The following is a 119,345-nucleotide window of genomic DNA, read 5'->3' as shown; positions in this document are numbered from 1 at the left end:
GGAATATCTGCTCCAACTGGCTGGTCAACCCAGCTCGTCCCAGAGGTCATGCTGTAATCTCAACTTATTCCTGACACGGGTTAGAAAACAATTCTCACTGCTGACGTGTCAGCAATCGTACAGGATGTTGTTTGCATATTTAAACAATATTCAGCCTGTCTTTTTAACCTACTTACTGTATCACAATTAATCATAGGAAAATCTATTCAATGCAAACTTCTTGCAGCCTTGCTTTATCCCAGTGTGCTTTTATAGGACCTTCACTGAAACCAGCCAGCGACAGATGAAGGAGACGATTCTCCCAGCCTGCTGCGAGACGTATGCAGAGGCCGTTCTGGGGGCTTCGCACTGAGCATCACAGCCTCCGGGCCCTGAATTTCCAGTAGCGTCAGCTCCGTGCCGGAAATTTTTTGATTTGATTTATTATTGTCACATGTATTAACATACAGTTTCTTGCGCGCTATGCAGACAAAGCATACCGTTCATAGAGAAGGAAAGGAAAGAGTGCAGAATGTAGTGTTACAGTCATAACAAGGATGTAGAGAAAGATCAACTTAATGCAAGGTAAGTCCATTCAAAAGTCTGACAGCAGCAGGGAGGAAGCTGTTCTTGAGTCGGTTGGTACGTGACCTCAGACTTTTGTATCTTTTTCCGGACGGAAGAAGGTGGAAGAGAGAATGTCCGGGGTGCGTGGGGTCCTTAATTATGCTGGCTGCTTTGCCGAGGCAGCGGGAAGTGTAGACAGAGTCAATGGATGGGAGGCTGGTTTGCCTGATGGATTGGGCTACATTCACGTTCCTTGCGGTCTTGGGCAGAGCAGGAGCCATACCAAGCTGTGATACAACCAGAAAGAATGCTTTCTATGGTGCATCTGTAAAAGTTGGTGAGAGTCGTAGCTGACAGGCCAAATTTCTTTCGTCTTCTGAGAAAGTAGAGGCGTTGGTGGGCTTTCTTCACTATAGTGTCGGGATGGGGGGGGACCAGGACAGGTTGTTGGTGATCTGGACAGCTGGAAATTTGAAGCTCTTGACCATTTCCACTTCATCACCTTTGATGTAGACAGGGGTAGGCCCTCCACTACGTTTCCTGAAGCCGATGACTATCTCCTTCGTTTTGTTGACATTGAGGGAGAGATTGTCATCGCACCAGTTCACCAGATTCCCTCTCTCTTTCTCTGTCTCCTCATTGTTTGAGGTCCGACCCACTCTGGTGGTGTCACCGTAGTGGGTCTTCTATGTCAGATCTCTGGCAGCTGCAACGTTTTGCTTTTGTTTTGATATTAGTTGCTCTGGTTTCAGTTTTGTGTTCTTGAACGTGGATTGCGTGCGTGTGCTGCCTTTCCTCGTACAAGAGCGACTGTGAGATGACGTAGTCTCACAGTGGTAGGGTCTCCCACTGGCCCACCACACATCAGGACAGCACCAGGTGGGAAAGCACACTTGCTGAATCTGCAAAGTGCATTCTAAATCATTGACAGGAAATGAATGAAACATTTATATTTCGAATGCTGGAATTAAAAATTAATCACTGAAGCTGTGCTTCAGAGTCAGATAGTCTATACTGATTTGCACAGCTTTCTGATCTTTCATAGTTCCTTCTGGGCAGGCTTCATTCTGGTCTGGATTGAGGGGATTTCTTTCAAACGATAAAATTGCCCACAGCGATAATGTCAATGCTGTATTTGTGAACTTTCTCACTGTTGTCCTGATTGTACACAACATTTACCTGCATTTTGCAGGTACATTTGTCACACACACAACACAGAACTCTCCACAGTGCATTAGGAATACAGGAACAGGGGTAGGCCATTCAGCCCTTCGAGCCCGTTCTTCCATTCAGTTAGATCATGGCTGATCCGTTTCTTAACTCCATGTACCTGCCTTGGTTTTAACTAATGCCCTCATCCTAACTTAAAAAACTCCCAATCTCGATTGTGAAATTTTCAATCGACTAGTGCAGGATAGAAAGGTTTCTCATGCAGATCGTACACCCTGAGTACAGCCTTGTCGTATGAGGTACGGTTGAGGACTCTGGGTCTGTATTTGTTGGGGTTCAGAAGGATGAGGGGGGGATCTTATTGAAACTTGTAGGATACTGCGAGGCCTGGATAGAGTGGACACGGAGAGGATGTTTCCACTGGTAGGAAAAACTAGAACCAGAGGGCACAACCTCAGGATAAAGGGATGATCCTTTAAAACAGATATGAGGAGGAATTTCTTAGCCAGAGAGTGGTGAATCTGTGGAACTCTTTGCCGCAAAAGGCTGTGGAGGCTGGGTCATTGAGTGTCTTTAAGACAGAGATAGATAGGTTCTTGATTAATAAGGGGATCAGGGGTTATGGGTAAAAGGCAGGAGAATGGGGATGAGAAAAATATCATGATTGAATGGCGGAGCAGATTTGGGCCGAGTGGCCTAATTCTGCTCCCATGCCTTATGAACAGGTTTTTGTGGGAGGTCATTTGTGGGAAAAAGGCGCTTTCTAACATCACCCCTTGGTCATAGAATCCCTACAGTGCAGAAGGAGACCATGCGGCCCATTATATCGATTCCAGCTCTCTGTATCAGTAACTCGACTGCTCCCATCCCTGTGCCTTTCCCTCACAGTCCTGCAAATCCTCTCCTTGGCAACAGTCTCTCCCTATCCACTCTTTCCAGTCCACTCCTGATTTTTGAACACCTCTATCAAACCTCCTCTTGATTCTCTCTGGGGAAGGAGAACAGTCTCAGCTTCTCCAACCTACCCTCTGACTAAAAACAAAATTCAACAGACAAATCGATCATTATTACGTTGTTGCTTGTGGGATCTCACTGTGCGCGGTCTGGGCTGGGGAAGGGGCCGAGTGGCGGATTGAGGAGCTAAATCAGAATCACAGATTCTTGTGGTGCAGAAAGGAGGCCATTCAGCCCATCGTGTCTGTACTGGCTCTCCAAATGGGCATTTTGAATTAGGAGCAATTCCCCTGCCTTTTCCCCCCATACATTATCTCTATTCAATCACCTCACAAATCCCTCACCAAACACAGAACGGTTAGAACGTGGATACGTGGCCGCTCAGCCCATCGTGTCTGGGCTTGCTCCGTGAGGGAGCCATTCCCCTGGGGATGCAGGCTAACCTCCACTGCGGTCATCTCTCTGCAAACCCCCTCCACCCTTCCCGGAAAGAAAAAAAGTACATCCCAACTTGTACGAATTGGTTGTTTAAAAGGGAAGTCCAGGGTGGCTGGTATTTCTTTTCAGTGAATTCGGGTTGCACAACCGATATTCAGTCGGTGCCTTCCTCGCTTTAACTGGGTGGGGGCGGAGCCAGGGAGAGGGGGCGGGGCCGGAGAGAGGGGTGGGCGGGCTGAGGCTAGGTGGCTCCTCTGATTGGTTGGGTTTGGGAAGACCTCGCCTCCTCCTCAGGCCGAGTGGCGTTAACAAGATGGCGGGTGGCAGGAGCGGGCGGCGTTGAAGCAAGAGGATGGGCGCCCTGGGCAGCAGGCTGGCGGCGGTGGGCGGCCGGGGAGCCTCCAGCTGCCAGTGCGAGCGGCGGAAGCGCAAGCGGCCGCGCCGGGAGGACGATGGGGAGGAGGAGGAGGATCGAGCGGAGAGCGAGGCCCGGGAGGCGGGCGGGCCGCGCAGGTCAGCCAAGGGGCGGGGAGGCGGCGGCGCATGCGCGGCCAGGGCAGGTCACGTGGCTTCCAGCATGGTACACATTGAACCTAGAATCCCAGCCCCGTAAACACCCCAATACCCAGCCCCGTAAACACCCCAATACCCAGCCCCGTAAACACCCCAATACCCAGCCCCGTAAACACCCCAATACCCAGCCCCGTAAACACCCCAATACCCAGCCCCGTAAACACCCCAATACCCAGCCCCGTAAACACCCCAATACCCAGCCCCGTAAACACCCCAATACCCAGCCCCGTAAACACCCCAATACCCAGCCCCGTAAACACCCCAATACCCAGCCCCGTGAACGCCCAGCCCCGTGAACGCCCAGCCCCGTGAACGCCCAGCCCCGTGAACGCCCAGCCCCGTGAACGCCCAGCCCCGTGAACGCCCAGCCCCGTAAACGCCCAGCCCCGTGAACACCCAGCCCCGTAAATACCCCATGAATACCCAGCCCCGTAAATACCCCATGAATACTGTCGTGGTTCCCCAGGACGACAATTTATTCACATCAATTAAAACAGAGAGTCTGAGCAGCGATCTTCCAAGCAATAGACTTTATTTCTCAGCACAAGAGATAAAGTCGGGAACGTCCGGAACACTCCAAAGAGCCCTTGGGCTTACACTCTTTTATGTCCATTTCAGCCTCATATCTCAAGATCCTCCTCTCCCTTTTACAGCCTGTCCTTGGTTGTTATCTTACCCTACAGCCCGACCTTTCTTTGGCCACCATTAGTTTTAGTTGACCCTTTATCTGTTTTCTTTGCAATTGGTCGCTCCCTGTTATATCTCGTTGTCTCTTAAACCATGGTGGTTATAACTCTTGCTCTTATCTGAACTTTTCTGTTTGTACAATAATCGTGGTTTTGTAAGCTAAGGCCGAATGTGTTTAGAAGAAAAAGACATTCTCTCTGCTAATTTATGGTCCACTAATGTGTTTAGAAGAAAAGACATTCTCTCTGCTGATTTATGGTCCACTATTAAGTTGAACCACCGAGCAGTCTTCCTTGTTTTCTTAAGTGACATTTGTCTGCTTTCCTTAATTAGTGATTGCTATATTACTTCTCTAGTTTCTCCACTTTGATCATATCGACTACACTTGATTATGTTAGGTCACACGAAGTTATTTTAGGTTACATATCCATTTTCACGACTTATCTAAATCTGCTTTATTATTTCACTAAAACCTATGAATCTGAATTCCATACTAAACTCATACAATATCCAGTACAATTTCCCTTACAAGTGAATCTGAATTTCATACTAAACTCATACAATATCCAGTACAATTTCCCTTACAATACCCAGCCCCGTAAATACCCCATGAATACCCAGCCCCGTAAATACCCCATGAATACCCAGCCCCGTAAATACCCCATGAATACCCAGCCCCGTAAATACCCCATGAATACCCAGCCCCGTAAATACCCCATGAATACCCAGCCCCGTAAATACCCCATGAATACCCAGCCCCGTAAATACCCCATGAATACCCAGCCCCGTAAATACCCCATGAATACCCAGCCCCGTAAATACCCCATGAATACCCAGCCCCGTGAATACCCCATGAATACCCAGCCCCGTGAATACCCCATGAATACCCAGCCCCGTGAATACCCCATGAATACCCAGCCCCGTGAATACCCCATGAATACCCAGCCCCGTGAATACCCCAATACCCAGCCCCGTAAATACCCCAATACCCAGCCTTGTAACTACCCCATAAATATCCAGCCCCATAAATACCCCAATACCCAGACACCTGGCCCCGTAAAGACCCCGACATCCGGCCCCGTAAATACCCCAGCGCCTGGCCCCGTAAATACCCCCATAAGTACCCCGCACCCAGCCCAATACCCCAATACCCAGCCCAGTAAATACCCCATAATTACCCCAATAAATACGCAGCACCCAGCTCAGTAAATACCACAATACCCAGCCCAGTAAATACCCTGATACCCAGCACCCAGTCCAATAAATACCTCAAATGCCCCAATACCCAGCACCCAGCCCAATAAATACCCAGCACCCAGCCCCATATACACCCCAATAACTACCCCAATACCTAGCACCCAGCCCAGTAAATGCCCCAGTAAATACCCCAATACCTAGCAATCTGAAACCACCTCCACACAGTTTCAATTACCCCCCACATACCCCAATAAATATTCTGGAGCAATCAGAGCATAATGTTGCAAATCTGAAATTATTACATAAAATGCTGGGTAAAACCATAGTCGCACGGTGGCACAGTGGTTAGCGCTGCTGCCTCACAGCTCCAGGGACCTGGGTTCGATTCCCAGCTTGGGTCACTGTCTGTGTGGAGTCTGCACGTTCTCCCCCATGTCTGCGTGTGTTTCCTCCGGGTGCTCCGGTTTCCCCCCACAGTCCAAAGACGTGCGGGTTAGGTGGATTGGCCATAAAAGATGTGCTTGGTTCTTGGGATAGGGCAGAGCCTGGGCAAGATACGCTGTCAGGGGGTCAGTGCAGACTCGATGGACCGAATTGCCTCCTCTGCATTGTAGTGATTGCATGATAGCAGGCTGTGATGAGGAGATAAAAAGTTTACAAATGGATATTGACAGGCTAGGGGAATGGGCCAGAATCTGGCAGATGGAGTTGAATGTGGATAAACACGAGGTTATCCATTTTGGTTGGAAAAATAGAAGGGCAAATTATTATTTAAATTGGAAACAGATTTCAAAAGCGTCTGTGCAGAGGGATCTGGGTGTCCTTGTGCATGAGTCTCAGAAACTATAGAAACCCTTCAGCGCAGAAGGAGGCCATTCGGCCCATCAAGTCTGCACTGACAACAATCCCAGCTAGGCCTTATCCCTGTAATCCAACATATTTACCCTGCTAACCCCTCTAACCTATGCATCCTGGGACACTAAAGGCCAATTTATCATGGCCAGTGCACCTAACCCACACATCTTTGGAGTGTGGGAGGAAACCGGAGCACCCGGAGGAGACCCACGCAGACACTGGGAAAACGTGCCGACTCCGCACAGTGGGTATGCAGGTGCAGAATGTTATAAGGACGGCAAATGGAATCTTGGCATTTATTGCAGAGAGTCTGGAGTATAGAAGTAGTGAAGTGTTGTTACAATTGTATAAGGCATTGGTGAGATCACACTTGGAGTATTGTGTTCAGTTTTGGTCACCTTCTTTGAGGAAGGATGTGGTGGCACTGGAGGTGGTTCAGGAGAGGTTCACCAGATTGATTTCAGGTTTGAAGGGGCTGTCGTATCAGGAGCGGTTGAGGAGCTTGGGCTTGTACTCGCTGGAGTACAGAAGAATAAGGGGGGATTTGATTGAGGTTTATAAAATACTCAACGGGATTGTTAAAGTAAATGTTAACCAAATGTTCCCCCTTCTAGAACATTCTCGGACAAGTGGAGATAGTTGTAGGGTAAGGAGGGGAGGTTGAGACAGATAAGGAGAAGCTACTTCTCGTAGAGAATCTGTGGACCTCACTGCCCCAGAGTGCAGTGGATGCAGAATCAATCAATAGATTAAAGAAAGAGATAGATAAATATTGGATCAAAAGCAGGATAAAGGGCTATTGGGAAAAGGCAGGAAAGTGGGGTTAGGATGAGATAGAGATCAGCCATGATTGTATAGAATGGCGGAGTGGGCTCAAAGGGCTGAATTGCCTACTCTCACTCCTAATGCCTATGTTCCCCTCCATCCTGTCAATCCCCTTCAGGATCTTAGATGTTTGAATACGGTCACCCCCTCACTCTTCTAAACTCCAAGGAATACCGACCCAGACGATTGAGTCTCTCTTGATATAGCTCTTGGGGCAAAGAGGTCAAAGGATATTGGGGGAAGGTGGGAACAGGTTACTGAGTTGGATGATCAGCTCTGATCAGGTTGAATGGCGGAGCAGGCTTGAAGGGCTGAATGGCCTCCACGTGCTCCTATTTTCTATGTTTCTATATCACCGGACTCGTAACGCAGAGAGCCAAGTTAATGCTCTGTGCACGAGGGTTTAGATCCCACCACGGGGCAGCTAGGCCTTATCCCTGTAATCCAACATATTTACCCTGCTAATCCCTCTAACCTATGCATCCTGGGACACTAAAGGCCAATTTATCGTGGCCAGTGCACCTAACCCACACATCTTTGGAGTGTGGGAGGAAACCGGAGCACCCGGAGGAGACCCATGCAGACACGGGCTCCCGTGACATTATCACCATCCCCCTCAATTCACCTGACAGTCCTCACTGAGTAGATTAGGCTGGATTTGATTTCCTTGCAGAAGATGACCTGGCTGAGTAGAGACTGAGGTGTATAAACTATTGGACTGGGGTGTTAGATGGTCATTAGATACCTCCGTGGGCTGTTGTCATTGTCGCCCCATTTGTGAGTTGGCCCCAGAGTTACTGGACATGGCCAGTGGTGCTGAGCTGGCGAACTCTCAGTGCTGATGGTGAAAGGCGAAGGGACAGTAGCTACTCACAGGCAGAGCAGGACCCTTTCTGTGCCATTAACGTTCGATGGGAGCTCTTCTAAAGAGAAGGTGTGATGGGCTGAACGGCCTTCTCCTTTGCTGGAAGCAGACTTGTGCTTTCTTTAAGCACACATCGGAAAGGCAATGGGAACCGACCTGGTGTATCCTTTTCCCTCGTCAGACTGCTCCCTGAAAGCAGGAGGTTCCTCCCAGAAACAGAGAGGAAAGAGCGAGGGGTGGAGGAGTGGGTGGAGGAGATGCTCTCTGGGGTCAGTCAGCAGAGAACAGGGTTTTTAAGTCTTTGTTAAAGGGATGAGATGAGGAAACACTTTTTTTTTCCCCCAGAGGACGGGAGTGGTTTGGAATGCCACTGTCTGAAAGGATATTTGAGCCAGAGACCCTCACTGCATTTAAAACATTCCACAACCTGCAGCGTGCAGGAATGTGGGGTAACTCGACCAGTCTGAGATACAGCAGGCTGAATGGCCTCCTTCTGTGTCATTAACTTTCAATGACACCTTCTCTTTAAAAGAGCTATGATGGGCTGAATAGCCTTCTCCTTTGCTGTGGGATTCTGTTACAAGGTAAATGTGGGCAAATAGAACAAGGCAACATTGATACCTGTCACATAGACCCAACAAAGAGATCAAGTGTCAACTTTAGAGGAGTTGCTGCAAGCGTGTATCCCACTACCACGGGGATGAGTTGAAGTCGAGAGGGTTCATGCATTTATTCAAATTTACAGTAAAAGAGCAGGCCATTCGGCCCATCAGGTTTATGTCAGTATTTATTTAAGGGAATTGCATTCCAATTCTCTTCCCGCGTGTATAAGAACAAAGAAAATTACAGCACAGGAACAGGCCCTTCGGTCCTCCAAGCCTGCACCAACCATGCTGCCCAACTGAACTAAAACCCCCTACCCTTCCGGGGACCATATCCCTCTATTCCCATCCTATTCATGTATTTGTCAAGACTCACTATCGTATCCGCTTCCACTACCTCCCCCGGCAGCGAGTTCCAGGCACCCATCACCCTCTGTGTAAAAAATCTGCCTCGTACATCTCCTTTAAACCTTGTCCCTCACACCTTAAACCTGTGCCCCTAGTAATTGACTCTTCCACCCTGGCAAAAAGCTTCTGACTATCCACTCTGTCCATGCCCCTCATAATCTTGTAGAGTTGGTTATTCCCGGAGTAGGTCGCTAGTCTATCACTGGGGCTTATAGCTTAAGGGGCGTCACTCCACAACAAGTGTGGCTGACCAGGAGTCCCTCCTGCTCTTACAGGCAGCCATTGGCATGTTTGGAAGGATTTACAGATTGACAGACACAGCCTGTTTGGCCGCGTTATAAACGCACCTTGCTAAGCCATCAAGTCCTGGGGTGGGACTCGAACCCAGAGTTTCTGGCTCAGAGGCAGGGACGTTACCCACTGTACCATTAGACCTCCGAATTAAGGGGATGTGTGTGAAAAGACAAGGAAATGGGAGAGTCGTGGGGCAGTGTGCGTCGAGTGATTAGAATGTGAGATGGCTCGAGTGCTATGTTACCCGGTTGGATCAAATGGCATCTTTCTGCAATGTAGTTGGCAGGCGATATCCACAAGGAAAGGGTCAGTGAGCCATTGTGAGAGGTAGCAGCAGAATTGGAATTTGAGAGGGGTTTGCGAAGGTGGAGAGAGAGGCTGGGAGCTTGCGGAGGGAGTTACATTGGACTGGAGAGGTTCCTGAGGCTGGAGCAGGTCACACACACAGCAGTGCCACAGGGCGGGGGATTTGTGGATCAGAATGTTAAATGGAGAAATGGCAAAGTATTGATAAGGAGTAAAGAGTGCGTCTGGAATTTGACAACTGAGAGAGGGCGGCACGGTAGCACAGTGGTTAGCACTGCTGCCTCACAGCTCCAGGGACCCGGGTTCGATTCCCGGCTTGGGTCACCGTCTGTGTGGAGTCTGCACATTCTCCCCGTGTCTGTGTGGGTTTCCTCCGGGTGCTCTGGTTTCCTCCCACACTCCAAAGATGTGCTGGTTAGGGTGCATTGGTCATGCTAAATTCTCCTTCAGTGTACCCGAACTGGCGCCACTGAATGTGGCGACTGGGGGATTTTCACAAGAACTTCATTACAGTGTTAATGTAAACCTACTTGTGACTAATAAATAAACTAGATAGCAGAGGATGAGAGGCGGGTGAGGAAGGCAACCGCAGGATGAAAAAAGCAGGATTCAGTAAAACCCAAATTCCGATTCAGTCTGAAAGCACTTGCCCTGCAGGTGGAGTGAATAAAACTGTATCCATGGTCTGTAATTATAGCAGCGGGAAACATTCAGCTTCACTGTGAGACCTCAATATGAAGCAAGAGCATTCCAAGGAATTAATTCTTTACCTCGCCACAAATATTTGCAATGCAAGTTCGGTCTCTTCTCCAGTTCTCCCATTCGTTACAACTCCCCTCCACACTCTTGCCCAGTATATTGGGCCGTTCCGGATGATAAACTCTCTGTTTAGTAAGTTGCTGACATTGCTGTTGGGCCCAGAGAAAGCAGACCCTATCAGGTCTAAATAGCTTCAGGGAGGAGGAGGAGGAGGGAGTGAAGATGGAAATTGGGATACAGCAGCCTGCCACACCCTCACCAAACCGAGCATGAAGGAATGACACCAGAAATTCCTCAGCGCCTCAAGTAGCATCTGTGGAGAGAAAGACATGAATGTTTAAGGTTGGGTGGCACAGTGATTAGCACTGCTGCTTCACAGCGCCAGGGACCCAGGTTCCAATCCGGCCTCGGGTCTCTGTCTGTGTAGAGTCTGCGCGTTCTCCCCGTGTCTGCGTGGGTTTCCTCCGGGTGCTCCGGTTTCCTCCCACAGTCCGAAAGATGTGCGGGTTAGTTTGATTGGCCATGCTAAATTGACTCTAGTGTCAGGGAGACTAGCAGGGTAAATATGTGATGTTCTGGGAATAGGGGAGACTAGCAGGGTAAATATGTGATGTTCTGGGAATAGGGGAGACTAGCAGGGTAAATATGTGATGTTCTGGGAATAGGGGAGACTAGCAGGGTAAATATGTGATGTTCTGGGAATAGGGGAGACTAGCAGGGTAAATATGTGATGTTCTGGGAATAGGGCCTGGGTGGGATTGTGGTCGGTGCAGACTCATTGGGCCGAATGGCCTCCTTCTGTACTGTAGGGATTCTATGAGGTCAGCGACCTTTCAGCCATAGCTTAGAGTTCTGGAGGACTGAGCGGGTTTGGTCTCTATACTTAAGGAAGGATCTACTTGCATTGAAGGAGGTACAGCGAAGGGTCACTGCACTGGTCCCTGGGGTGAGAGAGTTGTCCTATGATGAGAGGCTGAGTAAATGGGGTCTGTACTCTCTGGAGTTTTGAAGAATGAGTGGCAATCTCATTGAAACACACAAGATTATGATGGGGGTTGATAGGGTGGATGCTGAAAGGTTTCCCCTGGTCCGGGGAAGCTCGAGCACAAGGGAGCACAGTTTGAGGATTAGGGAGCCATTCATTTCAGACTGAGATGAGGAAAGATGTCTTCGCTCAAAGGGTTGTGAATCTTGAGTACCGTGTACCCCAGAGGGTTGTGGGTGCTCATCATGGAGTAGCAGAGACAGAATTGTGGTGTGAGGGGAATTGAGGGACAGGGAGAGGTGTTGGCGATGCTATTGAATGGTGGAGCAGGCTCAAGGGACTTTACAGTCTAGCCCTGCCCCACTTTTTAAAATTCTTACGAGGTGCACCAGAATGGTTGCTTCAAATATCAACACATCCCTCGGGCTGCCTTTGAATGTAGACAGGCAGGTTCCTGAGAAATCCCATTGAAGATTCTGGCAGAAGCCTCGTCGAACACTGTCATTGAGCCAAGAACCTCGACAAAGACAAACCGCCAGAGATCCCACCTTCCAAATATGAGTGTATGGCACCCAGCCATCAGTGTGACTGCCGGGATACAACAACCAAAACTTCACACTGTGTAAACAAACAGCAAATAATCCACCGATTTCACACTCTGGAGGAAATCCCCACATTGGATACACCTACACAAAAATACTTCCCTCCTCCCTCCAACATACTCGGTCAGTTTGGAATGGACCACAGAACAAGTCCTGGCTCATTGCAAAATCATTGTCACCTTCTCAAGGGTAATAAGGGATGGGCAATAAATGCTGGCCCGGACAGCTTCGCCCACATCCCGTGAAAGAATAAACTAAAGGTGGGGGTGCATGTATCATCGAAACCCGCCAGTAACCAGCTGGATTTTATCGTCAGTTACACCGTCAGTAAATATTTTTGTCAGACCCGACGACATGGAAAATCTCAGAAAAGAACATTGAACTGTTCGTGGAACAGTTTAGTGAGCCCACTCTGTAAATAATTCACCTCCACTCTTATTCAAAACACAGGAAAGACAGATTTAACGGACGAACTCTCTCAGGAAGTGGTGGTTTGCCCATTTCCAAGCGTGCAGCCTCAGTGGAACTAAGCATTTAGCAGGAATTGTGCGATGGTGCGCCTGCAGGTGCAGGGGCCCTCACCTGGTCTACAAACGCCTGCTTGGAGCTTCCTGTTGGCAGTGGTGCTCCACGGGGTGGGGCTTGGAGAGCAGTGCAGAGGAACACTGCCTTTACAGAGACTGCAACAAGCAGAGAAGTGGCACTCGTCTGCACAGTTGTACCTACACAATTGGCTTCTCTTTTAACCTGATCTGCCACTTCAAAAGCACCATGTTCCCTTTCACAGAATCAGAGATTCCCTTCAATGCAAAAGGAGACCATTCAGCCCATCCACTCTGCACTGACTCTCTCACAGAGTATCTTTCCCAAACCCATCCCCTGCTCTATCCCCGTAACTCCACGCATTTAGCATGGCCAATCCACCTAACCTAACCACATCTTTGGATTGTGGGAGGAAACCGGAGTACCCGGAGGAAACCCACGCAGACGCAGGGAGAACGTGCAAACTCCACACAGACAGTGACCCAAGGCCGGAATTGAACCCGGGTCCCTGGCGCTGTGAGGCAGCAGTGCTAACCACTGCCGCCCCATTGGCCATTTGCTCATTGCTGATGGTGTCTTAATGCTGTCTCAGAGCTTGGGAAAGTTTTATTCCCTGTTCCATATGATAGTGATTCTGAGGAATAGTTCCCATCCCTTGAAATCTGAGCTGTATTCAATTTTCACCTGATTGTCGTGTGATTCCTAGAAGCAATGAAGTTTTGATCTGGATTTCAGAAGCAGTGTGTGATATGGATTGGACAGTTTCTGGCAGGTCCAGAAGCACTGCTGGAATCGAATGATATTACACTGCTCCTTTCCCTCGATTACTTCCCTGAAACACTGGGAACTTGGTGGACTGCTGGAAAAATCACAACAATCATATGGAAAGGGGATTTGAAAGCCCTCTCTGGTCAGTGTTGTAAGAAGTGTCTGGAGTGATAAATACTGTCTGAATTCCATAAGAAGAGATTCTGGGGGCGGGGAGGGGGGCAGGGGGTCCTCCTGAGCTTTGCTCCCCAGGAAAACAAGGACAGAAATGCTCTGACCTGTGAGGCACAACCAAGGCTGCCAGGTGAGGAATGACCACTTGTGTGCAGTCCTTCAGGGTTGCATTGGGTGTGGGGTGGTGGGTTGATGGCGTGGGAAGGGATGGGGGGAGTCGCCGGTAGGGAGGTCGGGGGAGGGGGGGGGTTGGGTTCGGAGAGAAGGGGTGTTACTGGGCTGGTAGTGTGGGGGATCACCAGTGGGTGGGGGTGACCGAGCTGACGATGTGGTGGAGGGCGGGGAGATAGGGGGGGGTGGGGTAGGAGAGGATGGGGGCTACTGGGCTGGCAGTGTGGGGGGTTTATTGGGCTGGCAGTGTGGGGGATTGCCAGCGGGGGTTAGGAGAGGAGGGGGGTTACTGGGCTGGCAGTGTGGGGGGGATTAGGAGAGGAAGGGGGTGACTGGGTTGGCATTGTGGGGTGGGATTCGCAGGCAGGGGCAGAGGGGAGTGCTGTGTAATCTGAAGCCACGCCTCACGGGTATCTAATTTGGACACACTTGTACACACAGAGAATGATAGAAGTTTGGTCCTCACTCTTGCCAATAGAAGATAGATCAGTTGGTCAGTTTTCAATCTGGAATTGATAGATTTTTTGTTAAGCCAACGTCATGAGGACTATGTGGCAAAGGTAAGTATGATGTGGAGATGCCGGCGTTGGACTGGGGTAAACACAGTAAGAATCTAACAACACCAGGTTAAAGTCCAACAGTTTTATTTGGTAGCAAAAGCCAAAAGTTTATTTGGTAGCAAAAGTGGCTTTTGCTACCAAATAAACCTGTTGGACTTTAACCTGGTTTTGTTAGACTTCTTGCAACGGTAAGTACCCGGAGTCCACTCACAGATCAGCAATGATCCTTACTGGATGGTTCAGGAGTTCACTAACCTGCTCTCTCCAAAATGGTTTCTCAGCAAGACCGAGCACCATCAGGAGACATTGGGAAAGGTGTGGCTCTGAGAGGAGTGAGTGTTCTGACTGAAGAAAGCGCAGGCGAGCCAAGAGCAAACGGTGCAGTCAGGCCAGGTACTGAAGCCCTCAGCCTTCTTCAGCCCGGTTTACATCTTCAACCGAGAGCAATAGAGGCGAATAAAGTTCCCCACTGAAAACCGAGCAAATGTCTGGCAGTGTTTGACACAGCAGCAGGTCACGTTTTGGGGGGATTCTTCTATTCATCAGCCTCCGGCTTGTGATGGTGAGCAGAACTACAAGCCAGGGTTTAGAAGAATTTGCCAAGAGCCGGGGGATTTGCTGCAGGGTTTAATGACCTCTCTGTTTGGTTTTGTTTGAGCTGTCTCTAACTTGGCAAACCCGTGCTCACCGCTGAACATCCGATGTCCTGTGACAGTGTTTTCTTTCTGTTACTGTCATTAACACCAGGCTCTGGTCTCCTCTTACTGCAGGAAAAAGCTGAAAAGCACTTCCAAGTACATTTACCAGACCCTCTTCCTCGCTGGAGAAAACAGCGATATCACAATCTGTGCCCTGGGACAGGAGTGGCACCTACATAAAATCTACCTGTGTCAGGTACGAGATTAAAGCTTCACTGTCTGTGTTGTGTGGGACTCTATTATGGGGTTATTATCATAGCATTGTCTGCACCTGTAAAGACTTGATTACCTGATAAGACTCTCATTCCAACCATTATCTTGTAATTGAGTTTGTGTCTATATATGCCCCTTTTGTTAAACCAATCTTAGACAGGTTGCAAAGTTAAGACTTAGACAGGTTGCAAAGTTGGGCCGAGAGGTGGCGGATGGAGTTTAATGCGGAGAAGTGTGAGGTAATTCACTTTGGTAGGAATAACAGATGTGTTGAGTATAGGGCTAACGGGAGGACTTTGAATAGTGTGGAGGAGCAGAGGGATCTAGGTGTATGTGTGCATAGATCCCTGAAAGTTGGGAATCAAGTAGATAAGGTTGTTAAGAAGGCATATGGTGTCTTGGCGTTTATTGGTAGGGGGATTGAATTTAGGAGTCGTAGCGTTATGTTGCAACTGTACACAACTCTGGTGCGGCCGCACTTGGAGTACTGTGTGCAGTTCTGGTCCCCACATTACAGGAAGGATGTGGAGGCTTTGGAGAGGGTGCAGAGGAGGTTTACCAGGATGTTGCCTGGTATGGAGGGGAGATCCTATGAGGAGAGGCTGAGGGATTTGGGATTGTTTTTGCTGGAAAGGCGGCGGCTAAGAGGGGATCTTATTGAAACATATAAGATGATTAGAGGTTTAGATAGGGTGGATAGTGATAGCCTTTTTCCTCTGATGGAGAAATCCAGCACGAGGGGGCATGGCTTTAAATTGAGGGGGGGTAGTTATAGAACCGATGTCAGGGGTAGGTTCTTTACCCAGAGGGTGGTGAGGGATTGGAATGCCCTGCCAGCATCAGTAGTAAATGCGCCTAGTTTGGGGGCGTTTAAGAGATCCGTAGATAGGTTCATGGACGAAAAGAAATTGGTTTAGGTTGGAGGGTCACAGTTTTTTTTTTAACTGGTCGGTGCAACATCGTGGGCCGAAGGGCCTGTTCTGCGCTGTAATGTTCTATGTTCTATGTTTAATCCTGCACTCACCTGATGAAGGGGCAGTGCTCCGAAAGCTCGTGCTACCAAATAAACCTATTGGACTTTAACCTGGTGTTGTGAGACTACTTACTGTGCCCACCCCAGTCCAACGCCAGCAACTCCACATCATCATAATATGGGTTAGAGTCGTAGAGGTTTACAGCATAGAAACAGGCCCTTCAGCCTAACTTATCCATGTCACCCTTTTTTTTAACTACTAAGCTCGTCCCAATTGCCCACGTTTGGCCCATATCCCTCTATACCCATCTTACCCATGTAACCGTCTAAATGCTTTTTAAAAGACAAAATTGTACCCGCCTTTACTACTACCTCTGGCAGCTCGTTCCAGACACTCACCACCCTCTGTGTGAAACAATTGCCCCTCTGGACCCTTTTGTATCTCTCCCCTCTCACCTTAAACCTGTGCCCTCGAGGTTTAGACTCCCCTACCTTTGGGAAAAGATATTGACTATCTAGCTGACCTATGCCCCTCATTATTTTGTCGACCTCTATAAGATCACCTCTAAAGTAAAGTTTATTTATTTGTCACAAGAAAGGCTTACATTAACACTGCAATGAAGTTACTGTGAAACTCCCCTTGTCGCCACACTCCGGCGCCTGTTCAGGTCGTTGCACCTAATCAGCATGTCTTTCAGACTCTGGGAGGAAACCGCAGCACCCGGAGGAAACCCACGCAGACACGGGGAGAACGTGCAGACTCTGCACAGACAGTGACCCAAGCCAGGAATTGAACCCGGGTCCCTGGCGCTGTGAGGCAGCAGTGCTTGCCACCATGCCGCCCTAAGTCTCTGACGCTCCAGAGAAAAAAGTCCCAGCCTATCCGGCCTCTCCTTATAACACAAACCATCAAGTCCCGGTAGCATCCTAGTAAATCTTTATGTTCGTTATGTTCTTTTATGTTCATTGGTGGTTCATTGATGAGATCTTGAGGCGCGTGTGTTTAAACATGAACACCTTGATTGGTAGCTCCAAGTATGGTCTTGCAGGAATTGAGTCGCTCCCACCATGCAGGCTAACCGCTTATAGTGTTCTCTGACCATGTGGCTGCACACATTACACTGTGGGTGGAACCCCATTCCAGTCCCACGTTAACCCCTGCTCTGCTGAGCACCTTCACATTGAATGACACGCAGACACTTGCCATCACCATCCCCATTTGCTTTTCAAAAACTTCCCTCCATTCTAACAGAGCATGCAACACAATTACTTCCCATCATAGTACAACACGGTCTTATGTCTTGACAGTTCTTGCACATCTTGGCCTGTCACTTGTGAAGGAATGGTGGGGAGTACTTTATGTTTGTGGCAGTTAGTGACCAAGTTTCTTCTCTGCTAACAGGATATTGTAATCTGAAGATTGCTTTTCATGCCTTTTCTCTTCATCTGTCAACGGTTTGACCAAATCCTTCATTGCTTTAGTTTGCCCAACAAAACTTCCTTTTCGCCAGTTACTTCCTTAAGTTCTTGTCTTCTAACTGAGAGCTCATCCTTGACAGACAATAACTCTGTCTCCAAAGGCTTTTTTTCAGATCTGTTTGATATTTGAATCTTTTTTTTTCCAACGTTCCAATTCAGCATCTTTTCTCCTACTTTCTGAGAAGATGACACTTTAGGAACATTTAAGCGGTTATTGGATAGGCACATGGAGCACACCAGGATGATAGGGAGTGGGATAGCTTGATCTTGGTTTCAGATAAAGCTCGGCACAACATCGTGGGCCGAAGGGCCTGTCCTGTGCTGTACTGTTCTATGTTCTATGAAGGAAATTTGGAATGTTCATCACCAACTTTTACAGATGCACCATAGAAAGCTTTCTTTCTGGTTGTACCACAGCTTGGTATGGGCTTCTGCTTTGCCCAAGACCGCAAGGAACTACAAAAGGTCGTGAATGAAGCCCAGTCCATCACGCAAACCAGCCTCCCATCCATTGACTCTGTCTACACTTCCCGCTGCCTCGGCAAAGCATCCAGCACAATCAAGGACCCCACGCACCCCGGACATTCTCTCTTCCACCTTCTTCCGTTTCGAAAAAGATACAAAAGTCTGAGGTCACGTACCAACCGACTCAAGAACAACTTCTTCCCTGCTGCCGTCAGACTTTTGAATGGACCTACCTCGCGCTAAGTTGATCTTTCTCTACACCCTAGCTATGACTGTAACACTACATTCTCCTTTCCTTTTCCCCATATGTACTCTATGAACGGTATGCTTTGTATAGTGTGTAAGAAACAATACTTTTCACCGTATACCAATACATGTGACAATAAATCAAATCAACTTGTGCTTTTCTGAGTGTGACCATTCCAGCAATCTTGTTTTGGTACGTAATCTCAGTTTCTTTCTGTGTCTGGATTGCTGAATCTTGCCAATTTCGGTATTTTTACCTCTCCGTTTCTCATTGTCAAGCTTCCTTCTGAAGGCTCTGAACAGTTTCTTCAGATTGCTTGCAGAGTCTTGACCGTTCCAAACTCAACTGTTGCATCTCAGTTTTATAAACACTGCTTCGTTTCTTCTGGAAACTTCTTCTTAAAGCTCTTAATTCTCCTGATTCAATTCTTCACTGGACTTATTATTCTTTTCCAGTTGCTTTCTCCTCCATCGTCTTCATTAATTTCTCCTTCTTCCTCACTTCATTTGGTAATCTTTTGTAAGTTTCTTCTTTTTTCCTCCAAGCTTTCTGTCAGCTAATTCACCTTGTTGTTTTCATGTCTTCTCAAGAGCTTTAATTCTTTTTGTTGATTCCTCTTTATAGAAAGATAGGGGCAGGAGGAGGCCATTCGGCCCTTCGATCCTGCCCCGCCATTCATCACCATCATGGCTGATCGTCCAACTCAATAGCCTAATCCTGCTTTCTCCCCAGAATCTTTGACCCCATTCGCCCCAAGTGCTGTATCCAGCCACCTCTTGAATACATTCAATGTTTTGACATCAACTACTTCCTGTGTTAATGAATTCCACAGGCTCACCACTCTTTGTGTGAAGAAATGTCTCCTTATCTCTGTCCTAAATGGTCTACCCTGAATCCTCAGACTGTGACCTCTGGATTCCCCCACCATCGGGAACATCCTCCTGTATCTACCCTGTCTAGTCCTGTTAGAATTTTATAAGTCTCTGTGAGATCCCCCCCTCATTCATCTGAACTCCAGCGAAAACGATCCCAACCTAGTCAATCTCTCCTCATCTGTTCAATAATTTCTTGTTTCTTTTGAGGTCTTTAATTTCTGCATTTCCTCCGAGGGTAATCTATCATGTCCTTGCTGACCATACACGTTTCACAAACTCAACCTTCATTTCTCCTTCTCTTCACTTCAGCCAAACCCTTTTGTCTTGGCTGTTGGGCAGCTCTGTCTGATCAAGTGTTGACTTGTTTCCATTCTGCATTCCTCTTGTTCTTCTCTTTTTGTTGTCTTTTGGTGCCCCCTCTCTGAGGTGTTTCATTGCCCCCCACTGTGGGGTATTTTGTGGCCCTCTCTCTGGGATCTTCTGTTGTCTCCTTTATGAAGTCCTTGTTGCCTCCTATTTGGTGTCTCCCTTTTGAGGTTCTCATTGCTTCATGTTTGAGGTTTTATCAGGGCCTTTTTTGCGAGTTGCCCTCTCTGAGATCTTCTCTCATTTTCCTGTCCATTGCCATTTATTTATTCTTGTGGTTGCCACTTTAAGCGTGTAATCCCTTCAGGGTATTGTCGCTTTAAGCACGTATCATCACAGTCATTCCCAGGGAAAGATCTAACACTGACATGCACATGTCGAGTTGAACAGAAAGACAGGAGCTGGACAAGAGTGATGATAGCCTGTTTCCCCTGGCTAAAACGTTTACAGATAAACATCCAAACTCCAGGATCAATGCTCAACTATCCTCTTTCGTCTCAAGGCAGCATGCTAGATTATTCGAGGGTCACCAAACTGTGGCTTTCCCCGGGGCAAAGCTCCGGGGAGGGGGCTCGAGGGCAGGGGGAGGAGGCTCTGGGGCAGGGCGAGGAGCAGGAGGCTTGGAGGCAGAGCGAGAGGGTAGGGCAAGGAGGGGGCTCCGGGCAGGGCTCGGGGGGCAGGGCTCGGAGCAGGAGGCTCAGAGGCAGGGCGAGGGGACAGGCCGAGAGGAGGCTCGGAGGCAGCGTGAGGAGGAGGCTTGAGGGTAGGGTGGAGGGGGCAGGGTGAAGAGGAGGCTCCGGGCAGGGTGAGGGGGCAGGGCAAGGAGGGGGCTCGGGGGGGGGGGCAGGGCGAGGAGAGGGCTCGGGGGGTGGGGGGGCAGGGCGAGGAGAGGGCTCGGGGGGCAGGGCGAGGAGGAGGGGGAGGCACCGGGGCAGGACGAGGGGGCTCAGGGGAGCAGGGCCAGGGGGCTCGGGAGGCAGGGTGAGGGGGAGGTCCCAAACCTACCTCAAGAGGAATGGAATCCTGTGCTGTTATTCTGGGTCTCACACACTGAGCTTCCTTCCACCTCCCCAGTATATTAGTAAAGAATGAGATGAGGCAAAGTATCTTCAATTCTTTGGAATTCTCTACAGCAGAGAGGCCTGGCTGCTGAATCCATGAGTATAATAAGACAGAGATCCAGAGGTTCTTGAGCACAGAGAAAGAGTGGGAAGTTGGGGTTGAGATGGAAGATCAGTTCTGATCTAGTTGAATACCGGAACAAGCTTGAGGGGCTGAATGGCCTCCTGTTCCTCGTTCTGGAGTAAGTTGAAGTGTATAAGGTATTGAGCTGGAGTCGGTGCAATGACAAAGCCGCCTGTTTGAGCTGAATAAGAGCTGTTAAGGTGAAAGAGCTGGAAATGTGTCTGAAGCTGTGTGCCACTTTCTGCTCATGTATATTATCTATAATTGAGTGAGCGTCGGTTTGGAGCGAGCTGATGACTATCACTCTTAGCAAATTCATCCCTGGGTGATAGTAAGTGCTCTTTCAATCTCGGGTCCATTTCTCAAACATAAATGAGAAATGTGGCACTTAGCTCTGTCATTGCTAATAGCACCAACTGGCGTGAGGGAACAGCAACAGGAGGGCAGTTAGAGAGAGAGAGAGCAAGAAGAGGAAGAACAGAACAGGCAAGAGGGACAGCAGCGACAGAGAGAGGAGGAGGGAGACAGTACGAAGAAGAAAACAGAGGAGGGAGAGAGTGTCCAGATCACCAACAACCTGTCCTGGTCCCCCCCATGCCAACACTATAGTTAAGAAAGCCCACCAATGCCTCTACTTTCCCAGAAGACTAAGGAAATTTGGCATGTCAGCTACGACTCTCACCAACTTTTACAGATGCACCATAGAAAGCATTCTTTCTGGTTGTATCACAGCTTGGTATGGGCTCCTGCTCTGCCCAAGACTGCAAGGAGCTACAAAAGGTCATGAATGTAGCCCAATCCATCACGCAAACCAGCCTCCCATCCACTGACTCTGTCTACACTTCCAACTGCCTCGGAAAAGCAGCCAGCATAATTAAGGACCCCACGCACATTCTCTTCCACCTTCTTCTGTCGGGAAAAAGATACAAAAGTCTGAGGTCACGTACCAACCGACTCAAAAACAGCTTCTTCCCTGCTGCTGTCAGACTTTTGAATGGACCTACCTCACATTAAGTTGATCTTTCTCTACACCCAAGCTATGACTGTAACATGACATTCTGCACTCCTTTCCTTCTCTATGAGCGGTATGCTTTGTCTGTACAACACGCAAGAAACAATACTTTTCACTGTATACTAATACATGTGACAATAAATCAAAAATAAAAAAGAGAAAGGGAACAGCAGTGAGAGAGAGGGGAGAGGCAGCAATCGACAGAACATTGAAGGACATCACCAACGTTTAAACAGAGAGCGTGGTGAGAAAGACAGAGTGACAGAGAGGCACTAATGAGAGAAGTAAGAGAACACAGCGAAATAATAAAGCAGCACCAACTTGCACAGACACAGAAAATGCTGGAACTGAAGGGTAATCTAGACTCGCAACGTTGGCTCTATTCTCTCTCCACAGATGCTGCCAGACCTGCTGAGATTTTCCAGCATTTTCTGTTTTTGTTTCTGATTCCAGAATCCGCAGTAGTTTGCTTTTATTATAATGACTGTCACAGTATTGATGTAAGAGTCTCACAGAAGTAACTAAAAACGACAGGACCTGCCAGAGCACTTCTCATCCAGGCATGTGCAAGAGGGCCTGGGTGCTGGCCATTTATTCTTGGTTCACCTGATTAAAGTCGATAAAGTGATGAGAGGCAGAGATAGGGTTGAATCTTTTTCCCCAGAGTTGGAATGCCTAACACTAAGGGGCACGCACTGAAGGTGAGAGGCGGAAAGTTCAAAGTGGCACATTGGTTAGCACTGCTGCCTCACAGCGCCAGGGACCCGGGTTCGATTCGGCCTTGGGTCACTGCCTCTGTGGAGTCTGCACGTTCTTCCTGTGTCTGTGTGGGTTTCCTCCGGGTGCTCCAGTTTCCCCCCACACTCCAAAGATGTGTGGGTTAGGTGCATTGGCCATGATAAATTGCCCCTTAGTCTCAGGGGGATTAGCAGGTCAAATATGAGGTTACGTGGGTAGGGCCTGGATGGGATTGTGGTCGGTGCAGGCTTGATGGGCTGAATGGCCTCTTTCTGCACTGTAGAGATTCTATGATTCATTCCATGAGATGTGAGGGGCATGTTTTTTACACAGAGTGGTAGGTGGCTGGAACGCGCTGCCAGGGGTGGTGGTGCAGGCAGATACAATAGGGGCATTTAAGGGGCATCTTGATAAGCATACGAATATGCAAGCAATAGAGGAATATGGACTCTGGGCAGGCAGAAAGGATTAGTTTAATTTGGTGTCCTGTTCGGTATAACATCGTGGGGCTGAAGAGCCTGTTCCTCATAGAATCCCGACAGTGCAGAAGGAGGCCATTCGGCCCATCGAGCCTGCACCAACAACAACCCCACCCAGGCCCCATCCCCGTAACCTTGTGTGTTTATCCTGCACGTCCCCCTACACTAAGGGGCAATTTATCATAGCCAATCCACCTACCATGGCCAATCCACCTACCATGGCCAATCCACAGCATGCTTGCCTTCATCAGCCGGGACATTGAGTTTAAAAATTGGCAGCTCATGTTGCAGCTTTACAGAACCTTAGTTAGGTCGTACTTGGAATATTGTGTTCAATTATAGTGGTCGCCACACTACCAGAAGGATGTGGAGGCTTTGGAGAGGGTACAGAAAAGATTTACCAGGATGTTGCCTGGTATGGAGGGCATGAGCTATGAGGAGAGGTTGGAGAAACTTGATTTATTCTGACTAGAACGACGGAGATTGAGGGGTGATCTGATAGAAGTCTACAAGATTATGAGGGGCATGGACAGAGTGGATAGTTAGAAGCTTTTTCCCAGGGTGGAAGAGTCAATTACTAGGGGGCACAGGTTTAAGGTGCGAGGGGCAAGGTTTAAAGGAGATGTACGAGGCAGATTTTTTACACAGAGGTTAGTGGGTGCCTGGAACTCGCTGCCGGGGGAGGTAGTGGAAGCAGATACGGTAGTGACTTTTAAGGGGGGTCTTGACAAATACATGAATAGGATGGCAATAGAGGGATATGGTCCCCGGAAGGGTAGGGGGCTTTAGTTCAGTCGGGCAGCATGGTCGGTGCAGGCTTGGAGGGCCGAAGGACCTGTTCCTGTGCTGTAATTTTCTTTGTTCTTTGTACCCCGCACACTGTCCTGTGCTGTACTGTTCTATATTTGCTTTCAGAAACTTGACATGAAGGAAAATATTATCACTAACTTCGTATTCCCAACACATACCAGGTTAAAGCACCTGAATTTCAGCTTGAGTTCATGTCACTAGCTCCCTTCCCGATTATCAATTTAATAATTGCCTGAAGGACAATTATGGAGCATTTGAGAATTTAACTCCATTCAAATACACGTCTTTAGCTTTCAAATTTTAAAAAACAAGTTCGAAGAGTTACAATCCACGTGGAGACGGATAACATTTTTATAAAGAAATGCAGACTTCCAGTGACTGACTGGAAAGATCAGGTGACAAGTTTGAAGACTTTTACAGCAGCAAACAAACTAAAAGCAATTCTGACCAAACATTTAAAACCACTGAAGGTTTTCCTTCACTGTTATACTCTGATTTGATGTGGAGATGCCGGCGTTGGACTGGGGTAAGGAGTCTCACAACACCAGGTTAAAGTCCAACTGGTTTATTGGTTAGCACGAGCTTTCGAAGTGCTGCCCCTTCATCAGGTGAGTGTGACATGAACCCAAAATCCTGGTTGAGGCCGTCCTCGTGTGTGGAACTTGGCAATCAGTTTCTGCTCAGGGTTCATGTCACACTATCTGTAACCCCCACGACTTGCCTGGGATTGCAAAATCTCACTAACTATCCTGGCTGGAGACAATACACATCTCTTTAACCTGTGCTTAACTCTCTCTCCACTCACATTGTCTGTACCTTTAAGACTTGATTACCTGTAAAGACTCGCATTCCAACCATTATCTTGTAAATTGAGTTTGTGTCTATGTATGCCCTGTCTGTGAACACAACTCCTCACTCACCTGAAGAAGGGGCAACAGTCCGAAAGCTCGTGCTACCAAATAAACCTGTTGGACTTTCATCTGGTGTTGTGAGACTTCTTGCTGTGCATACTCTGCCCTGCCCCTGAATGAGACTCTTCATTCTTCAGGAACCATTTCAAAGCTGTTTTCAGCTGTTTTTTTTAGGGGCGGCACGGTGGTTAGCACTGCTGCCTCACAGCGTCAGGGGCTCTTGTTCGATTCCCGGCTTGGGTCACTGTCTGTGTGGAGTCTGCACATTCTCCCTGTGTCTGCGTAGGTTTCCTCCGGGTGCTCCGGTTTCCTCCCACAGTCTGAAAGACATGCTGGTTAGGTGCATTGGCCATGCTAAATTCTCCCTCAGTGTACCCGAACAGGCGCCCGACTGTGGCGACTCGGGGATGTTCACAATAACTTCATGGCAGTGTTAACGTAAGCCTACTTGTGACACTACTAAATAAACTTTCCTTTGCCACGTAGATAACTTCTACTCTTAGAACTGACTTTCGTGGTGTGGGACTAATCCCTCCCTCGCTATAGTGAGGCGAATCTTCCAGCTTTGTTTAAACCCTCACAATTTGAATACAAGCTCCCACCTGCATCCTGTGAACAACAGAGACTTGCTGCCTCTGTTTCTCTGCTCTCTCTCTTGGATTCTTGCAGATTGACCCTGACGGTGAGGTTCAGTGGTATCTTAGGAAAACCTGTTCCTTCATCCTATAATGGCTTCCAATGGACCCATCCCCTCTCGAAACCCAAGTCAGTGACAACATGAATCGTAGGGGCCTTATATCCTGGTAGAAATGCTTATTAGCTATGCTCCAGACTGCCAACTATATTCTATTTTGGAATTAACTTGACAAAATTGAACCAATTATAAAACCTCGCCTTCCGAACATGTCTTTCCCCAACGAGCAAAACCATCAACAGCAGAATTTTCACTCCAGGGAGGCCAGGAGACCTGCTTCCAGATAGCCAGCAGAATCTATAACACGAGAGAGAGAGAGAAAACCTGTCTGCCACTTCACAACCAGGTCAGCTTTTGACTAAACCAAAACTGCAAATGAATCCTTGTATTCTTCTGGGGAGGAACCACCTGACTTTGACTTGTCAATCAATCTTCCCCCTCACAATACAGGGTCATAAAAAAAATTCCAGAAAGTACCTGAAGCCCCAGAGTAAAAATAAACAAAATCCCATTTAAACCATTGAAGCAGCAATAAAAGAACATAAGAACTAGGAGCAGGAGTAGACCCTCTGGCCCCTCGAATATGCTCCGTCATTCAATAAGATCATGGCTGATCTTTTTGTGGATTCAGCTCCACTTACCCACCCACTCACCATAACTAAAGACTTCTAAGCGGACAGCCCGGCAACAATGAAACCAAAAGACCTGCTTACAAACTGCAGAGAACATGATTTAAAAAAAACACTTCTTAAAGGTACACTAGCGTCACAGTAGAGTAAGTCTGAAGGGAAAAGTTATTTAATTCCCCGGTACAAGCACCATTCAGTTGATGAAATGCAAGGCAGGAGATTAGTGGAGAATTCCAAAAAGCCATCTTGATGACTATTTACAGTTCTTCCTTCAGTGCAAGGCTGAAGTTAGGCCACATCTGGGGGACTGTGTATGGTTGGGGCCTCTTTACTGGAGAAGGGTATTCGCATTGCTGTGTCATATTCAACCCAAGATTGGCTTCCGACCCCATGCCTACTCCATCACTCACATCTGCCTCAGCGTATATCCAATCACATCTGGAGTACTAGGTCCATAGAAACCAAAACTGGATGGCACGGTGGCACAGTGGTTAGCACTGCTGCCTCACAGCGCCAGGGACCCAGGTTCGATTCCCGACTTGGGTCACTGGCTGTGTGGAGTTTCTACATTCTCCCTGTGTCTGCGTGAGTTTCCTCCGGGTGCTCCGGTTTCCTCCCACACTCCAAAGATGTGTGGGTTAGGTGCATTGGCCGTGCTAAATTGCCCCTTAGCGTCCCAGGATGCATCCATTAGAGGGATTAGTGAGGTAAATATGTGGGTTACGGGGATAGGGCCTAGGTGGGATTGTTGGAGGCTATTCGGCCCATTTGGGTCTGCACCGACAACAATCCCACCTAGGCCCTATCCCCGTAACCCCACATATTTACCTCACTAATCCCTCTAATGTATGCATCCCGGGACGCTAAGGGGCAATTTAGCACGGCCAATGCACCTAACCCACACATCTTTGGAGTGTGGGAGGAAACCGGAGCACCCGGAGGAAACCCACGCAGACACAGGGAGAATGTAGAAACTCCACACAGCCAGTGACCCAAGTCGGGAATCGAACCCGGGTCCCTGGCGCTGTGAGGCAGCAGTGCTAACCACTGTGCCACCGTGCCATCCAGTTTTGGTCTTCTCATTTAATTGCAGTGGAAGCAATTCAGAGAAGGTTCACACGACTGATTCCTGGGTTGGAGGGGCTAGCTTATGAGGAAAGGTTGGACAGAAGATGATCTTATTGGTACAGACAAGATGCTGAGGTAACTTGACAGGGTGTTTTCCCTTGGGGAGTCTACGAGGACTCCCATTTCGGACAGAGATGAGGAGAATTCTTCTGTCTCCAAGGCTCACTGGAATTCCCTTCCACAGGGGGCAGTGGAGGCAAGTTCATTGTGTTTATTCAAGGCTGACTTGGACAGGTTTGATCAACAAAAGAGCCAGGGCTGATGAGGGCTTAGGCAGGAAAATGGAGGTGAGGTTGGGAGTCAGAGCAGCCGGGGTCTGACTGAATGGAGGAGAAGGCCCCAGTGGCTGCTAACTTCAGCTGCTACTAATGACACTAAGATGGGTGGCAGAGCAAAGTGTGCAGAGGACGCTGAAAGTCTGCAAAGGGATATAGATAGTCTTAAGTGAGTGGGCGAGTGTCTGGCAGATGGAGTACAATGTTGGTAAATGTGAGGTCATCCATTTCGGTAGGAATAACAGCAAAATGGACTATTATTTAAATGGTAAAAGATTGCAGCATGCTGCTGTGCAGAGGGACCTGGGTGTCCCTGTGCAGGAATCTCAAGGAGTTAGTTTGCAGGTGCAGCAGGTAATTAAGACGACAAATGGAATTTTGTCCTTCATTGCGAGAGGGATGGAGTTTAAAAACAGCGAGGTTATGTTGCAGCTGTACAAGGTGCTGGTGAGGCCATACCTGGAATACTGTGTACAGTTTTGGTCTCCTTACTTGGGAAAGGATATACTGGCACTGGAGGGGGTGCAGAAGAGATTCACTAGGTTGATTCCAGAGCTGAGAGGGTTGACTTATGAGGAAAGACTGAGTAGACTGGGGCTATACTCATTGGAATTCAGAAGAATGAGGGGTGATCTTATAGAAACATAAGATTATGAAGGGAATAGATAAGATAGAAGCAGGGAAGTTGTTTCCACTGGCAGGTGAAGCTAGAACTAGGGGGCATGGCCTCAAAATAAGGGGGAGCAGATTTAGGACTGAGTTGAGGAGGAACTTCTCCACACAAAGGGTTGTGAATGTGTGGAATTCCCTGCCCAGTGAAGCAGTTGAGGCTACCTCATTGAATGTTTTTAAGGCAAGGATAGATACATTTTTGAACAGTAAAGGAATTAAGGGTTATGGTGAGCGGGTGGGTAAGTGGAGCTGAGTCCATGAAAAGATCAGCCATGTTCTTATTGAATGGCTGTGCAGGCTCGAGGGGCCAGATGGCCTACTCCTGCTCCTAGTTCTTATATTCTAATACTGATGGTCTCCACCCAAAGTCACAGAGGCTTCATTCCAAATAGCTGTTCGTCCCTCCTTTGTGTTGAGGTGATTCGTCCTTATAAGCCGATCAGATAAATTGCCGCAAATGATGGCAGCAAGGTCACATCGCCTGCCACTGCCTCACCCAGCAGGTCAGAGAATCACGGGACACCGCAGAAGGAGGTGATTCAGCCCATTGAGTCTGCACCCACTCTTCGAAACAACATCTTACCCAGGCCGACTCCCCCCACCCTATCCCATAATCCCATGCATTTCCCATGGCGAATCCACACATCCTTGGAAACTACGGGGCAATTTGGCATGACCAATCCACTGAACCTCGGAACCAGAGCACCCAGAGGAATCCGACGGGGAGAACGTGCAGACTCCAAACACACAGTCACCCATGGCTGAAACTGAACCCGGGTCCCTGACGCTGTGAGGCAGCAGTGCCAACCACTGTGCCACCCTGATGAGTCCAACTTTTCCCCTCCCAATTTACAGCCATTCAGGTGGTAATCTGCCTCCTTGTATTTGTGAGGTTATTCATTTTGGAAGCAATAACAAGGCGGCAGATTACTATCTGAATGGCTGTAAATTGGGAGAGAGGAGTGTGCAGCGGGACCTGGGTGTCCTTGTGCACCAGTCACTGAAGGTAAGCATGTAGGTGCAGCAGGCGGTAAAGAAGGCAAATGGTATGTTGGCCTTCATTGCGAGAGGTTTCGAGTACAGGAGCAGGGATGTGTTGGTGCAATTATACAGGGCCTTGGTAAGGCCACACCTAGGGTATTGTGTGCAGTTTTGGTCTCCTTTTCTGAGGAAGGATGTTCTTGCTTTCGAGGGACTGCAGCAAAGGTTTACCAGGCTGATTCCGGGGATGGAGGGACTGATGTATGAGGAGAGATTGACCAGGTTAGGATTGTTTTCACTGGAGTTCAGATGAATGAGGGGGGAATCTCATAGAGACTTATAAAATTCTAACAGAACTGGATAGGGGAGATGCAGGGAGGATATTCCTGATGGTGGGGGAGTCCAGAACCAGGGGTCACGGTCTGAGGATTCAGGGTAGACCATTTAGGATGGAGATGAGGAGACATTTCTTCATCCAAAGAGTGGTGAGCCTGTGGAATTCATTACCACAGGAAGTAGTTGATGCTAAAACATTGAATGTATTCAAGAGGCGGCTGGATATGGCACTTTGGGGCGAATGGGATCAAAGGTTATGGGGAGAAAGCAGGATTAGGCTATTGAGTTGGATGATCAGCCATGATCGTGATGAATGGCGGAGCAGGCTCGAAGGGCCGAATGGCCTCCTCCTGCTCCTATCTTCTATGTTTCAATTGAACTCTCCTCTGAATCTTTCTAACTAACTGTATACACGATCAGCCTGGTCAGATCTACCAGTGAATCACCCTGCCATTGACCTGCCAGCTGGTATTCCGAGTCTGCCTGTCGATTCGGAAGGTTCTTCTTGGGGTGGGCAGGGAGAAACATTGGCTTGTAAATTCATGTGAAGTTAAAGTTTCAGTGGAGGGGGAAAGCCTGAAGAAAGTGAATCGGGATCAGTATCTGTTACTATTTTAAGAATTGATGTGGGATTTGACAGAATTAGATTTCTAATTATAAGGGACCGGAGGACTGAGCATTCTCAGAAAGAAGGGAGCAGTTAAATGGAAACTATCTGTGTGAAGGGGATAATTACTGGCAGCCTGCTGTATAATTTTACACACCAGATTAATTCCCGGGTAAGAGAGCTGAGTATTTTTGAAAGTGAAAGGGTGGGCCTTTCAGCGTGCTGTGTGTGTGTGTGTCTCCAAAGATGTACAGACCCATTCGCTGTTTCCTTGCCTTTCAATCTCCTTGCCTGTTGTGTAGGAATCTGTCGTCTGGGCAAAGTCCTCTTGTAAATCTTGGTCCCTGGATCCTGTGATTCTCCCCGCATTAACCTGGCATGTTAAGGGAAGCCAGCGAGGGCAGTCAGATAGAACGCAGATGGGCTGCCCCTCGATCAGATTCCTCTCCTTTCTGTCGACTCCTTTGGTGGTCCGATTGTTTGATTTGACTAACGAATCTTTACTAATCAGATCTGACTCTGTCAACCTGCCTTTGTCAGCCGATTGGCAGCAGTAATGGGAGTCCTGTGACTATCAGTAAATCATCTCGGGTGTTACGCAGCTGAGTGCAGGAGGAGAAATTGATTGACAGTCTGCGATGTCCCCTGAGCATAGTCTTCAGAGAGAATTGAATATTCGTTGATTGTGTGACAGGCAACCAGTGCAAAATCTCATACTTTACACTGTGGGAAAAGACTGATCCCATACCACCCCCTGTGCAACCCTCACCCCCCGATACCCACATTGAATTCTCCCTGCTCACCCCCCCCGCCCCCCCCGATTCTCAAATGAATCCCATCCCTCCCTGACAAATTCTTCCTGCTCCCCCGATTCCCAAGTGAATCCCCCCCGCCCCCCCCGATTCCTTGACAAATTCTCCCTGCTCCCCCCAATTCCCAGGTGAATCCCACCACCTGCTCCCCTGATTCCCACATTGAATTCTCCCTGCTCCCCCCAATTCCCAGGTGAATCCCACCACCTGCTCCCCTGATTCCCACATTGAATTCTCCCTGCTCACCCCTAACCCCCCCCCTCCCCCACCGATTCCCAGATGAATCCCCTCCCGATGAATTCTCCCTGCTCCCCCGATTCCCAGGTGAATCCCATCTCCCGCCCCGTTGCGAATGGAAAAGTCTCAAAGGGACAAAGTTTGTCCACCCCTGACCATGTTGCGCCCTGCAGAAATGCTCAATAAACAGCTCACGGATTCCCACACCTACCTCCACTCCACCTCCTCACACCCTAATTCCTGGAAGGACTCTATTCCATTCATCTCCCTCACTTCTGCTCAGTCCACGTAACCTTCCACACTGCTGTTTCCTCAGCTGAAGATTCTCCTCAGCCCATGGATATAAAGTGGAACAGGATCTTTGCGTGGTTCCTGCAGAGAGGCGATGGGTGTCCATTCTCTCATTTCCACTTAATCTGCTCTGGCCCCTTTCCCGCCCTCCCCAGGATTTCCCCTTCTCCTCACTCCACTCTACTCCACTCCAGAACAGATTATCAGCCGCAGTTTCCACTACCAAATGCATCTCCACGTCTGCCCTCCCCAGACACAGGGACTGTTCCCTCCCCAGTTCCCTCGTGTCCCTCACCCCAGCCAGCCCCAACATTCCCTCCCTGTTCCAGACCTTTCCTTTCCCGCCCTTCCCTCCCTCCCTTTCCTGGCTCTGCGGTGGTTTAAAACACCGCAGCGTCTCTGACTTTTCCCAGTTGCAATCTTCGACCTGAGTCATTAACTCTGTTTCTCTCTCCGCACGCGCTGCCTGACCTGCTGCGTATTCGCAGCATTTTCTGTTTCGATTTCGGTGGCACTCTGATTGATTGAATTTTAATTGCTGGAGGTCAGCACGGAACAGAAAAAGTTACTCTCTCTGCTTGTTTTGTGTTTTACAGTCTGGTTACTTCTCCAGCATGTTCAGTGGGTCATGGAAGGAATCAAATATGAGCCACATTGAACTGGAGATCCCAGATCAGAACATCGACACTGAGGGTATGTTTTCATTGGCATTCTCGTTGTAAGACTGAACTTAACACTTGCCAGGTTATCTGAGCATGCTGTAAGAGTTTAGAATGTGTATGTGTGTGTGAGTGTGTGGGCCAGCACTGTAACCATGGGGCAGCACTGCAGAGAGCAGGGAACGCATTGTAGTAATGATCGGATAGCCTGCTTTACTGATGTTGGTTGAGGGATAATTATTGACCGGGGCACAGGGGAGAACTCCCGTAATTATCGTCAAAGAAACGCCACAGGATCTTTCCCGGCTTGGGTCACTGTCATAAGAACTAGGAGCAGGCCATCTGGCCCCTCGAGCCTGCTCCGCCATTCAATAAGAACATGGCTGATCTTTTCGTGGACTCAGCTCCACTTACCCGCCCGCTCACCCTTAATTCATTTACTGTTCAAAAATGTATCTATCCTTGCCTTAAAAACATTCAATGAGGTAGCCTCAACTGCTTCACTGGGCAGGGAATTCCACAGATTCACAACCCTTTGTGTGAAGAAGTTCCTCCTCAACTCAGTCCTAAATCTGTTTCCCCTTATTTTGAGGCCATGCCCCCTAGTTCTAGTTTCACCCGCCAGTGGAAACAACCTCCCTGCTTCTATCTTATCTATTCCCTCCGTAACCTTATATGTTTCTATAAGATCTCCCCTCATTCTTCTGAATTCCAATGAGAATAGCCCCAATCTACTCGGTCTCTCCTCATAAGCCAACCCTCTCAACTCCGGAATCAACCGAGTGAATCTCCTCTGCACCCCCTCCAGTGCCAGTATATCCTTTCTCGAGTAAGGTTGAGGGATAAATATCGGCCGGGACACAGGGGAGAACTCCCGTAATTATCATCAAAAAAACGCCACAGGATCTTTCGCAGCTTGGGTGACTGTCTGTGAGGAGTCTACACGTTCTCCCCGTGTCTGCGTGGGTTTCCTCCGGGTGCTCCGGTTTCCTCCCACACTCCGAAAGATGTGCCAGTTAGGGTGCATTGGCCATGCTAAATTCTCCCTCAGTGTTAGCCGAACAGGCGCAGGAGTGTGGCGACTGGGGGATTTTCACAGTAACTTCATTGCAGTGTTAATGTAAGCCTACTTATGACAATAATAAATAAACTTCATTGAGGGGGCAGGCAGAACCTGGGTTTAAAGTCTTGTTGTGAAAGTGGCACCGCTGACAGTGTAGCACCCTGCCCGTCCTGCTGTGAACAATTCAGTTGAGAGTCTTGCCTGCTAACCACTGGCCGCAGCCTGAACCTCCGGCCTCCTGATTCCGAGGCCCAAGTGTGACCCGCGGTACGCGGTGAGGCGAAGTCGGCACTTTCTCACGCTGTATTTCTGGGTGCTGGCGCTCCGAGGCAGTGATGATGTGGAGATGCCAGCGTTGGACTGGGGTGGGCACAGTAAGAAGTCTCACAACACCAGGTTAAAGTCCAACAGGTTTGTTTGGTAGCATGAACTTTCGGAGTGTGCCTGATGAATGAACGAGGCACTGTGAGTAATTGAAGGGGGGTTTGTGGCCGGCTGTGGAAGCTGCAGATATTGCCAGGCTGAAAGAATCTGAGTGTAAATGATACTTATTGCCGTTCCCCCCGCCTCGACATTGCAATGAAACATTAGGAGAAGGACGTTCCCAGGAGCCTGCTGATGGTGTAGGGTGTACAAATACACAAGGAACACAGGCAGTGCAGACATTTGAATGGAACTATTTATGGAGCCACTTGCTCCCATCTCAGTGTGATGAAACCTGTGCTGATGGTTCATGAAAGGAATAAAACCTTCACTTTGTGTCGCCGCTTCAGAGACTATCTTTCAAAATTGCATTTTTAAAAAAGTTTATCTGTTAGTGTCACAAGTAGGCTTACATTAACACTGCAATGAAGTTACAGATGAAGGCATGTAAAATCGCCGGCTCCAACGCACCCCTCCCTGATGAGCTCAATGCATTCTACACCCGTTTTGAGCAAGAGGTCAGTGAGAGCATGCCCTCCACCCTGGAAGCCCTGGATGAACCTGTATCTGGGGTCACCATTGCAGATGTCAGAGCAGATTTCTTGAAGGTCAATCCATGGAAAGTGACTGGCCCGGATGGGGTACCCGGATGTGCACTCAGATCCTGCGCGGATCAACTGGCGGGGATACTCGCAGACCTCTTCAGCCTCTCTTTACAACAATCTGAGGTCCCTATCTGCTTCACGAAAACGACCGCCATCCCGGTACCTAAGAAAAGCCAGGCAGCGTGCCTTAATGACTCTTGGCCGGTGGCTCTGACATCTATCATTATGAAATGCTTCGAAAGGCTAGTCATGGCACAAATCAATTCCAGCCTCCCGGACTACCTGGATCCACTACAGTTTGCCTTCCGCCTCAACAAGTTCACAGCAGATGCCATTTCCCTGGCCCTGCTCAACCCTGGAACACCGAGATAATAAGGACACTTATGTCAGACTCCTATTTATTGACTACAGCTCAGCCTTCAACACTATTATTCCCACGGAACTCATCTCCAAACTCCGTGGCCTGGGCCTCGGCACCTCCCTCTGTGACTGGATCCTGAACTTCCTAACTCACAGACCACAATCAGTAAGGATAGGCAACAACAACACCTCCACGATCATCCTCAACACCGGTGCCCCACAAGGCTGTGTTCTCAGCCCCCTACTATACTCCTTATACACCTATGACTGTGCGGCCAAATTCCCCTCCAATTCGATTTTCAAGTTTGCTGATGATACCACCGTAGTGGGTCGGATCTCAAACAATGACGAGACAGAGTACAGGAATGAGATAGAGAATCTGGTGAACTGGTGGGGCAACAATAATCTCTCCCTCAATGTCAACAAAACGAAGGAGATTGTCATTGACTTCAGGAAGCATAAAGGAGAACATGCCCCTGTCTACATCAATGGGGACGAAGTAGAAAGGGTCGAGAGCTTCATGTTTTCAGGTGCCCAGATCACCAATAACCTTTCCTGGTCCCCCCATGCTGACACTATAGTTAAGAAAGCCCACCAACGCCTCTACTTTCTCAGAAGACTAAGGTAATTCCGGATGTCCCCTGCGACTTTAACCAACTTCTGCAGATGCATAGAAAGCATTCTTTCTGGTTGCATCACAGCTTGGTATGACTCCTGCTCTGTCCAAGACCGCAAGGAACTACAAAAGGTCGTAAATGTAGCCCAATCCATCACGCAAACTAGCCTCCCATCCATTGTCTACACTTCCTGCTGCCTCGGCAAAGCAGCCAGCATAATTAAGGATCCTATGCACCCCGGACATTCTCTCTTCCACCTTCTTCCTTTGGGAAAAAGCTACAAAAATCTGAGGTCACGTACCAACCGACTCAAGAACAGCTTCTTCCCTGCTGCTGTCAGACTTTTGAATGGACCTACCTTGCATTGAGTTGATCTTTCTCTACATCCTAGATATGACTGTAACACTACATTCTGCACACTCTCGTTTCCTTCTCTATGAACGGTATGCTTTGTCTTATAGTGTGCAAGAAGCAATACTTTTCATTGCAAGTTAATACATGTGATAATAATAAATCAGATCAAATCAAATCAAATGTTACTGTGAAAATCCCCGTTGCCACACTCCGGTGCTGTTCGGGTACATTGAGGGAGAATTTAACATGGCCAATGCAGCTTACCAGCACGTTTTTCGGAGTGTGATAGGAAACCGGAGCCCCTGGAGGAAACCCACGCAGACACGGAGAGAATGTGCAAACTTCTCACAGACAGTGACCCAAACCGGGAATCGAACCTTCGACCCCAGTGCTGTGAGGCAGCAGTGTTAACCCACTGTGCCACCGTGCCGCCTTTAATTTCCATCCTTTTCAGTAAATATTGATTCATTGCCAGGTGTCAGGTTGCGGCTCCATCTGCCAGGGCTTTAATCTGCTGGACTGTGTTTCCGAAATCCGAGAGATCGTTCTCCAGCCAGCTGTGGATCAGTGAGAGGAAGCTGGCATTCCTGTATCTGACTGCCTTCCCTGCTGGACTGCTGCCTGGTGCACACCAGCTTTTCACCCGAAATCCTGACTGTCATTAACTCAGTGTGCCCTCTCCCCCCCCCCCCCCCCCCCCCCCCCCAATCGTGTCGAACACCGACTGCTAACCCTGGCTCCATTTCAGTTGGGAGACCAGGACCAAGTTGTTGGATGGGTTTGATTTCCACACCATTCTGAAGGTTTCTGCCAGAGTCAGCACAGATTGACAAAAGGGAAATCATGCTTGACAAATCTACTGGAATTCTTCGAGGATGTAACTAGTAGAGTTGATGAGGGGGAGCCAGTGGGTGTGGTTTATTTGGACTTTCAGAAGACTTTCGACAAAGACACACAAGAGATTAGCGTGTAAAATTCCAGTACATGGAATTATAGAAATCATAGAATCCTTACAGTGCAGAAAGAGGCCACTTAGAAACATAGAAAAACTACAGCATAAAAACAGGCCCTTCGGCCCCACAAGTTGTGCCGAACATATCACTACCTTTTAGGCTTACCTATAACCCTCCATCCTATTAAGTCCCATGTACTCATCCAGGAGTCTCTTTTAAAAGACCCTATTGAGTTTGCCTCCACCACCACTGACGGCAGTCGATTCCACTTGCCCACCGCCCTCTGTGTGAAAAACTTCCCCCTAACATTTCCCCTGTACCTACCCCCCAGCACCTTTTAAACCTGTGTCCTCTCGTAGCAGCCATTTCCACCCTGGGAAAAAGCCTTTGAGAGTCCACCCGATCTATGCCTCTCAACATCTTATATACCTCTATTAGGTCCCCTCTCATCCTACGTCTCTCCAAAGAGAAAAGACCGAGCTCCCTCAGCCTATCCTCATAAGGCATGCCACTCAATCCAGGCACCATCCTTGTAAATCTCCTCTGCACCCTTTCAATCTTTTCCACATCCTTCCTGTAATGAGGCGACCAGAACTGAGCACAGTACTCCAAGTGGGGTCTGACGAGGGTCTTATACAGCTGCATCATTATCCCCGGACTCCTAAACTCAATCCCTCGATTGATAAAGGCCAGCACACCATACGCCTTCTTAACCACCTCCTCCACCTTCGAACCCTGCACCGACCACAATCCCACCCAGGCCCTATCCCCGTAACCCCAAATATTTACCCTGCTAATCCCCCTGACGCTAAGGGGCAATTTAGCACAGTCAATCAACAGTCACCCAAGGCTGAAATTGAACCTGGGACCCTGGCGCTGTGAGGCAGCAGTGCTCATCACTGTACCACAGTGCTGCCAGTATATTGAGATGGATAGAAAACTGGCAGTCAGACAGGAAACAAAGAGTAGGTGTAAACGGGTCTTTTTTCGAATGGCAGGCAGTAGGGACGAGTGGGGTACCGCAGGGATCAGTTCTGGGACCCCAGCTATTCACTATATATAAATTTATATGAAGGAATTAAATGTAATAGCTCCAAATTTGCAAAGTTGGGTGAGCTGTGAGGAGGATGCAGAGATGCTTCAGCGTTATTTGGACAGGCTGAATGACTGGGCAAAAGCTTGGCAGATGCATGTGAGGTTGTCCACTTTGGTAGCAAAAACGGGAAAACAGATTAAAATATGTTAGGAGAGGGGAATGTGGAACGAGGCCTGGGTGTCCTTGTATACCAGTCACTGAAGATAAACATGCAAGATTTTTTCTTTATTCCTTCTTGGGACACGAGCGTCGCTGGATGTGTCTGTATCCATCGGAGTTTCAAGGAATAAGATGTGACCCTATTGAAAGATGCAAGTTCCTGAGGGGACCTGATAGGGTGGGTGCTGAGAGGGTGTTTCCCCTTTTGGGAGGGACCAGTAAGTCGGGGGACACATCTTCAATTTAAAACAGAGATGCGGAGAATTGTTTTCTGAGGGTCGTGGGTTTGTGGGGGCTCTCTTCCTCGCAAGTTGTTGGATATTTTTAAGCCAGAAACAGAAAGCTTCTTGACTAACGAGGAAATCAAAGGGTATCAGTGGAGTGGCGGGAGGGCAGGATGGTGACATTGACGATACAATCAAATCGCCCTGATCTGATTGAATGGCAGAGCAGGCGTGCCAATTTGTACAACGTATGTATTTTAGCTGGAGAGCATTGTTTAATTAAGTAGCTAGAGCATTTACAAAGAGAGACCGCTGCGACGGCGGGTGAGTAGGCAGGAAGCAGATCAAGGATATGCTGCATTCTGCGAATAACCCTGTGATCGAGAAAAGTGTGAACGCCTCGTTTCATAGTGACATCAATATAACATCATGAGTGACAGGATTGTGCTCTTTTGTTACCGGTGCTGTTTGCTGACGGGACCTTTTTGTTAAATACTGACCCCTGCTGAAACTACCCGCGTCTTGCCTTTTTGAAAGCATCATGTCTGCCTGCAGTGCTGAGGAATGTTCTGAGAAACACACTGCTGTAACCATACCTACCCCTGATTTCTACGCAACCTCTCAGCCTTGTTTACCCATTGCTCCCGTTTCCATCATTGAATGGTTGCCAAACTATTTGAGCTGACTGAATGCAAATTGTAATTGAAGGAGAGTGCCTTGAATCCAGCAAGTCGAGAGTGTTCAAGCCTTTTTTTTTTGTTTTAATTGGTTGCTTAGGTGTGTAGCACACGGGCCTCGGGGAATTTCGGATAGTTTAGCAACAGGAGGAAGCCCTATCGACTCGAGCCTGCTCCAATATTCAATTAGCTCTGAGCTGATCTGTAGCTCATCTCTGTTTATGCATCTTAGTTCACATCCCTCGATACCCATACATAACATAAATCTGTTGGTGTTGCTGTCGAGAATTTTAATTGTCCCAGCGTCTGGAATCATGATTGCAGGATACTCTCAGTTTGCAGAACTCTTTCACCGAAGGACATGCTTCCCTCTGAAATTGTTGTGATGTGAACATTTTGCTCCCCCCGGTTCTGGTTCTTCCCCCCCCCCCCCACCCTCTCCACCAGAGTAAATAGTGGGTGTCCATTAGCTTAGCTAGAAAGTGTGCAGTGGAATGATGCCAATGACGTGGGCTCAATTACTCAGTTCCTGTGCTAGCTGGGCTACTTCCTGGAGGGCTACCCCTTTGCCTTCGAGTCGTTGAGTTTGACAGCACAGAAAGAGGCCCTTCAGCCTATCGGCTCTGCGCCAGTCATCAAAAACCCATCTATCCTCATCCTCTTTTCCTTGCCTTGACTCATGTATGATGCTGAGGGCTGCTCTCATACTAACAGAGAGAAATGCTTATGGTCCTATGTGGACTGGTTAGCACTGCTGCCTCACAGCGCCAGGGACCCGGGTTCGATTCCCGGCTTGGGTCACTGTCTGTGTGGAGTCTGCACGTTCTCCCCCGTGTCTGGGTGGGTTTCCTCCGGGTGCTCCAGTTTCCTCCCACACTCCAAAGATGTGCGGGTTAGGTGGATTGGCCGTGCTAAATTGCCCCTAATGTCAGGGGGCTAGCAGGATAAATATGTGGGGTTACGGGGATAGGGCCTGGGTGGGATTGTGGTCAGTGCAGACTCGGTGGGCTGAATGGCCCCCCTCCACACTGTAGGGAATCTATTTTATAACCGGACCGCCAGATAAAAGACTTTGATTTGATTTATTATTGTCACATGTATTAATATACAGTGAAAAGTATTGTTTCTTGCACGCTATACAGACAAAACATACTGTTCGTAGAGAAGGAAAGGAGAGAGTGCAGAATGTACTGTTACAGTCATAGCTAGGATGTAGAGAAAGATCAACTTAATGTGAGGTAGGTCCATTCAAAAGTCTGACAGCAGCAGGGAAGAAGCTGTTCTTGAGTCGGTTGGTACGTGACCTCAGACTTTGGTATCTTTTTCCCGACGGAAGAAGGTGGAAGAGAGAATGTCCGGGATGTGTGGGGTCCTTGATTATGCTGGCTGCTTTGCCGAGGCAGCGGGAAGTGTAGACAGAGTCAGTGGATGGGAGGCTGCTTTGCGTCATGGATTGGGCAACATTCACGATCTTTTGTAGTTCCTTGTAGACTTTTTCCCCTCACAAATCCTTTTCTAACTTTAAACAACCGGATCAGGTCACTCCTCACTTAGCTGCTCAATCCAGGAGAAGATAAAATAATTTCATACAACTTATTATCGTGACTTGACCCTTTCAATTCCCAGTGTCACTCTGGTGCTTGTGCTTTGAATCCTCTCCATAAGATTGCTGAATAAAGTTTGGAGCTTTATGGCGAGCATTCTTCTTCAATGACAATTTGCATTCCGTCAACTCACTATAGTTAAGAAAGCCCACCAATGCCTCTACTTTCTCAGGAGACTAAGGAAATTTGGCATGTCAGCTACGACTCTCACCAACTTTTACAGATGCACCATAGAAAGCATTCTTTCTGGTTGTATCATAGCTTGGTATGGCTCCTGCTCTGCCCAAGACTGCAAGGAACTACAAAAGGTCGTGAATGTAGCCCAATCCATCACGCAAACCAGCCTCCCATCCATTGACTCTGTCTACACTTCCCGCTGCCTCGGCAAAGCAGCCAGCATAATCAAGGACCCCACGCACCCCGGACATTCTCACTTCCACCTTCTTCCTTCAGGAAAAAGATACAAAAGTCTGAGGTCACGTACCAACTGACTCAAGAACAGCTTCTTCCCTGCTGCTGTCAGACTTTTGAATGGACTTACCTTGCATTAAGTTGATCTTTCTCTACACCCTAGCTATGACTGTAACACTACATTCTGCACTCTCTCCTTTCCTTATCTATGAACGGTATGCTTTGTCTGTATAGCACGCAAGAAACAATACTTTTCACTGTATGTTAATGCATGTGACAATAATAAATCAAATCAAAAACAGCTGAAGCTGGGCTCTGATCGGGACTGCTGAACGAACTACTGTTTGTGTACTTTGATTTTTGAATGGGTCTGCTGCTGTAGCGTTGTCTCCCTCTGCAGGAAATAGATGATATTTCTGAGCCAGCTTACCCACATCAAGGAAGATAAATGTGGGCTGATTTCACAAACCCACCTGATTTAACTCCAGTTTGTGCTGAGCAGTATTGAGTGGTTGTTAAGCAGGAGTTTCCACCGATCTGGTGGACATGTCCACGCCTGAGTTAGGTTACAGTGATGATCTCCGCAGTGACAGGAGATGGGCGGGGAGGAGGGGCGGGGGGGGCGGGGGGGGGAAGAATATCACTGGACTAGTAATCCAGAGGCCCGGACTAATCCTTTAACGATTTTAAAAACAAAATACCGCGGATGCTGGAACCTGAAACAGAAACAGAAAATGCTGGAAAATCTCAGCAGGTCTGACAGCATCTGTGGGGAGAGAGAATAGAGCCAACGTTTTGAGTCTGAATGACCCTTCGTCAGAGCAAAGAGGAACAGCAGAGATTCAACAACTTCAGACCATCAACTCTCCCCTCCACCGTCACCCCACTTCCATTTATTTTATTTCATTTCATCTCATTCATCCAGTTTATCATCCTCCTTTTTCACTTCTATTTTTCCACTTCTCCATTCCAGCTCTCCTCCTTTCCACACCCTCTACCCTGCCTCCACCCCGCCTCACTTCAGGGCAACGGCCACATTCCTCAGGCAGTCCATTCACCATCTGTACCTCTGTTCTGCCATTCTCGCATTCCGATCACTTAATGGACACTTTTAGCACCGCCTCAGACTCGATGGGCCGAGTGACCAAATTCTGCTCCAATGTCTTATGGTCTTATGGTCTCAGCCTTCTGTATCCTCATTTACATTCCCTTTGTCCCATTCCACCAACCCCCTCCCACCCAAATAGTATAAGTCTCTGCTGAGTCTCTTCGCTCTTAGTTCTGACAAAGGGTCATCTCGACTCGAAACGTTGGCCCTGTTTTCTCTCCACACATGCTGTCAGACCTGCTGAGATTTTCCAGCATTTTCTGTTTTAATTCTCTCGGGACAATGGGTTCCACAACAGCTGGTGGAATTTAAATTCAGTTGATGATAAAAGTCATAGATCTGGAATCTTTAGTTAAGCTAGTTTCAGTGATGGTAACCATTGAAACCATTGTCGATTGTTGTAAAAGCCAGCGGGTTCACTAATGTCCTTTAGGGAAGGAAATCTGCCATCCTTACCTGGTCCGGCCTGCATGTGAGTCCAGACACACAGCAATGTGGTTGACTCTCAACTGCCCTCTAAGGGTAATTAGGGATGGGCAATAAATGCTGGCCCAGCCAGCGACACTTGCATCCCCAGAAAGAATAAAGAAAAAAAAGTGTCTGTAAATCATACTAATTTGTTGACATTTGGTTGGCTTGCTTATTTTAGCAGATGAGAGTCATGAGAACATGATTGCACACAGTTTTTGTAATGTCAGGCCAGTGAAGGTTTAAATTCAGTCGTAGCAATTTCTGCTAAAGGCACTGTGTTCCACACTTCAGCACACCATTGGCCACCTGGGGTTTGAGTTTTCTTTCTCCAGGGTAAACCATTACAATCAGTGCAGATGAATATGCCAACAGAATGAATTAAAATATGAACAATGCTTGCTTTCCAAGATAACAAAACATCTGTATTTGGCTGTCATAGAGGTTTACAGCATGGAAACAGGTTCTTCGGCCCAGCTTGTCCATGCCACCCAGTTCTTGCCACTAAGCTCGTCCCAATTGCCCGCATTTGGCCCAATATCCCGCTATACCCATCTTACCCATTTAACTGTCTAAATGCTTTTTTTAAAGACAAAATTGTATCCGCCTTCACTACTGCCTCTGGCAGCTTGTTCCAGACTCTCACCACCCTCTGTGAAAAAATTGCCCTTCTGGACCCTTTTGCATCTCTCCCCTCAAACCTATGCCCTCTAGTTTTAGACTCACCTACCTTGGGGAAAAGATGTTGACTATCTACCTTATCCATGCCCCTTATTATTTTATAAACTACTATAAGCTTCCTATGCTCCAGGGAAAAATGTCCCAGTCTATCCAGCCGCTCCATGTAACTCCAATCATCAACTTCCAGTAGCATCCGAGTAAATTTTTTCTGCACTCTTTCCAGTTTAATAATATCCTTTCTATAATAGGGTGACCAGAACTGTACACAGTATTCCAAGTGCGGCCTTACCAATGTCTTGTACAACTTCAACAAGACGTCCCAACTCCTATATTCAATGTCTGACCAGTGAAACCAAGCATGCCGAGTGCCTCCTTCGCCACCCTGTCCACCTGTGACTCTACTTTCAAGGAGCTATGAACCTGTACCCCGAGATCTTTTTGTTCTATAACTCTCCCCAGTGTCCTACCATTAACTGAGTAAGTCCTGCCCTGGTTTCATCTACCAAAATACATTACCTCACGTTTATCTAAATTAAACTCCATCTGCCATTCATCAGCCCACTGGCCCAATTGATCAAGATTCCATTGCAATCCTAGATAACCTTCTTCACTGTCCACTATGCCACCAATCCTGGTGTCATCTGCAAACTTACTCACCATGCCTCCCAAATTCTCATCCAAATTATTAATATAAAAGACAAATAAGAGTGGACCCAGCACTGATCCCTGAGGCACACCACTGGTCACAGGCCTCCTGTTTGAAAAACAACTCTCTACAACCACCTTCTGTCAAGAAACCAATTTTGAATCCAATTGGCTACCTCACCCTGAATCCCATGAGATTTAGTCTGATGCAACAACCCACCATGCGGTACAAAGGACAAAGAACAGTACAGCACAGGAAACAGGACCTTTGGCCCTCCAAGCCTGTGCCGCTCATTGGTCCAACTAGACCATTCGATTGTATCCTTCCATTCCCAGACTGCTCATGTGACTATCCATGTAAGTCTTAAACGATGCCAGCGTGTCTGCCTCCACCACCCTACTTGGCAGCGCATTCCAGGCCCCCACCACTCTCTGTGTAAAAAACGTCCCTCTGATATCTGAGTTATACCTCGCCCCTCTCACCTTGAGCCCGTGACCCCTCGTGATCGTCACCTCCGACCTGGGAAAAAGCTTCCCACTGTTCACCCTATCTATACCCTTCATAATTTTGTACACCTCTATTAGGTCTCCCCTCATTCTCCGTCTTTCCAGGGAGAACAAGCCCAGTTTAACCAATCTCTCCTCATAGCTAAGACCCTCCATACCAGGCAACATCCTGGTAAACCTTCTCTGCACTCTCTCTAAAGCCTCCACATCCTTCTGGTAGTGCGGCGACCAGAACTGGACGCAGTACTCCAAATGTGGCCTAACCAGCGTTCCATACAGCTGCAACATCAGACTCCAGCTTTTTATACTCTATACCCCGTCATATAAAGGCAAGCATACCATATGCCTTCTTCACCACCTTCTCCACCTGTGCTGCCACCTTCAAGGATTTGTGGACTTGCACACCTAGGTCCCTCTGTGTTTCTATACTCTTGATGGCTCTGCCATTTATTGTATAACTCCCCCCTACATTAGTTCTTCCAAAATGCATCACTTCGCATTTATCTGGATTAAATTCCATCTGCCATTTCTCCGCCCAATTTTCCAGCCTATCTATATCCTGCTGTATTGCCCGACAATGCTCATCGCTATCCGCAAGTCCAGCCATCTTCGTGTCATCCGCAAACTTGCTGATAACACCAGTTACACCTTCTTCCAAATCATTTGTATATATATATATCACAAATAGCAGAGGTCCCAGTACAGAGCCCAGCGGAACACCACTGGTCACAGACCTCCAACCTTCGACTGTTACCCTCTGTCTCCTGTGGCCAAGCCAGTTTTCTACCCATCTAGCCACCTCTCCTTGTATCCCATGAGCCTTAACCTTCTTAACCAACCTGCCATGAGGGACTTTGTCAAATGTCTTACTGAAATTCATATAGACGACATCCACGGCCCTTTCTTCGTCAACCCTTTTTGTCACTTCCTCAAAAAACTCCACCAAATTTGTAAGGCACGACCTCCCTCTTACAAAACCATGCTGTCTGTCACTGATGAGATTGTTCCGTTCTAAATGAGCATACATCCTGTCTCTAAGAATCCTCTCCAACAACTTCCCTACCACGGGCGTCAAGCTCACTAGCCTATAATTAGCCGGGTTATCCCTGCTACCCTTCTTAAATAACGGTACCACATTCGCTATCCTCCAATCCTCAGGGACCTCACCTGTGTCCAATGAAGAGACAAAGATTTCCGTCAGAGGCCCAGCAATTACATCTCTTGTCTCCCTGAGCAGTCTAGGATAGATGCCATCAGGCCCTGGGGATTTGTCAGTTTTAATGTTACGTAAAAAACGTAACACTTCCTCTCTTGTAATGGAGATTCTCTCTAACGGGCCAACACCTCCCTCTGAGACATTCCCAGTCAACAAGTCCCTCTCCTTTGTGAATACCGATGCAAAGTATTCATTTAGGATCTCCCCTATTCCCTTGGGTTCTAAGCATAATTCCCCTCCTTTGTCCCTGAGAGGTCTGATTCTTTCCCTGACAACTCTTTTGTTCCTAACATATGAATAAAATGCCTTAGGATTCTCTCTCCTTAATCCTGTCTGCCAAGAACATTTCGTGACCTCTTTTTGCCCTCTAACTCCCTGTTTGAGTTCTTTCCTACTCTCTCTGTATTCCTCCAGAGCTCCATCTGTTTTCAGTTGCCTGGACCTAATGTACGCCTCTCTTTTCTTTTTGATCAGATCCTCAATTTCCCTGGTTATCCACGGCTCTCGAATCCTATCTTTCCTATCCTTCCTTTTTACAGGCATATGCCTGTCCTGCAGCCTTATCAACTGTTCCTTAAAAGACTCCCACATGCCAGACGTGGACTTACACCCGAACAGCCTCTGCCAATCAACGGCCACCAATTCCTGCCTAATCCGGCTATAGTTAGCCTTCCCCCAATTTAGCACCCTACCCTTAGGACAACACTCGTCCTTGTCCATTACTATCCTAAAGTTAACAGAGTTGTGGTCACTATTTGCCACATGTTCCCCTACCGAAACTTTGACGACCTGACCGGGCTCATTTCCCAGAACTAGATCCAGTATATCCCTTAAACAAAGGCACAACACTTACCACCGTCCAGTCTTCAGACACCTCACCTGTGGCTGGCGGTGATTCAAATATCTTTGCTAGGGGACCCGCAATTTCCTCCCTAACCTCCCACAACGTCCTGGGATACACTTCATCAGGTTTTGGGGATTTATCTACCTTAATGCACTTTAAGACTTCCAGCACCTCCTCCTCTGTGATATGTACACTCCTCAAGACATCACTATTTATTTCCCCAAGTTCCCTAACATCCAGATACCTTGTCAAAGGCCTTGCTAAAGTCCATGTAGACAACGTCGACTGCACTGCCCTCATCTACCTTCTTGATTACCCCTTCAAAAAACTCAATCAAATTCGTGAGGCATGGTTTTCCATTCACAAAGCCATGCTGACTGTCCCTAATCAATCCTTGCGTCTCTAAATGCCTGTAGATCCTGTCTCTCAGAATACCTTCTAACAACTTACTCACAGATAGAACATAGAACATTACAGCGCAGTACAGGCCCTTCGGCCCTCGATGTTGCGCCGACCAGTGAAACCAATCTAAAGCCCATCTAACCTACACTATTCCAATATCATCCATATGTTTATCCAATGACCATTTAAATGCCCTTAATGTTGGCGAGTCCACTACTGCTGCAGGCAGGGCATTCCACGCCCTTACTACTCTCTGAGTAAAGAACCTACCTCTGACATCTGTCCTATATCTATCACCCCTCAATTTAAAGCTATGTCCCCTCGTGCTAGCTATCACTGATGTGAGGCTCACCGGTCTGTAGTTCCGAGGATTTTTCCTGCAGCCCGTCTTAAACAAAGGCACAACATTTACCACCCTCCAGTCTTCAGACACCTCACCTATGGCTGGCGATGATTCAAATATCTTTGCTAGGGGACCCGCAATTTCCTCCCTAGCCTCCCACAACGTCCTGGGATACACTTCTTCAGGTTTTGGGGATTTATCTACCTTAATGTGCTTTAAGACTTCCAGCACCTCCTTCTCTGTGATATGTACACTCCTCAAGACATCACTATTTATTTCCCCAAGTTCCCTAACATCCATGTCTTTCTCAACAGTAAATACCGATGAGAAATATTCATTTAGGATCTCACCCATCTCTTGTGGATCCGCACATAGATGACCTTATTGTTCCTTAAGAGGCCCTACTCTCTCCCTTGCTACTCTTTTGCCCTTTATGTATTTGTAGAAGTTCTTTGGATTCTCCTTTGCCTTATCTGCCAAAAGAATCACGTGTCCCCTTTTGCCCTCCTGATTTCTCTCTTAACTCTACTCTGACACTCTCTATACTCTTCAAGGGATCCACGTGATCCCAGCTGCCTATGCATGTCATATGCCTCCTTCTTCTTTTTGACCAGGGCCTCAATATCCCGAGTCATCCAGCTTCCCATACTTCTACTAGCCTTGCCCTTCACTCAAGAAGGAATGTGCTTACCCTGACAAAGGGTCATCTGTACTTGAAACATCATCTCTTTTCTCTTCTTACAGATGTTGCCAGACCTGCTGAGATTTTCCAGCATTTTCTCTCTTGTGCTTCCGCTGAACCCTGGTTAACACACGTTTGAAAGCCTCCCACTTACCAGCCATCCCTTTGCCTGCCAACAGACTCCCCCAATCAACTTTTGAAAGTTCCTGTCTCTAATACCATCAAAATTGGCCTTACCCCAATTTAGAATTTTAACTTTTGGGCCAGACCTATCATTCTCCATAGCTATCTGAAAACTGATGGAATTATGGTCACTCGTCCCAAAGTGATCCCTCACTAACACTCCTGTCACCTGCCCTTCCTTATTTCCCAAAGGGAGGTCAAGTTTCCTTAGTCTCCTGTAAGTATTTGTATTCAATAATAAAATGCAAGTTCAGTTTTCCCGCTGCAGTAATAATTCACAAATGGCTGTCAGCTATGTTTCTGAATTGATCAAATCTTTTCCTCGGTTTCAGCACTGAGCGAGAGATGGAAATGATTTCTGATATGTGAACATGAGGGCTCAGAGCAGGTGTTAACTCATTCTGCCCCTCAGTATAATCATAGAACCATAGAATTCCTACATTGCAGAAAGGGTCCATTCAGCCCATCGAGTCTGCACCGACTCTCCAAAAAAGCATCCCACCCAGCCCCTCCCCTCTGCTCTATCCCCGTAACCCTGCATGCAGTTACCATAGCCAGTCCACCTAACCTGTGCATCTTTTAGCTCGGGCTGGAGGAGATCGGGCTGGAGGAGGTTACAGAGATGGGGAGGGAGAAAGGGAGGGCGTTAGTGTTGGAGGAGTTAACAGCAGTATGGAGGGTAGGGAGATAGATGAAAGAAAATTACAGCACAGGAACAGGCCCTTTGGCCCTCCAAGCCCGCACCGACCATGCTGCCCAACTTAACTAAAACCCCTACCCTTCCGGGGACCATATCCCTCTATTCCCATCTCATTCATGTACTTGTTTGGAAAGGTTTGGTGAAGCTGGTGGGTTTGAAGGTTGCTGGGTGAGGAGCCAATGTACGTCTCGAGCACAGAAGCTGACGTGTGACTGAGAATTGCTGAGTTAGACGGAAGTTTACAGAACCTATGCCCTAGTGGACAATGTCACGGACTTGCTGAGCTGCCCATCTCCATTCTGCTGCCTTTGGAGAGTGCAGTTGGAGCTCAGCATTGAGAGAGAGAGAGGGGAATGAGCACGCACCAAGTTAATAGACCTGTCAACAGGCATGACCTGAAACACAATATCCTCTGACTTGCTATGAACAATGTCACAGCAGATTCGCTGGTATTTCACAAGCTCTTCAGCTGCACCAAGGCTGCAAAGATAGAGGCAGTGGTGAGTTCTTGTTACATCAATGTTCTGCGAATGGCCCTCTGGAATTGCCAGTGGCGCATCATATTCCCTTTATACTTCAGTGCACCGGTCGCTCACAGCAGTGAGTGTCTCCTCCAGGTGGTGGCAGCTGTGTTACCATCAGTGTTGTACTGAATTCCATTGGCCTCGAAGGCACCTTCAGCTCCTCCAAAACAAAAATGAAGCTCTCTGAACGTCAGTCCGGGTTGGATCTTGCTCCAGATCCCCGAGGGTGAGAGGAATGGGTGTTTATTCTGCTGAAAGAAAAAAAAACACCACTTAGCAGCTGACGGTGGGTTTTCTCCCAGTCTGGGAGACCCCTTTGCGACCCATCTTATTGTCAGCACAGCAAACGCGTTCATGCAATATTAACCACTGCTGTTAAGATCAGGCAGTTTTAAAAAATTTTGAATGATAGCACAAAGTTTCTGCAAGTGGATTTGTGATTATCTCTGCGAGCTTATCGTGCTGCTTTGGGCCGGACAGCGGTCTCTGAACAGCTATATTACTGATTCTTTTTCAAAATCACCATTTCAGAATCTTAATGATCCAAATTTCTTTCAGCGGCAGATTTTCTCTTTCCCTGGTACCGAAGGATCTCATTACCCGACCTTGCCGACCCCCCCCCCCCCCCCCAACGCCGCACAAGAAATTATGCAATTCCCGTCACTTCAAACCTCGATAAGCTAATTGAACCCAAGCAAAATGCAGCAGCTGCTCCCCGTCACGTTACCAAGCCCTGGCTTCGCCAACAACACGCACAGCTTGTCCGTGAAGGAATTTGGAGAAAAGAAACTGGAAATTCAGAAATAAAGACACCAAGTGCTGGGAATCTCAGCAGGTCAGGCCGCATCTGTGGAGAGAGAAGCATTCTTGCCACATCTTTGTTTCTTCTCTCCCCCCCCCCCCCCCCCCCCCACGCCCCCCCACGCCCCCCCAGTCCCTTTCGCCTCCTGCAATCTCTTTCCTCATCGTTCTCCATACTATCAATGTCACCGAGGTTTACAGCATGGAAACAGGCCCTTCGGCCCAACTTGTCCACGCCGTCCAGTTTTTACCACTGAGCTAGTCCCAATTGCCCGCGTTGGGCCCATATCCCTCTATACCCATCTTACCCATGTAACTGTCTAAATGCTTTTTAAAATTGTACCCACCTCTACTACTGCCTCTGGCAGCTCGTTCCAGACACTCACCACCCTCTGTGTGAAAAAGTTGCCCCTCTGGACTCTTTCGTATCTCTCCCCTCTCATCTTAAACCTCTGCCCTCTAGTTTTAGACTCCCCTATCTTTGGGAAAAAGATATTGACTATCTAGCTGATCTGTGCCCCTCATTATTTTATAGACCTCTATAAGATCACCCCTCAGCCTCCTACGCTCCAGCGAAAAAAGTCCCAGCCTCTCCTTGTAACTCAAACCATCAAGTCCCGGTAACATCCTAGTAAATCTTTATGTTCTTCGTGTTGCAGTGGTGGTGGCTCATTGATGAGATCTTGAGGCGTGTGTGTTTAAACATGAACACCTTGATTGGTAGCTCCAAGTATGGTCTTGCAGGAGTCGCTCCCACCATGCAGGCTAACCGCTTACAGTGTTCTCTGACTATGTGACTGCATACATCACACTGTGGGCAGCGCCCCATTCGAGTCCCAGGGCCTGGGTGGGATTGTGGTCGGTGCAGACTCGATGGGCTGAATGGCCTGCTTCTGCAATGTAAGGATTCTATGGTGCCCCCCCCCACCCCTGCTTCCAGTGGTCAACTGTTGTGAGCAGGGTGCCTTTTGGAGAGTGGGTTTGCTTCAATAAATCAGCACAAAGGTCTGTTCGTATTGGCAGCTTGAGAAATGTGTTAATAAATGGGAACTCTGATTTCAGCTTCATCCGTGGCCCCCATGGAGCACAGGCCAGCAGGCCACAGAGAGTGGGCTGACTTGGATTAACAGCCTGTGCGCGCTGCCAGTTTGGAAGAGTTTACTGCCTGCGACTCAGGTGGTCCTTGTTAGTCTGTCCTGTCTTTCTCACTTCAGCTGATCCCCCCTCGCCGGCTCTGCCTGCCCATCACACCCCCCCCCCTCCCCCCCAACCCCGTTCACAGCACCACCCTTTTGAAATCTGGGCATTTTCGCACTGCTCCATCGTTCTGAGAACAGTGAGGGTTTTAACAGTTGCAAGCGTGAAGCTGCGCTCGGATTCTCTGCCTGATGATCGCAGAGTGATGGTTAGCAGGGATTGGGTGGGCGTGGGGATTGGGTGGGCGTGGGGATTGGGTGGGCGTGGGGATTGGGTGGGCGTGGGGATTGGGCGGGCGTGGGGATTGGGCGGGCGTGGGGATTGGGCGGGCGTGGGGATTGGGCGGGCGTGGGGATTGGGGGGTAGGGTGGTGCTCTATATTGTCTCCAGTGTCCATGCTGAAGGTAAATCATTTAATTTGCCTTTCATTTCAAACTAGATCACATTCTCAGCTAAAGGACCAAAGGCTGTAAGTCCTTAATGAGCTGAGTAAAGTTGGCTGAGGTGAGAATGGAGAGTGTTGTGATTCCAGACGTCTGCAGCAGTTGTCTGCTTTGCGAGGACCTGAACATTGGGTGGCATCTGGGAGGGAACGGGAGCGTTATCAGGACGGTTTGATCCAGGAAGCAGTCACACCTCCTCGGGGAAGAAGCTGGACGGGGTCAGGGGCAGTGAGGCAGATAGCTAAGGAAATCCAAAGCTGGAGGAGCCTCAGCCTCTGCCCAAACCCAGCAGTTTGGAAGTCCTTGCAAACCTGTGTGGGTGAGGGCATGGTCGGCCGGGTGGGTGAGCACACTGACAGTGACACAGCAAGCCTCTGGAGTGTGACGTGAATGGAACGTGTTCATGTTTGGGAACGGTAAGGGTGATAGATGTTGCTCTGTACAGCCAGGAAGATTTACCGTCCGGAGACGGGGGTTAAACACATCTCCTCGCTGCTGGAGGAGAATTGGGAGTGGGAGGGGAAGGATCCAGTTGGCATGATCCACCGAAGCACCCATTTAAATCAACCACTTATAGACACCAAATTTAAAAAGCAAAGCCTGCAGGGTAATAATCTCTGGATTACTGCCTGAGCCATGCCCTGAGGTGATATTCGGATTACCAGATCAGCTGCTTGAATGGGTGGCACACAGAGTGGCGCGGCAGATATGGCACTAGGAACGGGGAAAGACAGAACTGTTCCATTGGGATGGGCCTCATTTAAATAGGGCTGGAATCACTGTGACCAGCTCTCTGGGCTGCAGGATGGCCTTCTAACAAAAATAGGTTGGTGTCGGGTTGGGGGGGGGCAGATTTCAAAAGGGTGGTGCTGTGAATGGGGTGGGAGGGGGGGGAGGGGGGGGGTGTGATGGGCAGGTGGAGCCGGTGATGGTGGGGGGGGGGTGGCGGTGGAATTTGTACAGAGTAAAGCCAAGACCACAGAGCAGGGTGGCATTTTGGGAATTTACATTAAATAGACCGATTCTCGATGGACAAGTGACAAACATTTAACTAAATATTTAATCATTTTCAATCAATCCGCAGAGAAGTAGAAGCTGTATAAGAACAGTGATTAATGCATGTCGAATTGAAGAGGGTCAGGATAGCATTCGATTAAAGGAAGAGGTTCACAATATTACCGAGAAAAATCACTGAGTATGTTGCAGGCTGAGATTGATAGATATTTAGACTCCCAAGGGAATTGAGGGGTTGGCTTGGAAAGTGGAGTTCTGTCGACCAGCCAATGACCTTCTTGAATGATGGAGCAGATTGGAGGGGCAGAATGGCCTCCTGCCTGTTTGTTGTGTTCGAATGCTGACCGGATTGGGAGATTACCGTGTTGGTAACCATTGGAAAATATTTTTCTTGGATCTATATCGTCACAGCTTTAATACCAAGACCTGGAACGGGCAGGTTGTTGAATGAGGACAGGTTGGACAGGCTAGGCTTGTATCTACTAGATTTTGGGAGAATAAGAGGTGACTTGATTGAAATATACAAGATCCTGAAGGGTATTGGCAGGGTGAATGTGGAGAGGCTGTTTCCTCTTGTGGGAGAATCTGGAACTAGGGGTCGGCTGTTCAAAAATGAGGGGTTGCTTATTTAAGATAGGGATGATGTGACGTTAGTGGACCTTTAAGAAGTGTTTTTTTAAAAATCATTTACTCTGCAGTTTTAAGGAAACTTTTTCAGTTTGCTTTTCTCAATGTTGCCAGGCTGTCTATGAGAGCTTTTTTAGTGCTGCTTAAACGGGGGTTTGTTTATTTTTACTGGGATGTTTATGACTCTGCATTGTTAGGAGAAAACCTGGTTAGCAGGTCAGGTGATAGGAGCTTTTTCATTTTCAGTTTGGAGCTGCAGGTTGGAGTTTTAATTTTAGAAGGGACATCAAGCTGAAGAGAAGCCTCTCTCTCTCTCCCTGGTTTTGGATATTCTGCTGGCTCGCTGAAAGCAAGGTCTTGCCTTTCTGAAGGAGGGAATTGGCTGTTGGTGGTTTGCCGAGAGTCCCTGGTGTTTTGGGAAGCTGTTCTGACTTCAAACTGTTCTGAGTCTATCCAGAGAACTACAGACTTCATCCAAAGGTCTCAAGTCCAGTATCACGAGCATTAGAAACCATAGAATCCTTACAGTGCAGAAGGAGGCTATTCAGCCCATCGAGTCTGCACCGACCACAATCCCACCCTGGCCCTCTCCCTGCTTAGTTACCTTGCTAACGCCTCTAGCCTATCACATCCCGGGACACTAAGGGTTAATTTGGCATATCCAATCAACCTAACCCGCACATCTTTGGACTGTGGGAGGAAACCGGAGCACCCGGAGGAAACCCACGCAGACACGGGGAGAACGCGCAGACTCCACACAGACAGTGACCCAAGCCAGGAATCGAACCCGGGTCCCTGACGCTGTGAGGCAGCAGTGCTAACCACTGTGTCACTGTGCCGCCCCCTTTGCTGTGTTAATCCTGTGAAAAGGTTTGTCTACGGAATTGGTTTGATTGGAACACGTTAGATATCTTTATTAAGATTTATACATTATAATGGTTTTGTTTTTTGTTTGTAATTGATAAGAGTTCTTGCTAATTTTCTTACTATACGTGTTAACTGTGTTCGGAAATGAACTTTGTTTGATAAAAGCTCCCTAGTGGGTCATTTGAATCATACCTGCAGTGAAACATTATCATGCTTATCCTAGCCAAATACAAGAGGCAAAACCTATGATCCCGGCGGGCTCCATAAAACACTTTAGAGTTTCTGACCTGGACCATAACAGTGAGGAAAATAATTTTCTCTCAGGGGGTGAGTCTCTAGAACTCTCTTCCTCAAAAGGCGGTGGAAGGAGAGTCTGAATATTTTCAAGGTAAAGACAGATAGATTCGAGGGTGTCAAAGGTTATCGGGGGCTGGGCAGGAATGTGGGGTTGAGACCTGCTCGATCTTATTGAATGGCGGAACAGGCTCGAGAGGCTGAGTGGGCGACTGCTGCTAATTTGCATGTTCAAATGTTCAACAGCTTCCCCACTCGCTGAGCAATATGGCCACCTTGAATAGAATTCACAGTGAGAGGTGGTTTGGTGATTTGACAGGATCTGACGACCTTCCAGTAAACGTGTTTGTGTCATGTCAAGCTCTTATTCCACTCTTCTCTCTGGCAGCACTGCAAGTGGTGTTTGGGTCGTTGTATCGAGACGATGTCTTAATCCATCCGAGTCGAGTGGTGACGATTCTGGCAGCTGCCTGTATGCTTCAGCTGGTAAGCCTCGAAACGCAACACTTAGTGCTGAGGAGTCACTGTAACCCCTTCCCCCATCCCACCCGCCCATCATGTGAGCTTGGGAAGAACTGTCCGAGCTCCTGCAGCTCACAGCTAGTCTTCATCAGCAACTGACGCTGGCTCTTTCCTGGCGTGAATGACGAGCCGGTGTCTGCGTTAGTAATTGCCTCACCTCCCACTTGCTCTCTCTGTAACCTCCTCCATCTCCACAACCCTCTGAAACCTCTGTGCCTTGACTGTGACCTCTGGTATAATCGGCCCAATATTGCTGCCCGCTCCTTCGCTTGTCTCAGCCATGAACTCTGAAATTCCCATCCAAACCTCTTCACCTCCCTCCCTCACCCTCCTCCTTTAATCACCATCGTCGAAAGCAGCTCCTTACCTCATACCAGTCTTTCTAGATGTCTCTCTCTGTATCCTGTGTCATGATGTGGAGATGCCGGCGTTGGACTGGAGTGGGGCACAGTAAGGAGTCTTGCTACACCAGGTTAAAGTCCAACAGGTTTATTTGGTATCACGAGCTTTCGGAGCGCTGCTCCTTCATCAGGTGACACTATCCTGTGCCAGCCTTTTCATTTCTCAATAACTCCCTTCAATTTTCACGACATCCAACGTATGGGAATAGGGCCTTGGGTGGGATTCAGTACAGACTTGATGGGCCGAATGGCCTCCTTCTGCACAGTATGGATTCTATGATCTATTCTATGATCCAACATTGATGGTCTTTTATTTCCTCTTTTTCCTCCCTCACATTTTTTAAAAAGTCTTGTTTCCTTTTGCGATGTGCCCGCCCCAGACTCTCTGTTCCTCACTGTGTTCAGGACATTTCCTTGTTCATTCACTCTCGTCAACACCCCATCATTTGTTATTTTTTACTGTCCAGCTGAACCTTTCCATTCTCCTCCCCCGCCGCCCCCAAACCCATGTTTCAGGGCTGCTAAGTTGGCCTCCCTTTCCCCGAGGGCCAAGCCTCACGTCGATCGAATGCTCCAAATCGAGCTCTTTGCAAAGTCGCTTCTTGAGTTGTTTACTCAGCATTCCGGTTAGTTTGCTGCCAAACCCAGCCTTTCCCATCACCGTCCTCGCTCTTGCTTCATTTTCTTTTATCCATTCCTGGGACATGGGCATCGCTGGCTGGGCCAGCATTTATTGCCCATCTCTACTTGCCCTCGAAGGGCAGCTAAGAGTCAACCACAATTACAAAGCGTGGGGCAGCACGGTGGCCCAGTGGTTGGCACTGCTGCCTCACAGCGCCAGAAACCCGGGTTCGAAACCCGGCTTGGGTCACTGTCTGTGCGGAATCTGCACGTTCTCCCTGTGCCTGCATGGGTTTCCTCCGGGTGCTCCGGTTTCCTCCCACAGTCCAAAGACGTGCGGGTTAGGTGCAGTGGCCGTGCTAAATTCTCCCTCCGTGTACCCGAACCGGAGTGTGACGTCGAGGGGAATTTCACGGTAACTTCATTGCAGTGTTAATGTAAGACTACTTGTGACTAATAATTTTTTTTTTACATTGCTGTGGCTCTGGAGTCACATGTAGGCCAGACCAGGTAAGGATGGCAGGTTTCCTTCCCTAAAGGACATTAGTGAACCAGATGGGTTTTTCCGACAATCGACAATGGGTCATCAGTAGATTCTTAATTCCAGATATTTTTTTTAAAAAACTGAATTCAAATTCCACCAGCTGCCGTGGCGGGATTCGAACCCTGGTCCCCAGAACATTAGCTGAGTTTCTGGATTAATAGTCTAGCGACAATACCACTAGGCCAACGCCTCCCTTTGTTGCATCTTCCACCTGCAGATATGGAGGGCTGCAGGGTGGCACAGTGGTCAGCACTGCTGCCTCACAGCGCCAGGGACCTGTGTTCGATTCCAGCCTCGGGTCACTGTCTGTGTGGAGTTCTCCCCATGTCTGCGTGGGTTTCCTCCCACAATCTGAAAGATGTGCAGGTTAGGTGGATTGGCAAAGGTAAATGTGTGGGGTTAAAGGGATAGGCCGGGGGGTGGAGGGGTGGTCGGTATGGGCCTGGGGTAAGATGCTGTATCTGAGAGTCGATGCAGACTTAATGAGCCGAACGGCCTCCTTCAGCACTGTAGGAATCCTGTGATAATCCCTCCACCAAGGGGAAAAGTTGCTCCCTGTCTACTCTATCTATGCCCCTCGTAATTTTATACATCTCAGTTTCCTCTATTCCAAGGAAACAACCCCAGACTATCCAATCTCCCTTCATAACTAACTCTCCAGCCCAAACAACATCCTGGGAAATCTCCTCTGCACCCTTTCCAGTGCTATCACATCCCTCCTATATTGTAGATTCCAGAACTGCACACTATACTCCAGCTGTGGCCTAACCAACGTTTTATACAGTTCCAGCATAACCTCCATGCTCTTAAACTTAATGCCTTGGCCAGTAAAGGCAAGTATACCCTATGTCTTTTTTTGATTTTGGTCTGATTTGATTTATTATTGTCACATGTATTAACATACAATGAAAAGTATTGTTTCTTGCACGCTATACAGACAAAGCATACCGTTCATAGAGAAGGAAAGGAGAGTGCAGAATGTAGTGTTACAGTCATAGCTAGGGTATAGAGAAAGATCAACTTAGTGCGAGGTAGGTCCATTCAAAAGTCTGACAGCAGCAGGGAAGAAGCTGTTCTTGAGTCGGTTGGTATGTGACCTCAGACTTCTGTATCTTTTTCCCGACGGAAGAAGGTGGAAGAGAGAATGTCCGGGGTGCGTGGGGTCCTTAATTATGCTGGCTGCTTTGCTGAGGCAGCGGGAAGTGTAGACAGAGTCAATGGATGGGAGGCTGGTAACCACAAATGGAGGTGTTGGCAGAGTGGGAGCCAGTCTGGGTCAGTGAGCACACCGCTTTCTGTTGAGCCTGGGGTGAGCTCAGATCGCACCAGTGAGTTTTGGAAGCTGCTTTAGCTTTTCTTTTCCTCTCCTCCCGTTGTCGGAAAAGCTTTAATGTTTTGCCTTTCCCCTTGGCCTTCCTCACTGGGGGATGCAGCCCGTTGCTAGGTTACTGTTCCGCAGGCCGCCAGTGCATCACCAAGAAGAAGTTCTTTTATGTGAGAGTGCAGACGTGGATTTGCGGTCAGTTTATTCAGCCAGTGTAACAGAATAATTTGACAGCTTGACAGTCTGCCGGAGCTGTGAAAGATCAAGCTCAGGCCAGCGGTCTGCCCACAATTCTTTTGTTGATCAGCAGCGGACAGTGTTCGCAGGGATAAGACTGAAACAGCAGAACCCCCTCAAGTACTGAGGAAGAAGATCAAACAGAATATCTACTGCTCTCGTAGAATCATAGTTTCCCGACAGTGCAGAAGGAGACCATTCAGCCCATCGAGCCTGCTCCGACAACAATCCCACCCAGGGCCTATCCCCATAACCCCATACTAGTCCCCCGACACTAAGAGGCAATTTAGCCATGGCCTAACCCGCACATCTTTGGACTGTGGGAGGAAACCGGAGCACCCGGAGGAAACCCATGCAGACATGGGGAGAAGGTGCAAATTCCGCGCAGACAGTGACCCAAGGTCGGAATTGAAACCGGGTCCCTGGCGCTGTGAGGCAGCAGGGCTAACCATTGTGCCACCGTGCCGTCCTTATACTAGTCCAAGTGTAAACACAACACTGGCTGGTAACTACGTCGTCCCAATCTACAAGCTGTGGTTTGACTTGGAATCATACTCCACAGTCTGTGTGGAGTTTGCACATTCTAGTCCAAGTGTAAACACAACACTGGCTGATAACTACGTCATTCCAATCTACAAGCTGTGGTTTGACTTGGAATCATACTCCTCTGTCTGTGTGGAGTTTGCACATTCTCCTCGTGTCTGCGTGGGTTTCCTCCGGGTGCTCCGGTTTCCTCCCACAGTCCAAAGATGTGCGGGTTAGGTTGATTGGCCAGGTTAAAAATTGCCCCTTAGAGTCCTGAGATGTGTAGGTTAGAGGGATTAGTTGGTAAAATATGTGGGGGTAGGGCCTGGGTGGGATTGTGGTCGGTGCAGACTCGATGGGCCGAATGGCCTCCTTCTGCACTGTAGGGTTTCTATGATTTCTTTCTATGATTAACCATTGCCACTCCACCGGGATATCCTGTCTGCCTGAACAAGGACTCCTCCAACTCTCCTCATTCTAAGAATGAACAGACTTGGTTTCCAGCCCTTCAGTGTTAGGGATCAGCTTTGTTGTCGCTCCCTGTATCTTGTCCAAGATTCGTTCTTCAGAACAGAACCATGTTAACTTTGCTTGATTGCATCCATCCGAATCCAACTCCATCAGGAACGATTGAACAGGCTGGGGCTCCATGCTGCAGCAAAGAGAAGGGAGATCTTGAAATTTATCAAGATGGGAAAGGCATGGAGACGTTTGCACTCTTGTGGGTGATTAAAACTAGGGGTCCTCAAGAGAGGATAGTCACTGATAAATCCAGCAGGGCATTCAGGAAAAGTTTCTGCTGGTGAGATAAATAACACAGATGCGTTTGAGGAGACAGAGGAAGGTGGTGATAGGGTTAGTTGAGTTAAGATTAGAAGAAGCATGAACACCAAGATAGACCAGTTGGATGGCGTGTGGCCGAAGATTGTATCCCAAGGCGATGGTTTGATTTGATTTGATTTATTATTGCCACGTGTATTAACATACAGTGAAAAGTATTGTTTCTTGCGCGCTATACAGACAAAACATACCGTTCATAGAGAATGAAGCGAGAGAGTGCAGAATGTAGTGTTACAGTCATAGCTAGGGTGTAGAGAAAGATCAGCTTAACGCAAGGTAAGTCCATTCAGAAGTCTGACAGCAGCAGGGAAGAAGCTGTTCTTGAGTCGGTTGGTACGTGACCTCAGACTTTAATATCTTTTTCCCAAAGGAAGAAGGTGGAAGAGAGAATGTTCAGGGTGCGTGGGGTCCTTAATTATGCTGGCTGCTTTGCCGAGGCAGCGCGAAGTGTAGACAGTTAGTGGATGGGAGGCTGGTTTGCGTGATGGACTGGGCTACATCCACGACCTTTTGTAGATCCTTGCGGCCTTGGGCAGAGCAGGAGCCATACCAAGCTGTGATACAACCAGAAAGAATGCTTTCTATGATGCATCTGTAAATGTTGGTGAGAGTCGTAGTGGGACATTCCAAATTTCTATATTCTTCTGAGAAAGTAGAGGCGTTGGTGAGCTTTCTTAACTATAGTGTCGGCATGGAGGGACCAGGACAGGTTGTTGGTGATCTGGACACCAAAAAACCTGAAGCTCACGACCCTTTCTACTTCGTCCCCATTGACGTAGACAGGGGCATGTTCTCCTTCACGCTTCCTGACGTCTCCTGTATTTGGGATGATGGGAGCAGGCTGGGGGAGAGGAGGAGAGACACTTCTTGGGAGGTGGAAGCTCGGAGTTTTCTGTGAGGGAGAAGGGGATTGACAACAGTTGACCGGAGGGAGAGAGGCCGGTGGCGATGATACAGCGAAGAGAGAGCCCACAGTCGACACAACAAGACTTCCGGTTGGGGTCGGGGGGGAATATTCCTGTTTTTCTTGGCCCACAAGGAGTGCTGCAAAAGGCACTTACCGTATGGAGCTATTCTGCAATTTCACAGCAGGAGCCTAATTCAAATACATCTTGTAGTGTCCTCCCTGTCCTGGGCAGGAGGTTTGGACATCCTGAAACCAGTAGGCGCCGGATTCAGACCAGGCTCCCCGGCTTAACGATGGACCCTGCATTGGCCCTCTCCCGCTCATGATAGTGGGGCATGTATTTGTGTTACGCACTGTGTCTTTCCCCGCAGGAAGAGCCGCACAACGTGCCATGAAGGGGAATCCCTGCCGGATTTAGAACTTCCTGAATGGAGGCAGCTGGCATCCGAGTGGATTGCTCGGAGTATCAGTGCCAGTGCTGACGTTGGGGGTCATTGTCTCTCCTCTTCCATTGGGTGTTAGAGCGCTGGGCACGGCGTCTTCTCAGATCCAGTTCACATCTTCAGCCAGGAAAATGAGTTTGTGTCAGCTGCATTAGCCAGAGCCAGCTCGCGTGACGGTGAGTCAGTGTCACAGGGAAGGGAAGGAGTCTTGTGTGTAGGTGGCTGTGCAGGGTGTTGTAAATTTACAACTGCTTTTGGAGCACCAGTTTGATTTTCATGACAAATTAGGGCAAACCCCATCATCGCGAGCGCAGGAGTTGTTCAGCTGAGGTTGTACATGAGTAACATGTGGCCGGGCATCAGTTTCCTGGTGTCTTTTCAGTCGAAGCTAACATGGACACACCTGTGCCAGGTGAGTGCTGTCATCTGCCAGCTACACTGGCAGGCTTGGGTGGCAATGAGGTGTGACGGGGGCAAAGTGGAGACCCAGCCGCGGGTCTCCATTCATTTCACATCGCAAAGAGCCTTCATTGATAAGCTGCGCAAAAGACAGCCCGAGAATGGTACAATGCAAGAGAGACCTTTCAGCCCATTGCACCAGTGCTAGCCCTTTGAAAGAGCAGATAACTTAGTCCCACTCTCTTGAAATCCCTGCACATGTTCCGACTGATCTAATTTCCTTTGAGAAAGTTACAAGTGAATCTGATTCCGCTGCCATTCCCGGTGTCAAAAGATAAATTTGCTAAACGGTGTAAGATGTTTCAGTGATATAAAGGTTACGTCAGTACAGTAAAGCTTCAGTGACAACTATGTGTGATGCATCCTCAGGGGGAGACTGGTTTCAGTTCGGGGCTCTGAGGTTGTGTTCTGCCTGGAGGCAGTCGACACTCCCTTTACTCTTCATCCCTTTTCTCTCTGTTTGATTTTGGAAGGATGCTTTGATCCAGCAATGTGGAGAGATTATGAAGGAGACAATCAGTTCCAAATCTGTCTGCAGCTTCTACACGGCAGCTGGAACCTACGGACTCGACTCAGTCAAGCAGAAGTAAGTTCCGGAATATGTTGTGTGTTTTTTTTTTACTTTGCTCGTGAGTCGTGTTGCGTCGATGTTATTTTTACTCATGATTGTCCCACTGCCCCCGAGGTGCAGTGCCCTGACTAATTGTTCTTCCATTGTTATTGCTCGCTAAGATAGAAATACTATGCTGCGGCCGTTAAAAGTCTGGCATTCATCGAGAATTGCTTATTGATTTTCTTCGCAATTCCAGATGCCTCGAGTGGCTTTTGAACAACCTGATGACACATCAAAGTGTGGATCTGCTGAAGGATCTGAGGTGAATCATCACCGCTCTCTCAACAGTTCAAACTCTCTTTTGCTTGCTTGCTTCGCCGCTTGGGAGAAGCGCGTGAAACGTTGGCTGTTTTTGGGGAGAATTCAGTGTGTGAATGGTGACGTAATTCCTCCTGAAGTTTCCTCAAATGCGTTCGCAAAGTTCAGAGCCCTGAGGGGGGAGTTCACTTCTCCAGCCAACTCTTACCAAATAAACACGCGGCGTCGCACAGTCGGCGAATGACTCCAGAGATTTCACCCATTCATTATTCCAGGTAACAATCCGCCTAATGTGTGAAAACGATATTCCTCGCATTACTCCTGAACTTCGAGAGATGGATCATCGAATCCTCCAGTGCAGAAGGAGGCCATTCAGCCCATCGAGTCTGCACCCCCAACCACGATCCCACCCAAACCCTATCCCCATTACCCCATGCATTTACCCTAGCTAGTCCCCCTGACACTAAGGGTCAATTTAGCTTGGCCGAACCACCTAACCCTGCCCATCTTTGGAGTGTGGGAGGAAACCCGCGCAGACACGGGGAGAATGTGCAAACTCCACACAGTGACCCGAGCCGGGAATCAAACCCGGGTCCCTGGCGCTGTGGGGCAGCAGTGATGGCCACCGGGCCAAACGCGGGCAACTGGGAGGGCATCATGGTCAGCATGGACCGATTGGGCTGAAGGGCCTGTTTCTGTGCTGTGACTCCGTAGAAGCGAAAGAAACCCATGCGTTTCTTTCATAGTCTCAGGACGTCCCAAATCCATGAAGCCAGTCCAGTACTTTGTGAAATGCAGTCACTGTTGTGATGCGGTAAGCTAGGCAGCCAGTCTGGTCACGGGCCAGGGAGGATGTCAGGAGAGGGTATGGAGGCATTGTACTGGAATAATCCCAGGGCTGAGGGACGAGGGAAGCTGGAGTTGTTCTCCTTCCAGCAGAGAGGTTTAAGGAGAGAGCTAATTGAGGTGCTGAAAATCATGAAGGGTTTTGATGGAGTAGATGGGGAGGAACTGTTTCCACTGGCAGCAGGGTCAGCCACCACGAGGAGCAAAACTCCAGAGGGAGAGATGAGTTGAATTGCCTTTGTGCCGTGAGTTTCAGAACATGTGCTACTCTGAAGGGGCAGTGGATTCAAGGGGACCTTTTTCAAAAGAGAATTGGCGAAACCGTTGAAAGATTTGTAAGACCAGAGGGAGTGGGATTACCTGGAGAACTCTTCCTGTGAGCTGGCACGGTTACGATGGCCTGAACGTTTTGCAATTCCAAGTCTGATATTTGTTCAGCATTGGAGCCAGGTGGACGCACACGTCCTCTCTTTGGTCACCTGTGACAGCTCACCCCATCAGACTCTGTCTTTCTAACCAGAACCAGGGGGAGGCAGTGTCATAGTGATATTGTTGCTGGACTGATAACCCAGAGACCCAGGGTAATGGCTGTGGGGACCCGAGTTCGAATACCACCAGGGCTGATGGTGAAATTTAATTTCAATAAAAACCTGGAATTGAAAGTCGAATGATGACCATGAAACCATTGTCGGAAAAACCCGTCTGGTTCACTAATGTCCTTCACTGAAGAAAATCTGCCGACCTTACCTGGTCTGGCTTACATGTGACTCCAGACCCACTCTAGCGTGGTTGACTCACAACTGCCCCCTGAAATGGCTGAGCAAGCCACTCTTCAAGGGGCAATTAGGGATGGTCAATAAATGCTGGCCTTGCCAGCGACGTCCACACTCCCATGAATGAATTTTTTAAAAAACCACATTCCTGCCCACTCAGACCTGCAGCCGAGATTGAGAACTATGCTCTCCATTGTCAAGGAGCTGTGACAGATACACCCCCCTTTGCTGGACCTCGAGCTTCTCTTGTTCAGTGTTGCTCTTGTCCAGTTGAGCAGATGAAGGGGATTCTGCTGTAGTTAGGCTGTGCGCGCAGGCGAACAGGAGACTCTGCTTCTGATGCTGCTGCTGACGTGTTGTTCTGCTCAGACTATCCTCTTTCTTTTCCCCGCTTGTCCAGCATTGTTCTGATGGAGAAGTTGATCAGCTCGCCTGACTTGTTTGTGATGCAAGTAGAGATGGACGTGTACACAGCACTCAAAAAGGTACGTTGCATTCTTGTACCTTTACTGTTGTAAAGACGCCACAAGGCACCTTCACAGGAGTGTGATCAGCAGGAATGTGACTCTGAGCCAAGTAACAAGATATTGGGACTGGTCACCAAAGACATGGTGAAGTCATAAGACCATAAAACATAGGAGCAGAATTAGGCCACTCGGCCCATTGAGTCTGCTCCGCCATTCAATCATGGCTGATATTTTTCTCATCCTCATTTTCCTGCCTTTCCCCATAACCCTTGATCCCCTTATTAATCAAGAACCTATCTATCTCTGTCTTAAAGACACTCAATGACCTGGCCTCCACTGCCTTCTGCAGCAAAGAGTTCCACAGATTCACCACTCTCAGGCTGAAGAAATTCCTCCTCATCTCTGTTTTAAAGGAGCATCCCTTTAGCCTGAGGTTGTGCCCTCTGGTTCTAGTTTTGCCTACTAGTGGGAACACCCTCTCCATGTCCACTCTATCCAGGCCTCGCATTATCCTGTAAGTTTCAATAAGATTCCCCCCTTCGTCCTTCTAAACTCCAAGTAGTACAGACCCAGAGTCCTCAACTGTTCCTCATACGACAAGCTCTTCATTCCAGGGATCATTCCTGCAAACCTCCTCTGGACCCTTTCCGAGGCCAGCACATCCTTCCTTAGATATGGGGCCCAAAACTGCTCACAGTACTCCAAATGGGGTCTGACCAGAGCCATATACAGCCTCAGAAGTACATCCCTGCTCTTGTATTCTAGCCCTCTCGACATGAATGCTAACATTGCATTTGCCTTCCTAACTGCCGACTGAACCTGCACGTTAACCGTAAGAGAATCTTGAACAAGGACTCCCAAGTCCCTTTGTGTTTCTGATTTCTAAGCATTTTCCCATTCAGAAAATAGTCTATCCTCCATTCCTCCTTCCAAAGTGCGTAACCGCACACTTTCCCACATTGTCAGTTTGAAGGAATGTCTTAAGCGAGAGAGAGAAGTTGAGAAATTTGAGGAAGGAATTCCATTGCTTCGAACCCAGGCAGCTGCAGGCACGGCCACCAGTGATGGATTAAAAGGAACACAGGAGTAGGCCATGTGGTCCCTCGAGCTCCCTCCGCCATTCAGTTAGATCGAACTCAACACCACTTTCCCACACTATTTCCGTATCCATTGATGCCACGAGTGTCCAGAAAGTCAGAACTGGATTGTCAGAAGTTTTGTCCCAGGGTGGAAGAGTCAATTACTAGGGGGCACAGGTTTAAGGTGCGAGGGACAAGGTTTAAAGGAGATGTATGAGGCAAGTTTTTTACACAGAGTGGTGGGTGCCTGGAACTCGCTGCTGGGGGAGGCAGTGGAAGCAGATACGATAGTGGCTTTTAAGGGGTATCTTGACAGATACCTGAATAGGATGGGAATAGAGGGATATGGTCCCTGGAAGGGTAGGGGGTTTTAGTTCAGTTGGGCAGCATGGTTGGTGCAGGCTTGGAGGGCCGAAGGGCCTGTTCCTGTGCTGTAATTTTCTTCATTCTCTTTGTTAAATCTATCCATCTCAGTCCTGAACACACTCAATGATGCCGTGATCAGACTGATAATCAGATTCCCAACCTGGGTTTTCATTCAACTGCCCGGTGACTAACCAGTGATGGACAAGAAGCCTCGTTCTTATCAAGTTGTTTAGGTCCATGCTTCTCAGACCTTTCTGCTGTGTGAGACCCTTCCCGCACACCAAATAAGCACTCCGGAAATATTCATTCTGGAGTTCCCCCCCCCCACACTCCGCTCTCCCCATGATCCCTTCTCCAATCATAGCCCACTGTGAGGAGTTTGTGAATCGTCTCATGGGGGATACTCTGCCAGATTACCCTCGATGTCAGGGAGATAACTACCATTCTATTCCAATGTCTGGCGCCAATACCCAAACAAGCATCAGAGATTGATTATTCAAACCTACTGCACTCAAAAATATACCCAATTTACCCCTATCCACAACAGGACAGGGTATTAGATAGGCAGCAAATATTTTATACCCAGTTTGGTGTCACTTTTGTTTATTCATGGGACATGGGTGTCGCTGGCTGGGCCAGCATTTATTGCCCATCCCTAGTTGCCTGAGAGCAGTTGAGAGTCAACCACATTGCTGTGGCTCTGGAGTCACATGTAGGCCAGACCAGGTAAGGAGGGCAGATTTCCTTCCCTAAAGGACATCAGTGAACCAGATGGGTTTTTCCGACAGTGGTCATCAGGAGATCCTTTAATTCCAGATTTTTTTTATTGAACTCAAATTCTGGGATTCGATGGTGGGATTCGAACCCGGGTCCCCAGAACATTAGCTGAGTTTCTGGATTAATAGTCTAGTGAAAATACCACTAGGCCACCGCCTCCCCTCACCTGCAGCGAGACAGGGTGTTGTATAGATCAGTGGAATTCTTTACCGCAGTGAGCTGTAGAGACTGGGTCGTTGAGTATGTTCAAGGCTGTTATAGACAGATTGTTAATCAGTAAGGGAATCGAGGGTTATGGGGATAAGGTGGGAAAGTGGAGTTCAGCGTTATCACATCAGATCAATCACAACCTCATTGAATGGTGGAGCAGATCAATGGGCCTAATGGCCTCCTTCTGCTGCTGTGTCTCATGATCTTGTAAGCGGAAATATTTGGTACCCACTTTAGTGTCATCTACGTCAGGATAGAGTACTGTCTCAGCAAAGACAGATGCTTGTCAAGTTTCACATGTTTATTCCCTGCTGTTGTGTTTGATTGACATTTACAGCTCTCAGGCCGGCTGAACACAATGAGAACTGACCTGTACTTCGCTGTCTGCTGCTTTTGAGTTGCTTTATTCGAAGTGTAAACAAACCATCTCAAACAGTCAATCCTCCGCAGTGCACGTTTTCTCATTGTATCTCTCGGGCCGCTTTTGAATTCAATCCTTTCCTTTTCGCAGTGGATGTTCCTTCAACTCGTGCCCTCCTGGAACGGCCCTTTGAAGCAATTGTTGACCGATGCAGATGCCTGGTTCTCCAAACGTAGGAAAGGTGAGCGCTGTCTTCCGTCTGCTGGGCTCGACCCTCTGGCTGTGCGGCTGGACATGACCGCCGCTGGCGCGACGTACAGTGCCCCCGAGACTGCAGGTGTGTCTTTTCCTCAGGAAAGTTTAGGGTAAAACCTTGCTGTGCGCCACTGGTTATCATTGTGTCTCTTTCATCCACATTAAGGATAAGTAAATAGCCGACATTAAGCAGCACTCAGTCCCGTGGGAAGCCTGCAGATTGCCGCAGGGTAGTTCTCTTGAGAGTTTAGCCACAATTGGTTCCAGCCGTCACATCCACTTACGCCGTGTGGAACACATTTATATAAAGCTGACTGTCTGATAGCTGCAACAATGATTTGTCCTTTGTGTAATAAATAGAATATAAAAAGCTGTCAGAGTCAGTAGATTGCAGTTAGTTCATACTGCCTGTTTTCATCCTGATGTAAATTTGTAATGTCTGCGCACCTTACTCATCCGTTGGTTAGACTGTTTCCCATTTGTGTCCAAGCTCACTGGGTTTGATGAACAATCATAATCCCTTCCACGTCCCTCCCAGTGAAGGAACAGGGGGAAAGGGCAGAATCTTCCCCAGGACAGACATTAAGGAAGGTTTGCTTTCCAGGAAACATAGAAAGAAACGAGAAGCCGGAGGAGGCCATTCTGCCCTTCGAACCTGCTCCACCATTCATTATCATCATGCCTAATCATCGAATTCAATGTCCCAATTCCCCCCCCCCCGCCCCCATAATCCCTTGATCCCTTTAGCCCCAAGAGCTATATCTAATTTCTTCTTGAAATCATACAACGTTCTGACTTCAACTACATCCTGTGGTAGTGAATTCCATACATTCACCACCCTCTGGGTGAAGACATTTCTCCTCATCTCCGTCAAAGAACAAAGAAAATTGCAGCACAGGAACAGGTCCTACGGCCCTCCAAGCCTGCACCGACCATGCTGCCCAACTTAACTAAAACCCCCTACCCTTGTCAAGACGCCCCTTAAAAGTCACTACCGTATCCGCTTCCACTGCCTCCCCCGGCAATGAGTTCCAGCATTCACCACCCTCTGTGTAAAAAATCTGCCTCGTCCATCCCCTTTAAACCTTGCCCCTCGCACTTTAAACCTGTGCCCCCAGTAATTGACTCTTCCACCCTGGGAAAAAGCTTCTGACTATCCACTTTGTCCATGCCCCTCATAGTCTTGTAGATTTCTATCAGGTCGCCCCTCAACCTCCGTCGTTCGAGTGAGAACAAACCAAGTTTCTCCAACCTCTCCTCATAGCTGATGCCCTCCATACCAGGCAACATCCTGGTAAATCTTTTCTGTACCCTCTCCAAAGCCTCCACATCCTTCTGGTAGTGTGGCGACCAGAATTGAACACTATATTCCAAATGCGGCCTAACTAAGGTGCTATAAACATGACTTGCCAATGTTTAAACTCAATGCCCCAGCCGATGAAGGCAAGCATGCCGTTTGCCTTCTTGACTACCTTCTCCACCTGCATTGTCACTTTCAGTGACCTAAAAGGTTTACCCCTTATCCTCAAACGATGACCCCTCGTTCTGGACTCCCCCCACCATCGGGAACATTCTTTCTGAATCCATCCTGAAGAAGCTCCTGAGTTTTGCCTTTTTGAGATTGAGCCTCGCGGCACGGTTGAACAACAGATCAGGTGGTAGTCTCTCCTGGTGTGAATTAGAAACTGCCTGGAAGGGCAGGGCAGGGCTGGGGATCAGAGAGGGGACAGGGTGTGAAATGATGGGCTGGATTCGGTATGGGTTGGCGAGCGTGGGAACGTTATAAAAAGTAGGAATGCCACTCTGTGCTTGGTCTCTGCCTTTATCTTGTGGGCACAGTAAGTAGTCTTACAAGACCAGGTTAAAGTCCAACAGGTTTATTTGATATCACGAGCTTTCGGAGCGCTGCTCCTTCATCACATTATATCTTGTGAACACTCTTTCTTCAGTAGAGCTTTCTGATACTTGCTTCTTGGGTTCCTTGCCAACTCCCACTGCCCTTGCCCACTGGTTCCTTGCCCACTCCCACTGCCCTTGCCCACTGGTTCCTTGCCCACTCCCACTGTCCTTGCCCACTGGTTCCTTGCCCACTCCCACTGTCCTTGCCCACTGGTTCCTTGCCCACTCCCACTGTCCTTGCCCAATGGTTCCTTGCCCACTCCCACTGTCCTTGCCCACTGGTTCCTTGCCACTCCCACTGTCCTTGCCCACTGGTTCCTTGCCACTCCCACTGTCTTTGCCCACTGGTTCCTTGCCACTCCCACTGCCCTTGCCCACAATCTTGTTGAGTCTGAAGAAAAGCAGGGGTCATTGCTGGCGTTGCAGTTTCACCTATGTATTGAGTGGTTACATGGCTGTGCAGTGTGGCTCTAAAACATTCTGACAACTATCTTCGGTCCACTCTGTCACTCAAATATCTCTCTCTCTCTTTATTTCACTTCCTTTGTCTCTCTCTCTCTCTCTCCCGCTCTCTTCTGTCTCTTGCTTTCTTGCTCTCTCACTCCTCTCTCTGTCTCTATTCCTTCTGTCTTGCGCTCTCTTCTCTTCCTTTCACTATCTTTGCCTCTACTTTGTCTCTGTCTCACGTGCACATTATCTTGGGTCCCACTCTGTCTGTTTCTCTCCCCTCTCTCTCTCTCTCTCTCTCTCCCTGTCTCTCTCTCCCTGTCTGTCTCTCTCTCTCTGTCTCTGTCTCTCTCTCTCTCTCTCTGTCTCTCTCTCTCTCTCTCTGTCTCTCTCCCCTCTGTCTCTCTCTCTCTCTCTCCCTGTCTCTCTCTCCCTGTCTGTCTCTCTCTCTCTGTCTCTGTCTCTCTCTCTCTCTCTCTGTCTCTCTCCCCTCTGTCTCTCTCTCTCTCTGCCCGTCTGGCACGGTCAGGTGTTAATGTACCGTTTGGCTTTTGTTAATATCTGTTGCTGCCTCGGGCGCCCCAAGTCCATGTGTTTGGTCAGTTCAGTGACAATCACTTCCAACTTTAAAAGACTTGAAATCATTGCGATGCGAAAATCCCAGTGTTTTCATGAGGAGAGAAAATAACACTCTTTATCACACGTCGGGGTGAAATATCGCCCATGACTATGTCCCCTGGGTGGCACGGTGGTTAGCTCTGCTGCCTCACAGCACCAGGGACCCAGGTTCGATTCCCAGCTTGGGTCACTGTCTATGCGGAGTTTGCACATTCTCCCCGTGTCTGCGTGGGTTTCCTCCGGGCGCTCTGGTTTCTTCCCACAGTCTGAAAGACGTGCTGGTTGAGTGGATTGACCCGAACAGGCGCCGGAGTGTGGCGACTAGGGGAATTTCACAGTAACTTCATTGCAATGTTAATGTAAGCCTTACTTGTGACTGATAAATAAACTTTAAACTTTACTTTTTACTTTAAATATCGTCCATGACTATGTCCCCTGTAACATATGGCATGTTGGCACAGTGGTTAGCTCTGCTGCCTCACAGCACCAGGGACCCGGGTTCAATTCCCAGCTTGGGTCGCTGCCTGTGTGGAGTCTGCACGTTCTCCCCGTGTCTGCGTGGGTTTTCTCCAGGTGCTCCGGTTTCCTCTCGTAGTCCAAAAGACGTGCTGGTTAGGGTGCATTGGCCGTGCTAAATTCTCCCTCAGTGTACCCGAACAGGTGCCGGAGTGTGGCGACGTGGGGATTTTAACAGTAACTTCATTACAGTGTTCATGTAAACCTACTTGTGACACTATATAAATATACTTTAACCTGACTGCTTTCAGTGGCAATACAGTGAATCTTGGTGGCTCTGAAATGCTTGCAGAGACCCTGGCACTGCCCACCTCGAGTCACTAGTCCAGTGGGTGATGGGCATGTTTCAGGGGCATCAGCTGGTAACCGTGGAGATGATAATTGCCATGCTTTTGACTGAGCGTGTACCGTGAGGGACACTCCAACATGTAAAAGAGTGCAGCGAGCGCAGGACTGCAACAGAAACCCTTGTCACTATATTTCAGTTAGCGCGCTTGGTTCCATTCCCCACAGGACTTGTTTGCTAATTACATACAAGCAGAATAAATGATTTATTGGAGCATGGTTTCTACTCGAAACTACCAAAAGGTTTATTAATAGCAAGTAGCAGCAAAGGAAAAAAAACAGCTTGCAAGAACATTGCTGTTTAGAATATGAAAAGTAGCCACAGTTGCTAATGCTGGGATGGAACATGGAACTGCCCTCATTCTGCCTTTCTGCCACACTTTCTCTCATTCTAGCTGTCTGTCTCTTCCTCTCTCTCTCTCACTCACACAGACTCTCTCTTTTGTATCTAGCTCCCTCGCCCATCTCTCTCGGTCTCTTTCTCTGTCTTGCGCTCTCTTTTCGCCCTCTCTCTCTTACTTTCACTCTCTTTGTTTCTACTCTCTGTCTCTCTCGCACAAACTTGCTGGAATTTTACCGGGACGCCCGCCCCAGAATCAGGGCGGGCGAGGCTCGCAGAATGGCATTCTCCGTTGGCCTTGGGCGGGATCTTACGAGCCTCGGGGCAGGCGAGGTGGTAAAATTCTGACAACTATCTTCGGTCCACTCTGTCACTCAAATATCTCTCTCTCTCTCTTTATTTCACTTCCTTTGTCTCTCTCTCTCTCTCTCCTGCTCTCTTCTGTCTCTTGCTTTCTTGCTCTCTCACTCATCTCTCTCTCTGTCTCTATTCCTTCTGTCTTGCACTCTCTTCTCCCTCTTTCACTATCTTTGCCTCTACTTTGTCTCTGTCTCACGTGCACATTATCTTGGGTCCCACTCTCGCTCTCTCTCTCTGTCTCTCTCCCCTCTGTCTCTCTCTCTCTGTCTCTCTCCCTGTCTGTCTCTCTCTCTCTGTCTCTCTCTCCCCTCTGTCTCTCTCTGTCTCTCTCTCTCTCTCCCCTCTGTCTTTCTCTCTCTGCCTCTCCCCTCTGTGTGTGCGTGTGTGTGTGTCTCTCTCACACACATTCACTGTTCTCTCAGTCCGCCTTGTGCACACTCTGTCACTCTGGCGGTTTCAGAAGTACTGCGGAATTACAGGAAGTTCTGTATGTGACAGACGTTTTGGCAGCTTTAGTTGAGCTGATGTGGTGATGGAAGGCGGAACTATTTCCTTGCTAACTGGGTGACAGCCTGGGACAGCCACAGGAAGTGATGGATCATCACTCCTCTTTCGAGAAACTGGTTTCCAAATGACATCCTCCCATTTCTGCTCCGATCAAAGGCGGCTGATGGGGGAAAAGTAAGAAATGACATTTCATCAGGACAGAACGTTGCTGTTCCCATCATCTTCCTGGGCTGATTTCTATCAAACAGATTGAGTTCTTCAAGGAAACATGCGTTCAACCTTGGAGGTATCACCCTGACAGGACAGAATCGTAAAACCACATCGCTGGCTCTCTCCACAGACACTACCTGATCGACACAAAGTGCTGTTCAAAGAGTGAAAAATGGCAGAAATCTGATTGAATAAAAATTGCTCATAAAATAAGTCTCTGAACAGACAGTGATTTAAATAAAATTTGTTACACTGCGCCACTAAATGATTTCACCTCATTTTATTTTTCCACAGTCCCTGCTGCCTTTCTGAATCTAATAATAAATCATTCTGTGGCTGAGAAGCAGTTTTGACCATTTCTTCACTTGATAAGCTAGCTCATGACACAGAACTACCACCAAGATTACATTCCGATTTACCCTGCACCTTTTTCTTTCTTAATGTTTGTTCATGACACACAATAGCTTTGTGAATTCATCTGAAAATACGACATGTTTTATTCATTCATGGGCCATGGGTGTCACTGGTTGGCCAGCATTTATTGCCCATCCCTAGATTTGATCTGATTTGATTTATTATTGTCACATATATTAACATACAGTGGAAAGTATTGTTTCTTGCGCGCTGTACAGATAAAGCATGCCGTTCATAGAGAAGGAAAGGAGAGAGTGCAGAAAGGAGAGAGTTACAGTCATAGCTAGGGTGGAGAGAAAGATCAACTTAACGCGAGGTAAGTCCATTCAAAAGTCTGACAGCAGCAGGGAAGAAGCTGTTCTTGAGTCGGTTGGTACGTGACCTCAGACTTTTGTATCTTTTTCCCGAAGGAAGAAGGTGGAAGAGAGAATGTCTGGGGTGTGTGAGGTCCTTAATTATGCTGGCTGCTTTGATGAGGCAGCGCGAAGTGTAGACAGAGTCAATGGATGGGAGCTGGGTTTGCGTGATGGATTGGGCTACATTCTCGACCTTTTGTAGTTCCTTGCGGCCTTGGGCAGAGCAGGAGCCAAGTAGTTGCCCTTGGACCGCAGTTGAGAGTCAACCACATTGCAGTGACTCTGGAGTCGCATGTAGTAAGAAGTCTCACAACACCAGGTTAAAGTCCAACAGGTTTATTTGGTAGCAAATACCATAAGCTTTCGGAGCACGCATGTAGGCCAGACCAGGTAAGGATGGGAGATTTCCTTCCCTAAAGGACATTAGTGAACCAGATTGGTTTTTCCAACAATCGACAATGGTTTCATGGTCATCAGTACATTCTTAATTCCAGATTTTTAAAATTGAATTCAAATCCCACCATCTGCCGTGCGGGATTCGACCCCGGGTCCCCAGAACATTCAAGTTTAAAGTTTATTTATTCGTGTCACAAATAGGCTTACATTAACACTGCAATGAAATTCCTGTGGAAATCCCCTGGTTGCCACACTCCGGCGCCTGTTCGGATACATAGAGGGAGAATTTAGCATGGCCAATGCACCTAACCAGCACGTCTTTCGGACTGAGGGAGGAAACCGGAGCACCCGGAGGAAGCCCACGCAGACACGGGGAGAATGTGCAAACTCCGCACAGTCACCCAAGCCGGGAATCGAACCTGGGTCCCTGACGCTGTGTGGTAGCAGTACTAGCCACTGAGTTAGCTGAGTTTGTGGATTAATAGTCTAGCAATAATACCACGCGGCCATCATCTCCCCTTCTGTCTTTTCAATATATTTTTTAACGGTCAGTGTTGCACAGGGCAATCTCTCTCTTCAGTGGTGACACGAGGAAGAACGTTGCTCTGCAGCGAAAGGTTAGGATCTGGAATGAACTGCCCAAGAGTGCGACGGAAGCTGCTTCAATCGAGGGGGGGGGCATTTGGATTATTATCTGAAAAGGTAGAATGTGCAAGGTTGGGGCGGGGGGGGGGGGGGGGGAAGCAGGCACAGGCATAATGGGCCAAATGGCCGCCTCCTGCGCAGTAACCATTCTGTGATTCTGTTTAATGGTCTCACAGCGCCAGATGAGAGCGGCAGTGGCTGAATTCGGATCAGTAAACCCGTTAACACGTGTCTCTTCTTTCAAACAGAAAGCTGTAATTGTAGCAGCTTCCTGGACACGGAGCAAGGGCAGAGGTTTGCCGGGGTCTTCAGCCACATTCGCCTACAGTACGTCATCAATGACCTGGTGTCAGCTAAAATAATCGAGCGGGACACGATTATTCCTTCAGGTGAGTGAGTTCTCGGTTCTTCGGGATGATAGAGAACCTTCCCTCGCAATCTCCTCAGTGGCTGCATACCAGGAGTATGGACAGAATGGGAATGTCTGGCAAATTCTCCTGTCTCTACTCGATACGGCTGGGATTGATTGTACACACACATTCTGTAACTATCCGCCACTGTTATGATATTTCAAGTGCTCATCCAAATGTTTTTTAAAGGTTGTAAGGTTTCCGGCCTCCACTACTATTATCATAGAAACCCTCCAGTGCGGAAAGAGGCCATTCGGCCCATTGAGTCTGCACCGACCACAATCCTACCCAGGTCCTCCCCCCATATCCCTACATATTTTACTCACTAATTCCTCTAACCTACGCATCTCAGGACACGAAAGGGCAATTTTAGCATGGCCAATCAACCTAACCCGCACATCTTTGGACTGTGGGAGGAAACCGGAGCACCCGGAGGAAACCCACGCAGACACGAGGAGAATGTGCAAACTTCATACAGACAGTGACCCGAGTCGGGAATCGAACCCAGGTCCCTGGAGCTGTGAAGCAGCAGTGCTAACCACTGTGCTACCGTGCCGAGTGAGTTCCAGATTCCCACCACCCTCTGAGTGAAGAGGATCTTTCTCAAATTCCCTCCGAATCTCCTGCCCCCTCACCCTAAAACTCTGCCCCCTTGTGATTGACCCCTCAACCAGGGGGAACAGCTGCTCCTTACTCACCCTGTCCATACCCCTCATAATCTTATACAGCTCAATTATGTTCCCCCACAGCCTTCACTGCTCTGGAGAAAACAATCCAAGCCTATCCAATCCCTCCTAACAGCTCAAATGCCCAGGGAGCAATGAGGTGAAAAGGTTACACACCGAGCCAAAGATGGAACTGTTGGGGTAGGAAAATCAAGAGGCAGATTCTGAGGAGAGCCTTAACCAAGTGTGATGGAACAAGGATGTGATAACCCCCATGACCTGCATGGGGAATCACTAATTGACCTCCCAGTTGGGCTGGTTGAATAGGAGCTCCCTGGGGATTGATAATTAGCCAACCAGGGCGAAGCTTGGATACCGAGCCCTGTATAAAGCAAAACCCTGAGAGGGTCCATTAACCTTTTAGTCCCGGTTGGCACCTGTTGTGTTCACCACAGGCTGGTAGTTATTGTTTAGTTATATTTGTACAATAAAAGCACGGCCGACTCCTGGAGTTATTATAAAGGGAAGGAATTCCCCAGCTTGGAGCTCAGCACCAAACGGTAAGGCTCCCAAACATTCGGCCCTGCAAGGAGAGGGGGTTCAGAGGGGGCTTTAGAATCATGGGAGAGGCGAGGCTGTGGAGGATTGAAAAGTAAATATAGAACCGAACATTTCTATCGCATCTTTCCTGAACTCGGGGAGTCCTCCAGAGCTTGACAGACAATGGCCAGGATTCAACAGCCTCTTGCTGCCCGGTGGGATATTACAGTCCCGCCCACAGGAAACGGCAAGTTAAACAGCCCACTGCTGCTGGGGTGAGACACGCCCTGGTGAGGCTGTGTAATCCTAGCCCATGTGTTTGACAGCTCAGTAAACTAAGTGTGTTCACTGGCTTTGGAGGCTGCAGTGGAAGGGGGTTTCCTTTTGAATGAACAAAGAACAAAGAGAATTACAGCACAGGAACAGGCCCTTCGGCCCTCCAAGCCTGCACCGACCATGCTGCCCCGCTGAATTAAAACCCCCTACCCTTCCGGGGACCATATCCCTCTATTCCCACCCCATTCGTGTATTTGTCCAGACGCCCCTTAAAACTCACTACCGTATCCGCTTCCACTACCTCCCCCGGCAGCGGGTTCCAGGCACCCACCACCCTCTGTGTAAAAAACTTGTCTCATACATCTCCTTTAAACCTTGCCCCTCGCATCTTAAACCTGTGCCCCCTAGTAATTGGCTCTTCCACCCTGGGAAAAAGCTTCTGACTATCCAAATGCTGCTGCTTGTATCGGGCAAGCTCCTTGTTAGTAGATGTTCACCATCACCATGGTGCAAGGTTCATTGGGAAGGGACCAGTGGCAATTGGGTTTGATTCAGCTGACAGGGACTTGGTTTCCGATTGTGCTTGGATGTCCAATTGGTTCTTGTTACTCGGCAGCTGTCTTGAACCCTATACCAGTCATGCTGCCTCTTACCAGAGTACAGCCATGATATGGAGATGCCGATGTTGGACTGGGGTGGGCACAGTCAGGAGTCTCACAACACCCAGGTTAAAGTCCAACAGGTTTATTTGGGATCACGAGCTTTCAGAGCGCTGCTCCTTCCTCAAGATGAGTGTGAGTGAGAATGAACTGTCGGTTCTCTGGCAGCATTGCTTCAGCGCAAGTGTTCTGCTGAAGTTTGTGTGCCGTGTTGCTTGCACCACAGTCTCGGGCGTCTTTCTGACTCTCCGAGAGTTGTCGTATGAGGAACAGTTGAGGACTCTGGGTCAGTATTCGTTGGAGTTTAGAAGGATGAGGGGGGGGGGGGTCTTATTGAAACTTACAGGAAACTGCGAGGCCTGGATAGAGTGGACGTGGAGAGGATGTTTCCACTAGTCGGAAAAACTAGAACCAGAGGGCACAACCTCAGGCTGAAGGAACGATCCTTTAAAACAGAGGAGGAATTTCTTCAGCCAGAGAGCGGTGAATCTGTGGAACTCTTTGCCGCAGAAGGCTGTGGAGGTCGGATCATTGAGTGTCTTTAAGACAGAGATAGATAGGTTCTTGATTAATATGGGGATCAGGGGTTATGGGGAAAAGGCAGGAGAATGGGGATGAGAAAAATATCAGCCGTGATTGAATGTTGGAGCAGACTCGATGGGCCGAGTGGCCTAATTCTGCCCCTATGTCTGATGGTCTTATGAATGTGTGGAAATCTAACGGTGAGCTCTGTTTCTCAGGCTGGCTGGCTGCAATGTACAAACAACAGTGGTTTGCCATGCTCCGAACCGAACAGGACAATGACTTGGGGTAGGTCATCGCACTGATTTCTTTGTCAGAAATGTGACTAAAGTTAGTTTTTTTTAAAATAAAGCACAGCCTCCTTAATTGGGCAAGAACAGGATGGATTCTCATTTGTGTGGCCTGGCTGTAACAAAGCAGAAACCGGTTCCGAATGGGGTCACCCCCCCCCGCCCCCAACCACCCCCGACCTTCCCCCACCCCTCTCGCTGCCCCAAGCCCACGTTTGAAAGCCGCCATTGAAAGAGCCCGTCAGTTTCAGGCACTTGGTCTCTCTAAAGTTTAGAAATGTGCAGCCCTCAATGTAAACACAACCGCGATGGCCAAGGGAGGGTGGAACGGGTTAGAGCCTGAATTGTGCTGACCCCAATCAGGCAATAGTGCTGAAGACAGCCACCCAGGGTCAGTCTGTTTGTACTGGGAGCCCGGGTCAGTCTGTTTATACTCACTCAAACAACCAAGCTTCCTGAAGAGATTGGGAGACAGGAAGTGTCAGCAGAGGATGTGACTGCATTGAGCAGACACGCACCTGCCCGGACATACCTGTACGCCTACACCGACATACCACACACAACACATCCATACATGGGTGAAACATAGCTCACACACCCAAACCACACTGGGCCCTGGATAATGGGAACATGTTGGAATTTCACCCTGAGATTTGACAGGGTTCGTTAGAGTCCTTGATGAGGTGATTTCACCAGCAGCATCCCTGAGTGATTCAGCAATCGCTTTGTAAGTGCCACACCTTGTTCAAGTGCTGGACATCCGTCTGGGAAAGCAAGAGGCTGAGGCTGGGCTGTCTTCAACAGGGGTTCATTCACAAACCCCAGACAAGGTAGAAAGAGGTTCTGAAGGATGTGTGTGAACCTTTCACCGCTCTTCAACACAACTGGAGCATGCACTAGATTGTCACACCACGGCGAACTCGTGAATCTTCAGGCAAGCAAGTTTGTGTCAATCTCCTCCCCCGAATTGGTGCCACCTTTTCCAGCAGGATTGATAAACGAGTGGGAGGGCAGGAGCCTCGGCTCGGAAACTGTAACATAACAGGGCACAATCCGAGAGAGGTCCCTCTCGGTTCATTGTAACCCTGTCAATGTCATCTTGTTGGCTGCTTAATACGGAGCAATAAGCAAAGATTAAAAAGACTTGCATTTCGATAGAACTTTTCACAACCTCACAATGTGCCAAAGACTTTCACAGCCAATGAATTATTTCTGAAACGTAGTCACTGTTTTCGGAAACACTGAGCCAATTTACACACAGCAAGATCCCACAAACAGTATTCAGATAATGAATGACTTGCTGTTTTTGTTATGCTGACAGTAGGGTAAGTATTGGGAAGGATGTTGTGGAAGTTCCTGTGCCCTTCAAAATAGGGGCCATAGCATCTTTTATAGGACAGTTAGGGACTTTGTTTTTACTGAAAGACAACACCATTGACAGTGCAGCACTCCCTCAGCACTGACCCTCTGACAGTGCGGCACTCCCTCAGTGCTGACCCTCTGACAGTGCGGCACTCCCTCAGCACTGACCCTCTGACAGTGCGGCACTCCCTCAGTACTAACCCTCTGACAGTGCGGCACTCCCTCAGTACTGACCCTCTGACAGTGCAGCACTCCCTCAGCACTGACCCTCTGACAGTGCGGCACTCCCTCAGTACTGACCCTCTGACAGTGCGACACTGCCTCAGCACTGACCCTCTGACAGTGCGGCACTCCCTCAGTACTGACCCTCTGACAATGCGGCACTCCCTCAGCACTGACCCTCTGACAGTGCGGCACTCCCTCAGCACTGGCCCTCTGAAGTACGGCACTCCCTCAGTACTGTACTAGAGTTTCAGCCTGGATTTCTGTATTTAAGTGCCTTGAAGAATGTTGATTACATTGAACTAGTTTTAATTGGTTTGTAATTTGGTCTTTTCAGGCCAAAGGAAATTGTTAAAGAGGAGTTTGAAGTACACAGCATGCGATGTGGAAGGAAACTGGCAAAGGATGGTGATGTAAGTACCTGGAGAAAAGGTGGAGGTCTCTGCCGAGGCAGGATAAGAACCCGGGTCCCCAGAACATTTAGCTGAGTTCCTGGATTAATAGTCTAGCAATAATACCAGTAGGCCATCCTCACCCTTCTCTGTAAACTGCTGAGAGTTTAACTTTTAAACCTCCCCAAAACTGGTAAGTGAATTCTCCCTCTGAGGTTTTCCAGCCCCACGCCCCCCAGCCCCGAAGGGGAGTTTGAATGTGTGGCCTGAACTTGCCCTGCCTGCTGATTTTAACAGAGGCACAATTGGGATGGGCAATTGTAAGACAGGCCACAGCCTCTCTGGGCAGTGACAGCCTTTGGTTTCCGTCACCATATCCAAAGGGAACAATTGTCCCAAAACTGAATGCTCTTTGTTCATGGACGGGGGTTATCCGTTCCCGCCGATGGGATTATCCAGTCCCGATGAAGTCAGTGGACTTCTGAATGTCTCGCCATACCTTTGGGTCCCATCCCCCCATCGTGAAAGGGACAGTACATGTCTACTTTGATAAGCATCAGGCATTGTTTGTATCAATGGAGGCTTTCTATATTTGAACGTCCCTGTGTCTGTCGATGTCTCAGAATCCTTTTCAGAGAGAGCTTTGAACCCCATTGACAGGGCACTAGCTTCCTGAGACACTGAGCTATGTTTGGTGATGGATATTTGTTAATGGAGGGTCTTTATGGAGTCAGCATCTGAGGAAGGGTATCCACCAACCCCTCCAAGCCTCTAACAATCTTCTGTTGGAAAGATTCTGGCCATACCTGCTGTGAGTTAAGCAGTTGGTGTGGTGTATCTCTCACCTGATGAAAGAGCAGCGCTCCGAAAGCTCGTGATAACCAAATAAACCTGTTGGACTTCAACCTGGTGTTGTGAGACTCCTTACTGTGCCTACCCCAGTCCAAAGCTGGCATCTCCACATCATGTGTTGTCTGGCTTTGGTTTGTTTGAGCTCTCTATAGTTTTTTGGTTCTGATATAATTGAGTCTGCCCTCCAGAGAGGGTCATTTTGACGTTTGGGAGGTGACTGAGGAATGGGCCGGCAATTTCACCTCATCTCAGGGCAAGGATTTACCATAATATCAGGCTAAGAGACTTGGGACAGGTTGGCTGAGTGGGCAAATACTTGGCAAATGTGATATAATGTGGATAAATGTGAGGGTATCCACTTTGGTGGCAAAAACAGGAAGGAAGAATATTATCTGAATGGTGGCAGTTTAGGAAAAGAGTAAGGATGTCTTGCTGCAGTTATACAGGGCCTTGGTGAGGCCATACCTTGAGTATTGTGTGCAGTTTTGGTCTCCTGGTCTGAGGAAGGACATTCTTGCCATTGAGGGAGTGCAGCGAAGGTTCACCAGACTGATTCCTGGAATGGCAGGACTGACATATGAAGAGAGACTGGATCGACTGGGCTCGTACTCACTGGAATTTAGAAGAATGAGAGGGGATCTCATAGAAACATATAAAATCCTGATGGGACTGGGCAGGATGGATGCGGGAAGAATGTTCCCGATGTTGGGGAAGTCCAGAACTAGGGGTCACAGTCGTAAGAATGAGGGGTAAGCCATTCAGGACTGAGATGTGGAAGAACTTCTTCATTCAGAGAGTTGTGAACCTGTGGAATTCTCTACCACAGAAAGCTGTTGGGGCCAGTTCGTTAGATATGTTCAAGGGGGAGCTGGACGTGGCCCTTGTGGATGAAGGGATCGAGGGGTACGGAGAGAAAGCGGGAGTGGGATACTGACAGTGCAGGCTCGAAGGGCAGAATCGCCTAGTCCTGCACCTATTTTCTATGTTAATTATTAAACCCTGACTTCCCTCACTCATACTCATAATAAAGACCGGGGTACCTAATTGAAAATTTACCTACTTGAGGAAACGCTAGTCTCACCACAAGTGTGACAATGTTCCAAACTTTCAAAACACAAACAGATGGCATTGAAAAGGAGAACACAAACTGTCCGTCATTCTCATGACAAAAACATGGTGACAAGATGTACTTCTCTCCGTCCCATCCCTGCAGCGTGCTACATGCACCCCGTGGCACAGTGGTTAGCACTGCTGCCTCACAGCGCCAGGGACCCAGGTTCGATTCCCGGCTTGGGTCACTGTCTGTGCGGAGTCTGCACGTTCTCCCCGTGTCTGCGTGGGTTTCCTCCAGGTGATCCGGTTTCCTCCCTCAGTCCAAAAGACGTGCTGGTTAGAGTGCATTGGCCGTGCTAAATTCTCCCTCAGTGTAACCCGAACAGGCGCCAGAGTGTGGCGACTGGGGGATTTTCACAGTAACTTCATTGCAGTGAAAGCCTACTAGTGACACGAATAAATAAAAACTTTATATTAAAAAAAAAGAGGCTCACTCCATTCCCCCAAAATCCAGGTCAGTTCCTTTTCTTAGACAGTTTAAACATGAATCCCCTGGGTCTCCCTGTTTTCTAGGTGAAAATCCAGTCACTAAATTGGGCGTTCTGATCATTCACCACTGTTTTATTGTGGTATAGCAGTTCAGGACAAATACTATTCCCCTCTGGAACCTCTCCCTGTCCAGAAGCCTCTTAACTCCTGGGAAAAACCCCACCTCTTCAATACAAGCTTCAGTGAGAATCACTTACTCTCAATTCCCTCTGAAGCAAGACCCGGTTGACAACATTGTCACTCCTCAAACACTCCTCCTCGAACTGGGAGGAACCAACACCGAGTGTACAGAGTCCAGCCAGCAACTTGTAAGGTGTCGAAATACTTGGATTTATATTCAATAGTTCTCTGAGTACATTAAATATCTTGCCAGCTTTGGGGAGGATGTGCGGGTTAGGTGGATTCGCCATGCTAAATGCACGGGGTTACAGGTTAGGACCGGGGCGTGGGCCTGGGGAAGATGCTCTGTTGGAGATTTGGTGCAGACTCGATGGGCCGAATGGCCTCCTTCTGCACTGTAGGGGTTCAATGAGAACTCCTCTCCTTGCACCTCACCTCTGTTGCTATATTGTCTCCTTGCAAGTGTACATCATAGAATCCCTACAGTACAGAAGGAGGCCACCTGGCCCACTGAGTCTGTACCGACCACAACCCCACCTGGGCCCTATTCCCGTAACCCCACACATTTACCCTGCTAATCCCCCTGACACTAAGGGGCAATTTATCATGACCAATCCACCTAACCCGCACATCTTTTGGAGTGTGGGAGGAAACCGGAGCACCCGGAGGAAACTCGCGCAGACACTGGGAGAATGTGCAGACTCCACACAGTGACCCAAGCCGGGAATCGAACCCGGGTCCCTGGTGCTGTGAGGCAGCAGTGCTAACCACTGTGCTACCGTGCAGCCCGTCAGCGGTGTCGAAGAAATGCTTTGCTGTGGGAATGCATTGAAGCACTGATTGCCTTTCCTCTTCTCCTCCCAGTACTGTTGGCGATGGACCGGGTTCAGCTTTGGCTTTGACCTGCTGGTCACCTACACCAATCGATTCATCATATTCAAAAGGAACAGCCTGAGTCAGCCGTGCGGTGGGGCCGTTAGCCTGCTCCCTCGCAGGAACATCGCCTTTCGGTAAGAGTTGGCTTCCTGTCTTTACCAAGCATGCCGGGAGATCTCTGCGGAGGAACCACAAGTGCCTTTCACCTGAAATATTCAACCAGGAATATTCAATCATATTGGACTGGGGCGAGGGGAGAATGAATTCGACTCTAGGAATAAAAGAATGAGGGGAGATCTTAAAGTTTATTTATTAGTCACAGGTGGACAGAGTGGTGAAGAAGGCATTCAGCGTGCTTGGTTTCATTGGTCAGAACATTGAATACAGGAGTTGAGACGTCTTGTTGAAGTTGTACAAGACATTGGGAAGGCCACACTTGGAATACTGTGTACAGTTCTGGTCACCCTATTATAGAAAGGATATTATTAAACTGGAAAGAGTGCAGAAAAGATTTACTAGGATGCTACCGGGACTTGATGGTTTGAGTTATATGGAGAGGCTGGATAGACTGGGACTTTTTTCTCTGAAGGCCGAGGGGTGATCTTATAGAGGTCTATAAAATAATGAGGGGCACAGATCAGCTAGATAGTCAATATCTTTTCCCAAAGGAAGGAGAGTCTGAAACTAGAGGGTATAGGTTTAAGGTGAGAGGGGAGAGATACAAAAGTGTCCAGAGGGGCACGTTTTTCACACACAGGGTGATGAGTGTCTGGAACAAGCTGCCAGAGGCAGTAGTAGAGGCGGGTACAATTTTGTCTTTTAAGAAGCATTTAGACAATTACATGGGTAAGATGGGTATAGAGGGATTGGGCCAAATGTGGGCAATTGGGACTAGCTTAGGGGTTTAAAAAAAAGAGCGGCATGGACAAGTTGGGCCAAAGGGCCTGTTTCCATACCATAGACCTCAATGACTCTAGGTCACTAAGTAAGGCTTACATTAACACTGCAATGAAGCTACTGTGAAATTCCCCTAGTTACCACAATTCAGCGCCTGTTCGGGTCAATATACCTAACCAGCATGTCTTTCAGACTGTGGGAGGAAACCCACGTAGACATGGGGAGAATGTGCAGACTCCACACAGACAGTGACCCAAGCCAAGAATCGAACCCGGGTCTCTGGCGCTGTGAGGCAGCAGTGCTAACCACTGTGCCACCATGCCACCCATCAGTGGTGTTTAAGAAATGCTTTGCTGTGGGAATGCAATGAACCACTGATCATAGAAACATGTAGAATTATAGGGAATGGATAAGATAGAAGCAGGGAGGTTGTTTCCACTGGTGGGTGAAACTAGAACTAGGGGGCATGGCCTCAAAATAAGGGGGAGCAGATTTAGGACTGAGTTGAGGAGGAACTTCTTCACACAAAGGGTTGTGAATCTGTGGAATTCCCTGCCCAGTGAAGCAGTTGAGGCTACCTCATTGAATGTTTTTAAGGCAAGGATAGATACATTTTTGAACAGTAATGGAATTAAGGGTTATGGTGAGCGGGCGGGTAAGTGGAGCTGAGTCCACAACAAGATCAGCCATGATCTTATTGAATGGCAGAGCAGGCTCGAGGGGCCAGATGGCCGACTCCTGCTCCTAGTTCTTATGAATTGTGTGTGGAACCGCTTTGTATACTGCTGCAGCAACTGGGTGAAAAGCTTCATTGCGATTAGAAAATGAAGTGGTTTCTGTTTGAGCAAAAGGTTGTAGTGAGGTGTATTAAAGACTGAGGGAGGGAAGGTGGCCATTAGCAAAACCGCTGATGGATTGGCAGTGTGAGGGAGCACCGAGAGGATGGCTGCTAAAAACAGGATTGTTTGTTTGAAAGGAATCTCAACCAAGGACGCTGGAAAGAATCAGTGTAGTGAGATATTCAGCAGCTCAAGCCTGTTTATCATCACCTTGTTTCCTTTTATAAAAGCAGCAGCATTTCAGATTGGTTTCCCCCCCCCACCCCCCAGCTGAATTACTGCTGCCAGAGCTACAAAGTCATAGAGGTTTACAGCATGGAAACAGGCCCTTCGGCCCAACTTGTCCATGTGGCCCTTTTTATTAACCACTAAACTAGTCCCAGTTGCCCACGTTTGGCCCATATCTCTCGCTACCCATCGTACCCATGTAACTGTCTAAATGCTTTTTAAAAGACAAAATTGTACCCGCCTCTACTACTACCTCTGGCAGCTCGTTCCACAGTAAGAAGTCTCACAACACCAGGTTAAAGTCCAACAGGTTTATTGGATAGCAACAGCCACAAGCTTTCGAAACGCTGCTCCTTCATCAAGTGAGTGGGAGTCATGTTCACAAACAGGGCATATAAAGACACAAACTCAATTTACAAGTAGACATTCAACACCTTCTGTGTGAAACAATTGCCCCTCTGGACCCTTCTATGTCTCTCCCCTCTCACCTTAAACCTTTGCCCTCTAGTTTTAGACTCCCCTGCCTTTGGGAAAATATATTGACTATCTAGTTGATCTGTGCCTCTCATTATTTTATAGACCTCTATAAGATCACCCCTCAGCCTCCTACGCTCCAGAGAAAAAAGTCCCAGTCTATCCAGCCTCTCCTTATAACTCAAACCATCAAGTCCCGGTAGCATCCCAGTATAACTTTTCTGCACTCATTCTAGTTTAATAATATCCTTTCTACAATAGGGTGACCAGAACTGTACACAGTATTCCAGTATTCCAATGTTGGGGGGCGGTGGGGGTGGTGGTAGAGGGATAGAGAGTGCGCACGGGTCCATGAGGAATGTTTCTCTGAGAAATAACTCCCCGTGTAGAGTTTGCACTTTCTCCCCGTGTCTGCGTGGGTTTCCTCCGAGTGCTCCGGATTCCCCCAAACTCCAAAGATGTGCGGGTGAGGTTGATTGGCCATGTAAAATTGACACTAGTGTCAGGGGGATTAGCAGGGTAAATGAGGGTTGTGGGAATAGGGGCTTGGTTGGGGTTGTGGTCGGTACAGACCCGATGGGCCGAATGGCCTCCTTCTGTACTGTAGAGATTTTATGATTCTATGAAATAAAACATCTTACCCAGACCCTCTCCCCCCCGCTCTATCCCCCCAACCCCACACATTTCCCATGGCTAATCCCCCTAATTCCTTAACCTGGGTGGCACGGTGGCACAGTGGTTAGCATTGCTGCCTCACCGTGCCAGGGACCAGGGTTCGATTTCCGGCTTGGGTCACTGTCTGTGTGGAGTTCGTACGTTCTCCCCGTGTCTGTGTGGGTTTCCTCCCGGTGCTCCGGTTTCCTCCCACAGTCTTAAAAGACGTGCTGGCTAGGTACATTTACCCAAACAGGCACCGGAGTGTGGCAACGAGGGGAATTTCACAGTAACTTCATTGCAGCGTTAATGTAAGCCTTACTTGTGACTTATAAATAAACTTTTAACTTTGCACAATTTGGGACACTAAGGGGAACTTTAGCGTGGCCAATCCACTGAACCTGCACGTCTTGGGACTGTGGGAGAAGAGCAGAGCAGGCCATTCAGTGTGTCATTCAGTAAGAGGATGTCCGACGGCTGTCCGTCATGGCTCCAGTTTCCTGTACAGCAGGATTCCATCGATCGCGGAGTTGAAATGGTGAAGGGAATGGTTTGTGAGCTTCACCCGGAGGAGACGTGTTGGAATGGTGAGCGATGAAGAGGCTTCCTCACCTAGTGGCAGGAACTGCGTTTGTAATAATGAAGGTCCTGTCTGCTCTGGAATTGCTGAGGTGACTTATCAGCGCTGAATCCAAAAGAAGGATCCATTGTACAGAGAACAGCAAATCCACCCACAATCTGTGGGAGTCTCGCGTCTTGATTGCACCCTTTCTCAGAAATGTCAGAAGGTGATGAGTGAGTGAGTCTGCTGCTTACTGAGCAGGGGGATTGAAGTGGTTAGTGACATTGAGCGGCAGTCCTGGCTGTACGCAGCTCGTTTGTATTTTATTTCTTGCTGATGAGTTAGGTTGGGCCATGACAGTTCCACCAGGTCGTTAACACAGGAATGATATAAAGTTAAAGTTTATTTATTAGTCACAAGTAAGGCTTACATTAACACTGCAATGAAGTTACTGTGAAATTCCCCTAGTCGCCACAGTCCGGCGCCTGTTCGGGTCAGTGCACCCTAACCAGCACGTCTTTCAGACTGTGGGAGGAAACCGGAGCACCCGGAAGGAAACCCACCCAGACACGGGGAGAAAGTGCAGACTCCACACAGACAGTGACCCAAGCTGGGAATCGAACCCGGGTCGCTGGCGCTGTGAGGCAGCAGTGTTAACCACTGTTGAGTTTACACATCAAATACTGCATTGATGAAGTTTGGCCAGTCTAATATTGTCTTTGTTTCGTGGGGGAAAGGAGGGGATTGAGGGAGGATCAGTGATCAGGGATGGCTAAAGTACACTGACCCCCGACAATGTGATTACGAAACTTGTGTTTGATGAAATCTGTATTTGTAACGTGTTAATATCAGATATTTTGATAGGTGTATTAGGTGCTTCGAATGGGATCACGATGCCGTTAACATTCTGACCCAAGAGAACTTCAGGGAGGAGAAATGATGGCACAGGAGGCCAATCAGTCCTTTGTTCCTATACAAGACGTGCAGGTTCGGTGGATTGGCCACGCTAAATTTTAAAAGTTAAAAATGTATTTATTAGTCACAAGTAAGGCTTACATTAACACTGCAATGAAGTTACTGTGAAATTCCCCTTAGTGTCCCAAGATGTGTAGGTTAGGGAGATTAGTCATGGTAAATGTGTGGGGTTACGGGGATAGGCGGGGAAGAGGGCTTGGTAAGATGCTCTGTCAGAGAGTCAGTGCAGACTCGATGGGCCGAGTGGTCTCTTCTGCACTGTTGGGATTCTATGATAATCAACCAGTTTGTTCATGTCATGAACACACCTTCCGTGGCCAGCAAGTCCCGGGGTAGGACTTGAACCAGCCAGCATGCCACACTGTTACCCTGTTTCCCTGCGCATTTTCATATCCTTCCTTTGAAACCAGTGTTCGAGTTTTTTTTATTCATGGAACATGGGTGTCGCTGGCTGGACCAGCATTTATTGCCCATCCCTAGTTTGCCCTTGGAGGGCAGTTGAGAGTCAACCACATTGCTGTGGCTCTGGAGTCACATGTAGGCCAGACCGGATAAGGATGGCAGGTTTCCTTCCCTAAAGGACATTAGTGAACCAGATGGGTTTTTCCAACAATCGACAATGGTTTCATGGTCATCAGTAGGTTCTTAATTCCAGATATTTTTTATTGAGTTCAAATTCCACCATCTGCCGTGGCGGGATTCGAACCTGGGTCCCCAGAACATTAGCTGAGTTTCTGGATTAATAGTCTAGTGATAATACCATTAGGCCATCATCTCACAAGTCTCTGCCTCAGTCGCCACTTCTGTTTAAAGCATTCCTTGTACAAATAACCCCATCTCTCAAACACTGTCTTTCATTCAGGGTAATGTTCTTTGTTGCCAACTAACAGAGACAACAGTCTTTCTCAGTATTTCCTCTCGGGATCTTTCATAGGTCGAAAAACTGGAACTGTCTCCACCAGTGCAAATTGTTCCAATTTTCCATCCTTTCTCCGGACTCTGAGAGGGATTATCGCAGCCGTTGATGGTATCATGGGGTGTAGACTGTATTCTAAATGTAGCTGAACCAATGTCACTCATGCACGCATACACATAAATTAGGAACAGGAGTAGGCCACTCAGCCCCTCGAGTCTGCTCCGCCATTCAGTAAGATAGAAACATAGAAAAACTACAGCACAAACAGGCCCTTCGGTCCCACAAGTTGTGCCGAACATATCCCTACCTTCTAGGCCTACCTATAACCCTCCATCCTATTAAGCTCCATGTACTCATCCAGGAATCTCTTAAAAGTCCCTATTGAGTTTGCCTCCACCACCACTGACAGCAGCCGATTCCACTCGTCCACCACCCTCTGTGTGAAAAACTTACCCCTAACATCTCCCCTGTACCTACCCCCCAGCACCTTAAACCTATATCCTCTTGTAGCAGCCATTTCCACCCTGGGAAAAAGCCTCTGAGAGTCCACCCGATCTATGCCTCTCAAGATCACGGCTGATTTTATTTTAACTCAACATACATTCCTGCCGACCTCAATAACTTTTCACCCCCTTGCTTATCAAGAATCTATCTAGCTCTGCCTTAAAGATATTCCGAAACTCCGTTCACACCACCTTTGAGGAAGAGTTTCAAAGATTCGCAACCTTGTGAGAGAAAATCAACTGTCTTAAACGGGTGATGCCTTATTTTTAAACAGTGGCCCCTGGTTCTAGATTCTGCCACAAGAGGAAACATCCTCTCTCCATTCCCATCCTCTCTCCATTCCCATCCTCTCCCCATTCCCATCCTCTCCCCATTCCCATCCTCTCCCCATTCCCATCCTCTCCACATTCCCATCCTCTCCACATTCCCATCCTCTCCACATTCCCATCCTCTCCACATTCCCATCCTCTCCACATTCCCATCCTCTCCACATTCCCATCCTCTCCACATTCCCATCCTCTCCCCATTCCCATCCTCTCCACATTCCCATCCTCTCCACATTCCCATCCTCTCCACATTCCCATCCTCTCCACATTCCCATCCTCTCCACATTCCCATCCTCTCCACATTCCCATCCTCTCCACATTCCCATCCTCTCCACATTCCCATCCTCTCCACATTCCCATCCTCTCCACATTCCCATCCTCTCCACATTCCCATCCTCTCCACATTCCCATCCTCTCCACATTCCCATCCTCTCCACATTCCCATCCTCTCCACATTCACATCCTCTCCACATTCACATCCTCTCCACATTCACATCCTCTCCACATTCACATCCTCTCCACATTCACATCCTCTCCACATTCACATCCTCTCCACATTCACATCCTCTCCACATTCACATCCTCTCCACATTCACATCCTCTCCACATTCACATCCTCTCCACATTCACATCCTCTCCACATTCACATCCTCTCCACATCCACCCTGTCAAGTTCCCTCAGGATCTTGTAGGTTTTAATCAAGTTGCCTCTTATTCTTCTAAACTCCAGTGGACACGAGCCTAACCTGTCCAACCTTTCCTCATAAGACAACCCACCCATTCCTAATAATCCAGTAAAACTGCTCCCAATGCATTCACATCTTGCCTTAAATACTGTACACAGTACTCCAGACTTGGTCTCACCACTGCTCCATATAACTGAAGCATAAACCCCCCCTACCTTTGCAATCAATTCACCTCGCAATAAACATTCTCTAAGCTTTCCTAATTACTTACTGTACCTGTATACCAGCCGTTTGTGATTCATGCACTAGGACACCCAGATCCCTCTGCGCCTCAGAGCTCTGAAATCTCTCACCATTTAGATAACAATATTCTTTTTTATTCTTCCTGCCAAATGGGCGATTTCACATTTTCCCACATTATACACTTGCCAGATCTTTGCCCGCTCACTTTATCCATCTGTCCACTTTTGTAATCTCCTTAAATCCCCTTCGCAATTTACTTTCCTACCTATTTTTATGTCATCAATAAATTTCACATCTCGACCTTCAGTCATTTCATCCAAGTTATTGATCTGAATTGTAAAGGGTTTAGATCCCAGCACTGATCCCTGTGGCACACCGCTCATCACAGCCTGCCAACCAGAAAATGACCCATTTACACCTAGTCTCTGCTTCCTGTTAGCTAGCCAATCTTCAATACATACCAATATGTCACCCTCTACACCATGAGCTTTATTTTCCGCAATAACCTTTGATGTGGCACCTTATCAAATGCCTTTTGGAAATCTAAGTACAGTACATCCACTGGTTCCCCTTTATCCACAGCACATGTAACTCCTTCAAAGAACTCCAGTAAATTGGCTAAACACGATTTCCCTTTCGCAAAACCATGTTGACTCTGCCTGATTATCTTGAACTTATCTAAGTGCCTTGCTCGAACATCTTTAATAATAACTCCTAACATTTTCCCTGCGGCAGATGTTAGGCTAACTGGCCTGTAGGTTCCTGCTTTGTGGTACAAAAACTGAAATCACATGGGATTCGGGGTGGACTGGCTAGATGGATACCGAACCGGCTTGGTTACAGAAGACAGAGAGTAGCAGTGGAAAGGTGTTTTTCAGAATGGAGATCTGTAGCTAGTGGCCAGTGCTGGGACCTCTGCTGTCTCTCGTATCTATAAATGATCTGGAGGAAAATGTGGGTGGCCTGATTAGTAAGTTTACAGATAACACAAAGATTAGTGGAGTTGCTGATAGTGCCGGGATTGTCAGAGGATGCAACAGGATATAGATAGATTACAGACTTGGGCTCAGAAATGGCAGATAGTGTTTAATCCGGAGAAATACGAGGTGATGCATTTTGGAGGATCAAATTTAGGTGTGAATTATACTGTAACTGGCAGAACCTTGAGGAACATTGACATACAGAGGGATCTGGGTGTGCAGGTCCACAGTTCCCTAAAATTGGCAACACAGGTGGCCAAGGTGATTAAGAAGGCATATGGCATGCTGGCCTTCATCAGCTGGGGCATTGAGAACAAGACATGTTGCAGCTGTATAAAATTTTTGTTAGGCCTCATTTGGGGTATTTTGTGCTGTTCTGGTCACCACACTACCAGAAGGATGTGGAAGCTTTGGAGAGAGTGCAAAGAAGGTTCACCAGGATGTTGTCTGGTCTCGAGGGTGTCGGCTATGAGGAGAGGTTGAATAAACCAGGATTGTTTTCAGGGGAAAGACGGAGGCTGAGGGGAGACCTGATAGAGGTCTACAAACTTATGAGAGGCACAGACAGTGTGTATAGTCAGAGGCTTTTTCCCAGGGTGGAAGTGTTAATTACAAGGGGGCACAGGGTTCAAGGTGAGAGGGGAAAGTTTAAGGGAGATGTGCGGGGGGAGTTTTTCACGCAGAGAGTGGTGGGTGTCTGGATCGCGCTGCCAGAGGAGGTGGTGGAAGCAGGCACATTCGCAACATTTAAGAGGCATCTGGATGGGTACATGAACAGGGAGGGAATAGAGAGATACGGACTGAGTAAGGGCAGAAGGGTTTTTTAGCTTAGTTAGGGCAGCATGGAGGGCCGAAGGGCCTGTTCCTGTGCTGTACTTTTCTTTGTTCTTTTGTTCTCCCTTTCTGAATAAAGGAGCTGCATTCACTATCTCCCAATCCAGTGGAACCTTCTCCAAATCTAATGAATTTTGGGAAATTAAAATCAATGCATCAGCACGGTGTATTGTCCAGGTCGGATGTTTGGATGGGATTTGGGAGGCTATCCAGGGAAGAAGGAAGCAGCGAGGATTGGGGACATGATGGCGGATTTACTCCTGCGTCATGTTGCTGGGTATCAAAATGCCAAGCAGGAGTAGATTGAGCGAGCCGGTGCCCCATAAGACATAGGGGCAGAATTAGGCCACTCGGCCCATCGGGTCTGCTCCCCCATTCAATCATGGCTGATATTTTTCCCATCCCCATTCTCCTGCCTTTTCCCCATAACCCCTGGTCCCCTTATTAATCAAGAACCTATCTATCTCTGTCTTAAAGACACTCAATGACCTGGCCTCCACAGCCTTCTGCGGCAAAGAGTTCCACAGATTCACCATTCTCTGGCCGAAGAAATTCCCCCTCATCTCTGTTTTAAAGGATTGTCCCTTCAGCCTGAGGTTGTGCCCTCTGGTTCTAGTTTTTCCGACTAGTGGAAACCTCCTCTCCATGTCCACTCTATCCAGGTCTCGCAGTATCCTGTAAGTTTCAATAAGATTCCCCCTCATCCTTCTAAACTCCAACAAATACAGATCCAGAGTCCTCAACCGTTCCTCATGCGACAAGCTCTTCATTCCAGGGATCATTCTTGTGAGCCTCCTCTGGACCCTTTCCAAGACCAGCACATCCTTCCTTAGATACGGGGCCCAAAACTGCTCACAATACTCCAAATGGGGTCTGACCAGAGCCTTATACAGCCTCAGAAGTCCATCCCTGCTCTTGTATTCTAGCCCTCTCGACATGAATGCTAACATTGCATTTGCCTTCCTAACTGCCGACTGAACCTGCACGTTAATCGTAGCCCCGTTAGCCCCGTTCTCTACCCTTCTCCCCACCCCACCCACCCCCCCCCCCTCACCCTGCTGCCCACTTTTCTGACATGATAGAGACAATGAGGGAATGAAAGGTGAGCACAACCTACAAAGTGGAGGCCATAGAGGCCAGTGGAGCTGGACAAGAGAGACTGACTTGGTCTTGCCTTTGTTTCCTGGCTGTCCGCCATGACAGGCAGGAGCAGTTTGGACTGGAACACAAAGCTGAGACTGAGTTGTGTGCCTCCCTGGACAAGACGACGCCCGACAGCCACCGTGGGCCGTTCTGGCTGGTCCCCACGGTGACTGCAGCCGTGACCTACAAGAGCTTTCCAGTGGGTGCAGAGATGCAGGATAATCCTGTCAGGATCAGGGGCTGGTCGCCTCTCAAATGGAGTCGGGGACATGGGAAGGCGAGTCCTGACGTGTTCCAGGCTAGGTTTGGCGATTGAGGAAGAGGGATTGATGCTGGTGTGATCTTACTCTCTATCGATGCGGTCTATTACAGATTGAGATTGGCATCGTTCGACAGCAACGGGAAGGTGATCTGTAGTCGAGCAGTGGGCTACCAGATCCTATCACTAGAAAAAGACCAGGTAAGATGCGCAGTACCTGGAGGAAGGGAATTGTGGATCCCCTCACTCCCAGTATAAATCCCTCCTCTTATTAGAAAGGTTGTTTTATGAAGCACTGGTGATGTTAGTGTGGGAATTATGATCAATAACCTGGATGAAGAAAGCAAAGCTGTCCTGTGTAACAAAACCTCAAACCCCTGAGAAGCTGTGGGACTCGCTGGAGTCTAACTATTTGTTGCTTTGAGACACGGAGAGGAATGTTATAAAATGCAGCGAGGCATTCCAAAAACGTGTGGGTTAGGTGGATTGACCATGGTATATGAGCGGGGTTACGGGGATAGGATGGGGGGGGAGGACCCGGATAGGATGCTCTTATGGAGAGTCGGCGCAGACTTAAACTCATCGAATCCCTACAGTGCAGTGGGAGGCCATTCGGCCCATCGAGCCTGCACCGACTACAATCCCACCCAGGCCTATTCCTGTAACCCCACATATTTACCCTGCTAATCCCCCTGAGACCTAAGAGGCAATTTAGCATGGCCAATCAGTCTAACCCACGCATATTTGGAGTGTGCGAGGAAACCGGAGCACCCGGTGGAAACCCACGCAGACACGGGGAGAACGTGCAGACTCCACACAGACAGTGACCCGAGGCCGGAATTGAACCCGGGTCCCTGGCGTTGTGAGGCTGCAGTGCTAATCACTGAAACCACAAGAGAAAACGCTGGAAAATCTCAGCAGGTCTGGCAGCATCTGTAAGGAGAGAAAAGAGCTGACGTTTCGAGTCTGGGTGACCCTTTGTCAAAGCTTTGACAGAGGGTCATCTGGACTCGAAACGTCAGCTCTTTTCTCTCCTTACAGGTGCTGCCAGACCTGCTGAGATTTTCCAGCGTTTCCTCTTTTGGTTTCAGATTCCAGCATCCGCAGTAATTTGCTTCTATCAAGTGCTAACCACTATGCTGCTTGATGGGCCGAATGGCCTCTTTTGCACTGTAGAAAATCTATCATTCAAAGCTCCAGTGAATTGGGTGGAAGCAGCGAGATTCTGCCCGTAGATACCCACAGGGTTAAAGAACGCATGTTTCCAAGGAATTGTAATGAAAACAACTTTTATGTTTTGGTGTCCGGTCAGTTTTGAACAGCAATGGAAGTATAAAACACAATAGAGGGATTTATACCTTGTTTAACCTGTGTGGATTTCTTACCATGAAGTGTGCACAGGGCGTTCAGAAGTGCTCAGTGACCGTGCTTTCACTAGCTGTCATTGAGGCATTATACCCTGTAAATATTTGGCTTTGCTAATAGGAGTTTATACTCTGGACAAAACGGGGCACTTTTTATCCTCAGACAGATGGGCTCAGAAAGTTTGTAATGATCCAGAGTTCGATTGTTTGCCAGCCTTTGTTAAGCTCGCTCTTGTTACCTTGCTCCCCATTCTGTTGCTGATATTGGTTTGTGTCTGAATGCAGGAACAGATTGTACTGAACCTGGACAGCAGGCTCCTGATGTTCCCACTCTATATCTGCTGCAATTTCCTTTATACCTCGGCAGAAGCAAAGCCTGAACTGGATGAGCAGCCGGCGCACGGTGAGAACTGAGAGTCGCTCAGGAATCCCTGTCTGCGAGGAGAGCTGTACCGGTCCACGGACTGGGGGTGGAAATCACGATGCTGTCAGTTCATTCCATCTGCTTGTGCGGGGAAATACCACCTGGAGCCATCAGCTTCCTCCTTGGTACGGCCTCCGGCTGCATTTATTCAACAGCTGCCGTGTGGCGGGATCGAGGCTGCGGTGGGGAGTGTGGAAACTGGCAGAGTCCGGCGCGTGGCCAGAGGAACCTGTCCATACCTCACTGTCTGCAGACGGCTGGGCAGAGTGACTGCGAAAGCAGCAATGGAATTTCCAATCGGGCTAATGTCTTCAGCTACTGTCCTGTTTGTGCGCCAGTCGCCAGGAGGAATGGAAACTTTAACAGTGCTTCCCTCCCACGTGGTCACGGAGCCATCGCCTCTTCCTTCTGGGACTTGTGCGCAGATAGCCCTCCGACTCCTGGCTCCAAATTCTTGAAGCGAGTTGGAGAGAGGTGGGCAGTGGTTCGCAAGGTGGGGGAAGCGGAGAACAGCAGATGCTCCCAGTTGGCAGCAGAGAGACAGTGAGGGAGCAGAATAGCAGCCGATTTGTTTTATCAGTGTCCCTGACCCCATCCCAGATACACACGCACACACACACATACACAGATATACACATACACACACACACAGATATACACATACACACACAGATGCACACAGACACACGCGCACACAGACACACGCGCACACAGACACACGCGCGCACAGACACACGCGCGCACAGACACACGCGCGCACAGACACACGCGCGCACAGACACGCGCGCACAGACACACGCGCGCACAGACACACGCGCGCACAGACACACGCGCGCACAGACACACGCGCGCACAGACACACGCGCGCACAGACACACGCGCGCACAGACACACGCGCGCACAGACACACGTGCGCACAGACACACGCGCGCACAGACACACGCGCGCACAGACACACGCGCGCACAGACACACGCGCGCACAGACACACGCGCGCACAGACACACGCGCGCACAGACACACGCGCGCACAGACACACGCGCGCACAGACACACGCGCGCACAGACGCGCGCGCACAGACACGCGCGCGCGCGCAGACACGCGCGCGCGCGCAGACACGCGCGCGCGCACAGACACGCGCGCGCGCACAGACACGCGCGCGCGCACAGACACGCGCGCGCGCACAGACACGCGCGCGCGCACAGACACGCGCGCGCGCACAGACACGCGCGCGCGCACAGACACGCGCGCGCGCACAGACACGCGCGCGCGCACAGACACGCGCGCGCGCACAGACACGCGCGCGCGCACAGACACGCGCGCGCGCACAGACACGCGCGCGCGCACAGACACGCGCGCGCGCACAGACACGCGCGCGCGCACAGACACGCGCGCGCGCACAGACACGCGCGCGCGCACAGACACGCGCGCGCGCACAGACACGCGCGCGCGCACAGACACGCGCGCGCGCACAGACACGCGCGCGCGCACAGACACGCGCGCGCGCACAGACACGCGCGCGCGCACAGACACGCGCGCGCGCACAGACACGCGCGCGCGCACAGACACGCGCGCGCGCACAGACACGCGCGCGCGCACAGACACACGCACACAGATATACACATACACACGCGCACACAGACACGCGCGCACACAGACACGCGCGCACACAGACTCGCACACACAGACACATGCGCACACAGACACACGCACACATAGACACACGCACACAGATATACACATACACACACGCTCACACACAGACATACACACACGCATACACACAGATACACACATACACACACAGATACACACATACACACACAGATATACACATACACACACGCTCACACACAGACATACACACACGCATACACACAGATACACACATACACACACAGATACACACATACACACACAGATATACACATACACACACGCTCACACACAGACATACACACACGCATACACACAGATACACACATACACACAGATACACACATACACACACAGATACACGCGCGCACACACAGATACACGCACATTCACACACACACACACCACCAATGCAACGCAAGGGCATTGAGTGCGATTGTCACCTCCCCTGGGACCCATTCAGCTGCTTGGACATTTGGAGAGGGTGCGGGCAAGCCCTCTGATCTTGCATTCCAGAAAATCAGCCCCCCCATCCCACAGAGTAAGGGTCAGCAGTACAGCAATAATGCCTTCCTTCCACACCACTGGACACTGCGCTTAGTTCCTGGGATGCGCTTAGTTCCTGGGAGAGAGAGAGAGAGAGAGAGAGCAGCACTGCCCTCCACAGGTAGCAGGTTGCAAACGCATGTGTTATTTTTTTATATATAAAAGGCTTATCTTTCTCCATCACCAACCCTGTCCAATCCAAGTTTGTAAATACATGGTAACTCCACCCGATTGACCGAACCGTATTGAAGGTTGGACGAGGTTTAGAGTGTGTGTTTTTGTCTCTGTTGGTGTGATGTGACAGAGGGAGTGAGGAGGGAACGTGCGAGTTGTCCCATTCTGCACCTTGGAAGATATTTATTTTGGTTGGCAGCATTGAATTGCAAAGTTTTCTTTGTGTGTGTGTGTGTGTGAGAGTGACACACTGTGTTGGGATATTATTATTATTAAAAAGCTGACCTTCTACACAGTTTGCAGTTTTTCATAAGGAGTCCAGGAGAAAGATTTGATTTGATTTGATTTATTATTGTCACATGTATTAACATACAGTGAAAAGTATTGTTTCTTGCGCGCTATACAGACAAAGCATACCGTTCATAGAGAAGGAAAGGAGAGAGTGCAGAATGTAGTGTTACAGTCATAGCTAGGGTGTAGAGAAAGATCAACTTAATGCGAGGTAAGTCCATTCAAAAGTCTGACAGCAGCAGGGAAGAAGCTGTTCTTGAGTCGGTTGGTACGTGTCCTCAGACTTTTGTATCTTTTTCCCGACGTAAGAAGGTGGAAGAGAGAATGTCCGGGGTGCGTGGGGTCCTTAATTATGCTGGCTGCTTTGCCGAGGCAGCGGGAAGTGTAGACAGAGTCAATGGATGGGAGGCTGGTTTGCGTGATGGATTGGGCTACATTCACGACCTTTTGTAGTTCCTTGCAGTCTTGGGCAGAGCAGGAGCCATACCAAGCTGTGATACAACCAGAAAGAATGCTTTCTATGGTGCATCTGTAAAAGTTGGTGAGAGTCGTAGCTGACATGCCAAATTTCCTTAGTCTTCTGAGAAAGTAGAGGTGTTGGTGGGCTTTCTTAACTATAGTGTCGGCATGGGGGGACCAGGACAGGTTGTTGGTGATCTGGATACCTAAAAACTTGAAGCTCTCGACCCTTTCTACTTGGTCCCCATTGATGTAGACAGGGGCATGTTCTCCTTTACGCTTCGTGAAGTCGATGACAATCTCCATCATTTTGTTGACATTGAGAGAGAGATTAGTGTTGCTGCACCAGTTCACCAGATTCTCTATCTCATTCCTGTACTCTGTCTCATCATTGTTTGAGATCCGACCCATTACGGTGGTGTCGTCAGCAAACTTGAAAATCGAATTGGAGGGGAATTTGGCCGCATAGTCATAGGTGAATAAGAAGTATAGTAGGGGGCTGAGAACACAGCCTTGTGGGGTACCGGTGTTGAGGATGATCATGGAGGCACCTGCTCGTGAGGGTAGAGAGTGCAGCCTCACATTCAGCACGATGTGAGCTTGGTCATTTCAATAAACTCTCTTGGCGGGACCATAATGGGAGTTATGTACAGGCCTCCTGACAGTGGTCAGGACCAGGGGCACAAAATGCACCACGAAATAGAAAGGGCATGTCAGAAAGGCAAGGTCACAGTGATCATGGGGGATTTCAATATGCAGGTGGACTGGGTAAATAATGTTGCCAGTGGACCCAAAGAAAGGGAATTCATTGAATGTTTACAGGATGGCTTTTTGGAACAGCTTGTGATGGAGCCCACGAGGGAACAGGCTATTCTGGACTTAGTGTTATGTAATGAGCCAGACGTGATAAAAGATCTTAAAGTAAGGGAACACTTAGGAAGCAGTGATCATAATATGGTAGAATTCAGTCTGCAATTTGAAAGAAGGAAGGCAGAATCAGATGTGAAGGTTCTACAGTTAAATAAAGGTAATTACAGGCGCATGAGGGAGGAACTGACAAAAATCGACTGGAAGCAGAGCCTAATGGGAAAGACAGTAGAACAGCAATGGCAGGAGTTTCTGGGAGTAATTGAGGACACAGTGCAGAGGTTCATCCCAAACAAAAGAAAGGTTATCAGAGGGGGGATTAGGCAGCCATGGCTGACAAAGGAAGTCAGGGAATGCATCAAGGCAAAAGAGAGAGCCTATAATGTGGCAAGAAGTCAGAAGATTGGGAAGGCTATAAAAACAAACAGAGGATAACAAAGAGAGAAATAAGGAAGGAGAGGATCAAATATGAAGGTAGGCTAGCCAGTAACATTAGGAATGATAGTAAAAGTTTCTTTAAATACATTAAAAACAAACGGGAGGCAAAAGTAGACATTGGGCCGCTCCAAAATGACGCTGGTAATCTAGTGATGGGAGACAAGGAAATAGCTGAGGAACTTAATAAGTACTTTGCGTCAGTCTTCACAGTAGAAGACATGAGTAATATCCCAACAATTCAGGAAAGTCAGGGGGCAGAGTTGAATATGGTTGCCATCACAAAGGAGAAAGTGCTAGAGAAACTAAAAGGTCTGAAAATTGATAAATCTCCGGGCCCAGATGGGCTACATCCTAGAGTTCTAAAGGAGATAGCTGAAGAAATAGTGGAGGCGTTAGTTATGATCTTTCAAAAGTCACTGGAGTCAGGGAAAGTCCCAGAGGATTGGAAAATCGCTGTTGTAACCCCACTGTTCAAGAAGGGAACAAGAAAAAAGATGGAAAATTATAGGCCAATTAGCCTAACCTCAGTTGTTGGCAAAATTCTAGAATCCATCGTTAAGGATGAGATTTCTAAATTCTTGGAAGTGCAGGGTCGGATTAAGACAAGTCAGCATGGATTTAGTAAGGGGAGGTCGTGCCTGACAAACCTGTTAGAGTTCTTTGAAGAGATAACAAATAGGTTAGACCAAGGAGAGCCAATGGATGTTATCTATCTTGACTTCCAAAAGGCCTTTGACAAGGTGCCTCACGGGAGACTGCTGAGTAAAATAAGGGCCCATGGTATTCGAGGCAAGGTACTAACATGGATTGACGATTGGCTGTCAGACAGAAGGCAGAGAGTTGGGATAAAAGGTTCTTTCTCAGAATGGCAACCGGTGACAAGTGGTGTCCCGCAGGGTTCAGTGTTGGGGCCACAGCTGTTCTCTTTATATATTAACGATCTAGATGACGGGACTGGGAGCATTCTGGCCAAGTTTGCCGATGATACAAAGATAGGTGGAGGGGCAGGTAGTATTGAGGAGGTGGGGAGGCTGCAGAAAGATTTAGACAGTTTAGGAGAGTGGTCCAAGAAGTGGCTGATGAAATTCAACGTGGGCAAGTGCGAGGTCGTACACTTTGGAAAAAAGAATAGAGGCATGGACTATTTTCTAAACGGTGACAAAATTCATAATGCTAAAGTGCAAAGGGACTTGGGAGTCCTAGTCCAGGATTCTCTAAAGGTAAACTTGCAGGTTGAGTCCGTAATTAAGAAAGCAAATGTAATGTTGTCATTTATCTCAAGAGGCTTGGAATACAAAAGCAGGGATGTACTTCTGAGGCTTTATAAAGCACTGGTTAGGCCCCATTTGGAGTACTGTGAGCAATTTTGGGCCCCACACCTCAGGAAGGACATACTGGCACTGGAGCGGGTCCAACGGAGATTCACACGGATGATCCCAGGAATGGTAGGCCTGACATACGATGAACGTCTGAGGATCGTGGGATTATATTCATTGGAGTTTAGGAGGTTGAGGGGAGATCTGATAGAAACTTACAAGATAATGAACGGCTTAGATAGGATGGACGTAGGGAAGTTGTTTCCATTAACAGGGGAGACTAGGACGCGGGGGCACAGCCTTAGAATAAAAGGGAGTCACTTTAGAACAGAGATGAGGAGAAATTTCTTCAGCCAGAGAGTGGTGGGTCTGTGGAATTCATTGCCACAGAGGGCTGTGGAGGCCGAGACGTTGAGCGTCTTCAAGACAGAAATTGATAAATTCTTGATTTCTCGAGGAATTAAGGGCTATGGGGAGAGAGCGGGTAAATGGAGTTGAAATCAACCATGATTGAATGGTGGAGTGGACTCGATGGGCCGAATGGCCATACTTCCGCTCCTATGTCTTATGGTCTTATGGGACGGGAGGGGTTGCAGTATGCAGTAAGACGGACAATGCTGAAAGCTCCTGCGTCTCCCCTGAGACCGGCAATCCTAAACCCAGCAATACTGCTCCCACTCGCTCACTCCTCTGTAACACTTCATCTGAAGATTCCCAATCAGCTGATCCAGTTTTTTTCCTGTCTTCCCAGAGGCAAAGACAAGAATCTGCATTTAGATAGCGCCACTGACGTGGTTGGAAGGTCCCAAGGCTCTTCACCTGTATGTCAACAAATCAAATCTGATGCTGAACCACACAGGGTTAGTAGCGTGGCACCCCTGTGGTGGCGTCAAGACACTTGAGGTTATGTTAACTAGATGGCTCTCCGATGTGTTCTGCCTGAGAGAGGACTCCACCCTCTGGGGTGATCACTCGCTCTCAGCCCCAATTGGTCCCTCCAGCCAGGTGACCTTTTTATGCTGTATTGTCTGAGAGTCATGATGTGGAGATGCCGGCGTTGGACTGGGGTAAACACAGTAAGAAGTTTAACAACACCAGGTTAAAGTCCAACAGGTTTATTTGGTAGCAAAAGCCACAAGCTTTCGGAGCCTTAAGCCCGTGGCTTTTGCTACCAAATAAACCTGTTGGACTTTAACCTGGTGTTGTTAAACTTATTGTTTGAGAGAGACAGACTTCACAGTTCCCACAACAGGCAACCAAAATCTTAGTCAAAGCAAAGTGTTCAGGATTTGATTTGATTTATTATTGTCACATGTATTGGTATACAGTGAAAAGTATTGTATTTTGTGCACTAGGCAGACAAAGCATACCGTTCATAGAGAAGGAAAAGAGAGGGTGCAGAATGTAGTGTTACAGTCATAGCTAGGGTGTAGAGAAAGATCAACTTAATGCAAGGTAAGTCCATTCAAAAGTCTGACAGCAGCAGGGAAGAAGCTGTTCTTGAGTCGGTCGGTACGTGACCTCAGACTTTTGTATCTTTTTCCCGACGGAAAAAGGTGGAAGAGAGAATGTCCGGGGGATGCGTGGGGTCCTTAATTATGCTGGCTGCCTTCCTGAGGCAGCGGGAAGTGTAGACAGAGTCAGTGGATGGGAGGCTGGTTTGCGTGATGGATTGGGCTACATTCACGACCCTTTGTAGTTTCTTTGTGCTATCTCTAGGCAAAAAAGGTGGAGAGACAGAGTTTTTGGGAGGGAATTGCAGAGTCTGTGCCCTGGGCAGCTGACAGCAAGGCTGCCTGTCCCCGTGGTGGAAACTGGAGGCCAGAATGAGAGGGGTGCAGGGATCCAATGTTAATAAGTTTCAGACCATCGGAGCGAAAGCATATCCTGATAATTCAATTGGAGACAGAGGGTGGTGGTGGATGGAAAATTTTCGGATTGGAGGCAGGTTGCTAGCGGAGTGCCACAGGGATCAGTGCTTGGTCCTCTGCTCTTTGTGATTTTTATTAATGACTTAGAGGAGGGGGCTGAAGGGTGGATCAGTAAATTTGCTGATGACACCAAGATTGGTGGAGTAGTGGATGAGGTGGAGGGCTGTTGTAGGCTGCAAAGAGACATAGATAGGATGCAAAGCTGGGCTGAAAAATGGCAAATGGAGTTTAACCCTGATAAATGTGAGGTGATTCATTTTGGTAGGACAAATTTAAATGTGGATTACAGGGTCAAAGGTAGGGTTCTGAAGACTGTGGAGGAACAGAGAGATCTTGGGGTCCATATCCACAGATCTCTAAAGGTTGCCACTCAAGTGGATAGAGCTGTGAAGAAGGCCTATAGTGTGTTAGCTTTTATTAACAGGGGGTTGGAGTTTAAGAGCCGTGGGGTTATGCTGCAACTGTACAGGACCTTGGTGAGACCACATTTGGAATATTGTGTGCAGTTCTGGTCACCTCACCATAAGAAGGATGTGGAAGTGCTGGAAAGAGTGCAGAGGAGATTTACCAGGATGCTGCCTGGTTTGGAGGGTAGGTCTTATGAGGAAAGATTGAGGGAGCTAGGGCTGTTCTCTCTGGAGCGGAGGAGGCTGAGGGGAGACTTAAGAGAGGTTTATAAAATGATGAAGGGGATAAACAGAGTGAACGTTCAAAGACTATTTCCTCGGGTGGATGGAGCTATTACAAGGGGGCATAACTATAGGGTTCATGGTGGGAGATACAGGAAGGATATCAGAGGTAGGTTCTTTACTCAGAGAGTGGTTGGGGTGTGGAATGGACTGCCTGCAGTGATAGTGGAGTCAGACACTTTAGGAACATTTAAGCGGTTATTGGATAGGCACATGGAGCACACCAGGATGATAGGGAGTGGGATAGCTTGATCTTGGTTTCAGATAAAGCTCGGCACAACATCGTGGGCCGAAGGGCCTGTTCTGTGCTGCACTGTTCTATGGTCTAATTGGAGACAAACAGCCTCAAGTCGGGCTCAAGAGATCCCTGCTTCTGAACAGGGGAAATGGAATTCCAGCCCCTGCACCTTTCTATCCCATTCTGGTGCCAGACGACTTTACATGTCAGTACAGACTCGATGGACCGAATGGCTTCCTTTTGCACCGCAGGATTCTATGACATGTTGTTTAACCCCTGGGGGTGAAATTCAGCTTGCTGAGTGAATCGACAGAGGTCGAGAGAGAGAGCGGAAAGGTCTTTCGATGCATCATCAGATCTGTGTTGACACGGTGCTGTGAGGAGAGGCGGAATTAGGATTCACCAGATTGATCCCTGGGGTGAGAGCGGAGGTGGAGTCGATGAGAACCATCTCCTCTGGAGTCTGGAAGAGTGAGAGGCGACCCGATGGGAATGTTGAAGATTGTGAGAGGGTTTGACAGGGTGGAGGATGTTGAGAGGATCTTTCTCCTGGTCAGGGTGAACGATCAGTGTCAGCACTGAGATCAGGAGAAATTCCTTCCTTCAGAGAGCTGTGAATCTTTGGAATTCAGGCCTATTCTATATTTTTAAGGCAGAAATTGAGAGATTTAAAGCAACAGTAAAGTTTATTTATTAGTGTCACTAGTAATGCTTACATTAACACTACAATGAAGTTACTGTGAAATTCCCCTCGTCACCACACTCCGGCGCCTGTTCGGGTCAATGCACCCGAACCAGCACGTCTTTCAGAATGTGGGAGGAAACCGGAGCACCCGGAGGAAACCCACGCAGAGACGAGGATAACGTGCAAACTCCACACAGACAGTGACCCAAGCCGGGAATCGAAGCCGGGTCCCTGGAGCTGTGAAGCAGCAGTGCTAACCACTGTGCCACCGTGCCGCCCTGTTTGTGCCTGGTGATCTGGAGAACAGGTGGAAAGTGATGTTGAGGTTGATTGTCAAATTCGGCCCATCGAGTCCGCACCGACACATGAGAAACACCTGAACTCCCATCTAATACCATCGACCAGCACTTGGCCCATAGCCCTGAATGTTCTGCCGTGCCAAGTGCTCATCCAGGTACTTTTTAAACGATGTGAGACAACTCGCCTCCACCACCCTCCCAGGCAGCGCATTCCAGACCCTCACCACCCTCTGGGTAAAAATGTTTTTCCTCACATCCCCTTAAACCTCCTGCCCCCTCACCTTGAAACGATGTCCCCTCGTGACTCCTTCAACTAAGGCTCCTTACCCACTCTGTCCATGTGCCTCAAAATCTTGTACACCTCAATCAGGTCACCCCTCAATCTTCACTGCTCCAATGAAAACAACCCAAGACTACCCAACCTCTCTTCATAACTTAAACACTCCATCCCAGGCAGCATCCTGGTGAATCTCCTCTGCACCCCCTCCAGTGCGTTCACGTCCTTCCGATAATATGGCGACCAGAACTGCACACAGTGCTCCAGCTGTGGCCTCACCAACATTCTGTAGAACAAGAAGGATCAATATTGAGGGAGTGCTATTATAGAAAGGATATTATTAAACTAAAAAGATTGCAAAAAAGATTCACTAGATGCTACTGGGACTTGATGATTTGAGTTACGAGAGGCTGGATAGACTGGGACTTTTTTCCCTGGAGCGTAGGAGGCTGAGGGGTGATCTTATAGAGGTCTATAAAATAATGAGGGGCATAGATCAGCTAGATAGTCAATATCTTTTCCCAAAGGAGTCTAAAACTAGAGGGCATAGGTTTAAGGTGAGAGGGGAGAGATACAAAAGTGTCCAGAGGGGCAATTTTTTCACACAGAGGGTGGTGAGTGTCTGGAACAAGCTGCCAGAGGTAGTAGTAGAGGCGGGTACAATGTTCTCTTTTAGAAAGCATTTAGATAGTTACATGGGTATGAAGGGATATGGGCCAAATGTGGGCAATTGGGACAAGCTTAGTGGTTAAAAAAGGGCGGCATGGACAAGTTGGGCCGAAGGGCCTGTTTCCATGCTGTAAACCTCTATGACTCTGTTGCACTGTTGTGTAGATGCCGGCGTTGGACTGGGGCGGGCACAGTAAGAAGCCACTCATCTGATGAAGAAAACTCGCTGCACCAAGTAAACCTGTTGGGCTTCAATCTGTTGCACTGTCAGAGGGTCATTTGTAACCCTTTGATCTCCTGCAGAGACCGAGCTTTGCAGCCATAGTGAAGGCCTGGGCAGTGGTCCTACCTGGAATGGCCATGCATTATTTGGGGGGGGGGGGGAGTCTGCCGGGACGCAGACTGAGCTGTTTGCTAACTGCTCAGTGGCAGCGCAGGGATGATCTAAATGTTCCTGAAGGTGGCAGTATTGAGCTATATAACACAGCTCACTGCAGCAGGGGAATGGGACAGGAATGAATGTGAGTGCAGTCACAGAGAACAGAGTTGGCACAGGAAGGAAGCCACACATTAAACAGCAATATACGTGTTCCTGTTCAATGCACATCTCCCAAATACAGACGTCAGTCAAACCCCAGTGGGTAGCACGCTCGCTGCAGACTCCGAACATTTGGAGTTCTCAGCTGAATTCAGAGGCTTGAGATCAAATTACATCAGTGGCCCAGTGGTTAGCACTGCTGCCTCACAGCGCCAGGGACCTGGGTTCGAATCCTGCCTTGTCTGTGTGGAGTTTGCACGTCCTCCCCGTGTCTGCGTGGGTTTCCTCTGCATGCTCCGGTTTCCTCCCACAGTCTAAAATATGTGCTGGTTAGGGTGCATTGGCCGTGCTAAATTCTCCCTCAGTGTACCCGAACAGGCGCCAGAGTGTGGTGACTAGGGGATTTTCACAGTAACTTCATTGCAGTGTCAAGGTAAACCTACTTGTGACACTTATAAACTCAACTTTAAACCCAGGCTGATACTCCCAGTACGGTACTGGGGGAATGTTGCACTGTCAGAGGGTCAGTACTGAGGGAATGCCGCACTGTCAGAGGGTCAGTACTGGGGGAATGTTGCACTGTCAGAGGGTCAGTACTGAGGGAATGTTGCACTGTCAGAGGGTCAGTACTGAGGGAGTGCCGCACTGTCAGAGGGTCAGTGCTGAGGGAGTGTTGCACTGTCAGAGGGTCAGTGCTGAGGGAGTGTTGCACTGTCAGAGGGTCAGTGCTGAGGGAGTGCCGCACTGTCAGAGGGTCAGTACTGAGGGAATGTTGCACTGTCAGAGGGTCAGTACTGAGGGAGTGTTGCACTGTCAGAGGGTCAGTGCTGAGGGAGTGCCACACTGTCAGAGGGTCAGTACTGAGGGAATGCCGCACTGTCAGAGGGTCAGTACTGAGGGAGTGCCGCACTGTCAGAGGGTCAGTGCTGAGGGAGTGCCGCACTGTCAGAGGGTCAGTGCTGAGGGAGTGTTGCACTGTCAGAGGGTCAGTGCTGAGGGAGTGCCGCACTGTCAGAGGGTCAGTACTGAGGGAATGTTGCACTGTCAGAGGGTCAGTACTGAGGGAGTGTTGCACTGTCAGAGGGTCAGTGCTGAGGGAGTGCCACACTGTCAGAGGGTCAGTACTGAGGGAATGCCGCACTGTCAGAGGGTCAGTACTGAGGGAGTGCCGCACTGTCAGAGGGTCAGTACTGGGGGAGTGCCGCACTGTCAAAGGGTCAGTACTGAGGGAGTGCCGCACTGTCAGAGGGTCAGTACTGAGGGAATGCCGCACTGTCAGAGGGTCAGTACTGAGGGAGTGCCGCACTGTCAGAGGGTCAGTACTGGGGGAGTGCCGCACTGTCAAAGGGTCAGTACTGAGGGAATGCCGCACTGTCAGAGGGTCAGTACTGAGGGAATGTTGCACTGTCAGAGGGTCAGTACTGGGGGAGTGCCGCACTGTCAAAGGGTCAGTACTGAGAGAATGCCGCACTGTCAGAGGGTCAGTACTGAGGGAGTGCCGCACTGTCAGAGGGTCAGGAATGAGGGAGTGCTGCACTGTCAGAGGGTCAGTGCTGAGGGAGTGCCGCACTGTCAAAGGGTCAGTACTGAGGGAGTGCCGCACTGTCAAAGGATCAGTGCTGAGGGAGTGCCGCACTGTCAGAGGGTCAGTGCTGAGGGAGTGCCGCACTGTCAGAGGGTCAGTGCTGAGGGAGTGCCGCACTGTCAGAGGGTCAGTACTGAGGGAGTGCAGCACTGTCAAAGGGTCAGTACTGAGGGAGTGCCGCACTGTCAAAGGGTCAGTACTGAGGGAATGCCGCACTGTCAGAGGGTCAGTACTGAGGGAGTACCGCACTGTCAGTGGGCCAGTACTGAGGGAGTGCCGCACTGTCAAGAGGGTCAGGAATGAGGGAGCACACAGCAAGATCCCACAAACAGCAGCATAACAATGCCTGGTACATGTATCCCAGGACCCAGGGAGAACTCTCCTTCTCTGGTTTAAAGCTGTGACTGTGTGATGCTGGAATCCTGACTCCCTGAGTGATCTGTACCGCATCAGTCAGATTTCAGATTGACTCTTCAGTGACACAACACTGGCCTATTGATCTCTCAGTCTTTTGGCGAAGATCAAGTGTAGTTTTGCAGTCCTGCACTTGGTGGAAGTCGATGAGGTTAAACCGAGGCTTCATTTGAAGCAATTTTAAAAAAACAGCATCTCAGCCTTTTGGCTAAGATGCAAATGAGATCAAGCTCTGCAGAAGGTGCAATGCCTGCTCCAATCAGCTTGGATCATGCAGATCAAGCCCAAGGCAGGAAGAGGCTTGCGTGTCTTGTCAGCTTGGATCTGGAATGTCTCATTGGTTGAGACTTTGAATTGGACTTAGATTGGATATAGCTTAAAAAAAACAGTGGCCCATTGGCTAAGATCAAGTGTAGTTTCTGATCCTTCATTTGGTCTCAGCCAATGAGTTTACATTGAAGATTTACCTAACGCAATTTGTCAAAGCCACCTGGACCTTAGTGAAGCTCAGATCCAGCCCGGGAGGAGGTGCAATGCCTCATCCTGTCAGCTTGGATCTTGTTTGATCGAGTCCAATCCAGGAAGAATGGCCCGTCTTGTCAGCTTGCATCTGTTTTGCCTCTCTTGTGGGGACTCTGATTGGACTTTTGATTGGGAATAAAGTATCATAGAATCCCGACAGTACAGAAAGAGGCCATTCGGCCCATCGAGTCTGCACCGACCACAATCCCACCCAGACCCTACCCCCATATCCCTACATATTTTACCCGCTAATCCCTCTAACCTACGCATCTCAGGACACTAAGGGGCAATTTTTAGCATGGCCAGTCAACCTAACCCGCACATCTTTGGACTGTGGGAGGAAACCGGAGCACCCGGAGGAAACCCACGCAGACACGAAGAGAATGTGCAAACTCCACACAGACAGTGACCCGAGCCGGGAATCGAACCCAGATCCCTGGAGCTGTGAAGTAGCAGTGCGAACCACTGGGCCATCATGCCGCCCAAATGGTACCAAACAAAAGTGACTAAACAGCCCTTTGCAAAACTACAAAAGGTCGTGAATGTAGCCCAATTCATCACACAAAGCAGCCACCCATCCATTGATTCTGTCTACACTTAATTATGCAGCCAGCATAATTAAGGACCCCACGCACCCCCGACATTCTTCCACCTTCTTCCTTCGGGAATAAAATACAAAACTCTGACGCCACGTACCAACCGACTCAAGAACAGCTTCTTCCCTGCTGCTGTCAGACTTTTGAATGGACTTACCTTGCATTAAGTTGATCTTTCTCTACACCCTAGCTGTGACTGTAACACTACATTCTGCACTCTCTCGTTTCCTTCTCTATGAACGGTATGCTTTGTCTGTATAGCGCGCAAGAAACAATACTTTTCACTGTATGTTAATACACGTGACAATAATAAATCAAACCAAACCTCAGAATATTCAAAGGGAATCACAGATAACGAATGTAAGTTCAAGACAGCGGATTGGTTTTAAAACAACCAGAGTATTACAGCTCGATAGTTTGAACCAGCTGTCTGTCACGGAATGTTTTTACACAGAGTTTCCTTGGTTCTGTTCCCCTGCCCCATCGCCGGTGCTCACTCACCTGCACAGCTACCCAGTCCAGCAATCAGTGCTCATTTTCAAATCCCTCCATGGCCTCTCTCTCTCCTCTCTGTTGCTATTATCCTCTCCAGCCCCCCCCCCCCCCTGCTCTTCCTTAATTCCAGCCACTTGCACTTTCCACCTTTAATCGCTCCAGCATTAGTGGCCATGCCATCAGCTGCCTGGAACTCACGAGATAGATCTAGCTGGACCACAAAAAGCAACATCTAGTCATCGCTCACGACCTGAAACTGCCCATTATTCTAGTAACATCTTGAAATGCAAAGATAACTTCTTTTCTCTACTGATAACATTCCTCCCTTTTCCACTCTCACCTCAAATGTCCAAGGATGGACTTCTGTCACTGAGCCTGAAACCATCCAATTAGCTGTCCCTGCCACGACCCTCCCTTCGGCCAGCCAATGATATAAAACTTCCTTGGCCTTTTGGCTAAGATGAAATGTAGTATGGTCGGCAGCCCATGGTCGGCCGCACTTGGTTGAGGTCATTAGGTTACGCTGAGGCTTCATATGAAACATATGAAGCAATTTTTAAAAGCGGCATCTCGGCCTTTTGGCTAAGATGCAAATGAGCTCAAGTCTTGGAGGAGGAACCTCCCCCTTCTCCAATCAGCTTGGCTCATGTAGATCAGGCCCAGGACAGGGTGGTTTGGTCGCTCGCCCTGTCTTGTCAGCCTGGATCTGAAATGTCTCAACTTGTTGAGACTCTGAATTGGATTTGATTTGATTGAATTGGAAAAGTATTTTAAAAAATCATATAAAACTTCCTTTCTGCTCCTGCATTGAATTGACTTCCTTCTCCAGTTTCCCTGTTATCTCCTCTCATGCCTTCTCAAAGTTCATCTTGTACACATGACCCAGCGCCTACCTCTTTGACCCCATTCCTACTACATTGCTAATCACCAAAATGTCCTTCCTGTCCCCTATGTTAGCTGATATTGCGAACAGTTCACTTTCCTCGGGCAAGGTCCTTGTCTCCTTCAATCTGCCATTATGCCTCTCTTTTAAAAAAAAACACTGCCCCCCTCCCCTCAATCCTTGTAAACTCCCACCTCTAACCTTCCTGCTCACCTCTAATCTTCCTTTCCTCTACAAAGTCTTTGAATATGCTGTTACTTCTCAAGTCCATGCCCATCTTTCCAAACACTCGCATGTCTGAATCCCTCCGATCAGGCTTCCTCCCAGTCATGGACCCACAACAGCCCTCGTAAAATAATTATAAATGGCATACTATGTGACTGCAATGAAGGTAAGCTATCCCTCCTAAACCTTCTTGACCTGTCTACAGGCCTGATCACACTGTCCTTGTGCCAACACCATCGAGCTGGGTCTGCATTTATCTGGTACCATTCTTATCTACATCATCATAACCAGTGAACCAGTTCCAATGGCTTTTCTTCCTGCTCCTGCACTGCTACCTCTTGTTACCCACAAGGATCTATCCTCGGCTTCCTCCTACTTTTCATCAGCAGACTACCCCTCAACAACATGTCCAAAAACGCAGTCAATTTCCACGTGTATGCTGACGACCCCCCCCACACAGCTCTACTCCACCACTCTGTGTCTTAACTTTTCCACTGTCTCTAAATTGTGGGGGCTGCTTTACCGATAATGTGGCGATGCCGGCGTTAGACTGGGGTGTGCACAGTAAGTAGTCTCACAACACCAGGTTAAAGTCCAACAGATTTATTTGGTAGCACAAACTTTCGGAGCACTGCTGATAAAGGAGCAGCGCTCCGAAAGCTCGTGATTCCAAATAAACCTGTTGGACTTGAACCTGGTGTTGCGAGACTACTTACTGTGTTTTACCGATAGACAGCATTTCTTCCAATTAAACTTCGGGAAGACCGAAGCCACGGAACCCCTCGAGCCTCTCCCGCTCTCTCCCTGTAAGACTCCTGATTACCTACCTCCTGAACCAAACCTTTGGTCACCTCTCCAGATATCTCACCTGGCTTTGACGATACACATGAGAAGCGACTTGGGCTGTTTTACTGTGTTAAAGGTGCTATATGAATGCAAGTTCCTATCATTCCGCTGAATTAAGGTGGAATCCAAAACTATCTCAGATGGTCAGTAAATGGTGTTGGGGAGGGTAAGTGCCGAGATGTTTCGAATCCCAGAAGGGAAACCTGAAACAACTGTCCTCCACTGTATTTTTGCAGTTTGGTCTCGTGAGGAAAGGCTTAAATCCAGACACAGATATCCCTGTCATAATCCAGGTCAGAAACCCCCAAGCATTTTATGAAGTCATCATACATTTTGCACTTTGAATTTGGTGCGGGTAAACATAAGATGTTTCACTCCAGATAGGATTCAAACGACCCAGTAGGGAGCTTTTGTCAAACAAAGTTGAGTTAGGAATACAATTTACATATAACAGGACAATTAACAATAACGTTTACCAATTTACAAAAAAGAATAAAAACCAATCATGATATTGTATAAATCTTAACAACTAAATGCACTGTTCCAACACAACCACTCCTGCAGACATACACCCTCGTTCCAGACTTAGAATCATAGAATTCGATGGTGCAGAAAGGCCATTCGGCCCATCGAGCCTGCAATCCCACCCAGACCCTATCTCCACAACCCCCTACATTTACCCTCGCTAGTCCCCCTGACACTAAGGGGCAATTTAGCACGGCCAATCCACCTAACCCGCACATCTTTCAGAATGTGGGAGGAAACTGGAGCACCCGGAGGAAACCCACGCAGACCCGGGGGAGAACGTGCAGACTCAGCACAGATGGTGACCCAAGCCGGGAATCGAACCCGGGTCTCTGGCGCTGTGAGGCAGCAGTGCTAACCCACTGTGCCAACGTGTCGCTTAGCGCTGAAAAGAAGTATGCTCACGTGATGCTGGATGTTGCAGCTTTCCAACCCCCTTGGTGGTTTCGTCCTTTGGATGGTGAGATGAAAATGCTGAGGCCTGCCGACCCTGGTGCTTTCAGCACACTGCAGGAGACAGAGGCACTCCTTGTCTCCAGCTACCAGCCACCAAGAGCCAAATTTCCAATACCAGGGAGAGACACAGAAATGCTGCTTGCAGGCTGCAATCCTTACAGCTTCTGGCTAAACCTGAAAGTGAATCCTTGGATTCCTCTGTGAAGAAACCACCTGACCATGACCTATCAACAGTCTTTCCCCAACAATTCAAAAGGGTCGTAAAACTCCAGGACACTGCATGAAGCCCAAATTAAAAATAAAGTACAAGGCCCATTATATTTCTTCAACAGACATCACAGCAACGATACCAAAAAAAAGCAGAAAAACAGGATTAAAATACATTCCTTAAAGGCACAGTAGCATCACATCCCAGTTATTTTGTGATGATTTCCAATAAAATAAACATTAATTAAGAAATAGAATGAACAACATTAAACTAAGCTCGAAGTACACCTAGGAACATAGGAATTAGGAGCGGGAGCAGACAATTCAACACTTCGAGGCCACTCCACCATTCAATCAGATTCTGGCTCATCTAATCCTGGTCTGAGCTCCACTTTCTTGCCTGCTCCCCATCGCCCTTTATCCCGCTTTCCATCAGAAACATATCCATCTCTTTTTTGAATCAGTTGGTTGAACCTGTCTCCACTGCTCTCTGGGGCAGTGAGTTCCACAGATTCACAACCCTCTGAGAGAATTACTTTCTCCTCACCTCAGTTTTGAACCCGCCTCCTCTCCACTCGATATCTGTGACCTCTTGTTCTAGACTGTCCCACCGAGACTGAGCTAAGAAATGGCGATACACAGTGTCATTGGATGAAACAGTTCCAAGCAATCCCAATTATCTTCAGGGCTAACTCTCCCCCCAAAATGTTTGACAACGCCTTATCAATTTTAAGAGCTGCAAAAATCCAGTAACTGTTACTACACTGGGCAGTTAAATCTCTCAGTGTTGCTTCTTGTATCGGACATCCTTCACACGTTATTTGCTGGGAGTTAAACAGCTGTTCATGCCATTGGCTAAGATCTAAAAGCCAGCTGTCCTATGTACAGGTTTCAGTATCACCTTAAATGTGTTTCTTCCCTTTGATACTTCTCTTATCTGACCTTACCCCCTTCGAACTGCACTCTCCCAGACTAAACAGCCTTCACCTCTTTATTTTGGCTTTTTGTGTTTAAAAACAAACTCCCTTTATGAACCTTTTTAACGACGCCTCTTCACACTTTGTATTCCTTCTTTTGAACTCTTAACAATGGATTCAACTCTATCCATGTTCTGTTTCCCATTGTTACTTAATTGCCTGAGGTAAACATTTTATTTGCAGTGTTGCATGGCTTATTAACATATCAAAAACTCTGGATCCATTGGCAGCCTGTCCCTGCCGTAAATATCTTAAACTTTCCCGCAATTTAAAATATATAACCAGCAGGAAATACTCCAATTTCTTGGATTTCCCGGATACTTTCCTGACACCAACACTTTCCGGACAATGGGATCACTGTGACATACTCACTGGCTAAGGGAAAACCGTAAGAAGTCTCACAACACCAGGTTAAACTCCCAACAGGTTTATTTGGGAGCAAATTAACCTGGTGTTATTAAACTTCTTACTGTGTTCACCCCAGTCCAACGCCGGCATCTCCACATCATGACTACCATCGACACCGCAAACTGCCGGCTCCAAGTGGAGAGGATCTCCAAGAAGATCGCGCATATCGACACAGACATATGGTATTTGCTACCAAATAAACCTGTTGGACTTTAACCTGGTGTTGTGAGACTTCTTACTGTGTTCACCCCAGTCCAACGCCGGCATCTCCACATCATGACTACCATCGACACCGCAAACTGCCGGCTCCAAAATTGTACCCGCCTCTTCTACTACCTCTGGCAGCTTGTTCCAGCCACTCACCACCCTCTGTGTGAAAAAATTGGACCGTTTTGTATCTCTCCCCTCTCATCTTAAACCTATACCCTCTAGTTTTAGACTCCCCTACCTTTGGGAAAAGATATTGACTATCGAGCTGATCTATGCCCCTCATTATTTTATAGACCTCTATAAGATCACCCCTCAGCCTCCTACGCTCCAGAGAAAAAAGTCCCAGTCTATCCAGCCTCTCCTTATAACTCAAACCATCAAGTCCCGGTAGCATCCTAGTAAATCTTTTCTACACTCTTTCTAGTTTAATAATATCCTTTCTATAATAGGGTGACCAGAACTGTGCACAGCATTCCAAGTGTGGCCTTACCAATGTCTTCTACATCTTCAACAAGACGTCCCAACTCCTGTACTCAATGTTCTGACCAATGAAACCAAGCATGTTGAATGCCTTCTTCACCACTCTGTCCACCTGTGACAACAATTTCAAGGAGTTATGAACATGTACCCCTTGATCTCTTTGTTCTGTAACTCTCCCCAACACCCTACCATGAACTGAATAAGTCCTGCCCTGTGGGTGTTTGCAAACTATTTCCAAGCAATTGAATGTGAGAAAAATCAGAACCCCTCGATTGGGTGTTTCAGGATCACAAGGATGTTTATGTTTATTTATTAGTGTCACAAGTAGGCTTACATTAACGCTGCAATGAAGTTACTGTGAAATTCCCCTAGTCGCCACACTCAGGCGCCTGTTCGGGTACACTGAGGGAGAGTTTAGCATAGCCAATCCACCTAACCAGCACTTCTTTCGGACGGTGGGAGGAAACCGCAGCACCCGGAGGAAACCCACGCAGACATGGAGAGAACGTGCAGACTCCACACAGACAGTCACCAAAGCCAAGAATCGGGCCTAGGTCCCCGGATGTCACTGAATGAGCTGTCTGTAGTTTCCTCCCTGCATTCCTTTTCAGATCTTTACAGGGAGATGAAAGATCCCTCAGCCCTTTCCCCTCACTGACAATGTTTCCTTTCAAATGTGATCAATATGAACACAAACTCATTTCTTTATTGGTACTTAACGGTAAACTTAACAGCGGAGGGGTAAAGTTCAGAGGGATCATTCCCAATGGGACAGGGGCTCAATAATCATCTCTCATCTCCAGCGAATGTGTCCCGGATTTTGAGGACAGATCTCCCAGGCTGATTGGGTCAGACGGTGACACAGTGGTAACATCACTGGATCAGTAACCCAGAGGCCCAGGCTAATCTCTGGGGACATGGGTTCAAATCCCATTCCAGCAGCGGCTGGTAATAAATTCAATTAAACCCTGAATAGTCCTCCATCTGAGAAAGCAAAGACAGAACCCACGCTGGTGCTACAAGTGCTGTACAGGCATTACCGAGGGAGTGCTGCTGTATTGGCAGTGCCACCTTTTGGATAAGGCAGTAAACCGAGGCCTCATCTGCCGTAGCGCTGGGGTTAGTGTAACAGACCAAGTGGCAGGGTCACAGAGTTGCTGAGTTATCCCATGTCCTCGGGTCAGTGTATATCCCTGAGAAACATAAGCAGATAATGATCTCATTGCTGTTGTGGCATCTTGCTGTGTACAGTTCAGCTGCTGTGTTTCGGACATCCAAGCAGGGAGGAAACTACAGACAGCTCATTCAGTGACATCCGGGGACCTAGGTTCGATTCTTGGCTTGGGTGACTGTGTGGAGTCTGCACGTTCTCCCCATGTCTGCGTGGGTTTCCTCCGGGTGCTCCGGTTTCCTCCCACCGTCCGAAACAAGTGCTGGTTAGGTGGATTGGCCACGCTAAACTCTCCCTCAGAGTACCCGAACAGGTGCCGGAGTGTGGCGACGAGGGGAATTTCACAGTAACTTCATTGCAGCGTTAATGTAAGCCTACTTGTGACACTAATAAATAAACATAAACATCCTTGTGATTCTGAAACACCCAATCGAGGGGTTCTGATTTTTCTCACATTCAATTGCTTGGAAATAGTTTGCAAACACCCACAGGGCAGGACTTATTCAGTTAATGGTAGGGCGTTGGGGAGAGTTACAGAACAAAGAGATCAAGGGTACATGTTCAGAGCTCCTTGAAAGTGGAGTCACAGGTGGACAGAGTGGTGAAGAAGGCATTCAACATGCTTGGTTTCATTGGTCAGAACATTGAATACAGGAGTTGGGACGTCTTGTTGAAGATGTACAAGACATTGGTAAGGCCACACTTGGAATGCTGTGCACAGTTCTGGTCACCCTATTATAGAAAGGATATTATTAAACTAGAAAGAGTGCAGAAAAGATTTACAGGGATGCTACCGGGACTTGATGGTTTGAGTTATAAGGAGAGGCTGGATAGACTGGGACTTTTTTCTCTGGAGCGTAGGAGGCTGAGGGGAGATCTTATCGAGGTCTATAAAATAATGAGGGGCAGAGATCAGCTCGATAGTCAATATCTTTTCCCAAAGGTAGGGGAGTCTAAATCTAGAGGGTACATGTTTAAGATGAGAGGGGAGAGATACAAAACGGTCCAGAAGGGCAATTTTTTCACACAGAGGGTGGTGAGTGTCTGGAACAATCTGCCAGAGGTAGTAGAAGAGGCGGGTACAATTTTGTCTTTTAAAAAGCATTTAGACAGTTACATGGGTAAGATGGGTATTGAGGGATATGGGCCAAACGCAGGCAATTGGCACCAGCTCAATGGTAAAAAAAAAGGGCGGCATGGACAAGTTGGGCCGAAGGGCCTGTTTCCATGCTGTAACCCTCTCTGACTATGACATTAGCCTCGAAATTAGATATGTGCATACAAACACCCACCTCTTTGAACACCATTTCCCCAGTCTATATACCTTGGAAGAAGTCTCACAACACCAGGTTAAAGTCCAACAGGTTTATTTGGTAGCAAAAGCCACGAGCTTTCGGAACAGGCTGTCCCTTCGTCAGGTGGGTGGGTGTTCTGATTACAAACAAGGCACAAAGACACAAACTCAATTTACATGAATAATGATTGGAATGTGAGCCTTTACAGCTAATCAAGTCTTAAAGGTACAGACAATGTGTACAGCAAGGGACAGCCTGTTCCGAAAGCTTGTGGCTCTTGCTACCAAATAAACCTGTTGGACTTTAAACTGGTGTTGTGAGACTTCTTACTGTGTTCACCCCAGTCCAACGCCAGCATCTCCACATCATGACTACCATCGACAAGGGAAAACCATCATTGGCATTGATGGCAAAAGGCCACCAGAAAGAAGTCACCTTGTTACCCTGTCTGGCTTGTCTAAACTCTCTCATCTCTCAGATAGAAGCATTTATCATGCATGAATAAAACCTTATGCTGTTATTATTATGCTAGGGGCACAGTGGTTAGCACTGCTGCCTCACAGCGCTAGGGAGCCAGGTTCGATTCCCGGCTTGGGTCATTGTCTGTGTGGAGTCTGCATGTTCTCCCCGTGTCTGGGTGGATTTCCTCGGGGTGCTCCGGTTTCCTCCCACAGTCCGAAAGACTGGCCGGTTAGTTGGATTGGCCGTGCTAAATTCCCCCTCAGTGTACCCAAACAGGCGCCGGAGTCTGGTGACTCGGGGATTTTCACAGTCACTTCATTGCAGTGTTAATGTAAGCCTACTTGTCACACTCATAAATAGATATTGCAAGATCCAGCAACTGAGGAATCAAGGAACACTCAGGCCGGTAAGATCGCGCTCAGTGAGTTTGTTGTGATACAAACAAAGAACAAAGAAAATTACAGCACAGGAACAGGCCCTTCGGCCCTCCAAGCCTGCACTGACCATGCTGCCCAACTGAACTAAAACCCCGACCCTTCCGGGGACCATATCCCTCTGAAGAATATGGAGGTTGGTGGAAGTAAATTGAACAGGAGCTTCCGAAAAGGAACTGGACCAATACTTGGAGCGGGGTAATTAGCTGGAGCATGAGGAAAAGTCAGGTAGACCGAGATGGTTCTGTCAAAGAGGCATGGGGAGCTGAGTGACCCCCGTGTGACTGAATTCCTTTTCAGATCTTTACAGGGAGATGAAAGATCCCTCAGCCCTTTCCCCTCACTGACAATGTTTCCTTTCAAATGTGATCAATATGAATACAAACTCATTTCTTTATTGGTACTTAACGGTAAACTTAACAGCGGAGGGGTAAAGTTCAGAGGGATCATTCCCAATGGGACAGGGGCTCAATAATCATCTCTCATCTCCAGCGAATGTGTCCTGGGTTTTGAGGACAGATCTCCCAGGCTGATTGGGTCAGACGGTGACACAGTGGTAACATCACTGGATCAGTAGCCCAGAGGCCCAGGCTAATCTCTGGGGACATGGGTTCAAATCCCATTCCAGCAGCGGCTGGTAATAAATTCAATTAAACCCTGAATAGTCCTCCATCTGAGAAAGCAAAGACAGAACCCACGCTGGTGCTCCAAGTGCTGTACAGGCATTACCGAGGGAGTGCTGCTGTATTGGCAGTGCCACCTTTTGGATAAGGCAGTAAACCGAGGCCTCATCTGCCGTAGCGCTGGGGTTAGTGTAACAGACCAAGTGGCAGGGTCACAGAGTTGCTGAGTTATCCCATGTCCTCGGGTCAGTGTATATCCCTGAGAAACAGATAAGCAGATAATGATCTCATTGCTGTTGTGGCATCTTGCTGTGGACAGTTCAGCTGCTGTGTTTC

The 119,345-nt window shown here is 48.4% G+C and overlaps 1 protein-coding gene across 5 annotated transcripts; it reads left to right on the top strand.

Annotated features, from left to right (window-relative positions):
• The first annotated feature begins 3,363 nt into the window (after positions 1-3,363).
• Positions 3,364-97,787, top strand: gmcl1 (germ cell-less, spermatogenesis associated). Of its 5 annotated transcripts, none has more exons than XM_078239670.1 (14): positions 3,364-3,621; positions 15,053-15,176; positions 31,992-32,088; positions 54,535-54,632; positions 61,443-61,555; positions 61,779-61,844; positions 63,860-63,944; positions 66,870-66,960; positions 74,276-74,416; positions 77,318-77,387; positions 79,311-79,386; positions 82,804-82,949; positions 93,449-93,536; positions 95,067-97,787. In XM_078239670.1, exons 1-14 carry the CDS (start codon positions 3,461-3,463, stop codon positions 95,391-95,393), a joined length of 1,683 nt encoding a protein of 560 aa, XP_078095796.1. In that variant the 5' UTR covers positions 3,364-3,460; the 3' UTR covers positions 95,394-97,787. The 5 variants fall into 5 exon arrangements, with proteins under 5 accessions (XP_078095796.1, XP_078095795.1, XP_078095799.1 ...); XM_078239669.1 differs by having other exon boundaries at positions 66,870-67,056; XM_078239673.1 differs by having other exon boundaries at positions 94,985-95,256.
• Positions 97,788-119,345: the final 21,558 nt, after the last annotated feature.

Source organism: Mustelus asterias, chromosome 22, assembly GCF_964213995.1.
Source record: "Mustelus asterias chromosome 22, sMusAst1.hap1.1, whole genome shotgun sequence".
NCBI lineage: Eukaryota > Metazoa > Chordata > Chondrichthyes > Carcharhiniformes > Triakidae > Mustelus > Mustelus asterias.
This window is presented reverse-complemented; position numbering and strand designations above follow the sequence as displayed.

What these genes read in the sequence shown, in the direction of transcription:
- gmcl1 (XM_078239669.1), top strand. Translation starts at nt 3,461, where the DNA reads ATGGGCGCCCTGGGCAGCAGGCTGGCGGCGGTGGGCGGCCGGGGAGCC. An exon ending in ATAAAATCTACCTGTGTCAG is followed by an intron (nt 15,177 to 31,991) that starts GTACGAGATTAA and finishes TGTGTTTTACAG; the next exon opens with TCTGGTTACTTCTCCAGCAT. An exon ending in CGCAGGAACATCGCCTTTCG is followed by an intron (nt 82,950 to 93,448) that starts GTAAGAGTTGGC and finishes GGTCTATTACAG; the next exon opens with ATTGAGATTGGCATCGTTCG.